Source organism: Neolamprologus multifasciatus, chromosome 10, assembly GCF_963576455.1.
Source record: "Neolamprologus multifasciatus chromosome 10, fNeoMul1.2, whole genome shotgun sequence".
NCBI lineage: Eukaryota > Metazoa > Chordata > Actinopteri > Cichliformes > Cichlidae > Neolamprologus > Neolamprologus multifasciatus.
In genome coordinates this window covers 9058085-9202263 of record NC_140448.1, presented here as the reverse complement: position 1 = coordinate 9202263, position 144179 = coordinate 9058085, and the positions used below count along the sequence as shown (strand labels likewise).

Genomic DNA, 144179 nt, shown 5'->3' with positions numbered 1-144179 from the left:
TGTCACTAAAGAACATCTTGTTTTCTCTCACTGATGCTGTTGCGATGCGTCACTCATTGGTTTTTGAAAGGACGCAATTATTTCCAGAAAGTGTGGCTTATGACTAGAACATGTTAAATAAATAAATAAATACACGGCCAATACAAGTCTTACAGCCATCAGATTCACAGAGACACTGATTTACCTCGCTTGCATGAGTTGTCCTAAAAATATATCCTCGATTTCTGTGGCTGTGTGACCCTGAAAATGTCTGGGAGATTTTATGACACTAACAAAAAAGATTCGCCAGTTTTGCTGACTGCATGTCTTATGCTGTCACCGGTGCATAACGGATTCCTCCATTCAAAACCACTAATATACTAAATTGTCGATATATACAGACGCACAGAAATGCACACCTCCAGGGCACTGTAAGGAAAAAAAAAACCCTCAGGAAACAAATGTTTAAAAGCAAGAATGACAAAGAAATAAACAGTCTGGGGGTGAATTCGTTTGGGAATCATCCCCGACACATTCTAACTGATTTATGTCTTTGTACAGGCTTCGGAGTTTGTTCTGTTCATTCTATTTCCAATATTTTTTTATTTTTATTTTTTGCTACAGCATTATACTTTTGCTGACAAAAATAATGCTCTCATGCTTCAAAAAGTTGTCCAAACTTGTTGTCTTATACCCTTTTATCTTATTCTGTTAGTGGCACAACACTTGACTTGGCACTTTTACTCTCAGAAACACTGACAGACAAAAAGAGCAAGAGTTTGAGGTGAAACAGTTTGTTTAACTGCGAAGAAATGCTTCTACTGTTTGACAAAGTATTAGATTGACTTGTAAAATCAATAAAATTGCATCTGTATTTCAAGCTAAAGGAACTAGTAAGCTCTTCCGGAAACATTATGCAGCCTAGACGAATATTATATTGAAATCTATAGCTGCACTCTACTGTAGTAAAGATGGTGACATAAATTCCAGGGCAAAAAAAAAAAAGTCTATTTAGATCACTCATAACTACTCCCCCCCCCCCCCAAAAAAAAAAACAAAAACAAAAAAACAAACAAACAAAAAAAAAAAGTGTCCAAAAGTGCTCTACTGTATTTTGTTAGTGGGTAGGAAACATGTTTGGCATTTCCAGCATATTGCAAGCCAGACTTCCAAATCTGCTCTGGGGCCTGTTTTCATGAATTGGAAAGTTTAATCCATTAGGAGAGGCTTTAGCCAATCACAGATCTTTTCAGACCAGATAAGGCGCGCAGTATAAAATAATATAATAATCAGCAAAGTCCTCGTTGAGAAAAGTCACAGCGGCACAGTGAGATAATCAGAGGCCTTCACCTGGGAAAGCTGATCTTTAGTAGTGCCAAAAGTCAGCATTGATTTATTTTTAGTATGCCCATGCTCATCTGGTGGTAAGGGCTTTCAAATTTGTCTTTCTTTTTCCTTTTACGGATATCTGCATAGTGCAGCTTTAATGTTTCTTAAATTAAGCATAAAATTCGGTTGCATCTCAATTTGCCTGGTTTTATTAGATACCTCTCAGTTTGAGTGAATTTCATACATGCAGTGTAGGCTTTTCAAATCCACAGTCAATTTCACATGTCAGTGCTTGATGTTTTCGAAGTGAGAGTGGTTGCGAGTTGAATGACCCCCTGTCAAAGGACTCCCTTATCTCCTTAAAAAGTGAACTGTGTGTGAACTTAATGGGAGTGAAGTCCTCCTGAGAGGCATAACACGTTTATTGGGTTGTGGAGAGGGAGAACCATGTATATCTGTACTGAAGTGGAGAGGATGTAATATACTGTATGATTTGATGTATTTGAAGAAATAAAAATAAACTTGCTTCATTGTGTTTTAACTTGGATGGCTCCTCCAGCAGGGAAGCTGTTGACTAAAAGGGCAGATTAAATAAACGTACCGGAAGCTGAAGACATCTGCTCCACATCAAACTCCACACCCAATCAGAATGCAGCAGAGTTTAATAATTTTGACAGTTCTAGCCACTGAAATATTTTTTGGAACACTCCAACTAATGATTTGACTTTAATTCCAGTTTTTTCCCCTTTTAAGGGAAAAGTTCTACACAGTGACATTTTCATGCTTAGAATGAGATGTCAGGATGACAAAAAGCAGCACATCAGCATACAAATCTGACCACGTAATTCACAAAAGTACATCACTCAATCAAATGACAAACCACACAGCTTGGATTTAAGATGAGGATAACCTGAATGGAATGAATCTAACACAAACAGAACTGTCATGATATAAGGATGTTCTTTTAGCTGAAGATAAGGATAGTGTGAAAAGGAATTCAGGGAGCACAGATAAGAGATATGTGACCTTTACAAAAAGCTTGGTAAAAGCTTCAAATCTGAAGGCGTATATATGTTGAAAAAACTTTTTAAAAATGTGTGTGTAGTGGTTTCTTGGGGTGGGGGGAGGACTTTTTGCTAATTTGAATGAAAAAATGCAGCCAATTTGGTGATTAATCAGTGGTTAGGGGGCATGATCATGTCTCCTATCATGGAATTTGATAGCTATTAACATCTTTGCTGTAAACAAGCTCTAAATTGTCTAAATTTTTAAAAGATCTACTGATTGGTTAATGATTAGTTTCTTAAACATGGTTGGGATAAGGGTGACAAATTATCCTATTTTATGTAGGAAAGGATAGCATATCCCTCCCCTTTCTCCCAACGTCCACAATGTTAATTACCTCTTTAGTATCATGTCCCACATTTTTATAAAACATAAAGTAAACTTACTCAGTGATGGGAAGGAAAACAGACAGACACAACCACTACCTACAATGAGGGAGAACATGGCAGAGAACAGAGGGGAACACAGACAATGGCTGTGTCCCAATTCAGGGTCTGCACGCTTGAAGTACGCGTACTACGTATGGTGCGTACTATAAGTACGAGAAGTGCGGAAATGAGAGGCTTCTGAAATGGGACGGTCTAGCCTTCGTCTCACTGTTCAGGTTGCCTAGCAACCATGATACTAACCGTGAGAAACATTACATACAGCATTGTTTGACAGAAATGAAGGAGAAAAAATGTTTTGTTGGTCATTCATTTTTGTCATGACATCACTTTGATTAGTTGAGTATCTGAGGCTGAGACCACGGGACTGTAAAACATGATTGTTGGGCTTCATTTCTGTACCGAACAGTTATTTCAAGAGTTGCCGGCATGTGGCCAACAGCAATGTTTTAATGTTCTTCGTTATTAAACATTCGCACATAAATAAGTGACGTCATATTCAGTACTTACTTTTGACAGTTCACTCTTCGGCCGCTCCCTTCTGCCGTATTTTGCCGCAAAATTATCCACACCCACCGCCGCGCTATGAATTGTGGGATATATGGGACCACGAAGCGTGCACCGGACCACGCTTGATATTAGGGGAAATCGACGGCGCATTTGGAGTATGCATTTGAAGTACACTTCGAATTGGGACAGCCGTCGTCGCGTGGCGGTGACGTAATCACACTTAAAATGCGTACTTCAAGCGTGCACACCCTGAATTGGGACACAGCTACTATATACACACAAAGGATAACGAGGAAACGGGCCACAGGTGGGAACACAGCTGACACTAATCAGACTGACGAGACGGGAAGCAAAACTAAACTTGATGCACACAAGGCGGAGACTATCAAAGTAAAACAGGAACCAACGCCAAGACACAGATAAAGACACATGAACTTACGACTAGGACTGGGAGTAACCTGACAAGGAGACACAACAGACTGGGGAGACAGAAGGGAACATAGAACCCGGGGACAAGAGATAAACAAACATGAAGACAAAGTGGCAGACATGGAATGTGGAACACAGGGGAGGCATGGAAACAGAAAATGAAAGACAAGATGACAAAACTAACAGCAGAATGTACAAATACTACACAAAGCAGAATCACAACAGTAAGAACCAAAACCAGAAATGTCAACTGAACTTTAGAATATTAAATAAGTCAGAAACAAATCACCCAAGGAGGTGATCAGTGACAGAATGCTGGGAAGACTGCTGGCAATCATGGACACTGACTCCTACCCCCTCCATAAAACACTGGACAATCTGAAGAGCAGTTTCAGCAACATGTTCCCTGAACCTTGCTGTCTGAGGGAACATTACAGAAGGTTGTTCCTTCCTGCTGCTTTCAGACTCTTTAACTCATCCACTTGGGTTAGGTCCACACATGTGGAAGACAATTAATCACACTTCAATGCACCCTGTCACTTTTGAACACATACTTGTCTTTTTATATTTTTATGTATATTTATATCTATATCTCTATATGCATCGATTTATCTTAATATTCATATCATATATTATATCATAACTCTCTTTATACACTAATTTTATATGAGTTCTTGTTGTTTGTTGTATATTTGCTGCTATGACAACTAAATTTCCCTCTGGGATTAATAAAGTTTCTCCGTTTCTGTAACCCTGGTCACGAGCCCAGGAACATGACACCTAGCAGCAGATTAGTATCAAATGTAACAACATTTTATACGTTTTTTTTTTTAATTACCAAATTAATGCATGCACATTTCCGTGAAAATGCAACGGATAGTGGTTTTAGTAAAGTACAGCTTAACAGTTTGCATATAAGAAACATTTTCTCCCAACAGAGAATCTATATTATACTTAAAACATGCTATAAATCAAAAAGTAAATGAAAAAGCAGCGCTTCCAGAAAATTTTAAACCAAAACTCGGAGCATAACTTGCGATTGGCAGCTTCGGCTTTTATTCTCTCAGGGTTTGAGAGTAAAGATTAAATATAAAAACAGAATTCAAACATAGTGGTCTACGTTCAAATTTATTATTCTTTATGTATAAGCCAGAGCTTGTTATATAATAATAACTTCAATAATAATAACTTCAATAGCTGAAGTGATTGGTAATCAGAACATTTTTTTATATTAATCTAAATATATCTATATCTGATATTTAAATGACTATCAGTTGTTTAATATTATGATTGCTTTAATATATATGGGATTTAATCAGGTTGTTTATAGAAACCTTGCAGTCTAAATAAATGCAGTGAGTATCTATATAACTGCCTGTTCCCATATTGTATGAGAAGCACTAGATACAAGGCATATAGCAAGGACCAACAAACAACCTTATTTATTGATGGAATGAGAGGCTCCTTCTCTCCAGTGCAGTAATTGGCACGTTTGTCATTTTTTCATTTTGTCTTCAGCATCAGATGTGCATTTGACTTCGCAAAACATTAAAATTACTTGTTAAAAATGATACTGGTATTGATATTTTTAGTCAAAAAGAGACATCAGGGTTGAAGATATTGACATTCAAGCATTGATTTGCACATTTTAACACTCTGGAGGGGTTCAAATCGATAGCAGGGATAACACATAGACAAACATATTCACACTTCTTTTCACACATGCGCAGTTACTGACTTCCAATTCAACCACGCTGCTTTTCTTTGGAGGATAGGAGGAAACTCGTAGAGCCCGGGGGAACTCACAGAGCAAATGAACAACACACAAAAAAAGAAACAGCCAATTTCAAACCTAGGATCATCATGCTGTGAGGCAACAAAGACAACCGCTGAAAAATACTTCTGCCTAATATGCCGACAAATATGGTGACTGAGCAGCCACCAAATCCCTAATGAATATTTTTCATGCAGTTATTTGTGCAATATACATAAAGACATTTACACACCAGTCACATGTCACTGTTGACTATTTTACAATACTGACATGCCCTCCAGTTTCTTTCCATGTCATTAGCAGCAGATTTTTTTACATCACCATTGCTCTTCGTCCTGCAATCATTTGCTCAATCATAACGTAATTCCCTCTGCTTCAGTTCACTTTGCATACCACAGTTGTGATAAGTAAAAATCATTTCGGTCCATTCCTTACACCACTGAGCACAGAATAACAGGATGAGAAAACAACCAAACCCAACTCGTCAGTAATTCAATGTCTCCATTAAAGGATCATGATCTGTTCTATGATTCATGATGGCCACGCATGAGAGTTATGTAGTTGGAGTGTACAAAGCAATGGCCCTCTCAACAGGGTTTCAGCTCTGCTATCAGAGTAGTTACCGTTCCACTGTCACTTCTCTCCCTTTCTAGTTGCACATCATATACACATCAAAGTCATATTCCAGCAGTGCACTGCAGTAATGAATGCCCCACATTTCCGCTGTTTAAATTGGATGATGTCTCATTGAAGCTATCTTTTTTCTGCAACTTTTTCTTCATGTTCCATCAGAGCTCTGAATTTCTACGATTATTATGGTATTGTAAGTGATATTGCAATTATTTATGTTACGGACATTTTTCTGATGTGGACTACACATATTTTGCAATTTTAATTCTTAATTTAAAGTTGCATTGAAAAATGGACAAAAATGTCTTAGAAGAAGAAGGGACAAGAAGACATAAAAGTAAAGGAGACAGCTTAAATGTAGGGAAAATGATAAAGATGATACTTTGTGCAGAGTTTGTGTTTTTTACTCAGAAATATACACTATTTCTGCGAAATATTGCAAAAAGTACTAGTTATTACATAAAATGGCAAGTGAGTACAGTAAAGGACATACGTCCAAAAGTTTATTCAATTTTTTTGTTTGATAATTTTTTTTATAAAATAGTCACTCACCAAAGTAAATAACAAAGACAAAAGTGCAATGAGCGGACAGAAAAAGGATTATTTAAATGGGATAAAAAAAAAAGTAAATATGTACTGCCAACAGAGATGTCTTTCAAAATTGGTCAAGGACAGACAAAATGTTTAATCTAAAAACAGAACATAAAAAAGGTATTTCAGTCATGAATGAATTACACATAGAATTTCCAGATTCTAAACCAGGATAAAACATGTTAGATGTATGGCAATAAAACATATCGAACTTACAAGTGGATATATTAAGCTGGGGTTTTGCCTGCGACTAAAATATTTCAATACATTTCTCATGTTGGTCCTTTTATCTAACTAACATACTCATAGGCTGTGCTGTAACAATGAAATTGAAATTGCAAAAATCCAAAACAACTCAGCCTGGACTCATTTTCTTTTCTTTTTTGTTCAAAATATGTCAACATTTTGTTTGATTTTGTTCTGTATCCCTCCATAACTTAAAGTCCTGTTTTCGATATTGAAATGTTTTTGCCCATTTGGGAGTAATTTTTTTGTTTGTTTGTTTGTTTGATTGTAGACATTTGACATTTCCAGTGTAAAAGAACAGACATATTTTCTTCAACACATCCACTCAGACGTGATAAAGGTTTTTTATACAATGACCTATGATCAGTTCCGTCTGCTATTGAATATATATTGAAACTTACAAAAAATATCTATATTTTTTGTTCATCTCTATAAGTCCAAAGTTAAATGCTACCAAATCTGATTCACAGATTTCTTGGATACTAGAAATCACATGCTGTAACGCTAGTCAGATATACCAAGTGATGAACCTTGCAGTGTCATACTGCATTTAGTAATGTATAATAGTATTGCATTTGACATTGGACCAGCACAGTGCTCTTTTTGTTGTTTCCTTAATTCTGACACTGATTTTTTTTCTTCTTACATCATGTAGAAATATGCAGGAAGAACACTGAAGAGACTACGCTGTCTTACCCCAAATCTTTTACTGCAGCAAAGGAGATTAGAGTCCAGGAATAGAGATTGACATATTCAAAGCCACTGTCCATTTTAAAAGCCAATCTAATAATTGGGCACATTTATATAAAAATATTAAAGTATTGCACATTCTTCTCTGCTTTCTGAACACATAAATCATTTGACAGCTGTTACAAAGGCAAAGTGACATTTTCACTATGTAAGGCGTTGAACAGATAACATGTTTTTTCTTAAAGGGAAAGGCGGGCGCTTTAACTCATTTGTATTTTCAGATAGACTCAGAGTCATTACAATCTAACATGTACACTCATTTATAAAGCATTGGTCATCCTTAGTGAGTCATTTATGAACATGGATATAAATGTTAATCTTGCTTAATAAGCTCACATATAACATGTTTAAAAAACATGTATTATAGCTCGAATATGTAGAAAAATCTTAGGTCAAATCTTTCAAATGGTGTCACTGCATACACATTTTCAATTAATTTCAATCACACAAATGCAGAAATAATTATTTGCAGTATTTTATCTGATTTATTATCACTATAATATAGCTGTGAGACTCAGATGAGCACAGACCTTTTAGATATTACATTCCTATTTCTTGAATACTATATTCGGCCACAGTTTCTACTTGGTGCATCTCTATTTTTTATAGTTCTATAATATGACAACCTGCCCACGTATCTTTGCCACTAGTTTGATTGCAGTTACTTTTATTCATTAACCTCCTAAGACCCAAACTCTTCCACGGCATGCATTTTTAATTTCTCTTTGATATTTGGGCATATTGGGACCCGATGAATGTAAAAACAAAGAATTACCAGATTTTTTTTTTTACCTGATTTTTGTTTCTAAGAAAAATGAGAGCCACATATGAGGATATTAGTTTAAAATTTTGATAGAACAGTAGCAGTATAATGTTCTCGTGAGTGGATATCAGGCCCCTGTAGAGCAAAATTGAGTATTTTGGTCTAAATAACCCAAAATGTGATGTCCACATATGTGGACACCAGATCCTAGGAGGTTAAATCAAGCAAAAATGGTTGTTTTCTTTACTCTTTTTGTTATACCTTTTAGATGAATAGAGATTTTTTTAATTAAATACCTATTATTTAAATAATGGTCCTTTTTATAAAACTAGGATATTTTAAAAAAAACATGAATTTTAGCTCTATTTTGTAGAAAAAACAGAACAGTCTTTTTCCCAGTTGTCTATTATTGCAATAACAACATAACATTAGGGATTTCGGTGACAAATGCAACAAATGCAAACTAAGAAACAATCAAATATTAAGTAAAATTTTAAAAAGGGTTTAAAAAATATCCCCATTTAAACTGATATGCTCCTCTGTCAGTAGGAGAGTGAAGCCCTTTTCCTTTTTAACTTCCTGGGAACTTCCAGTCTTGTCATCCAACATCATACATGTTGCTTTATTCTGGTGTAGACTCTCATCTCTATTTCATCTATACCCCTCCAATCCTCACAACTTTGGCTACCGCGCAGGTTTGTATAGGTGCACAGTAGCTGAAAAAAGTCAGGGAATTGCATACAGAGTGAGCCCTGGTCTAATACCAGTGGCCATTTTATTCAGGTGTGTTTCAGCAATGACACATTTAAAAGTTTCAGGACAACGGCCCTCGAGGACTGGAGTTTGACATCCTTGTTATAGAGAGTCACAGATTGTGAATTACCATGGCCCAGTTTTGCGACACTCCCACCTTTTACAGCAAACAAATACAAAATGATTGTTACCTGTTAGCTTGTGGTCAGAAACAGTTGCCTAAACTTACAGCTGAGAGATGGACAGCCATCTAATCTAAATGAAGACAGAGTACCCAACCCTAGTAAGTTCTATTCTTGCTTTTGTACAAACTTATCACAAACCTCACACTAGCCCCAAGGTTAGTAGTCAGAAATTTTCCCAGTGACAAGTTTTTGAACTTTCGAGTCCGGCTGCAGACTGCTATCTTTATTTATACACACTGATTTCCTTTTGCATCCATTTGAACACAACTTTTCATTTAGCTCGTCTTCTAAATGTAATATTAAGACTGCATTCTTTCATCTCTGCAACACCTGTGTCAGAGTGATGCTGAAAAATAATCCGCGCTTCTCCCTTCTAGGCTGGAATATTGTAATTCCTTAATACTAAAGCTCCATGAGAAAAAACAAAGGTAAAAGCTTTCTTCATTTGATGGGTCTGGATCAGGTGACTGATCAGGTGACTCTGACACATCTCCTTGTGTAAAAAGCAGGGATACTCTGACCCAACTTTTTCCACCTACAGTGGCAATACTTTCGAGTCAGATATAAATCAAATTATCCCCCCTCCCCCATTTAAATTATATATCATATTAACAGTACACAAGAGGGGTGACGAGGAAAGTGCATGCAAGGTGAAGTGGAAGGAGACAAATGTCAGGAGTGATTTGTGACAAAAGGATAGCAGCAAGAGTGAAAGGGAAGGTTTACAAGATGGCAGTAATAGCGGCTATGATGCATTAGTTTAGAGATGGTGGTACTAAAAAAAAAACCACAGGATGCAGAGCTCGATGCTAAGAAGATGCTGGGATTTTCAATGAGAGAGACCAAAATGGACAGGATTAGAAATGTACATGGCCCCCTGCCCGATCAGTGATGGAAATGTTGCATACAAATGAATTGAGTCAACTTTCTAGGAATCTTTTCACTTGCTTTATTGAGCATGCATTGACATTTTTAGATACACTGTACATGAAAAGACCTAGTTGTTTGCCAGTGTATCAATACTTATTTCATACTCAGAAGGTCAGAAGAACCTTTAGACAAACTAATCTCAGTTATTTCACAAGAGAAAAAGAAAATAGACAAAGAACAAAGCGATACAGATCACGCAAATACTTAATGCAAGATACAAACACAACTCACTTAAGGTTTGCAGAATATTGAAATGTAAGTCAGACCAGAGTGTGAATGGTAGCAAGTGTAACCATGCATTAAAAACAAATAAAGCTGAAATTTATGTGTCAAATTTCCATTTAATTTATTAAAGCAAAAATATACTATAGTAACTGCTGACTGCGGATAACTGTAGTGTGACGATAAACTTGCTAAAAAGCAAAAAAGAAGTTGCATTGATGTAAAAAAGGTAGAATAATCTGTCTGAGAATTGCAACACCAAATAAATACTTTGCATATAGTATTTTTCACTGTGCTTCACTTGTTCCATTTCTCTTGTCTGATGAAACTAATACTTAACTCTTGCCAAAGAAAAAAACATACACCACTCATCACTTGTTCAGTATCATCCCTACAGTGAAGTATGGGTACTACTGCTGGTGTACCTGGAGAGAACCTATACAAACAGGGGTAGAACAGATTTACACAGACCACAGTGCTAACCACCATGCCTTTCCATGCTGGCCTTTCCACTGTACAGCCATAGGGACATACCATTTTGGAAAAAGGCTGCAACATGACAAAATGTGGAACAAGTGAAGTGCTGTGAATACTTTCCGGATGCACTGTAGGGGTAAATTGATTTATTGTCCACATATTCTGTACTGTGTTCGAGTTGTATTTTGAAGTTTTTATTTTAGATTGATTATAGGTATTGAATGTCGGTATTTACTGAGGTATAACTAACTGCCCAACCTAACCATGAATTACGATGTGAAGTATTTATATAGCCTTGACACACTGAAACACAACTAGCTCATTTCATAAATTCATCTATAAATGCACATCTCAATAAATGGTGTGTTTTTAAGTCCTCATTGAGATCAACAGCAAATCCAAAACATAAGGTTATGTTAAGGTTAAGGTCATGTTGAATAATGTATTTGACGTATTTTTTTTTTCTTGCAAAATCTGGGCTCTCAACCCAAACAACAGGACACAAATGAAATTCCTCATTATATTTCATCTGAAATGTTATGGTCCTCAAGAGTAGTAGTACTAGGTATTCTGCCAGATAGTTACATAACAGAAAAGAACAGACACTAATTCATCCATGTGGGAGCAACTCATTCATCTTCTGTTGGGATTCCATAAAATGACACACAAAAAAGTCAAATGAAACAAAGTAGTGCAAAGATATTGAAAGAATTCTTAAATGGACCAGACTAACTCTTTAATCTTAGATGGAAGGCACACACAACAGAAGGCAAATAGTAAAATTTTATTAATCATATTATTAGAAGTCTTCATGAAGTGTCATTATATAATAATAATAATAATAATAATAATAATAATATTAATAATAATAATAACGGTTGTATAGGGATCGAATGGCCCGTAACAATGGGCCAGACACCCCATACTCCCGCAACACCTCCCACAGGACACCCCGAGGGACACGGTCGAATGCCTTCTCCAAGTCCACAAAACACATGTAGACTGGTTGGGCAAACTCCCATGCACTTGAGGGTGCATGGGACTTATTGCATTGCTGGCAATAAGTCGGACTCGTTCCCGGTGGGTGATGGGCTCCGCCAGGGCTGCCCTTTGTCACCGGTTCTGTTCATAATTTTTATGGACAGGATTTCTAGGCGCAGCCAAGTGGCGGAGGGCTTTCGCTTTGGTGGCCTCAGGATCTCATCTCTGATCTTTGCGGATGATGTGGTTCTGTTGGCTTCATCGGGTGAGGGCCTCCAGCTCGCACTGGAGCGGTTCGCAGCCGAGTGTGATGCAGCGGGAATGAGGATCAGCACCTCCAAATCTGAGGCCATGGTTCTCAGCCGGAAAAGGGTGGAGTGCCCACTCCGGGTCGGGGATGAGGTCCTGCCCCAAGTGGAGGAGTTCAAGTATCTCGGGGTCTTGTTCGCGAGTGATGGGAGAAGGGAGCCGGAGATCGACAGACGGATTGGGGCTGCAGCTGCAGTAATGCAGACGCTGCACCGGTCCGTCGTGGTGAAGAGGGAGCTGAGTGTAAAAGCGAAGCTCTCAATTTACCGGTCGATCTACGTCCCTACCCTCACCTATGGCCACGAGCTGTGGGTAGTGACCGAAAGGACGAGATCGCGGATACAAGCGGCGGAAATGAGCTTCCTCCGAAGGGTGGCTGGCCTCTCCCTTAGAGATAGGGTGAGAAGTTCGGCCATCCGGGAGGGGCTCAGAGTAGAGCCGCTGCTGCTCCACATCGAAAGGAGCCAGCTGAGGTGGTTTGGGCATCTGGTAAGGATGCCCCCTGGGCGCCTCCTGGGTGAGGTGTTCCAGGCATGTCCCACCGGGAGGAGGCCCCGGGGCAGACCCAGGACACGCTGGAGAGATTATATCTCTCGGCTGGCCTGGGAACGCCTTGGTGTTCCCCCGGATGAGCTGGAGGAGGTGGCTGGGGAGAGGGAGGTCTAGGCCTCTTTGCTTAGGCTGCTGCCCCCGCGACCCGGCCCCGGATAAAGCGGATGAAGATGGATGGATGGAATAATAATAACCAGTTACGTCACCAGTAACTTTTCCACTTACCAAAGATGGTAAGTGGAAAAGTTTTGATTTAACACATTCACACATTCCAGGTCATTGCAGAAATAAAGATTAAATGAATGTGTAAAGGTGCAGGCTTAACAACACAGATATGGTCTTAAGATAATTAAGCTGAAAACCAGTTAATAATGCCGGGTCTGTATTACTATGGCTACAAGTGCACTGGAATACTTGAATAAATTCCAGTTATTTTAACAGCACGCTGAGTCATACTGTGTTACACACAAACACACAGAATTTTGTTGACCACGATGACCTCTTGAAGAGTTAATTGAAAAACAGAAAACGAAAAACAAGAAAGTATAAATCTGGTTGACTGCAGAAGTCAAAAAGTCAGCCTGAAAAGACCCAAAGCATGCACTGAAGCTCCACATTTAATAACTACACCTATCCCCCATGGCTTGACTTTGCTCGAGAAACACTTTTTTTTTTCTTTTCTTTTTTTTCCCCATTTTACTTGAGGTCTGTCAGAGTTCCCCAATAAGTTTCACTTTTTTTCTTTCTTTTTTTTATGCATAACTTACACATCGTGTAGATATTACTTAAACATGTACAGCTATTCTCATAGTTATTTCAAGTGGTGTGCACATTCACCTAACAAGTGAGACATCCCTGGTTCATTCCTGGGAGGAGACACCAGTCCCTTTGGGGTTGTGCCAGGAAGTGTGTCCAGTGCAAAAGTCTACCAAATCAAACATGCACAGCTACTCACTGTGCTAACCCCTTGTGAATAAAGAAGCAGCCAAAAGGAGCTTCAAATTCCTTTCATTTCCAATGTTGCAGTATGTGTCCAAGGCAATTGATCCATAATCGGCCTAAGAATCATTTGGCAAGATCACTCAGTGATCAGTGGCTTGCTTCAACATTTATGCTTTACCCAAGTGGTTTAATAGCCCCTTAAATATGAGGAGCTTGTGGAGAGCCCTCTTTGTTATTGTGCAAGTGTAAAACGCACGAGTTCATCTGATATCTGCTGACTCAACTGGCATATACTGTAGATTCCTGTGAATAGTATTATGGGAGTCTACGTGCCTGAGCCATACTGTGCAATACAAGTCTCTTATTATATCTTACAGACTTTCTTACCTGACATTGTGCTCAGACACTTGCTTCCAACCAAGGCTGCAATTTTTTTTTCAGTAAAGGGTAGCTCCCTTGGTGATAAGATTGGTGAATAGGGTCGTCAAGCCATGGCTTCAGTGAATCACACCAGCCCCCTAAAGACAGCATTAATATGATGAAAAGTTGAAATCGCAAAGGTATAAAGTTGTTAAATGTCAAACCCTAATGTTTATCAATAAGGCATGTACACCTGAGCTTATTCCCCAAATGGCTGCATACAGGAACCTTGACTTTATATGCCTATATGTCTAATATATCTATGTACTTAAGTTTTTGCCTCAAAAGTATTTGAGTTTCTCCACTTTAGATACCAAGAGTATACCAAGTAAGACTGACATATTATTTTGAGCTATCAGAACAAATGATTTGTAATCCAAATTGCCGTTTGAGTTTCTGTTATAATTCACTTGATTTTTTTACTGGAAAAATTAGCAGTTTTTTTGTTTACCTGATATTTATCAAGTTGAGTTTCACCCCACATGACAACCTAGGCCCTACAATCATAATAAAACCAGCAGCACTGAGGTTTTCTTCTCCACTTGCCTCTTTTCGCTCCTCAAGTGTTTATACACCACCACTGCATGTCAGGTTCTTCCTTCCTAGTGTCGCCAAGCGCCTGCTCAAAGAAAACCATCTGTTGTTGGAGTTTTCTCTCTAATATCGTAGGTTCAGTAACCTTACAATACAAAGAACCTTGAGGTGACATTTACTGTGTATCAATAACCTAGGCTCGTGTAAGACTTTGTAAGTTGCTTTACTCAGCTTCAAACTTTCAAATATCTCAACCATATTAAATTATAAAGATCTGATAAAAAATGCTCACTGCGTGTTTTAGTCACTTAGACCTCATGAAAAATTTCCCAGAGTGCAACGAAGCGAACAAATGAGGCGAGTGGATGACTTCTTCCAGGCCTGGCCACAGTTCTCACATTAGACAGCCCATCAACAGGCACATTTGCACGGAGGGAAACACTAATGGTGTGATTAGACTGGAGGTGAATCTCAAGGCCTTAGACAGCAGTTTACATCTTGGCATCCAAAGGCCATAGAAAATGTGTGTCCAACTTGCTATTATATTGGCTTTTATAATAAACATACTGGCGGCAAGTAATTATCTCATTTTGAAATAAATAAATAAATACGCGGTTACAGTACATTATACTCACAGCAACACTGGAATCTTAGGAATACTTAAAACAGAAGGATTAAATCTTGAAAGCTGAAAGAAGGGCATGTGGCAAATCTGTTAATACTTCACCAGCTGGGCTCCACCATAAACCAGGAACTAAAGCATGACTCGCACGGTGTCAGTCCATCTGGATTTGAAGATCTAGTACAGCTGGACATAGTAAATGAACTATTTCTGACTGATACTATTAGAGTAGAATGAGATTATGAAAATGATTATTCTTACCAGAAATTGCCTTAATTATTAGTATTAAACAACAAATTGCTGTGATATAAATGTTTAATAAACCTATTCGGCTCTTTCAGAACCATACTATAGCGCCTTTTTTTGCTGAGCATTACTAAATCTATATAACTCATATTGTTTCTAAGTAAACTCTTATGCTCTCTATCTGTTAAAATCGCAGATATGCTTTAAATATGAATGTGCAAATGTGTTAAGGGGAAACTCTCTTTGGACAAAACACATTAAGTGACAGAGCAAACAGAAATCTAATTGCATACTGCATGGCAACAGTCTGAGCCTACAGTATTACTAAAGAATGGCTCAGCGTCACCTGATCCAACCTTAAACTATTAGTTTTATCAGAGTGAAAAGTTTTATGTCTGTCTTTTCAATTCAAACTGGGAATTGGTTCCACAAAAATCATTGGTAACCTTCACTAAGTCTGTTTCTGTGCTATGGTGAACTCTAAATCTTGACTGAAATGCTTCAAATAAATCAATCTTCTGCAGTTGATCACCCAGCTGTTTCACAACTACTCACCTCCACCACCTTAAAAACATTTGGTGCGTAAATAATTAATTTCATAAAAGGGCCTGGTCCAGTTGAATTCCATGCAGTGCTTTGTGATAACTATTGAAGGGTTCTTCTTAGTGGAGTGTCCACTTTTTATCTGAATTTGTTGGCCGCTGGTTGTCCTGGGACCATGGGATGGAATTAGAACACTTTTTCCAGTGCTTGCTTTTTCAGACCGTGGTCCAGGGCTCTGTTAGTAGAACCTTTAGTTTGGCACCCATGTGATCCATGGATCTGAAGCCTGGGCCTGGGCCTGGTACAGTGGAATCAAGGTTTTCACTGGTTTACTGGGGCCAGAAGTTACCAGAGAGCCCAGGAGTTTTTCCCCATCTTTAATCTAGTTGAGGGTAGAGCAGTTCAAAACTGTTGTTAAAATCAAATTGCCCATATTTATTTGAACGTCATTTGAAACACAATTAATTAAAACAAACGCTAAATGCATCATCTACCTATGTTAATTAAATTAATTTCTCATATGTCTAATCCGAAAAGTCTGCTGGAGTCTGCACATGTTGAACTTGCCTGTTTAATAAAACCCATGGTTGATGTTGCCATCATCACTGTCAGGACTTTCCTAAAGGGCTAAAAGAAATGCTAGTCCACACCAGTGGTGTCAGCAGGACGCATTCACATAATGCACCTATCCTCCCCTCTCAAAGTTGACCTAATTTGCTAATATGGAGAATTTCTGCATGTAACAGAAACACTATTATTAAAACTGGACACAGAAACAATATCAACTATGTGCAGCACTCACATAAAGCAAAATGTCAGATGACACAATAAAATGAAGTAGTTTTTCTAACCATTTGAAGTGCATTCTGTGTCTCTCCATCAAACTGCAGCAAAATGGCTTCAGCATCAATTCCAATATTTTGATAGTTGTTCATCGATGTGAGTCCACTCTTTTGCCAGTCATCCTAGAACAGGAGTACTCAGCACTGGGTGAGCAGATATCGATAACAGAAATCTCCATCATCATCTCCATCAAAATGCTAGTATCATTGCAACAGTTGGAGACTCAGCAGTGTGCTTTGTGCCTTAAAAAAAAGCCTAAAAGAAAAGTGGTTTTTGTTATTGTTTTTGTTTTGCTCATTTCTAAGCTACTTTTTTGTTCCCACATAAAATGAAGTCCAAACCTAAGTGAAGCTTAAGTACCAACAAAAGTTGACCAGGCAATTAGTTGTTTCCAGTGACGTTAACAGAAATTATGAGCTTCACATCATCACTTCCGTGAGAGAATGCACTCAAAAGTGCATCTCAAACGTGATATATAAATATTTGTGGTTGTCGAAATTTTATTTTCAAAATTAAAAAAAACCCCACAAAAAACAAACCCAAAAGATTTTACAGAGATCACATTTGAAATAATGGTTGCCAGTGGCAACAATTATCACACCCAAGTAAGCCATGGTCCCTCTGAATCTGTATCACAATTTGTGTACAGATCCATATGTGCTTATTTAGATCTGTTCATGAGTTCATGATTTGAACTACATTAGCACATAATCCGGTCTGAATGTGCATACTGTATTCTTTATTCACAATAATCCTAAATATGCATGCATGCATGGATTGGAATATACGCACAAAAAATGTGAAAAGAATAGACCCATAACATCTGCATGTGCATAGTTTCTCAAAGCTTTATCCACAATGCGCATGCACAACAGCCAAAACAGTCAGCTCCCTTCTCAGCTTATGAGGCTTCTAGCCTTTCTTAAAAAGATATAAATGCTCATGAAAATGACAGAAACAACCGTTTAAATGTCTGGTAGTCAAGCTACAATCCAGCAACCAAGTGCAGCTGCAAAATGACAGTAATTTACAGGATGGATGCCAAGTTTTAATGGATGGATGAGTAATATTACATTGAAATTTATTTAACTGGGTAATGACAGGCCAGAGAAGAAGGCAAAAATGTAATAATATTTGCCTATAACAAACATTGCTGCAATCAGTTAATAATAGTATAGTAACATATTGTTAACAATATAATAACCTGCTAACAATAGCATTGTATTGACTGTGGACTAGAACTTTTATAACCTTATGTGGTAGCAACCTCCTAATGAGGTAATATTGGTTGATATTTTGACATATACTATTACCATATGGTATTAGTATATTATTACCATATTATTAACAGGCTGTATTAGAAAGTGCTACCCAGTAGGTGCTGCGAGATTGTTCATAGGACAAAGCATATTCCTATAAGGAGCGAGATTGTTTTCACCTTGGTATTATTTAAGGTTATGTTTATTTTTAAATTTCTCTGCGTAAGAGAAATTTGCCTTGGTTGTACTGTACTGTACATTTTACATGTATTTTATGTATGTGAATTTGTGATATTATTTTATCCTGGACCAATTAAGGGTCTCACTTCATGGCACAGATTCTATTGTTTAAATAATAAATAATTATTTATTTATTTATTTATTTATTCATTAGACTTTATTTATTATTGCGTGCTAATTTTAACTGACATGCAGCAATACTTGTCTGTAGTGATGAGGAAGTAAAATCATGAGCAATCATCAGACCCAACTTTGGCACATTTTAGTGCTGTTGTACAAGCATTTTTTTCATAATCCTAAATTCTTGAGTGATGAAAGCAAATTTCAAGATACAGGGGCATCTTTATTGCACGTGATCAAGATCTTTTCTTTAGGTTTGCAGGCATCACTATTTCCATGTAGAAAAGGAAGGTAAGTTTCCCATTGTTTGAGAAGTCACGGTGCAGTGCAAAAGCTGTCGACAGCACTTTCATACAATAATAGCTGCAAGGTAGAGAAAAAATGGATGTAAGGTGCCACACATGCCTTTGTCCATTGTACTCACTTTTCACTCCCCCATGGGCCCTCAACAGTCTCTGGCATGTGGCACACAAAATCCTGGCTGGAGACAGAGATTGAGTGGAGAAGAAAACTTTGATGAGATTCCAAGTATTCCTAGAGAGGAATCACTTCTTCAATATTGTTTTCTAAGCAATTTTCATGCTGAAGTTTAATAATACTACCGTATAGAAAAGTACAGAAACAAACTCATTAATCTATGGTGCAACACTGGTCAGAGTTGAAAACAAGCTTGTGCTGCAAATAAAGCTGGTACCATAGCAGCAAATATGGTCAAGAATCTGACACAGTGACCTCACTGCTGTCAGCCACCATAGCTGAAATGCCCCTGAGCAGGACACTGAAGAAGACATGGAGAAACTGCAGTAGTACGTCTGCTCTGAGGGCAACAAGACAAGGCTCTTTTGTTTGTACACAGTAGCTCCCAGCTGTGAGTGCTGGTTCACATAACCTCTAACTTCTTTCAAAAGCTATTGCTTTAAAAAGTCAAACATTTTTAGTAAACGCTGTTAAATCAGGACTAAGAGGACTAATGGTTTATGATGGTACAGTCACTAAAGTTCTACAATACCGTACTTAAAGGTGGATGCACTCCAGGCATTATATTTTTTCTGTGTATGTAAGCCATAAGCACAAGTTTAGTCAGCAGTCTTGTAAATTTGCAGAATAGAGAGTGTCACCATCTCAACATCTTGTGCTCAGCAGGAAGTAACTTGGCTCCCGGGTGATGGTCTTGTTTAGTTTCCATGCTGGCATGCAAAAATAATGAATGATATGCTTGTAGTTTTCCTTATGAGCTAGTATAACTGGCAAGCATATATTTGTGCAACGAAATACTTCTTCTGAGACTATGTGGGAAGAAGAGTAAGGGGACAAGGAGTAATTGTTTGAGAGCTTATTATATCATCACCTAGTAATAATTGCTGTAATTAGTGAGAATGTACATCTATCTCCTTCAGATCAACTCATGAAAAAGGGGATAAATTTCACAATAGGGCAAACAGATTGTTTTGTTGCAATGATTATTTAGTTTAAAATCATATCAGATGTGGGGCAAATCTCCTCTGTGTTCAAACAGCCAGTGATAAGACTCTCCGGTCTCCATAATGTTTGTCTCCAGTAATTAACTCGAGGTGAAGATTATGGGAGATTTCTTCTCTAGTGTGTACACATCATGCAGAATTCATATTCTGACCTAAGCCCAAAACAATGAGCCTCATTTACAGCTTCTACTCCAACTGACAGCGAATGGGTGTGACAGCAGTCAAAACTGCATATTAATCTCCCCAGCTGGCATTTGTTATCGATACATATTTATGGCAACTGTACTGTGCATGGCAATGCACTTTTATACCATAAGCAAGAGAACAAAGCGAGGGATTTGTATTGTCCCTGTAAGAACCACATTTACAGAAGAAGCCTGTGATTGTGACTGCCAATGTTCAGGTAGTCATGGTGAGGCTGTTGTTTTGTCAGACATGTTTTGTATGCTGGCTCATCTGTAGACTTGCATGTGTTTATGAAGAATGTAGTTTACAGGTTAGTAAAATGTATGTGCATTTTTAAATAGAAAAAAAAAAACATTTTATCGTCATTTATGGAAAGGGTAATTTTGAAAAGTATATAAACAATAATGTGTTAGCTTAATCTTTTACCTTTTTCCATAATTAAGCTGTCAATGCAGACAGTGAGGGCTGAAATTGCTGATTTCTATTTTATCACATCAGATATCACTGATCATATCATACCAGGCATTATAAATCAATGTATAAATATAATTAAATTAGTATTCAGAGTTGTAGATCATTCACAGCTCTGATTGCCACCTACAGTTAGTTAGTTACAGTTAGTTTTCTTTTCTTTTTCTTCTTTTGTTAAAGTTGCCACTTAATATTTAAATGATGATCAAAGCACATATTTTCAGCATGAATTTAAGGGATTAAATAGAAGCACTGCTCTGATGCTCTGAAGTAATCGAAGAATTGAGTGACAACTGATTTTAATGGCCAGGTGAGAGCTGTTCCCTTGTTATTCCATGACAAATTAAACAGATAAAAGAGAGAAGAGTGGATCCCATGTGTAATGGATTTAAAAATCCCATGAAGGTATAATATGTAATTTTGTATTCCACAAATAGCCTTATCTTGTCAAAAAGAGACTCCTGATGTTAACAGTGGTGGGCTCAGAAAGATGCACTGAATACAGGAATGCTGTAATGCATTCAGCATTGAGTGAATATGGAATATTTAAACACAGAGTGCCAAGTCCTTTTTATGATTACACATTAGCAGCTTTGAGAACAATTGCAAGTTGCATGTGCCACTTTCCACTTAATCCATTATACATCCATCACCAATGTTACAGAAGCCACCTCTTGTGCTCTCTGAACGCTGCCCGAGCCAGCGAAAGGGTTTGACTGTGGAAGCTCCTGCTATTAACAGAATTAACTCCAGCCAGGAGCACAGCTCAGGGAGAACACACCAATTCCATTATCTCAGCTGGACGGAGGCCATTCTCCCTCTGCCACACTGCAGCCAAAGTGCTCTAAGCATGAGCCATGAGCCAAACCCATTGTAGAGAGACACAACATGCACTCAAATGCACTCTATCAAAGCTTTTCTGCTTGAAATATTCATCTAGCTGGAAAACTACATTTGAATCTTTTTTTTTTAAAAAGGTACAAATATTTAATTCATTTTCCCTTTTACCGTGTGAGTAAAGTGAACTACAGTGAACCCAGTAATATTTGGTTTACTTTAGTTTACATCAATACCCTTTTCAAGGACATGTTTCCCATTCTTCTTGCTGTTGAATAAATTGGAAAAACACCCTAAACAGGCAATTGTTTAAGTCAGATTATACGAAACAAGAAATATTCTGGTAAATAAATCATAGTGGGTAACTTTTTAGCACAGTGATGATGTGGTAATAATGTGAGTATGATGATAAGAATAAATTGATACCTGAACGATTAATTTCTTTAATGGTCAATAATATAGTAAAATAGTTTAAAAGTAATAACAGAGAAAGCTAATTAGAGTGGAAAACACTATGTACGGTGTTAGAATGAGTAGCAATATTGTAATGATGAAATAATAACGTCAGATTAGAATCATGTTTCCACAATATGCATTAGATTATTTCAGGATAATACCTTGAGAAAGATATTTGGCTGCCTGCCTAACACATACTGGTAACAAAAAGCTAATTTACACTTTACCTCCGCACTGCTCTGTGCCCAACCCAGTGAGCAGCTCATACTGCTAATGTGTTTCCTGTTGTTCTGCAAGAGTAAACAGGGAATCTGACTGGAGATGTGCATAGTGAATTAAAGTAGATCCATATACGTGATTTGTACTACATTGAAGATATATTACATTCTTCAAGGAGCAATAACAGAATTTCCCAATCTCATTTTTATATTTCAGTTTGTCAAGTTATATTAAATTAACTTTATACAATCAAACAAACCCTTTTTCTATCTTGAACCAGAGGGCAGAGCACAGATTGTTTGTACTTCACAGTCACTTAATACTGAAGACAGTGAAGAGTGCAATTATCCTGATTACTACTTTAGTATTCAAAGTAAAATGTATATCTAAGAGAGGACATCCATAATTGACTGTGTGCAGATATTCTAGTGGCTTCCTCTTTGTTGGAGGTGGTTGGGCTCATATAATTATACAAAGTAATTCTAAGCAAGACTGTGAAAATGCTTTAGTTCAGAAGAAAAGTGAAAATTTCAAACATGTAGTTTTATAGCTAATTCAAGCTCTGAGTAAAGACAAAATATCTAGCCCTCCGTTTGTGAAGGCAGAGGCTCTTCCATTAAAAATCGAGAATTATTGGAATTAATGGATTTTGCCTTCACGGTGTGTGTGTTCTTAAAGGCCTGAGACACTTTGCCAAAAATATTTCTCAAGACTGTCAAGACTGTGTGAGTCAATTCAGTACACTAACAGTTTACGTTGACTTAAATGCCTCATTTTTATGCATTTTGGTCTGTTTCTCTAAGCTGTTAGTTATACAGTTACCAGCCATTATATTAGGTACACCTTGCGAGTAGCTGGTTAAACCTAATGTTGGTCTCAGGACCATCTTAATTCTTTGTGGCATAGATTCAAAAGAGTGCTGGAAACATTTCTCCAAGATTTTGGACTTTGTTGACATGGCAGCATCACCCCAGTTGCTGCAGATTTATTGGTTGGAGATTCATGATGTAAATCTACACTTCAACCACATCCAGAAGGTGCTCTATTGGGTTAAACTCTGTTGACTGTAGACCAGAGATGGGCAGTAAGCACGTGCAACGTTCGTGGTAACCTAACACACAACAATGGATAATATGTAGAGTATGGGATAGAGTATGACCCTACAGCGTTTAGAGTGAAAGTACTGACATTCATTCATTCGTGAAGAAAATATTAGCGTCCGCTGTACACTCTGCATGGGAAGAAAACTTCTTTCTACAGCAACCCCTCCCCCCACCAGCACGCTGCCACGTGAATGTGAAATTCACAGAGAAACCCCTGGATTCACCCACTGCCTTAACCGCTGTGGCACCGGGCAAACCTGCACCTGCTCCACTTCTGCTAAACTGGTGAAAATAGATTTAAGCACAAGACTCAGCTGTGTATTTTCTGCTGTGTTTTACTTGCATCTATTTGAAAGAGTAAGTGTAAACAGAAAAAAAAAAAATTATTTTTTATGCTGGAATATGCAGAAAATAGGTTTAAATGTTAAACACATTTCTTCAAGTCAAAGACAGTTGCATATAATTTTATTTTTGCTTGATGCAATGTGCATAAAGTTAAAAGATTAAAACTAAGAAAACAAGTTTTAGAAAGAGACGCATTCATTTGATTGCTTTTTATATGATGGATAATGGAGAAAAATAGAATTGGGCTAAAGGTCTATTGCTTTATTACCTATTCAGTTTGTGTATCATGTTTTTTAAAAGTAACTAAGCAACTAAGTAACTAATTACTTTTGAAAAATTAATCAGTAAAATAACAGGATTACTTTTTGGAGAAGTAATCAGTAATTAGTTGCTAATTATTTTTTTCAAGTAACCAACAACAATGACCAGTCACCAACAATGCTGTAGACCCTAGAGTACAGTAAACTCATTGCCATCTTAAAGAAACCAGTTTAAGATGATTGGAGCATTCAATTGATGCTCACTTGGTACCAAAGTTGAAAGTGTGCAAATGGTGCTGGATTAGCTCAGTGGCTGAGCAGGCAACCACATGCCGCAAGGCCAAATAGAATGGCCTGGGGTCAATTCTGACCTATGGCCATTTGCTGTGTCTTTCTCTCTGTTTTCCTTTCTCATCTTTAACAAAATTTGCAGGTGAGAAAAAAACCCAGAAGAATAATTTAAAGAAAATATCACCTATATCCATGCAAGGCAGGATGGCTCCAGGCTTTCATGTATGATGCCACATTCTGACCCTACCATCTGAATATTGCAGTGCATCATCATCATCACCTATCATTCCAGGCAACATTTTTCCAGCCTTCTATTGTTCAATTTGGGGAGCTCGTGTGAATTGTAGTCTTAGTTTTCTGTTCTTACAAGAAAGGACTGGCAACTTGTGTGGTCCTTTCTTACATGCTGTCTTTTTCGGGTCATTCTATCTGAACTCATTCTTCCTCATTCCAAGACTTGGTTTGAACTTCAGCAGGTCATCTTGAGCATGTCTAGATGCCTGAATGCACAGAGTTGATCCCATGTGATTGGGTAATTAGATAGTTGGATTACGAACGACTTAAACTGGTGCACTTAATAAAGAACCAGGTTAGTGTTATTTTTCAGTAAAAATAATGAGGAAAGAAATCACCCGTTTTATCCCAGGCACGCGCACAAATGTGCACTTCAAGCAAAGACAAAAAATTGATGATTTACTGAAGGCTGTATTTGTTCTCAACCTTTAAAGGGGATTTTTCTATTCTGTTTTGAAACATTCATGTTTTAAAGTAACATTACTGAACATTGTCTAAACAAGAACATTTCTGTTACATGCCTCTGGCTATTTCTGTTGGGGATGCTTGAATATTTTTTTCCTGCATTTTATGAATATCCTTGAGTGGAAATATCGCATTTATTAGTAGACTGAAACCGAATAATAAGAAAGTTTATGAACTAAGTTGTAATGTTTTGCCTGTTTTTGTAATTGCTAATGGAACCAATCGCCCACCTACCTGTAAAGACAAGCTATTTATCAGCCAAATAGCTTACTTTGGCACTACGTATAAACAGCCTATTGTGTCCTTGTAGCTGTGCAGCAGACTATTAGCATTGTTTAATAAGTAATGTTTATGTTCAATTTTAATGTTTTACTTCATACCAAGTATGGTGTTGTTCTTGGCTGCTGTTAAAACAGAATCAGATAAAATTTGAAAGAGTTTGAAAGAATGATAGAGCCTGCAGGCAAAGCAGACAAAACATCAGAAAAGACCAGGTGAGGAATAGGAATCTGAGTTATAATAATGTATTATCTCATGCAGCATGGCATTGCATTTAAGGGTTGTTTTACACAAATTTGCCTCCTGGCTACACAGGCTCTGGAAAGAATATTTGTTTAGTTTTAGTTTTCTTCCTGAACATTAGGCATTTATTGGGGGGGGTAGAGACGCAGAAACACTGGAAAAATCTCAGTTTTACTGTTGTGCTGTGACTTGTTTACAATATCCTGCAATAAGACAAAAATTTATTACCATTTGTTTGACATGTAGCAACTGTTGTTCTTTCCGACAGGAAGAGTCGAGTAACCATTCAGGAGCATTCTGTGAAACCATCCCCAATCTTTCCACGCACAAAAACAGAACAAATTCAAGCCCTGGTGTCTTTCAATGCAGACATCAAAGAGAGATGCAGACATGAGAGCCAGGCAACAAGAGGAAAGAACAGCTAAGACTGCACACTGTGAACTGCATTGTTATTTCATACAGCGCACACTCCTGTGACATTTTCTGCAACATACATGGGTAATTCATAGCAAGTGAAAGATCAAAACAATACAATGAATTGCCCGAGAGTTTTATCGAGGTTGTCAATACACAAACCCCAGGAGAATAGAAGGAAGATACAGAGAGGAAAAAAAGGAGACCAACACACAAAAATAAGTGACCAGCTCACTCATATTGTTAAATAGAACATGGCATTGGTTTTTAAACTCCATTTTCCCTGAGTACGCCTCCAGAAAATCCATGGTGAATTACTGAAAATGTAAGACCTCTGCTGTGAGGACAAAGATTCTTACATTTCTTACAAGTCACCGAGTGTACAGATACAAACTCTAACCTTGTACAGTATATCTTATAACTTATTTCTTACTAGTGTGCGTGTTAACAATAAAGGTCTAAAGAAACTGAACACCAGTCTGCTGCATGCACTGCATTTGCTTTGTGCATTGACTGACTGGTGATGCAGACTTTTTGTTTTTGTTTTTTTGTTTGTTTTTTTAAACGCCAGTGAGTGGAATTAGAGTGGGGAGAATATTCTTTAATTCTCGCAAGCTGTCCAACTGCAGTGAATACACTCAGGGCCGGTTCATTTGATTCGCGATTAATTCCTGTGAATGTGGCTGTTCAGCCACATGTTTTGGAGAGCAGCCAGCCAGAATTGAAGTTATTCCCAAAGGTAGATAGAAAATAATTGTGTTTGCCCTGAACACTCGTTTTATGTTAGCAAACTTGTCGACACACTTTGATCAGGATAGTGTAGGCTATAGTACAACCACAGGACATTGATCTATCTGTCCTTTCAGCAAAATTGAGCTGAGTCATTCATGATATTGATGCTTAGAGTTGGAGCAAGAAGTCTGATATATACTACACAACTTTTAATCAGCTGAGCTGAGTCATTCATGAGATTGATGATTGGAAATGAAATAAGAACTCTCATATATACCACATAGACTATATATATATTATAGAATCTACAATTTATATCACATAGAACATAAACTTAAAAAATACGACAACATGACAAAAGTAAATGTATCCTAAGCTTCCAAACCCATATACTCCTCTTGTGACCTCAATCAAAGCAGATTTGTATTTATTTGTCCAGTATTCAGTATTCTGTCCAGTATTCTATCCAGTATTCTGTCCAGTATTCAGGCACATACACTTATGTGTATGTGCCTGAATACATATTATGTCCCCATCAGACACATAAGTGTATGTGCCTGATGGGGACATAATATGTCAAGGTGAAAATTTAAAACCTTGTAAATATTGTAACTTACAATCCACCAGGTTCACTTTGATGAAACCAGGACAGATGGGTCACTGAATTATTGAAATCTTTCTTTCTTTTTAAATTTCATTCTCTATCTCCTTTGTGACTATTTAGTCGCATTCTGCAACATTTTCGTAACAAACGTTTTTCTTTCCTCACATAAAAATGTGCATTTATCTCTGAGCAATTTCTAGTTCTATGCCCATCTTGTAATGCCCTGCATATATTTATGCCTCCTCTTGTGTTAGCTTTCTGTTATCATCTCTTATGTTAACGGGTCAGTTTTGACCCGTGAATTAAATCAGTTATAAAATACACTAAAAACAATAAGTGATCATCCAATTTGTTTCTCATCTCTTGGTTATCATGTTAGGCTTCCTTATCCATGAAAATGTTGGTTTTAATGCTTTTGGTGTGGGCCTGTGGGTCTTTTTTTGTCACTATACCCCTCGATTTCAATTGAAAAAAATTGTAAAATTAACCTCAAGAGAATCATATTAATAAATAAAAGGTTTTTGTGTTACCTGACTATTACTGAGGGGTATAGGACACATCTCTTAAATAAATCTGTTTTATTGATTTTTTTCATTTTAAGATTAATTACTAAAATGACATCTATGGTGTTACGGGTCAATTTCGACCCATAGATATTTACATCAAGAAAAGACAAAAAAAAATTGTTGTTTTTTAGCAGTAGACCTTTAATATAAACTGAAAAAAAGAAAAAGTCCACTCCTCCTTTCTTTTGGTTATAGTCGTGGGTAATTGTGGGCTTTTTATCACTTCCCAATGATACAGCTACATCTTTGTGAAGTTTCCTTTGTGAAGTTCTTGTCCGAGGTCATATCTGGTAAAAAATAAAATAAAATATTACAGCTGATATTGTGATCCTGCAGTCCAGTGGTCATATCGAGGACCACACATTTTCATTGTTTCTTCTCAGGGGTGCCACTCACAGCTTTGACTGTGAAAATCTGTACATTCCAGCCATAGTTGGTTTTTGCATCACAGGCTTCCCAGATTTTTCTGCCGTATTTTCCTGGCTTACTGGGTATGTATTGCCGGTAGGGGCATTTTCCTCAAAAAGTGGACAAGACGTTCATCCACTATTACCTCTGGCCCTGGGATGAACATCAGGGGAAGAAGCTGCACCCATCTCTCCCAGACATCCCTGATGGGAGCAAGCTTGTCAGACCTCGATCTGGTCTCTCTGTTGTCAAATCTGAGGACTCCTGAATCAAAATGATATCAAATGTGTGAAGTGACATCGTTGCCCAGAAAATGATCAGATGTGTCTGTGTCTTCTGGATGATAGTCCACATTGTCTTCCTCCTAGAAACCTGGCCATCTGAATATCTATGCTGCTCTGTGTCCTCTCCTTCATTTTCACCAAAAATATGATGCAGAACTTGGCTCACTGTGAATCTTCTTCTCATTTTTGTATGCTGCAAATTGTAAATGTGCACTCTGGAAGTCAAATGGCCACTCAAATGAGTGAATTCTTGACATGTCCCGTCTTTATTTTGTTTTGTTTTTGTGCAGGTATACTGCAAAAAACACGCAGAATAAGAATCCCCTAAAGCTCATATGATTAGGAGAGGAGCTTGCTGTCAATGTTTTAGCTGACAGTGCACTTATGATTTCAATTTTGGCTTTAATTATTGCTTTATACTCATAATATTATACCTGGGTCGAAACCGACCCTAACAACACAAAGGTCATAATTTCAACTAGGGCATTTTATAATTTAGTGAAAATATTTTTTTTTGTTTTATTTTGTAGAAATAGAGGTTCCTGACAAAGTCAAAAAGCCTTGATACAATAAACAAATGTTTGTGATTTTTTTTATGCATTTGAAATTTAAAATGGGCCTTCCTAACACGAGAGGAAGGTTATTCCAATGTTATGTTTCTGCTCTGTATAATTTCACTAAATCAGCCTGCAAAGTCCGTATTTGGAATCAACAGTTCTAAAAGGATATTAATATGTTTTTTCAGATTAAAAAAGTGTTTTGTACAATATGCAATGTGGACCATGGGTTGGCTCATGGTCTTTCTTGAGGTAGTGGTTAATTTCACCATTTATGTGTTAAATATTGAGTGAGTTGTCCCTGTCACTTAAACCTGTTGCAACCGTTATTTGAACGCTGCTAAATAGGTCAGAGCTGAATATCTTTTAATTTAACGCAAAACAAAAATGCCTGCAAATGTAAGATTGTTTATTAAAACAATGAGAAAAAGTCTCACATGATTTATTACCTTACCTCTCCAGTCTACGGTGTGTGTTTCTAGTTTCTATTTTATTTTGTTTGGTTTGGGGTTTTTTTGTATTAAATTGTGTACGTTTGTAAATTAAGATCCCATTTACCTTAAAGTGTGCAATAAAGTTGGTTATAAGGTTTATAAGGGTGTAGATAACTTTCTGTTTAACAGAAACACAGATCTGTGCCAGTAAGAGAAATTTTGAGTCTACAAACTAATCACTGGCATCTGTTATTTATACAGTAAACAGCGTATGATTAAGAGAACTGTATATTTACAATAAAATAGTTAAGCCATAATTACCTCATTTTCATTCCTCTTAAGACATTTGTTTTAATTATTCTTAGTTTTTGTTTTGTTTTTTAAATTCTGGTGAAGAGAATCTAAAGTGTAATGTAAAATTGTGTAAACTCATATTCATCAAGCTCGTTAAAAGTCTGCTAATTAGTCATTTTGCCTCATACGGCATCTGAGTTAGTCATTTGCGAGAGCTCATGGTACACTTCAGCAAGAGCAAGTTTACATCATTTTTTACACATCGCCTCTTCCTTTGTATTCAATATTTAAGAGCTATTCCCTCTGCACTGACACATGACCACATTCCTATTCTCTTAATCTGTGCCTCTGAGATGGGAAGCTGCTGTGCACAGTTTTTAGGGTGTATCTTCAGTGTATACAAGCTTTATAAATGAGCCCTCAGAGATATATGTCTGTGATCTGTGATGTCACATTGATGTACAGCCTGGAGCTGTTCTTCTACTTCAATGGATGGGAAACTGGGTGGATTTTTTAACCATTATTTATCCAGTGAAACCTGGATATGTGAACATGTCTTGGCAGTGATTGGCTGTCTAGTATAACTGTTGCCTGACTCTATTGATCAGCCATCCTTTGTTTCTTGCTGCTTTATTGTTTTGAAGGTGGAATTTGTGAATCAAATGCTTGCAAAAGAACAGATTGACTACTAAATGTCAAAAACCACAGAATCCAATCTCTTTTCAAATGAATTTAATAACAAAGAAAGACAACTGCAGTCAAATGATTAGTTTAAATGCATACAGAGTTGATGGCCACAAAACTATAGGTGATTAAGATATTTCCAATTTTTGTGCAAACTTCTGACTTCTTATCAGTCTTTTTCTTTGCGAAATCTGTTCAAACCAGTAAGCATACCCTAGATTAGAACACTGTTCTGGTTATGTCACTGTTTCCTTTTCTGTCCTTTTCCAAATCAATTATGCATCAGTGTGGCATCCTAGACTGGGGCTAAAACAAACTCCTTTCTATCTTTTTTTTTTGGCTACACAGGAGGAGACAGTGTTGACCGTTCAGTAATGCTGAATAAATTGTCCAAGGGCAAAGAGATTGCACCTTGAAATTCACAAGTGTTCCCTTGGAATTTCCAAATTCAAATTCTGTAGCACTGAAACAGAATTTTTAATAGACTGCTGGAGTCCAATAAGGCTCTGTCGATTTACCTATAAAGCCAGAAATTATCTATCCAGAAAAAAAGGATAAATATGCAAGTTAAATGTCACAGAATGATTTTTGCTCTTATGTAGACCAAAAGGTTAAAGGCTTTTCATCCATGAGGAAAAATGCTCTCCCCATGCATTTATTTATACTCTGGCTGTTATGGCTTTTTCAAGTGTCCCTACAGGGCTGTCTGCACTTCCAGCACCTCTCTACTCTGACGCACTTCCCCTAGTGGGGCTTGACTGCACTGGTGAGCATGTAAAGCTCGTCTCAGAGCACTCTTCCTTCTGCCTGGGGAACGACACCCTCAGAAAACACCTACATGAAAATGCAATTAAAAGCCTCCTTCTCTGAAAAGTACACCCTTTTTTTGAGGGACGGTGGCAGGAAATGTAGTGTGAGAGCAACATGGTGCGGGATGGACAGAGATGGGGGAGAGTATGCCATCTGCATTCTCCATGTAACTCATCATACATTCATCATTTCAGCACTCAGCTTTAAATTAAATGTTTTTGCCTGATGAAATACATCTAAAACCACACACACATTTTATAGCAAAACACCCAATATTATAGTGAGTTGAGAAATATGATACATAACAGGACTTTCAGCTTATTGTTTCTATTACTTAGACCCAGAATCTGCATTTTTAGTCATCTAAAAGCTGCACATACACTTTTTTTTGTAAGCCGTACCCTTGAGAGAATCCAGTGAGTGCAGAGTGGCAAAGGAAAGATGATTATGTGAGCCAAATATTTAATTGTGCAAACATTTCTGTTAAGGATTAGTCTCTCTCTTAAGAATTCTTGGAAGAACGCTTCAACCATGTGCATTTCAAACTGTGCTGTATTTATGGATTTCAAGCAAGATCGACATTTCCTCCAGAGTGCATGACTATAATAAAGCAGAAAAATACTGTGTATTTGTCTTGATTTTTGGTATCTGACAATCTGCTATTTTACCTCAGATTACAAATAAAGACAATGATTATTCTTGTTTTCCGTTGTTTCTTATATCTGTTTTGACTCTTTCATAATCTGGCTTCAACATTGTGATAAATGAAGGGAGCCCATGTAAAGGTTAACTGAAAGCAAATGCAATTTATTAAAACTAAAACTCACAGAAGCAAAGACTTGGAGAACAGAAATACTAAATGATGGCAGGAGTGGATATGCATTCCATGTGTGCTGTGGAGGTGTTGAAGGGGCAAAAGCAAAAAAAAGGTGATGCGGAGAGAGCACATGTGCCAGCTTTTAAAGCGTGTAAGGCCCAAGTAAACAAGACCAACTACTCTTCCATGGTAGCCAGGTTTCTGCTGAGGTCGGCCAGGACAGCATCCAATACAAAAGAGGAGGGCATCACATAAACCCTTTGGCCATAAGAAACCAAGCAGCAATATTCTTCAGGAGTATTTATGACTCACTAGTGTTGATAGATAGAACACCAGTAGACACAGTATAGTGTTTAAGAAAATGTCACAGGTGAATTGATCTCTTCAGATAAGTCTTTGTATAAAGTGGAGCTGGGTCCTTTATGTAAGCCCATTCAGAGAATTTTTTTTAATTGACATTGAATAAGGCACGTTGGTTTGAGCCAGTGACGCTGCAGCAAATATTAAAAAGAGTTACATATCTTAATGTTCCTCTCCATGGCTCTCAAGAGTTTGACTTCAACCTTGAGGCAATGTTGTGCAGATGAAATTTGTAGTTTCGGCGACTGCTGATTTTAGATGGCAAATGACTTCAAGCTCAGGACTCACCTAAGGTGCTGTACCAGCATTTTAACTAGGACTCAGAAGCCAGTTAAGAAAACACAGTGTTGTTGTAGTAACAGCTAGGTCATTTATCAAGTGTTATCTACTCTGTTAAAGGTAAGAGCTGGGGCTCATATATACCTATCAGTGTTATTATTATTTTTTAAATCTGTGTTTCTATCATATTTTGCTTGTTCTATATTAATTTTGTTTTCTTTGCTATATACTATTTGTGTCCTGCTTGATATCTAATTATAAAGAAGCAACATTAATTTAGTTATTTTGATTGTTGTCAGAGAAGCCAGGAAGAACATTATGACTATTACTGTAATCCATTTCTCTCATGTATATGTTTCTATAAAGAAACCATGATCTTTCTGGGACCCTGATTTTAAGTCTTGCAATCATCATCACTATATAGTTGTTCCATTGCAGATATGGGTAACCTTGTTACATCGTGTCCCATTTTTAGCTTCAACATTTTTCAGCATGGTGTTGCAACATAAATAGTGACATGGTGAGATTTAAGTGTTGCATTTGAACGTCTGAAAGTTGGTTGCTTTTGTATTGATTTTGCCTTTTCAGCTGCCTGATTGTGAGTGCGCATTACACACAGCACGCACAATTTAATATAGTCTTATTTGTAGTCTGTGTTTTGAGTGAAGGCTTGGCGCACTTTAAATCTCATTATGCTTCCAAAACAATGTCAAAGAAAATGACTGAGTTGTTAATACACAATGAGCAATGAAATTGACTGAAAATACAAGGTTTCTTCACAACACTGTATACCATTTGCTGCATCTGCCATAACTGGCTTTAACAGGACACCCAGGGTACAATATTGTAAAAGGCATTTGCATAAATATTATTTTTCTGTAGTGCTATTCTCCAGCACAAATTAGATTTCTGTGTTTTTTGGTTGCATATTTGCTCTCTTGTTGCTAGTATTCCACTGCACAGTATGCTTTAACCCAAGGTTCAAATACCCTGCACTGAAAATTACCATGGGCTTCTTCTCTACTATAATTGCTTGAGATGCTAATTGGGCTGTGGAAATGGCCTCCTGAGTTCATTTAGGAATCCCACAACCTGAATTCAAAAATAAGAAGCAAAAAGGTTTTCCAATTGCCACAAGACATCTGGATGGCCTTGCCCTGAAAGCATATTCATAATTAATACACAAAGTCTGGTGGAAGGTGGCTTTTTTTTTTTTTTGATTGAAAGGTCTTTCACTCTTACCCAAGCTAAATATGAAAAGAAGATGCAAGAATGTGACATTTGAATTAGAGCATACAGCATTCCTCATTAAAATTGAAAAATAGAGAGACCAAATGTAATTTCTCTGTGCACAGCCTTGTCAGTAGATATACATACGTAGTCATGAAACCTCATTACAAAAAATCGAAATGCCTGAAATCTTTGCTCAAGTATTGTGCATCGCAAGTTGCAGCTAAATCTAAACATAAAAACTGTTTAACCTGGAAGTAACCAGGCTGTTGTAGCATTTTTTTAATCTTAATCTTTTATATTACCTAAATAATAAGGGACTGCAAATAAGATTGTGCTCTCAATTTTATTATATTATGTGGAAAAATAAAAGAAAATATGAGCGAAATGAAAGAATAAATCAATGTGAAGACACTGCCTTTGTATGACAGTCATGCAGCCTCAGACATAAAGGTCATATAGTGTTTTGCTGACATTGTTACGCTTTGAAAAATGTAGCAATCTGAAAGCGATGGCTGCCTTGGATGACTATGTTACAGAAAGGGAAAGCTGCTAATGGAGACAAGCTCATTCCATTACAACACCATCTGTTGCACTGAAACATTCTGCTGGCAGCTACACAGATGTTGGAGCTGTACCTTGAAACCAGACAGAAAGGTCCGAGTCCATGTGCTCTGTGAAAACCTGACAGTTATTTTATAGCGAAGATTTTAATTAGCTCAACTTAAGAGTGAAAGTCCTTTGATTCCGCTGCTTGATGCGTTTTGTGACACCCAACCATGAGCTAACCTTTTCAGAAGCTCTGATGATAATTTGATTGAATAAGGTGAAGTATCTAAGGCAGCAAACAATTACAGAATATTAATGTTTCTGTGATCATAACAATGTGTTTAACCAAAGAAAATGAATGATTTTATCTATACTAAAGGAAGACTTGACTGAGCAAATCCAACATTTAAAAAAAGTAAAGTAATATAAAAAATAATATAAGTAATAAGGTACATTCCACACAGTACATTTTTGTCATTGCTGCTCTATAAAATAAATGAAAGCAATAAACCGCGGCTGTTGATTTGGTCAGAGGGATTCACAGTGGAGCTATCCTTCCACATGAAACATTTATTTCTCCTAATTCTCCTTGCAGAACCTTTGAGTGGTAATAACATGTTTCTTTCCGCTTGGTCGTGCCAGACGAGCGACAGGAAGACTGTAGGCCATAATTATCCTGTTTGTTCAGAGGCCCAGTGCTTTTTATTATTTAAATCTCCTAGGGCTGTGAAAGTGCTGGGAGGCAATTCTTTCTCCCATTTTTTGCCATGCTGTGTTAGTCAGTGTTAATGCTGCTCTGTAATTTTTTGATGTTCTGTTTGCACAGTGTTCATCAAAAATGTGAAAGATGCCTTAAACAAGAAAAAGAAGTGGCATGACAGTGTAAACAAATAACTTGAACAAATTGCTTTATGCAGGCATAAGTACTGATGATAAAGGACATCAAATACCCCTATTATTATCAGGAATTAACATTGGCGCTGAATGTACAATAAACCGATTCCTTTCAGCAGTGCAAACATTTCTGCCTTACAAAGACGGCACCATTTTTCTCCCGTCCCCCAGACAGTTGTCACTCTATGCGATTGTTGCAGTACAACATTTATGAATTCTTATGACAAATACATCGGTCTTCACACGTGTGAGTATTAAAGTTTTATATGATGGCAACATGTCATCATGGCTGACTTTCCCTTTATAATTAACTAGATAACAGAAACTCCCATTTTTAGTTTATCATTGTCAAAATGCTTCTAACTCTATCAGCTACTACTACTATCAAAACTGGTGTTTACCAGTACTATAGGGGCTCAGGGCATTATACACCATTTCCCCAAGAATTCTTAATGTTATGGTAAAACTTTTATCAGATTTTAGGCAAAAATATGAAATAATAAAAAAACTAAATTGTTTAATAAATAAAAGATCAAAATTGGTAAAAGTTAGAAATTTGTTAACTTTGTTACCAAGTTAAAAAATACCCCAAGTGCTATAAAACAGCCTTCTGATGAGACTGTGTGTTTGAGTTTAAAGTCTCTGGCTTTTTTCTTTTTTTTTGCTATCTACCCTTTTTTCAATGTTGCCCTGTACAGCATAACAATAGATATTAAATCAGAAAATCAAGTTGTAATTGAAGTGAAGGCATTCAGATTTAAATAAAGTGGCTTTAATTAATGCTGTTGTCACATCATGACATTTAAGTATGATATCAACTTTATGTCATGCAACACAAAAAATTCAACAAATTCAGTTTAAGGTTTTGCAGAGAATGCACATCACAGGTAATAACATTTACATGATAGGCTTTAGTAACAGCAAAACTTGTTCATCTATCTTTGTTACTGTTTATCTTTAACAAGAAAAACAAAATGTGCATTGCCTTTAGTCATTACAGCCATTTTTATATACAGTGCTTAAATAACTTGTGGTTGTGTACACAGTGCTGCGGAAGAGGAGGAGATCTGGCTGTACTCATTAATATCCTGGTTGTAGGGGCAAATTAGCACAATTCCTTATATTAGCATGGCTTCAGCAGCAGAGAGTTGTCTGTCCAGGCAAATATGATATAAGGAGTTTAAAAGGTTGGCACCAAGGATCATTGTCTCCAATTAAGTATCTAACTAAATGTAATACTTTGTAACAATTCTCCTTCTTGTTCCTAAATCATGGCATTGAGTAACTGCAAGACTTCATCATCTTATCCTACTAAATTTTGAGTCTTAATTAGCAAATTAATTCTTGACTTATGACAAAAAACATTTCTCATTCAACCAACATATTCTAATGAATAATCTAATTAGAAAATTGTCACCATAATCTAACTTACAAGTTTTTCCTCGTGTACGAGGGAATGCTTGTATCAGAATCAATGAAATTTCCTGAATGTCTTCGTATGCACAAGAGTGGAACGGGCATGAGGTAACATGACTTTGACCTTTAAGTCACAAATCCAATCATTTCAACATTTAATCCAAAGGGACATGTGCCAGACTTGAAAGAATTCCCTGGATGTGAGGTCACTGTCACCATGACCTTTGACTACTGACCGCTAAAATCTAATTGGTTCCTTGTGTCTACATTAACATTTGCGCTAAATTTGAAGTGATTTCCTCCAAACACTCAATCACGAGAACAGGTAAACAGGCAGACAGACTGGCTTGCTTGTATTTATTTAACTCAATCAAAGTTATCTTCGGCACATGGATTTCAAAATGATGGATCATAAAAGAAAAGAAAAAAGAAACAGCTACTATAAAATGTTCAGCAGTGACACTGCTACCTTATGTGTATTGCTATCATTTGTATTACCGACAATAACTACATAACTTGAGTAGAATATCATGTGAGTTTTCATCCATTGGCAGTCTTATGTCCGCAGACCACATCTGTTGAGACACAAACTTTCAAGACAGTTGTTGTTCCTCTTCACATGACCTTGTTGTTGTCAATTATTAGTGACACTTAAGTGAAAATATATATTGTCAGTGATTCTTGCAGAATGCACCGATCCTATCATCTTTCTAAGCAGTTAGTAGGAGAGTTTTTAAATGTAACACATTCCTAAATAATGCACTTATCTTTTATCCGCTAGTCTTGTACATTTTTGGAATAATACAGGAAAAAAAAAACAACTCATATTATATGCAGTAGCTGCTGCTTTGATCTCCACCCCTTTAATCATTCCATGTCATGGTACCTAAGTATTTCACTTTTTATGTCTCTATAAATTGCCATGCGTTTCTGATTAAGATTTTGCAGTGAGTAAAATATGATATGAGCTTGTAAAACACTTAAGGTCTTTTAAGATAAAACAAGTGCTTTTCACCCTTTTAGTATCACTTAATTCACTGTCATTGATTTTAAATGTTTACAATTTTTTGAACTTCTATGGGGGCTCTACTCTTGGAAATCAGGGGATGCCCATAAGCATTCAGTAAAATTATCTCCTCATCAACTATTTCTGTGCTTATGTGCTTGTGATGTCCTGCATTTATATTGACAACATATCTTGATTATAATGTTGTTTGCAGTTATTTTGGTAATAATCAGTCAGTACCCTTACAGAGATCTATTTTTTTTCCTGTACTTGAAGAACAGAAAGCCATAATTCATTCCTACGTAAGATAAGATAAGAACATGTCACGTTTCTAATTTTAGCATTTAATTATCTCCTTGGCAAATCAGCAAATGTCCTTCTTCTTCCGCCGAGAATAAACACTTCTGTACTGACACTTCCAAGAAATGCTATCAGACACTTTTGATTTTTGAAATCTTCCCATTGTTTTAACACAACATTTAATATACACTGTTAAAATATTTATTTTCACCATGCCAAATCCCCCACAGTCTTTCTATGAGCATTTGTTTAGAGCTGATTGTGGGCAGTCGTGCTTAGCACACAAGCTCATGCCAGACAATTGTATGCAAGACAGCCGAAAGAGAAAGAACCCAGAGCATTAGAGAGCAGGGATATTTGAGCAAACCTAGAGTTTGGTGCAGCTTATGGTGCTTGGAATGAGAACCCAGCACAGTAGTACTGTATTCTCTGTTAACTCAAGTGTGTACCAGAAAGGGAAAATGACATAAAAGGTGAACTGGTTAAGCTGTTCCCATCATTTCTAGTCATGTGTGTCTTCCTATCCCACTGAGTGCTGTTTTATTCCTCTCCAGACAACACTTCGCAAGTTTTCAACAAACTGATTTCAACACTTGTTCTGCCGTGAAAGAAATTCATGCTTTGTTGCCCCTCATTAAGGGTTATTCTTCTGTCTCTTGTCTGTATCAGAGTCAAACCAGCATCAGCATTTTATTGCACATCAGTAAATTAGAAATGCCGAGGTACAGTCGCACAACAATAATAAAACCTGCTCATAGATACGTGTTTACTGGATCGTGTATGTGGGATAAAATGCACGCTATTTCGAGTTTGTCTGCAACACATTTTATCAACACCTTTGTTGAACAAACTGTTTATTGTTTGTTTTTCTGTATTTATTTTTTGGTAAACTGTATTTGGTTTATTTTATTTAAATATGTAGGTGTTATAAAATATGCTATTTTTACTTTTTTACATAAAAGCAAAAATGTTCACAAAATGGCCATCTAGTGGCTTTATACTACACGTATACTGACCTTAAACTATGATTCAACATTATAGCGGGTCTAGCTAAATATTGTGAAGTGGCTGATTATTTTTGTCTTGCATTGCTATACATTAGCACAGGATGTTTCAACTGAACTAAGATACTGAAGTTAAAGGAGCTATATAGATGTATATATTAGTCGTAAATAAATAAAGAAAATTGTTTCTGGAATGTAAAGAAAAAGTTTTAAAATCATTCCAAACACGTGGCTTGGCTCATTATGGGATATGTTGTATCCCAAGAGCTGAAATGTAGTTATTGTATTGGCCAGTCTGTCCACAGTCCAATATAAGAGGAGGAAGAGGTAGCATTGCTAGTAATCACATACCCCCCCCCCCCCTCCCTCAAAAAAAAAAAATCCATGTGTATAAATAAACTCTGACTTTCTCCGCTGTCCATACATCAATTGATCAGAGGGCAGATTTCATAAATCCTTGAATAAGACCAAATTGAACAGTACTGTGCTTCAGGCTTCTCTATATGTATGCAAGATTAATGGCATTATATCAGACACATTTATGCATTGTGTTTCAGAAATATCTACTAAAGCCAGCATGCTAACCAGCATGTCCTACCCTTGCTCCTCACTACTCACACTTATACTACTATATACCTTAAAATAGGACATGTCAGTTTAATTTTCAAGGTAAGAAGAATTCTAGAATCTGTGTTTGTGATTCTTTTCAATCATGTTGAAAGAAATTCTGAAAAAAAAATAGACAGTGGTTGAATATTTTGGCAAGTAAACATTAAGGAGTAGGATTAACAGGAGAACTGAGATCTGCACTCCCACTGAAATCAGTTGAAAATGGTGATGCAGTCTACATCATGGACATGGACATTTATTACAAAAAAGGATAAGGGCACAATGGTAAAGGGGAGAACTGCATCCAGGAAAGAAACAGCTCGATTAACTGTTGCTAACACAACTTTGGTTCTTTGCAAACATCGGCACACCACTATGCTAATGCTAAGCTAGCCAGAGTGAAAGCTGAATAAATGTCAACCCCAGCAGCCAGACATTTTCTAAAGCAGAATCACTTTTTGTGCTGGTTTTCATCTTTGCTTTGTGGTCAACTTTGTATTCTACTAAGAGAAACATCTTAGAGATGTGTGTCCTCATTATGGTTTTATGGTGGTGTGGGGGGTTGCAGCCTCAGGTTTATATTGTTAAATGGTGATTATGAGGCAGTTTATTTAGGCTATTTTACAGAATAACATGAAAATAATGTAACTAGTATTATAACAAATTACTTTTTCCTGGGAGTCTGCCAATGATTGCAACAAGGAGGAGAAATATTTCAAGACACATGAAAAAAAATTTCACCTGCAGCATGCACTTAATTTGCATAAATCGAATTTCTTTATTGCTGCTTAGCAATGAAGGTTATTATCACAATAGAGCCAATGAGAACCAAATGAGAATTGATTAGTGGTATCAGAAATGGAATCAGAATAGCTAAATTTTTATCAATTCCCATCCCTAGTCCCTACATGGCCACAGCCAGTACATAAGAATGCTTAATAAGTAGCAGAGCTTTGCCTACTGTTGTAACGGTGGTCTAAGGAGCTTGGAAAGAAAAGGTCTGGACTTCTTTAAGTTGCTTGAAGACATTTCACCTCTCATCTGAGAAGCTTCTTCAGTTGTAGGGTCAAATGGTGGAGAGTCCCAGATTTAAGCTCTGTGGGAGTAACCCACCGAGAGGGACAATGGACCCCCTAATGATCTTGTACTCCTCTCCCAAACCATCTGTCCTCTCTGTCCAAAATGTGAACATTGGCATCCTCGAAAGAGTGACCTTTGTCCTTTAGATGCAGATGGACCACCGAGTCTTGTCCCGCGGAGGTGGCTCTTCTATGTTGTGCCATAAATTTGTGAAGTGGCTGTTTGGTCTCTCCAATGGAGAGGTCTGGGCATTCCTCGCTGCACTGTACAGCATACACCACAATGGTGCATGCTGTTGTCGTCATCTGTCGCTGATCTAAAAGAGCATCATGCTGAAAATGATAAATAACCCTTCTCTAAATATTTGACATTTTTCTTATTTCAAACCTAACAAAAGAGCAAACTTGTATCTAATTTATATGTGGTAAGTTCTGGCAAATCCTAGAAGCTACTAAGAAGTTGCTACGGAAACATCAGAATTTTCTGCATCATTCTATCTGCCTCTTAAGTCTGACATCATTAGTTGTTTCTGGGTCCAAACTTCTCTTCACTTCCCAAAGTCAAACAAACACTATGGCATCTCTGAAAGTTTAATACTGTCTAAATTATTATAATTTTAATATAATGATCAGTGTGGCAGCTCTGCCAGATGTAACAATAAAGTTTACCATCCAGGCATCTATGAAAAACTGGATATAACAAGTTTAATAGAGTTAGAAGCTAGCAGGGAGTTAGCTCGCTAAAGATGATCTACCATGTTCCGACTGAGGGATTTCTGAAAAATTAATTAAATTAAAATATATAGCTCTGCTATCACTTCAGACATACAGAAAGACAGAAAACTAAAGAGCAGTGACTGTTTGTAGGGTTACTGAAGTTGGACTACCTGGCATATAATTGTGTGCTACGTGGTGACTAGCTACAGAGCTATGGTTAGGATAATATAAACACATAAGCACAGTGAAGCTAAAGGACAAACGGTAACTTTTTTTCCCTTCAATAAAAGTTAACGTGAGAGTCCTGGATGAGCAGAGACAAATGCAATCATAGGGCAGGAAAAATATGCTGAAAAACAACCTTCAGTCAAAGGAACATGTGAGCTGATTTATCCACAGCACTAGGTTAGTCATTAATGCATGGTTTGGATTACTCACTGTGAAAACTGTCCGATCCTCATCTTGATGTACCCATTAAAGTCTTCCTTAGCCCCAAAGTGATTCTTTTCTAATCGTTAAAATATGTGGTGTCTGGCAAACCATGAGCCAGTGGGCTGTAGTTACATCATAAGGTTTAAAAAACTGAAATTTAAAACATGCTGCAGATGAATAGTGATATTAAAAACCCAGACAGGCTGATAGTGACCACTGACTATTTTTAGGGCCTTGTTCAGATTAAATAGAACAAGATACAAAGCATTAGAACACATTATAAAGACAATAGCCTTAATGAGCACAGTAAAACTTGGACCCGGATGGAGTTTATTAATCATCACTTAACAACCAGATTAGGCTTGTGCCCCCTTACTTCTCAAAATAAATAAACATGTGTAAGTAATTATAGCACAAAAAATATTAACAGATTTATAAAGTTAATTATGTAAGGTATGATTTAGTTATTTTTTGTATCAGTTTAAATGTACCATCTGCTAACATAATACCTACAGCATTTTTCTGAAAAACATTACAAGACATTATATGTTCTTGATTTTATTTTCAGACTTCAGAACCACAAGTGTTTTACACATTGCACCTTTAAAACATAAGACATTGTGGTGTTTTTACAGACATACCTTTGCACTAAACAGGCTAAACTGGAAATTACCCTCTAAAGAAATCCTGTCCTCCTGTCTTCTTGACCCTTTTCCTCACCCACTCTGTGTAGCTGTCTCCAAAATGTTGCAGTCTGATATTTATAACCCTTAAAAGCCATTTGACAGTTCACCATAAATTAATAAGACATATTTATCAGCAGTACCAGGCCACTCATGGCATATTAAGTAAATAATCCTAGAAAGATGGAGCCATATTTGTTCTATGTATGTGACTGAGCTTTGATGATAATAATTCCCAAAATAGTGTACCATACATTTAAACGTATGGGGGGGGGGGGATTATCATTCCCATTTGAATTATGACATTGATGTAAATATCACAATAAAATAAACCTAACCTTCACAATATGAAAGCTACTGTTTGTCATAGATACACACTCCATATTTGTTTTTAGTCCTAAGACTCTAAATTACAGTATGACATTAAAGTACAAGTACCTGAGGGTAGCACTGTCCTTTGGTAAATGCTGAGGAAGCACAATAGCATCTCTTTCCCTCCGATTCTGGTTGTCTACAGTGGGCTCAGTAACAGAGTTTGGGATTTATAGGCAGTTGTGATATGGACGAGCACAAAGACATGAAAATGTCACAGTTTGTCAAATGGCTTGCGACCTGGAAAAAGGAGCACTGTTTATAAAACAGAATAAACCAATGCAATGTACAATATGGCATGCATAACAGTGTCTAATTTTCAAATAATCTTCAGTAATATCCTAACATACATTTTAACAAATGTTCATAAATGCAAACTTCAGTTAGTGGACCTTTTAGGTATTGTTTAAACTTGTTATAGTTTGCAATGTGCAACAAGATAAAAGAATCATCAACCATCTGCAGAGGACCTTTGCTTCCAAAGCCTTTTATCCTAATAACAAATAAATATTACTTTACCTTCTAGGAACAGATTAAAAGTTTCTTTGATGGTAGATGTAAATGTAACAGGGTGAACGGCCATTTTTGTAACTGGTCAGGAGAAAAGCAGAGGAAGTAAAGTCTGCACAGATATAGTATATCAACAAAGATGTGGCATAAATTGTTACATGAAAATCAATTTTGAAAATTAAATTATATAATCTAACTACTGTTATTCAGCTGAAGAACACATTCGATAACACTAATACTGCCTATTGCTGTGGACATTAAAAGTGTTTAGAGCATAAGATGACACACCAGCTTTTTGTAGTAAACACTTGAGGCCAAGATGCCACTGCCAAATGTTACATTGTCATGGTTATGTTAAGTTTGTGATCTTAAAAAGAAAAAAAAATCAACTACATGCAGTAATCATGTGTTCAGCAGCTCCCTGTAAGTCAATAACTTGATGCATGTCACCTTGATCGGGTTTGTGTTGACAGTCTGATTATGCACAGGAGATTAAAAGTACCCTGTCAGGTTAATTTCCAGCTCCATATTTTATTTCTGGGGCTATGTGCAGCCCTTCAGCTCATGCACTGTCTGCAAAAAGATGTTATAGTTCCAGTTCCCATTCCTTTCAGCCAACTTTTTTTTTTTTCTGATTTGTTGCTTCCCATAAAAAGATGTTTTGAACTGGGTAGTTGTAGATCTGGTATGTTCAGATCTACAGTGCATGTGACCTAAATTCTCTCTCTCTCTCACTCACACACACACACACACACACACACACACACACACACACACACATTGTGACAACGTGACAATGCATACATCCATTGATATTTTCCTGGATAGTACAAGTACTCGTTATGGAAGATGCTTTGGTAATTTGTTACATAAAGTGAGTGTATTTTCTATACTGCAACTTGTGTAAAGATACATATATATAATTAATATATCATGACTGCTATCTTAATATGAACACATATTGCTTTAAGAACCTATTACCAAGAGAACTTTCATTTAACTGATACTCTCACACTGGTGTCATAAATGCTCTGGCACATTTCTTAATTTCCTTGTGGTGATCCAATATGGTTAATGAATCTTGCTGAGTGGATTGTAGAACTTAATGGGAGCTAGCTGTGCAAATCTTCAGTTTTAATAGCTGATTGTTCAGATGGTTGTTTGCCTACTTTAAAACAAACCATTATCATTTTTATCATTATTATTCTGTGATGTAAATATTCACTTAAGCAATTTCCTAAATTAGATTTAATTGAATAACAAAAAAAGAACTTGGAATAAGGAATCACTTCATGTTAAACTCTGGATGAACTATAACGGTGGCACGTCGCGCTACCACCTCAAGGACGAGGAATTTCACTGAAAAGAAACTATTGCACTGGAGCAGAGGTGGACCTTATTAAGTTGGATGCCAATTACCAACATTTGTCAACAATGCAGAGGCACTGCCAGATAGCACCTCAATATACGTTTTCAAAGCTAGACGAGCCAGTGGCTAAAGAAGCAAAGAGGCTAAATCATCTGTGGTCAGCCTGAAGGCGAGCTGGTCCACCTGTACGGCTTTCATGAAATATTTATGTTATTTACCTCTGTATATTACTGGTCTAACATATTTAATAGGGCAGTATTTTCAGTTGTCAGTTCCAATTGCTTTCTCCCCCTATCCCCTCGTCCTTACATCTAAACCAAATACCTTCTGCGTCCCACTTGAGTTAAAAGGCAATTAAACGTCAAAACAACAATCAACCTCCTAGTTATGAATGCTGCCCTCAAGGGAACCCCCTCCTGCATGTTTGGCTGGATTTGTGCGTGGTTGTCAACAGCCCTTACCAAACTTGTCTGCTGCAGTGATGCAGCATGAAAAGATCTGAGGTAAAAGGTCAAGGCTATACGGCTGAGTCTAATAAAATATATTGAAGTACTGCACGCAGCCTGTAGGAACTGGCTTGTTTTGCACCAATGAAATAATAATGTTTTTGATCATTTCTTAGCTATTTCTGTTCTATGTACACGTGTGAATGTGCGTATATGATTGAAACTGAGTAATAGAGTGTAATAAAATGAAATTATTTACCTGAACTATGTATCATACTTGCACCAAACACAGTCGTAATCCTTTTTCACATGTCATTCTTGGTCAACTGCAGCACAGTCCCACAGCATGTGTTTTGCAAGGTCAAACCAAAGGAATACAAAATGGAAGTTCCAAATTTCAGATATGCGGGCAGCAGAAGTACAAAATCCAACTTGTATGTCGAATCTCACTGCTTCAAGGTTTGGCACAACTCTCTCTTTAAACAATGGCTCAAGCCCAGCATGTAAACACTGAAACTGTATACGCTGCCTTCGAGCCTTATCGTTAATAGGACCTTGAATTGAGTTTTAAGTTGTGGTGTGGCGAGGGGCTTACTCTTAATTCGGATGTTCAAACACTAAACAAATCAAGTCTGTCACTGCTGCAACTACTGTTTCTCTGGTAACTAGTTTCAGCCTTTTGCACATTGTATCATTCCAGTGAATTGAGACCAATAGCAAAGTGCACCATTTTTCAAAAGTAGAGCAAATAAGTATGGATTTGTCTGCTCAATGTTGCTTAACAGAGCACATTTATGAAAGCAAAGTCAATATTATATTAAGTGGGGCAAATGTGTTATATTACCTGCGATAAGGTGGTGTTACCAGGAGATGGCAGCAAAACTCATTCATGCACCAGATCAAAAATAATTTCCTGTTGCTTGTTTTGACTGGTGTGTGATGAGAGAGGCGGCGCTCCATGTGTTGTTCATTTGTTGTTTTTATTGTTTTATCACAACCTAGTGTTTCCTAGTTGAACACACTGCACAGTAGCGACAGTGTAAGGCTCAAATGCATGCCAAACTCTATATCTGAACATTTTCTTTCATCTGCCATATTCCAATTTAGTTAATTCCTATTCAAATAAACCTCAATAGTATGTTTTTCTTCCTTTCCTCTGCCTTCAGTGCAAGAATAATGATTTAGTCACGTGGAATGACTCCCAAAATAATAAAAAAAAATGTTGCTTTTCACCACTTGATGGCAGTGTAACTGTGGACATTTGATTTTCTTCATTTGATTAAAGCAATATATTAGATCAGATAAGGGGGAAATATGCACCCTGTTTAATTTACAGTTTAGTTAAAAGACAAAACCAAAAAACAAACAATCATCTACACATGGAATAGAATGATGTGTCCTAGAGATGTGAAAGTGTACCTCAAGAGATCTGGATCTACTGCCTATTGACCCAAAACAAGAAGAAGAACTTTTGATTTTTGAGGAGATCTCTATGTGTCTGTACTTTGCCACTAAATCTGTGTGCCACAAACATTTTAAAAGCTGCATATATACTGATATACTCTTCGTTCTTTAGTGAAATCTGTCTTGTTTAGTTGAGCAGGAAGAAGTCTGAAATGGTTAACAGCCTGTTGTGAAGCAGTCTCTGTCAGTGTTAGGAGAACTAGAGGCAGCCTGCTGGCAAAGTTTTAATGCTTTAAACAAACCACTGTGTATTGTGCAAAGATGAATATTTCATTATGAATGTCACAGCATGTAATGATGTGACCCCAGCTTTGTATATAACCATCACCATTCTGCTGCTATCCGTGCAGTGCTTCAGCAGAGATAATTAGATGGTTCTATGCCCTGAAGTTGTTGGGCTGTTCTGGGGGCAAAGTGGAGTCCCCTCCACTCCCAGATGAATGTATAGTAATTACCTTGTATGCAACCTAGCAAATGTTTTTGGCTCTTAATGCTCTTATGTAGACAACCCGTGGGCATTTTAAGGTCACCAACATTTCATCTGTGTGCTTTACACTAAACCAGCATTTTTGGTTCTTGTCAACAATAAGTAGACTGCCTGCATCAAACAAATACAAAATTATGTTTTTCTTGCACCTTGATGCATTGAGACCCCATATTCTGTTTTGTCAAAATTGTCAACCAATGAACTTTTCTTAAACTCCCCACGTCACCTCAAGTTAGGCGCTGCGGCTGTCATTCAGCGAGGAACACGGGGACGTTATACAAGGTGTGTCAGGGAGATACAGCACAGATTCAAAAGCCCGGGGCACAATGTGTATTAAGGTTAATTTGAACTGATTAGATTAAGGAGAGGGGGGGGGGGGGGGGGGTGTTGCTGTTGGGAACAAATGCATTGTGGTGTGTCCTGCTGTGGAAGCTGCACAGAGTGCTTTTTCCTTTGCTTCGTAGTGAGTGACACTTAATGCTGAGGGAGAGCCTCAGCACAAAGTTCAGCTCTTAAAATACCCAGCACCTGGTCATGCTTGAAGAGAGAGTCAAATTGGCAGCATCTGCAACAAGGAAGGCATGAGGCGGGTTTTTAATAGTATAGCTCTCCTCACTACTTTCCTATTATTGTCGTCCTTGATGTCCATTAAATTGAGTTGTGTTTACTTTTCTCTGTATAGTGTCTTCATATTATGTGGTCTGCCCCAGGAGAGTTCAACTGATTTCCCCTGTTTTCTTCCGTTTCTTATTTGTTGGTCCCTGTCCTGCCACCTGAGACCGAGACTGAAGTTACCACTTTTTTTTTTATCTACGTGTATGTTACATCCACCATCTGTTTGTCTTTTCCTCTCTGTTATTGCTCCTCATTGTAAGCCTCAAAATATATATATTTCCTTGTCCTTGCTGTGTTGTTGTGCTGGGTTCTTTAGAAGCCTAATTTTCTCACTGTATATAGCTTTTGCACTTTTAAAACACTGTGCACGATGAGCGCTATAAACCCGAAACACACCACAAAAACTGTTCATTTGGGCTTAACAGATTGCAAAAATGATAATTAAGTGTCCAGAGCAATGCTAGGAACTTTATGAAGCTGTATTTGTCCATAACATTGCTTAAAATTCACAATACAGTAGTGACACACTTGCTTAGCAGGAAAAGTCATTACTAATTCATCTTGTAGGTAATGCGAATACAACTACCCGATAATTCAGGCGGTGAACAATTAACTCAAGATTAAAAGGACTAATCATGAAACTGGGAAAGGAATGAATATTGTTGTTTGTTTGTTTGTTTGATTTGGTTTTTTAAGTTAAAATTGCAAAAAAAATAAATAATAAAAAATAAATAAAACCAGTTCAGAAAAAAATAAAAATAAAAATTGCAGGAAATTAAGGAGAGTATTGTGTGAGCATAAAGAAAAATATATGTGATTTTTACTAAGATATGCTAAGAGAAAAATGGTGAGTGAGTCAGTTAAATGTTCCGAACCTGCATGTATTGGGGCTTAGGCATGCAGAGTTATTGCTTAGTAGGATATGAGAATGTGACTTTGTCCATTTTAGTGGGTTCATTTGATTAAAAGATGCCCTATATTATTACATTTCCTATATAACCACTATAGCAGAAATGCAACTCCCCAATGAGTCATTAACCACAGAGCTAGCAAATGAAGGCAACATCACTGAAATATTCATGCCCTCTGCAAGCCAAACTTTACCACTTGAAAAAAAATAAAGCTATGTAAGAACTGCGTCTAATGTCACATAACTTCATATCCTCCTTTAAGCATTGCATTTCTGCTGGTAGATCGCTCATCATAATGCATATGAAAAATGCACATTGCTCTGTGCCAACTTCTGTCAAATATATATCACTTGAGGAAAATTAAATCACAAGGAGACACGGCTGGATATGGATGGTTCACTTGCATCAGTGTTAATATTGTGTAAAATTACATCAGCCAGGAATGAAAGTGTCTACATCTCCTTTCCAATTAAGCTCCCTTTACGACATATTAAGAGCTCAACTTAAGCTGTGGGCAGCAGAGAATGCATTTCAGCAGATCTGGATTTCCCTTCATTCCGTCTGGCATAGTGTATATGTGAAGAAATTACTAAGCCCCACAAGATTTTAGTTTTTGGAATAGAAAAAATACTGCAGCCAATTTGAGACTCTTCATCTGTAAGCTGCTTTAAGCCTCACTAAGAGCTTAGCTTTTCCTTATTAGTGCTGGCTGCTATATTCAACACATATTCCTTTTACCTCTCTTTGCCACCCATCTATTTACCTCAGATGCAGTATTATGTGCTGATGACTTAAAGCAGACACCTTAAGCTCACTCCTGTCACAGAGCTGCATGTTAAATTCAGGGTATAGTGGTGATAACACTACAGGAGGTAGATCTTACTGACTGTTGGTTCAGCATGCAATGTACTGTATGTTCTTCAGCTACAGCTTTCAGTCTCAGAGTTTGCCTGAGATTCCAATAAAGGAGAATGCGCTTTATTTTAAGGAGTCTGTTCAAGGATGGATATTTTTTGTTTTGTTTTGTTTTGTTTTTAACATTTAAGGTGACATTACTCGGCATGAATATTACTTGCTCCTGAAGACAGCACCATATTTTATGTATATGAAAGGAACTTTTTTTCCCTCCCTCTAAGAATCTAAGAATAGGCTGATTTTCCAACTAGATGTGCAGTGCGCAGCACCTCTCCAGGGAATGAATGCAAATCTGTTGGATATATTCCTTTGTAACTCTGCTGTCTTGAGAGTGCCATCTATAGTATATTATGTATACGCTTTTCTTCCTTTTATTCTGTCTGTTTGACACTCAAAACAATAGCACTGAATAACAAGTGTCTAGAGGCTGCTAGAGACACTGACGGTCTCTCTCATTTCTACTTTTGTACATTTTTTAGAATAGAATAGACTTCTTTTTTCTGAAAATGGGAAGTTATTTGAATATTTTAAAAAGTGCAAACAAAAATGCATAAACATTTTTTTTCAACTTAGTGAACAGTGGGTGTTGGAGTGGCAGCAAATGTGCAGTTTTGTAGAAACAGATGTCTTTGTAACATACTGTATTAAAAAAAAGAGCACATTGAATACCTCCTGGAAGGTTTATTTACCACAGCCCATAAGTAGGGGGCAGTAGTGCAATACAAACAATTGGTAATTGCTGCAAAGGCAATAATCAAAACAACTGCAGAGGCAGACAAAGCTGTGGTAGAGGTTGGATAAACATAGTGTGTGCTTCTATGCAGCTCAAAATTGTAAATACCTGTAAATACCTCTTAAATGTGCATCCAAACTAGACTGACTGTGATACTGTGATATTCAGAGCTGGCCTATGGAGGAAATGTTGTGCTTTGATTATAAATATACACCGGCAGCATAGCAGGAAATATGATTTGTCTGAACGGTGAAGGGAAAAAGAACACTAAGCTGACGGTTGCCACAAATATTTCAATATTTTTTAGTACTTCAACAGCTGCTTAGCACTCTGCCACAATCTCTTTGATTGCTTCCACTGTACTCAGTGTGTTACATAAACATACTAAAAATAAAAAATTTAAAAACATAAGATGTTAAAAAATTCTTTCCAGACATAAGTCTAAGCAAATCGGTAGGCTCAGCTGAGGATCCCGTCCAGCTCACGGGGTGGTTTTGTGAGATGGTTTATTATAAAGGGATTACAACATACAGGTATATGTTAATTGTTCATTGTTGTTCCACATTATGTGGCATTTCTGATCTAGTGGTCTTCATCCATCCATTCATCCAACTTCAGACAGTTCCACAGCTTCATGATGTCTCGGATCTTCCAGTGCAGAAGCAAAATTAAGGAGAACGCTAACAAGAGCGTGTTAAATAGTCACAAACAGCAAAGTTATGCAGTAAAATAGCTATAAAATAGAATTAAACTTGTCACAACAATTAATACCTTTAACATACAGTGTCACTCCCTCTTTGTTCATGTCTGCATAGCCTTGGGCAGTTCAAAATCATCTTAATCCACATTGTCAGCTCTCCACTGACACCAAGGGAAACTTTTCCCCATTATCCAAGCTGACATGACTGATATCTTTGCAAACTTTTGGATCTCCATTTGAATTTAAAATAAAGTTGCATGTGTTTTAGAAACAGAACACACTGTGTTTGCGGCAGAGGTCTTGTCTAACATAGAGAGAAAGCCACTATATTTTCTTATGTCATTCAAACATATGGAACTGAACAAAGTCTCAGACCAGCTTTTAGGATGAAAAACTGTGTTTGGAACAAAAGAAGCTACAGAAGCTCGTCTACTCAGCCTGCTACAAAGTCATCAAAAAGGCTCCTTATGCTCAGCAGCAGAGAATGGCCTCTTACTCTGACTGCCATGGTGACTGCAGCAAGTCACAATACTGGTGTCAGAGAGAGTGGTTTTAAATTTCTTGTATTGCTTTTTGGAAAACATAAATTACAACTCGATCATTTGGGGAAAAATGTGAGGCAATCTCCAGTGACAGTTATATGACACACAAGCAACAGAGGTCACAAAACAATTTTCACAACAGTTCAAGAGCGATATCTACAGTTGGTTATGTTTTTTCTAGACCTAAAAAAAAATGGCACATAGATCTGTGTGTGTAGCTTTTAGGTCTTAAGAGTACCAGCTGTCACCATAAATCTGCATAAGGCCTATTTCCAATTCATGCAAATGTTCTTCAAAACACTGGAATTTAGCCCAGAATCCCAGCACCTGGAAAGTGGTATGGATGCAGCTGGGATGCATACTTTCTTCCCTTCTATTCACACTGTTGAAATGAGTATTCAGTGCAGGGTTACAGTGACCAAAGGGTATTTAGGGCCATAGGAATGAACATTCTTGGGTACAATTTTGGTATGAGTTGTCTTTAATCTAAAACATGTCATTATGCCATGTTCTTATTATTAATTAATTCCTTTGTAGACATGTATATCAGAGAATTATCATAATCCATACAATCTATATGAAAAAAATCACTTTGTAGTATTTGGATATAAACCATAATGTATTTTAAACTGTCTAAAGATTTAAATCAGAAGTGTAGAATAAAACGCTATACAGTCCTATCTGTCTTTCAGTAATGGAGATATTGCTACTGGCTATTTCCCCACATTGTTTCTTGCTAAAACAATATTGAAAAATACAATTTTCCAACATAAATGTCCAATTTTATTCCGTTTTTTTTTCAAATATTTACACAAAGTAAAGTAATCCTATGTATACCAAGCCTTTAGGTCATTGCTTTGTTTTCAGGTTGCTGTGGATGACCAGAATTTAACACAGCAATAGCGCATTAGGCCTTATTACAGCTACAGAAATAATCCACCTGCCTGCTCATATTAGCATCATCTCTCACAGGAATATTCGAACAAAAATATCTCTCGTCCGACAAATCAGCAAAGTTGTATTACAAGAAATGCACAGAAGCGCATACTTATTACAAGAATTCACCCAGCCAGTATGAAAATTTGTGTAGAGTGTTAGAGACCGCAGCATGTAATATTAACAATACTTGACAGTGATCACTATACACGTAGCCAACAGTTACCGCCGCCATTCACTGTAGGAATATCACTATAGCTAGGTCTTCAGTTAGAGTTGACAAATGAAGCTATAACAAGTTCAAGAGCAACGACTAATTTGGCAAATTAAAATTCCTTTACCAGCATCTCCTCATCAAATGTCTCACTTCTGTTCTCAGGCAGACAGCTTCTCAAGCCTGTGTTCTTCTATACCTAATCACTCTTTCAACTCCATTCAATCTGAGTGTATTACCTGATTTAGCTACAAATAATGAGCTTCTCCTTGGACATTGATCCATTTAATGAAGATCTACCAAGACCAGTCTAATCCCTACTGGCTGTTCACAATCCGCAGTCTGTACTACCTTAGCGATCAGACTTGTCTATATCCCCCCAACTAAAAAAAGGGGGACATGATTGAAAGACATAACCCAATTAGATGCCTTTGTTTCTCCAATAAAAACCCAACTATTTTACAAAATATGCCCTATATGCGGTGTATAGTGGCACTGTCGTAAAAGCTACATATCTGAGAATTCCCCTTGCTGATTTCCAAGAAATCAAAGGCCATTCTCTAACATATACTGAAATTAAAAAAAAAAAGAAAAAAAAAAAGAAATATATATAACACACTATGTATGGAAAGGTAATTCTAAGTAACTTGCTTGGCCAATCATTACCAGCTTCATATTACTGAGAAGCTAATACATCGTATTTCATTTGAGTATAAATCTGATATTTCTCTCATATACAACAGCCTTGTACAACATGACCCTCTCAGCTGTGTATTGCATATTTTTTAAGGATTAGAAGTATTTTAATACTATGTGAATAATATAAGACTATAATATGTATGCAGCAAAATTCGAGCAGGCTGCTGTATCCCATTTCCTTCAAGGTTCAATGTGGTGTGTGTTCAGAAAAACTGCATAACCTGATTGTAACGAGTGGTTATTTGAGTTACCGTTGCTTTCATATCAGCTTCAAGCACTCTGACCATTCTCCTCTGGCCTCTAGAATCAACAAGGCATTTTCACCCGAAGATCTGTCACTCACACAATATTTTCTTTTCCTTTTCGGACCATTCTCGATAAACCCCAGACGTGGTCGTGCTGGAAAATCCTTGTAGATCTGCAGTTTCTAAAACACTCAGACCAGCCTATCCGGCAGCATTAAACATGCCACATTCAAAGTCATTTAAACCACCTTTCTTCCCCATTCTGATGCTCAGTTTAAAATTCAGCAGTTTGTCTTGACCATGTCCATATTCCTAAATGCAATTTAGGGATGTTGACAAGAGTCAATATTTCATCCAATTTATATTCATATAACACTATAACAATTTATTATAGAATTCTTCTTATTGGACCTGTTGAATGACTTGCAGTACCATCACAGCTGAAATGTAAAAACAGCAGTTTTTGTCTTGTTTATGTTATTTTAAAGTTGTTATTTTAAAAGCTGTATGTTTTTTAATTATTTTTTTAGGGGGTGGGGGGCAAGGACCATATAACATGGCAGTTTTAAGGTTATGGTTTCCTATTTCTTTCATAGGCATAAGAGTGGCATCAATTTTGTCAGCTAATGCTTCATAAGAAGGCATAAAATATTTCATAAGATTTTGAAACTTTTCTGTAACAAAATAGGTTTCATAATAACAAACTTCACAAAGAGGGTTTTTTTTTTTTTTTTTACATTCATGAATAAAACGTTTTTAGTACATTTTCTATTAAACTTGGCGAAGGCTCCGGGGAGAAGCCTGAACAACCTCCTGCCAATGTGAGGGAGCAACAACAATATCAAAGTCTTTTTGGATCACTAAATCCCTTACCCAGTCACGCAAAGTCAAGCCTTAAACCCTCAGTCACTTATATCCACTGGCTCATTCTTTCGGTCACTACCCAGAAGCCTTATGACCGCAGGTCAGTGGCAAAGAGAAGACTGATCAGAAAACAGAGTTTCATTTGATGCACAAAACCAGCAAACTCACTGTTCCTCTTACTCCTGCTTCCTGACAAACCCGCACTGCTCTGCATGGATCATATCACCCCATTAATCGAGCGGCCCGCCATTTATCTAGGAGAGAACTTTTCCCTCAGAAGTAGAGGAGCTGTGTAAACTCGATAGAGTAAAATGAATGCATTTTTTTACTCAAAGAAATGCAAATTTATGCAGGAAAGTCATCCAAAATCTAATAAGATCATCTAGTATGGAGGAGTGCATGACAGATTTCAAGAGGAGACCTGTGGCATAAGTACAATTTAGGTATTAGCTTTCTGGCATGCATTGTTCTTGGGTTATTATGTTTCTCAAGACTGTGCCTACACACAAGCATGTCACAATGATGCATAATGTCCCACACCTATTGCACTGTAACAAGACACAGTACGCAGCAGTCCTCACATTATTAATACACATCTATCATCTGTACTTCTTATGAATTGGAATCCTTGGGCTATATTTGTTAATAAAACTTTGCGCTGTTAGGATCTCAGTGCAAACACAAACTTTAAATGGTTTAATGTACTAATAACAATTTACAAACTGTCATCACTCACTTCAGTTAATATCACATAAACTTTTCCACATGTGGAAATATATAACCATGAATTGTTTAAAAAAAACTGCTACGTTCACAACACAATTGTTCATAAACAATAATGATAAAATATATGAATCCAGTCACAGGAAGAGATGGTGCAGATTCATTTTGTCATTGGAAGCGCGTGTAAACTTAACTTGAAATTTCTTGTTTAATCTCATATATTAAATTGGTTTCATACAGGAAGTTACAAGAAGCAACAGAAAACATGTTTGGGAGGTGGGGGGAGTATTTCAGCTGTGACATTTGGCCAATAACCTGTCACGTCCATCAGCAAAACATATATTCAAATAAATCATATCTTTGTCATTAACAGAACCATAATTTTTTTAATCAGATTTCAAATTACAAATACTGAAACGAGCTTTCTGTCTCTCAATGTTTAAAAAAAAACCTAAAACAAAAAAAAACAAAAAAAAAAAACAGAACCAGTGCTATTTTAAAAACATCTAACAAGATTAAGAGGTGAGTGCCACATAACTCTCTCACCCATGACTAGCCGTTTGAAACACAGAAAGAGGCCATTTCTATGGAAATCCAATGTTTACACGCATGGGAGAAGTCTATTATCTGCCATTTTGAAAATGTGCACAGTGCTTCCTGGGGTTTCTACCTCATATTGCTCTCAGCATTTTCTTCCTTGTTTTCTTCTTTCTCCCCTGTGCTCATCCAGAGGAAAAACAAATGGTTTAAATGTCCTTTTGCCTGATTAAGCAAAAACCCTTTCTGCTTCTTCTACATCTATATATTGCCAGAGAAGTTTCCCACTAGTGTCCCCAAAGTACCTCTTTCAGAAGCTGAATGGGGTCTTTTTCACCTTGAAAGCATTTAAATGGAGTTGCTAGGATTGGACTCTCCTCTCCCCACTCTTGCAAGGTATGTCAGGAGTTCAATGGTGTCTTGTGAAGCGTGAAGTTATACAGGGGAAGCAATGTGACTACGGCAAGAGAATAAAGTGACAGTAATGCATTGACAACACCACTCATCGCCCAGAAAGTAAAATACATCTCTTGAAAAGAGACATCTTGCGATGTTTAGCTTTGATTTTTTTAAGAGTCCTACAAAAGTATCCCAAGAGGTATGGTACACTTTGAAATTTAAAGAACAGGTTTGATCCAGAAAAGCACAGCAACACGGGAACTCGAAAGAACCTCAGTGGATACAGTTATTCCCAGGGCTTTTGATTTGCATTGCATACTTACTTTATTCACAGCCTGCTGGGTCTGGAGGATAAAATCTGCCTTCTCAAACTCAAGGAGACAAAGGGCAACGTTTCAGAGTGAGGAGCCAATAATCTTTGCCCTTAAACAGGTGGGATGGCATACAGTGATGTCCCTGCGCATGTGTTAGATGACGGCCTTTTCTGAGCAGCATCTACTCTACTCTATGTACTGTAGTTGTTCTACAGCCTAATTCTCTGTAATTATTCCCACTTTGTTGTGTAAACTCAAATTTACAACTGGTAAATTCAGTAACCATGATGCCAATGCCAATCACGTTGCCCTAGCCTTAAAGAATCCAGGTCAGAAAGGAACACAGAGGTTTCCCCCAGCGGAACCTCATTCTTTTTCCTGTGAAGCTGTTTTTCTCAGACTTCACACTCTTACTGTAATAGGCCCAACTACAGTAGTAGACAGACATTCCTTGTGACTGTGCCTGCTGTGTTGTTGTGTTGTTACAAAAGAGATCCCAAGAGAGTGATTTGTTCCTTCGTAAGTCAGTCAGACCTTCACAATTTTCGATTTCCATTCTAGTTTTTTTATAAGCTTCCAACTACATCATGTTGTATTTGGAAGGAAGGTCAGACCATTTTTCCATGACATGTATAAAAAAAAACACACCCACACATGATCCTTATAATTAATAATGTTCAACCACATTTGAAAATAGGGGGAGGAGATGAAGGGAGAAAAATACTTTTTTCATTGCAACTGAAGCATTGCACTGTTTTGGAATACAATGATCCTTGAGATAGCAACGCAATGGACTTGGAACCTGTCCAGGGTATATTCTGCCTTTTGACCACCCCCCCTCTGGGATATGCTACGGCACTATCCCAGAGGGTGCCCACTACCACCCTGTATCCTAGCTGAATGAGCAGTTAACAGAATGGAAGGATGGATGAATCAATACTACTTCATGTATCTTGTGGAATAAACTAAGAAACAAAATGATTCAGTGATCTCCATTAACTAGTCTGGTTTGTTAACCTAGTATTATGAGTCCTAGAACTAATTGCTTTTAATGTTTATGTGATCTGTATTACTTAATTAAGTAAGACCATGTGTAGGATATTATTCTATTGACTTGTAATTGATGTTTTTTGTTTGTTTGTTTGTTTGTTTGTTTGTTTTCTAGAAAGTATTTGGCTTTTATATTGTAGAAAAAAACAGTAAGTATAATATAATACTTACTTTTAATAGTATAAAAGCAAGAAAAGTAAAAAAATGCTCTTTAGAAATTGAAAATGGAAAATACACACACACATATATATAGATATATAGATATATAGATATAGATATTATTAAGGTGCTGAGTGCAGTGGCAATGCCTTGAAAATCCAAAAAGTCACTGATCTGAGCAATTTTTATAATAGTTTTATTATATCAGTTACTCGGATCACTAGTTTGATTTTCAGGGCATTGCCACTGCACTCAGCACCCTGAGCGGTTAGACAGAGGTTTGACACTTGTATGCAGGTTTGGACTTTGTGGCCAGGACACATGTCTACTCTGTCTACTCTCAGTAAGGCTGAGTGTGAGTGTGTTGAGCACACTGTCACACACACCATCTGTTACCTCCAACACTTCTGGCTTGGACAAACACAGCTATGAGCAGGTAATGGTGCAGACAAAACTTCTGACCTTGACACTGTCTCCTATGTGTGATCAGCGCGGGGAGAGAGGTAGATTGATGAGAGTCTTTTTGATTTTGGTTTGTGTGAGAAAGGCAGCAGAATCCCACGTTGCCTGGAAACCTGTCTATCTTGTAGTGTGTGATGAAAGATGGGGTCTTTCTCTGCCTCCCTTATCTTATTCAACTTCAAGACAAACATCAAATCACCACACTCAATAAATGTATTTCTTTTTTTTAACCTTATGCAAGATCTCACATGCCAATACACAAATACTTTTGCAACATAACCTTTTTCAGGTGCATTCATTCATCTATTTAAATTGAGGGATACTTAAAAATACTTTTACTTAATAAGTAACTTAATTAATAACATTTGGGATTTTAAAATAAAGCACAGAACAAGCACCACATTATAAAATATGTGTTTGCATGATTCAGTGTTAATGATGAATAGCAGCATTATGTATCAAGCTATTTGCCACAATTATTTTGTGAGGTTTTTAATTTCTTGAAAAGCCTATTTATTATCTCCTCTTTGTATTTCCGAGAGGAAGGGCTCGCTGTGGGTTAAGGTCACTTTGAACATCAAATTTTGAAAAACTGTCATTTGGTGTCAGGTCACTTAAAGCGACCATTCCTTTGTGGTTTGGCAGGAATGGTAATGCAGTACTTTATTCCTCCCAGATGACACTTAATGACAGTAATCTCGTTTTGGTAAAGGCTTGCCCTTTTAAGGCAAAGAGTTATAGACATAAAAGAGGTCTCCACAACACCAAGAACAAGGCTGATGCCATAGGAAAAAAAAAATTTTGAAAACACAATTGTGTGATAAATGAGATCTATCCAGTGTAAATAATTCTGTTCACTTTACACCCCTTTCATACAGACTAATTTTAGCCATTGTCCGCAATTATTATTCGATCTACTGCTGTGAACACAGCACTAAAAAAATGCTTTAATTTCACTCGCCAGATCAATAGCACCTGATACAGCCTCATCTCATTCTCATCTAACAGTGAGGGACTGCGTTTATAATGCTATTGACAATATTGAGCAGTATTGACGAAAAAACTGGATAAGAGCCTCAGGCAGCGGGCAGGAATGAAGTGCCATTTCTTCACAGCTGTACACCTTTGTAATAGCTCTCTCAACCGTGAACATGAAAATAAAATGCCAGCTACTAAAAATCAGACAGCTTTGTTTCAATCGTTTTACTCAACCGTTCGTGTCTTTTGGCGGGGTGACGCCGGGTCAAGTTCGAGAGGAGACAAATGATAACAGAAATGATGCATCAGCTCTGCGAGAGCACATCTGCAAGATAAAGGAGGAATGTTTGTGTGCTGGATAAACAAAATGGCTCTAGTATATCTAGTTGCAGGTGCAATGTTGGGAATGGGAATAATGTGTTGGGGGATCTAACACCGAGTCTCTAAAAGTATAAACCGAGCAAGTGTATGTTACGCATTCTGATGTTTTAATTCATTCAAACGGAAATGAACTAGCTAATATTTATACATATATAATAACATTTTGAAATAACAGTTAGGAATAATAAGGCGTGCTTTAAGATCTTATCAGTCCAAGTACATACAAATTGAATGAAAGGAAATAAAATCTAATAGAAGCCAGCCAAAACAGCGCGCTTTCATTTACTCGACACTCATCGTGTTGCTGACTATGCCTATGAGTATATCAGCTGTCTGTGATCTCCTTGAAAAAACAGAAAGAAAGAAAACGACTCCTGACCATAGCTGTACCAGTTCAGATCTAAACTGCTGCTGAGTTTTAATGCTCGGATTTATTGTGCTTATTCGCGCGGCTTTTTCTCCCAGGGCAGGAGAGAGGAGAGGAGGGGCTGAGCTGTGCTGTGCTGCACCGTTCAGCTGCTCACCTCTCACTGAATCCCGTCTCCACCTTTCATCCCTCAACTTGTCCCACGTAGGGATGGATGAGTTCCACCGCCGTCGGACCTTGTAAAGTATCAGACCAATGCGTCTGAACTGGGGGACCGACAGTCACTGGAGGGTCTTTGGGCGTCGGTGATGTTTGCAATTGGTGACTGCAGAAACTGCCAACGTGTCGGCGAGTCGACAGACCACAGCTTACTTGTGCGCTCTTGGAGTGGGAGAATGGACATGTGAATGAGAACGATTTCCCTCGGCGGCTACAAAAACTGTTTTGGTTCTTTTAGTTCACAAATCGTCACAAAGTCTCACAAGTGAAAACAGGATTGATGAGATTCTTTTTCATTTTTTCTTTTTTTGTTTCTGCTTGAGGAGGAATTCATGCGCCGATAGCTTACGAGGCCAATATGCCAGAATGGGTCCTCTACAGTATTTATTTCTCTGTGGACTTCTGCACACCCAGACCTATGGTAAGTTCATACAGTGCATGCATCTCTTACTTCGCGTCATGGTTAAAAGGATGTCTCGTCCCACGTTATGCTATAGAAAGAATAGTCAACTGTGACCCGATGCGTATTCGACCACAGTGATTCCAGCTTAAGTCCACCAAGAAGATACTGAGTATGGTACGCAATTAACAGCTGGCATCCTTCAATTCTTGGTCATCATATTATATACTTTCTTCTCTTTCTTTTTAGTTTAGCCCCTGTATAAGATATTGTTCCAGACCAACTATTTAATGGTTAGGTAGACAAAGTGATTATTTATTTATACAGGGTACCCTTAGCTGAATAGATTTCTTACTTGAATTAAATGGTTGACAGCTTATCAATATTGAGTAATCTGACAAAAAAAGAAAAAGTCCAGGCAGCCAAACTTAACTTTCCCCCCTATATTATCTGAAAAAATAATATTTTCTGCTCCTTCAGTGTCATGTTCTACTCATATCGAAACCTATAATGGCTCCTGCTGGACCCACATATTGCTTTAATTCTCTTTATCTTGCGTCAGATACGTGGCCTCACGTTCAGGTTGATCAGTTAACTTAATGGACCTTCTGCTGTCTCAAATTTGAAATGTCTAGTCTGACGTGGAGGCAGTGTACCTTCACATAGTCTTAAAATCTCTCCCAAAGTGTGCATGTGTTCAGTACAATGGACCTTTTAACATAAACACTGTATGCACAAAAATTCATATGCACCTTTACATTTCAAGAATCTTGTGTTGTTCAATCTCCTGAAGTGTTTTGTGCTACTTTGTCCCATATAGCACAAATCTGTGTCAGTAGAGTAAATGTGTGCAGGTGTAAGCACTACACAGCACATAAAGTGGCTTTTGAAAGTGGCTTTTGTTTCCTGTACACTGGAAATGCTGAGTTTATATGGTACAGCGTGTCAATGCAGCACACAAGAGCAGCAATCATCTCATCTTTATGAAACCTGTAGTTGGGGGGCGGGTGTTGCTTGAACGCTGAGGTCATCACAGGAGTTGAAGTTTGTATTGGACTCCTGCTGACAGGTGTTTCCGGTGATTGGCACACCACATTTTTCTATACATTTACTGGGTTGAATCAGCACATTCTGACAGTTACATCATAAGCCAATGGGTTTCTTTGGATATATATGTATTAATATGGAGATATATGTTAATACACATCCAGCATACCCATTCTTATGTTTTCAGTTAAAGGAATCTTCCAAGTTATAAGCTGAAGCTTTTACTGGTAAAACACTGTCAGCGTAACCTGGTTTTTATCAAAGTGTCCACTGCATGTAAGCTCCCAAATAACTACTTATTTTCTGCAAGGCTTTGAGCGTGTGCTTCAGCACCATGGATAGTTCTCACTAAACGGACATACTTGGGAAGAAAAACGAGCCTCAAAGGCTGGACCTACACAAAATATTTTAAAAATATTTTAACTGTTCTAAATGTATCTAAATATAACTCTTTACTTTCAGACTCCATTCAATTATATCTGCCTTTTTAACCCCCATTTTAAGGAGTTACATAAAAAAAAACTTCCCTTCTTTTTTCACTCATTTACATTCAGGGTCATAGTGTGCATGGAGCCTGCCCCGAGTAAGAAATAGACAACCCCCTGCTGATGAGATGCCAGTCTATCACAGGGCCAACAGACTGACAGGACCCCACAGGACCTTCTTGCTGTTAGATGACAGTACCAACCACTGAGCCAATGTGCCACCCACAACTTAAATCATCTAATTTAAATTCTGTTGTCTGACAGAACAAACCTCAAACTCTGCATTAGCTACTGTGGAGACCGGGTAATGGGAAGACCAATTAAACAAAGCCAGTATTTCACAAAATATGTGTTGGTGTGACTTTGCAGAGCCACACAAATGTTATAGATTATAGAGTTTTAAAAGCATTTTTAATACGCAGTGTATCTCCCTGCTTTGGCATGCTGGTGCCAGCTAATGGAACGCTTTTGTCAACAAACCTCTCAACATTATAGACCATCACATCAATTTTTATTCACTTTTATGACTTTATTTCAGTTGCTGTAGAGCAGCCAATGATCACGGCTGCCTCTGCAGTTTGTATGATTTGTCCCCCTCACAGTTAAAAAGACAAGAGAGTGCCAAACATCACTTTCATTTATTTATTATATATCTTATTTATTTTCTCCTTAAGACAGTCGAAAAAGTATGTTCTAGCGACTTAAACACTACACACTTGACTTGTTTGTATGCACACGACAGAGAAGACCTTTTAACTCAGATATTATAATGTGCTCATACACCATGGAACAGATGAAAGTTGTGAGATTGTCATGTCGGTAAACAAACACAGTGCCACTACATTCGGGTCATTACTCTGTGACATTTAGAGGTGGAATATATGAAACACCACTGAATTGGTCAATAAATGGAAAAAAAAAAATCTGACATTCCCGTGACATTTGATGGAGATCAGCTATCAAATACTGGGGGTTAAAACGTAAATATTATTTATGGCGAAATATAGCCGTTGATTTGAAAAGCACATAGTGAACTTTGCACATCCTTAGTGTACAAAGTACAAATCAAAAAAGCCATTGTAGCAGCTGCTGTTATACACCCACTGTGACAACATGTTTGATGATGTCAGTGTTTGACGGAACGTGTTAATGAAAAAGTTAATGAGATGTAATGACTCCTCAGCTCCTGTCTGTGAAAGTAAATATGGAAGCTTCAGTTTAGTAACACAGCATATTGTAGAGCAAATAAAAACCTGACACTAATCAGCTTTCTTTTTTTTCCAGGTACTGTAATCACATTATACTTTGTGTGTTCCACCAATCATATTTACAAATTGATGCAGAGGCATGATTTACAGTTTAAATTGCAGTGGAAATTATTATTTTAGTGACAGACGAAAACCATTACTTATTTTCCAACATAATTCCCCAAGATTTCTCTCTGTCATCAGCTGTCATTATTTTAATCAAAAGAAGTATGATAATCAACAATTCCCTGTTTTTCTTCTTTTTTTTTATTTTAGAGAAACTGTGATAAGCCAGTATTGCTTTACTGCTGTTGTATGACACAGTGCATTCTGAGTGCCTATTAACTTTTAAAGGTTGTTCATTCGTAGTTGCTGTTGCTGCTTTTGGTAACTCAGGGGCTACCAACCTTTATCCCAAACATACTGTTGGTTAAAAAAGAAATATACGTGTATATGAAATAAACATTATCATCATTCCTTTCCTTTAGGGTCTCGTCTTCGCCAGGAAGACTTCCCTCCCCGCATTGTGGAACACCCTTCTGACCTCATTGTGTCCAAGGGGGAGCCAGCCACTCTCAACTGTAAGGCAGAGGGTCGTCCACCGCCTACGGTGGAATGGTACAAAGACGGGGAGCGTGTTGAGACAAACAGGGAAAATCCCCGTTCCCACCGTATGCTGCTTCCCAGTGGGTCCCTCTTCTTCCTGCGCATCGTTCATGGACGACGGAGCAAGCCAGACGATGGCATCTATGTTTGCGTGGCCCGAAACTATCTGGGGGAGGCCAAAAGCCGGAACGCGTCTCTAGAAGTAGCACGTAAGTTTGACTTTTCATCGTGCCCCTCTAGGCACAAAGGTAATAACATGTTCAAAGAAATCTCAATGTTGCATGAAAAAAAAGGGAAATAAATGAATATGGAGCATGGGTGAGGGTGGTAACCTTTTGTGGGGTATATGAAAATATGAAAATGTGCTAATATTGCATAAAAAAGTAGAGGTTAAATTAAGCAAACAATGTGGAGCTGTTGTGCTACCGTATATGTCATCTGATGTCATCTGTCACAGTGCACGCAAGATCACATAACCTTTCCGCTGAACCTACAAGTGTGTGTTAATTTACCCAGCCGTGTGCATAACGTGTGTGCGCATATGTGTGTGAATATGTTTCCTGACTGCTAGTGAGACCTGTTTGGATGACCTGTTTGAGTAATGTATGGGCAAAGCTGTGAATCGCTCCAGGGGGGGAGAGCAAAAGGAGGCAGGATTTTAACCCAGCGAACTCCCTTTCAGTGTTTGGATTTGGAAAGACGCGGCCAGCTCCCAGCCAGTTCTCTCCCTGTGTGGGAGAAAGGCGCTCTGGGCTATTCACATTTCCATTATGTGCTAAACTGAGCTGATTTCTTGCCATGAACAAGATGCACACACGCTCGGACGCACATGCATGCACACAAAAACACCCACACCGTCTCCCCTGCTCTGTGTTTATCATTAGCACAGATGGGGAATTCCATGCAAACAATATATTGCAATTTGGTTTTAAAATAATACTTTAAAAAAAATGGCATTCTGTTATATTTGCTTTTTGAATTCCAAAATCGGTGAATATAAGACATGAACCTAATGACTTGACTATGATGTACTACAATTACATTACTACAGTTAAAACAAGAACATGTCAGAGTCCGAATTATGGCACTGTTGTGGCTTCAGCTGATTTGTCACCCTTGGCTTTATGGGCAAGTCACAGAACAGGAAGGGAAAAAAACTGAGATAAGAACCATGAAGGTAATTGTAGCTCAAGACATTATCTGAAATCTCTGTGCCTTCTTTTTGTGCACCACATGATCTCTTTGCCTTATTGCTGTATTCAGTCCCCGTTGTCTTGTGTTTCTGTTGTCTTCTTTTACTGATGATACCTCATCTTTGTTTCAAGGCAGTGAACTGTCCTGGAAGTGCTGAGGCTTAAGAAGATGCTGGCAATGTAATAGGACATACAAATCGAGCCATAAGAACGAGTGTGTGTCTGTGTGTCTGTGCGTATGTGTGCGTCAGAGGATACAACATTGGCTTCCCCATACAAAACGAGACATTGTGGTGTCGGGTATTATAGCTGGTATTATCTAGCATCCCTGTCTCACTGTAATCGGAATTTACACTGCACTTTGTATCACATTTACACTGCACTCCTTGAGCTGTACAGTTGTCTTTGAAGATAGTGAATAATTCTTTCTCATAAAGAAACCAGAGACCCAAAACTGTCGTTATAGTGTCAAGAGACACATCTTCTGGCGGCTTCACTGATTCCCTTGACTGAATAGATGCCTACTTTATGAGCACAGTGACTCTGTCAGAGTGATTTTGTGGGGATTTTCTGGTTCTCCCTAAACACAATAAAGCTCATGTGTATGTTGTAGCTCAAACCGGCATTCTGAATTCATTTTCTGAGTTAATTCTCACATTCTTTGTCACTGTTAAAGCTGCAGCTACTTATAAATTGTTTCTTGGTTTTTTTTCGTGAGAAACCCATGTTATGTTTAGCAACCATACATATGTTGTAAATGTGACTTACCCAAAATAGAGTAGCAACACCTAAATATTAGAAAATATAGAACTGTCTTCCTCAGCATGGCTCAGCAAAGCTTTAATATTCTTTGAAATGCATGTTTTGTTGCACATCATAGGATACATTCTTGAATCCACACCAATTGGTTTATATTTTTCGTATTCAAAGCACCATCGTGATCATTTTGAGGACATTTTGAAGGATTGGCGTTGGCTCTGAGGAGTACGCCTCATGAGTACACTTCGTATTTCTAGATAGAGCCATACATATTTGGAGAATGACACTTTTTTGTGTGTATTTCTTCTTTCTACACCACCTTAGTTAATTTAAATCACACAAGCGAGATGTGATTTGAGTGCAAACTTATGGCAGTAATTCAATGGATTTACCAAAAGTAAATTAAATGATTGCCTGAATTCTACAACCCATGGACATCACGAAATGTTCTTTCTGCTCTCTAAGTCCTTTACTGCCACCACCTTTAGTTCCTGTTTTTTGTGGGTCTTTCTGCCTTCAGTTTATTTTTCTTTAATAAAAGAAAAGTACACTCTTTTGAGCTGAGATCAGGTGACTAACAAGGCCATTGAAGAGTTTCCCATTCTGTTGCCTTGAGAAACTCTTAGGTTGCTTTTGCTGCGCTCTGATTAATTATATATTTGCACTGTGAAGTCCTGTCTGATCAGTTTTGCAGCATTTGGCTGAGTCTGAGCAGCACTAGCATAGCCTGCTAGTGCTACTTCTTTAAGCAGTCACATCATCAATAAACACTCTGTTCCACAGGCAGCCATACATGCCATAACATTACTTCAACCATGTTTGACAGATGATGTGGTATGCTTTGGATCACAAACTGTTTCTCTTCTTCGCCATACTTTTTCACTCCTGATGATTGTAGAACAAGTTAAGCTTGGTTTCATATGTCCAAAGATTTTTTTTTTCAAAACATTTCACATTTTTTCTGGCAACGTCAATTGACCAATATTTACATTTATGTACACGACTTTGACAGTGATGCACCTACCCCCACAAGATGACTTGACTTGGTTAAATGTTACTTTTTGGTGTTGCTGCTCTTGTCAGTGCATTTGTTCTTTTTTAGCAGTGTATCAGATGTTTAATTTCCCAATTCTAACTTTATTATTTTGATTTCCACCCTAATAATTGCCTTCACATGAATCAATCTTCATTGGTGTACAGAAGCAAAACTAAAAACAAAAAATAATACTCATTAATCTATTTGTACAGCTCAGTATATCTTGTCTATTATAAGGAAGCCCAGAATAGGATCCACATATTTTCAGTATGTATTATATTTATAGTAACTGCCTTGTGTACATAGTGTTCATCATTTTTGTTTTCCACGGCCTTTCTTACATAAAGGACAGTACATGCCGGGCAGATTTTAGTCTTCTCTGTGTAATTCAGAATATCATGGCTACAGGGATGCATAATCACATGACTCCTCCAGGGACTGCAGGTTCCTGCCAGTATTGCTGCAGCCAAAGTTGTCATGCAATGCTCGGGGTGGGAGCAAACGGGTATATGAAAGTGCTGTGGGGATGATCTGACAGTGAGTCTAGCTCTAGAATGGTCTGTTTCTTTAGGAGTCCACACACATCCTCCGATTTTCTAATGGGCTGTAGCATTGTATCTTAACCAGTGGCTCAGAAAATGTAGCTAACTAGAGGGGTGCTGCTCCCTCGGGTACATTTGTGCTATACAAGCTCAATTTTGGTGGTTCGTCATGCATTTTGTGAGCTTGAGTCTGAGTGAAATTTGAAGAGACATTATTCATTCCGTGTGATGCAAAACACTTCAGCTGTTTAAGATGGCAGCAAAGCTTAAAATATGTAAATTATGCAGATATGCCAGACAAACCTACAGCTGACAGCCTGGCATCAACAAATGATGTACCTCACAACATTTGTTTGTCATATAAATTAGCCAGTCCATACTAAAACATCTATTTGCACACATATTTTCTTTCTCCCCTTACGCCTTAACAGGGCTCATGTTAAATAATTAATAGTAACAGTGCAAATTTAAACTACAAGTTTTTTTGTTGTTGTTGAGAATCATCTAAGAGGACAGACAAAATGTTAGTTTTTCTTGAAATCTGAAGAAATTATTGTGCATAACTCACCATTTCTTTATTTCCTCCATTATTTGATTTGCTACTCACTTAACACATTGGCATATTTTAAAGTCTTTGCCTTTAACTTCCTTCTTGTGCCTAATCATCTAGCTTCAGGCTGACTTCAATACAACTGTGATGTCTAGAGGGACAGTATTAACATATTTTCATACCATCTGCATGGTTATTCCTTCCTTGTTAAATCTTTTAGCGCACTGTGGATATTTTCCAGCACTGTGGTTTTTCAGAGGAAATGTTTTACATTTACATCGACTCTTAGCTGAGTGAGACTGAACTAACCCTGAATAAGTAGAAGTGGGAAAAAAATGAAGTCTAGAGAGCATAAATTTTATCCTGTGGACAATGGGAGCATATTTATTTTCTAAGCTGATGGACTATAGCAAGGCACGAAACAGAAGAATTTTCAGGCTTGTCGAGATTCTATTTCCTGACCTGACCGTCTTATTTGGTGTATATCTGACACAAATGATAACATCAGCTATTTCAAAGGAAAAAAAATACCTGTTTATTATTAGAATGTCATGTATTTTTTTCTTGATAAACAAGACCCATTGTGTTTTTGCTACTGTTGCAACATGTCACCTGAATCTCACATCCAAGTATGTAATTTTAATAATCGACAGGCACCTGCTGTCAGTGTGTACAATCACACTTGGCCAACCACTGAGGCAGCTTTTTTACATATTCACTCTGTTAAGTCAGACATTACAGCAGAGCGCTACTTCTGAGCAACGTGAACAAACAACTGTGCAACCTCCAGGCCACCAGTGGACTGGCACTAATCATCAGAGTGAGTGGCTGTAGATGGAATTAGAACAGCTTCCTCAAACTATTAAGAGAAGGGACAGAACGACATGAACGGTGATGTTTTGAAGGGAGTTGTGGGCGGAGAGGCGGCAGATGCGAGGGTATTCATTAGCACCAAACTCAAGAACAAGACGAGTCCCCTTCTGTTCAACTGTGCTAGGAGAATTAGATGTATAGTCACTCAGCCAGACAATCATCAATTAAATCCTCACAGTCTCAGACAACTAGTGAACTAAGCAGAAACAATGCTAGATAAATCTAGTGCTAGATTTTTATTTTTTTTTTATTTTTTTACCATAGTTCCCTATGGTAATTGTTTTTGCTGAAATATTGAACACAAAATTTTGGAATTTTAATATAATAGAAGAATAAATTCATTTACTGACAGTTTGATTTCAGACTGAAATCTGCGAGGTGGGATATGTAAAAAAGTCTTGAGCTGCCCATAACATCTTTAGATTTTGCCTGGAAAATGGGAAAATAGGTGCAGTGATTCATTGAAACATGTTCAAACATAAATGGAAATAAAGTATATAAGTTAAAAGGACAGTTTGTACAATTCTTGAAAGTCAGTATTTGGTAAGACTTTCATTGTTCTTTAGCACTATCTGAATTCTTTTTGATTGTTGGATTGAGTCGTTTTCAGGAATAGTTCATCAGGCGTCTTTTATCTAAAGCTTTTTTTTTGCTTGCTTTTGTTCTGTTCTCCACCATAGAACCAAGTCCGCCAGAGCTTCTCCTTATATTTTTACATGTTGTACTGCCATATTTGGGAGCATTACAAGTTGCTATACATCAATACAACCGTTATATCCCAAATGTAATAATATGTATGCATTAAGTCCATAGTAAGTACATAAATTGCAAAAAAGGGCAATAAACTACAAAAAAAAGGAAAATAGTTTTTGTTTTTTAAACATAGTTCTAGTTATTTCAGAGGTATATACTTCAAAACTGTAAATACAAAAAAGTTGCACAAAATTGTTTCCAACCACAGGAAATTAATTTTGAATGTCTTCATAGTTTTATTTTTTAGATACACCAATTTTTGTATACTGCAGGAAAAACGAAAATAAATATTATATTGCAAATTTGCAAAAAAAACCCCAAAAACAGCATGCGCATCAAAATAAACTATTTCCAACAGCGCAATTTGAGTTCTAAGTGTCCCAGAAACTATACAGAAAAGCATAAACTCAAACATGACATTTAAAACACCAGTATAGGTTTATAAAAGCCCTAAAAGAAAAAAAGAAAAAAAGTCTATTCCAACGTACAAAGTGCTATGAACAGCTGATCGGATCGGCAAAAGCGTGTTTGTGGAATATTATGTTTTTGTTGCTGCAAGTGCTCTTTGTGCAATTTTTTGCAAAACCATATGTGGAAGGAAAGCGAGAACAAGCTGAATGCATAAGATGTAAGTACAACTCCTCCGGTTTCTTATGTAAAATACATTTTTGCAGTAACTTATGTGGTTGCAATTCTACTGGGATTTAAAAATAGTTCCGCAAAGCGGGGAGTTCTGCTCCAATAGGCCTTAAAGTGTTAAGATGGTCCCACTCTGCTTCAATATTGTTGACATTTGGCCAATGAGGAGGCCAAGCTATGACTAATAATGTTGCACTGTGTGATTTTCTTGTTTTTGGAAGTGTGTTTGGAATCATTGCCAAGCTGAAAAATAAAGCAGTTGACAATCGATTTACAGGTGATATACATGCAGCCCCAAATCATGACAGAGCCTCCTCCGGGTTTAACTGGTTTCCTGACCTTCTCTGCACATTTGGATGAGGCTTTGGACCAGAATTTGATTCCTTCAGTCTCCTTCTTGTTTATTTGGCATACCATAGATTTTTTTCAGTGAACAGTAGATAGATCAGAATAAATATCAGATCCATCTCTCAGGTCCTATGTCAGGTCTTTGATGGAGTTATTCCATTTTCCAAAGGGAATGACATAGCTTTTTAGGCCTAACGTTTCTTTGTTTTGTCCTCATTTAAAAAAAATAAATAAATAAATACTGCACACCATGCCAAGACAGGCCAAGTTTTCAAATAATAGCTCTTTAGGAATCATCCTGTTGGTGCAAAAATATTATTTTCTACCTATTCTCTAAAATTATTGCACATCACATGTTAAGTGGTCTTTTATGTGTTGACAGAACATTTCTCTGAATATGATCTAGTACAAGAACTGCATAAAAAAATGTCCAAAAGAAGCCCAGAAAATATTACCTATTGCTTTAGTCCAATTTAAATAATTTTTTAAAAAGCGCTGCTCCTTGGAAACCATATATAAAGAAGAGTACTAAAAAAAAGTCGAGCTACCAATTATGTTCAACATGTACAATATGGGCAATATATTCAGTTTGCAGCCATATAGCTGTGCTGTGATATATAGCATCAGTCACTGCTTCCTTGTCATTGTCTTCTCCTCAGTGATGTGCATTACCCTGAGCAACATAGGCTACTGGTTGGTATAATGTACTGTGAGAGTCAAAGCAATGCTTTCTCCAGGCATGAAAATATCTTCTTTCGCAAAGTGCATCTCATAGAAGGCATCATTTATCTACATCATCATATTTATGCTTTACATTTGGTATACATCATATGGGGAGGTTTTCTTCAGAAAGCTGTGTATGTAAGTATTTGGGTTTAGAGTTTTGCTGTGAACAGTCATTACTATTTTAAGGTACTTACCTGTAGTTAGAACTGATGGTGTGAGTCTGAAAACGTAGTAAATCACTCAAGGTTTAGTAGCCGTTCTATTGGGAGACATTCTGTGGTGCTTCAAAAAGTGGCAACTTGCCATTAATCATGCATTTCACTGTTTTGAAAACACCCAGGGTTGATGTCTGCCTGCCAGCCCTGTGTGTTTCTAGGCAGACTGTCAATGTTTTGTATGAGTAGATAGGTTGGCCACATAGTACAATCTGTTTCCAGTTCACCAGCCCTTGTGTATCTTTCCTCTGTTTACCCTGCTTTTGTTAAGCCAGTATAGGGTTTTGAACCCAGCTGATAAGAAGTGAGCTTTCTCAGGTTTTCACCAAATTTAATCATTAGCATTATTAATACATGCCGTCATACTTTAGCAGGTTACATTTGTCGTGCACATTTGGGACAAATCGATGCAGCATTGCAGTATTATGTGTGGTTATTCCACATTTTTTTCACAATTAAGTTGGTTGTATCTAATGCGAGCAGATGTAAAAAATTAATTCAAAACTGTGCAAGCGTATCTTTCCTTAATACCTCTTAGAGGTGATTGCACAAAAAAAGGGATGCTTCTCAGCGTGCATTTATGATCCCAATCACACTGATTCTTTTTTTTCTCTCCATAGGGCCATTTTGGTGTTGCTAAGCAGCCTGTAATCAGCCATCAGTTTCTTGTATGTCAGTGAGCTACGTACAGTATAATTTACAGTAGCTATATTAGGACATCAAAAACAGAAACCTTGAAGTGAAAGAGAGAAACAAGCCCCCAAATAGTCACAAATGAATCATCATATAATTTCCAAATGAAAAACGAACAAAGACCATGGTGCATTGTTAACACAGCTGAATCACAGCTGGTATATTCTGATTTTCCACCTGTTAGGTAGTTAGGCTTTTTCTAAAATAATGAGATTATAGTTATTCACATTACAAACTGTTCCAAACATGTACTCACTTTAGACAATAAGCTACAGAGAGAGCCTAAACGTCTGTTGGCGTTTAACTATCCAGTCTTTTCCACAGCACTTAAAATGTGGCTTACATTTGTAGATCATTGTGAAGCTCAGACAGGGAAAATGGTATCAAGACTCCACATGCAAATATAACCTGATCACACTCATGTGGGCATTAGTATGCATGGGAAGCTTTTTGAATGTGATAATTATCAAATCCTTGAAGATGATGTGAATAATATGTATTCGAGTAGCTTTCAGGTTATGGTACGTGGATTCGTAAGGTGGCTTTATTTCTATTCAAGTTATTTAGTATGTGTGTGGAGATCTTTTTTTTTTTTTTTTTGCTGTTGTTGTTAATTATGTAAAATATATGCCATCATTTTATGACAAATGTTCCTCTAGGAACATGCTCTTATATTTGATTTTTTTCTGTTCATCAAAAATGGATACTAAATGGCCTGTATTTGTATAGCGCTTTTCTAGTCCCTAAGGACCCCAAAGTCACCCACCCATTCACACACTGGTGATGGCAAGCTACATTGTAGCCACAGCCACCCTGGGGCGCGCTGACAGAGGCGAGGCTGCCGGACACTGGCGCCACCGGGCCCTCTGACCACCACCAGTTGGCAACGGGTGAAGTGTCTTGCCCAAGGACACAACGACCAAGACTGACCAAGCCAGGGCTTGAACCGGCAACCTTCCGATTACAAGGCGAACTCCCAACTCTTGAGCCACGATCGCCCCATACATGTGGCTACTACACATGTCAGATTTTCAGTAATCTTAGTTTTTTTTTCTTCATTTTTTCTTCATTTTCTTAATTTCTGCATCATTTCTTCATTTCTCCAAATGACCTTGCATTTGGAAAGGTCAAGCTCTTGGATTGTCAAAGTAGAGAAAAGCTGAAATGCTCAGCATTGAACTTTTTCCTATCGGAGGTCACTTATTGAAAACGTATTGTATATACACAAAAATAGCTAAATAACCTTTTTTTTAAATTATTAAAGAAATTCATTCTATCCAGTGCTTCAAAACTATATTTACTTCAGAATGAGAGTCTAGTCACATTTTATAGAATAGGTGTTGAATTCAAAGAAGACTGAATTAATCTGTACTGTATATATAGTCATATCTCCTATGACTGTAGAATCCCAAATGAACATGTTAGAATCTGTTAGATATGTTTCTCGATTTGTTTTGGGGTCTTAATAGTAGTGTAGGAGAATACTTTTGTTTCTTCCAGGTAGTGAAAATATAAACCGCATATTTATTTTCCTGTCTTTTCAGGCAGTTTTATGTTAAAAGTATTTCTAAACTGCAGATATAGAGGTGGCCAGGGCAAGGAAGTAGAACTAATTTATGGATTTTTTTTTTTAATTTTATTTTTTGGCTGAAGACAGTGAGTGAAGGGGCTAGCATCTGGTGCTAACTGGACCATGTTCACTCCTTGGAGGTCTGTGCATTATGAGGTTCGGTAAGTTAGCTAAGGGCTAGCATCTGGTGTTAATTGGACCATGCAAACACCTTTAAGAGCTCTGCTGCACTTTCTTACAGTTGGTTGGAAGAAACATATGCCTGGCGTGAAGAAGCACACTAGCTTGATTTGCTGTGTTCAAGCTTGTTTCAACTTTCTAATTTATGATGAGAATCAGTTATATGTAGGTGGAAATTCAAGATATAACATCTTATAACATCCTGTCTTTTTACCTTGTTTTATATATTTTACCCGAGTGTCATATTTAAAATGCTTGTAAGTGGTTATGTTTTTTCTTTAATATGATGACAACATTTAATAAGAATGGAAATGTACTTAAATATCTCACTAAATTTCACTGAATATATGTTTCTTTAAATAAGCACTATTTTATTTTATTTACAATAACACACTAACTTGCTAATACAACTGTTCCCCCTTCACAAAGCACTTTTAATGTTATCCAGCAAAACGATGACTAAAGTTTGTTTGTTTTTTTTTAGAAGGAATTATGAGTTACATAAGTCAGTGATAAACAAGGTTGCTTGTCAAACAGATGCTAACTATTAAATTATGGAATCTGGTTACTTTTCATGGTCAGTTGATCTTTACCCTCTTGGGATTTTATCATCCTGCATTGCTTCATCACGTTTGGGACTATTATTCGCATTCTTTCAAAAGGAAAACAACGCTAACTCTGTCTGATAAAAACAAGTGCTCTAAAAGACTTCAGGGAGTAGTGCTTGGCAAAGGCATTTAATATTCTAATAGTAGAAAATATCATCAATAGTTACAAGTCTGACAGATTATAAACAGACTATTTTATTCACAAGTTGAAAGTGTCTGGTGTCCCAGTAACTATAGAATTCATCCTAATGAAAGCAGCAGTCAGTGTCATCCTTTCATTTAAATGATTGTGTTTACTGAGTCAGTGGCTAGGTCATATTGGGTCAAGCTACTCACATGCACCTGTCACAACCTGTGACTGGGGATTGCTGTTATGAATAAACCGAATATTGCTATCAACCTGAGGAGTCCTGCACACATATTGAAAAATCTTCTTTCAAAATTGTGTTGAGGGTTGCAGCTTCCAGCTACAGATTTCTCATCCAGCGAGGAAAGATATGTTTACTGTCAAAGTAGCCTTCAACTTTAATGCCTAAGTTGAGGACTGTGTTAAGAATTATTATTTATTTTATTATATTATTATTATTAGATATTATTATTATTTTTAAACCATTAAATAACACACATGTAACAGTATTTGTCAGAAGAATTCAGCCATGCATACAACATTTTATATTCAACACGTTTGTGTTGAGCTTGCAAAGACCAGCTACAAAATCCATTTTCAATATGACGGATCACAAAATGATTCATTACACACCACCGTCTACTTTTCAAGGTATTATATTGTGATGCCAAACACAGTACATTACTGGCTATAATTTAATGCAGTCGTGTTCCAACATTTGAATTTGAAATATGGCTATACATCTCCTTTTAGATGAGTTGGCGCTGGCTTGAGCTACTCCATTAGCAGACCTTGAATGGGGCCTTCACACTATTACAGATATAGCTGTAACTTATTGCTTCTGTCATCCGTAGAAGCTGCTGCTGGGTGTAGCCTTCTGTTTTCAGAAAGCGACATCCAGCCATGTTTTATGACAAATATATAAAGCGGTGTGACGCTATTAGGACGGGTAATGGATTATATTCAGAAATTAAATGAAGAATTTAATTTTCTTTTTAACGTAAAACGAAATCAGTAATTTAAAGTGACCCCTAGCATGATAATGTGTTCACACTGTATTTGTGTGTTTGCGTGAGGGATTGGGTGTCTTTACTCATGTGTGATTGTGTGTGCATCTGAGTGTGACAAAGCAAAGGCGTGTGTCTCTCAGCAAAATGATAATGCTTCATAATTGTTGCACTGCAGTTATTGATGTACAATATATGCATGTTCTCGATGTGGGTTAGAGGGCATATTTAGGCAGATTGCCCTAATGCAAAAAAGAAAAAAAAATCCCCCGTGGACTATAACACATGCAGTTTTATTAAAACGTATTATCATCATTCTTTTCGTGGTATATTAACCATCGCTGGAAGCCAGTGAATGTGTTGAAATATCTGCTGTTTCACTGTGTGATACTGCTAACTTAAGTGTGCCTATCCCCTCCTTTCTTCAGTCTGGCTGGGGTGATGAGAGTGAGGAACATCACCAACCAGCCAGAGGGTCTCTGTAGTTGGTTTATTATTCATGTTGTCTACCCAACATTCAACCCAATCTAGGCCAAAGCGCTATTATAACTGCTAAGTGTCACACGCAAGACTTCCGTTTGCCCATTCATTCACTCCCATTGCATCAGTCTATGCTGAAGTCCATCCACCCTATACTCTGATTCACAAAATGTTGAGAGTGCTAGGACCAGAGCAGCAATAAAAGGACATCAGGCTTCCACAGTACACACCTGAATGAGTAAAGAGGAATGGGAATATCCGGAAGCTTCATTAATTCATGAAATCTGCTGGATGTAGTATTTTTCTTTTATCTAACCCCGAAACTCACGAGCATCTGTCTGCTCGTGCTTTTACCTGGCTAAGGTGATTTCATAAATAAATGCTTTCTACAAGACAAAGTGGGCTGACAGAATGTTTCCTGTCACTACCTTTTATATCAGCAAATCCATAAAGTGCTGCACCCCTGTGTGTCTTAATTTATTCTCAACTGCTGTAAAGGGTGTAATTGCAACAAGGCACCAAATAACATTACATCCCATCTGACATGTGTCTGTTTGTGTAACGTAAGTGATACTTACATTTGGTGTGGTTAGATGGTAGACTCAGGACTAGTGTTTCAGGGGTCTAAGTGGGATTTCTGATAATCAAGACGGCTACTAACCATCGCATACCGTGTTGTTGATTTATACTTTACAGATTTTCATTTCCTTTAAACCAAATGCTCTATTTAGTTCTTCATTCAGTTGCATAACCCTGCTTTTTCTGATTTCATATTCTCTTCAACCTTGAAAGCTCACTTATCATTCCACTCTCTTTTATTACTTTCTCCTCTCCAGCGCCCAACACACACGTGTCCTGTGTTGTTCTTTATTTGTATATGCCAGAGACCAGGTATACTATGATCCTTTAGATTCTTGATTATTCTTTTTATGTTGCATGTACAAAACAGATTTTCTAGGTTGTTGGATGAGTCAGGTACCTTTTACTTCATGGATTTGTCAATGCAGCTACTACATCTAAGGACTTTTAAGCCCTCTACTGCAGCTGTAAAAATCCCTTATCAGAGTGAAAAGTGATGGGAAACATGTCGTGAGCTACAGAGTCTTAATTCCATACTTAAAGTAGTTCACAATGAGGGATGTCACGCCGTGAAATTTCATTTTTGTAGAAGCGAAAGATTTCATTACCAAAGAGTCCTCAGAAAAACATTGTTCTTCTTCACTGTTTTTCCTGTTTGTCTCCCTCGACACTGGCTTGGCAGAAAAAAAAATGCTTATGTGTACAATAGTAGTATTTTCGTGGAAAGCACAACACTTTATTTCTTCTCGCTACGTTATCCTTGCCATAACCGTTTTTACGCCTCAGATAACTAATGGAAACGAGCAAAATGTCACATGATAAATCTTATATTTAGAACACATATGCAATATGAGGGAGCTACAATGAGAATCACGAGTCATTACAAAATTAACATTTTGGTTGAGAGACAATAGGACTGTAGCACTGCAGAAGGCTGTTTTATAAAGTGTTCCTCTGTAAAGGATGTTGTTCCCATGGTTAGTTGGTTTGCTTGGTCTCTCATGCTCCAGTAGTTAATGTGTACTAGTCCATTGCTGCAGATGTTGTCCGCATGGGGACTGGAGCTGAGGAGTGACCAACAGAGCTCAACGTGGGGAGGGACGGACAGTGTGTTCCAGAACAGATGTTTCCAGCCTTTGTGCATTTGTCATTTCAGCTTTAATCTGGTCAGTGAAGGGCATAGATGCTGCATGGATGGGGACCCCAGCTGTCAGCACTCTTGAGAAGTCACCCACCCCTCCACCCCTCGCCACAAATCCTAAATTCACTCGAACATTCAAGGTCCTCCTATTCAAATCCATACTCATGTACGCACGCAAAAGCAAACACCACACTTTGTAATTGGCTCAGAATTAGGGCACACGGACTATTGTTGAACCTGTGGAGATTATGCATCATGCTTGAATCTGTGGAGATTATGCAGTGTTGGGATATTATGCCTCCATTTTCTCTGATTGTCTCTTTGTATTATTTCCCTTGGTTGTGCCGTAGTGAATCCTCTACTTATTTCATCCCTTTTTCTTCCCCAATATTGTACTTCATTCTGTTTTTGGTTTTCACTCAGTTTTCCTCTGTTGTACACAGTCTATTCCCCTGCTTTCTACCATTCTCCTCTATTCACCCCCACCCCTACACACACACACACAACCACCACCATCAACCATCAACACCACCACTCTCCACCCCCTTGTCTTACCCTCCTCCTCCATGCCTCTCCTCCTTAGGGCCTCTGGCTGTCTCCCCACAAGTGATGTTCTCCTGGCCAGATGATGCATGCATATCTCTTGTGTCTTCTTGATGCTAACTCACGTAGACATTTGCACGGCATTGTGGGATTCTGCTCTCGGTCATATTTCATGTAATGATGAAAATGATGATGGTGATGAGGAATCAGGGAGAGGCGGGGATGGGGTTGGAGAGGGGGTGTGCTTCTATTTTTTGCCCTTGTCTTTTCTTCAGTATCAATCAGTGCATTGAGATTAGACAGTAGATAAATGGTGGTCACACAGAGTGAAGCATGGGTAATAAGTTTTGGTTCGAGTTTGGACGAGTTCCTTTTCACTTTCCATGCGATCATGAACAGCACTCAGTATTATACACAAAAACGTAGGCTTCATCACTGCTTGTGTTTAGCATCAGTTTAGAATTATAAACTCCGACTTTCATGGTTGCTAATCTCTGGGTCAGTCATTCTTCTTCTGTTTTTTTTTTTGTTTGTTTGTTTGTTTTGTTCACTTCAAGGGCACCCATGATTGCTTGAACAGTGTGTTCTGAGGAAGAGACAGGAAGTGAAAATTATCCCTAATAGAATAACATTTTCCTTGCAAGTGTGCTAACGAACGGAAATGTGTTCTGAGCAAAAACCGAGTAAGAGGGAAACAGGGAGGATAAACATATTCAGTGAAGAGAGAGGGGAGGGAGGTGTCATTATTGGATGAGTCTGGGCCATGGCAGACTTTTGGCCCTCCTACAGTGTCTCATCTGTGTGTATGTGCAGCACATTTGTGTGTGTTATAGAGTTAAAAAGATATGCTGGTGCTTGTGTGCACATTTTAGGGACTTGCTGCTATGCAAAGCTTTGTCAGTGGATATAGCATCTATGGAAGAGAGATTTCTTCACAGTCTACGCTACACCCTAATTAATCTGCTTAAACCTGCTAGGCCTGTCTCCAGCACTCTTACACATCAGAAAAGCCAGCTCTGAATCCAACCAGGATTTTCTCCATGGATGCCAGTGGAAAATCATTCCAGCTTCACTGCTGACAGCTTTCTGTCAGAATGTGCAGAAATGCATACAGAGTGGAGACAAACATACACATCATCATTTCCTATCATGAATATTGAATAGGGAAGCAGTTATCAAGGGGGGTCATGAAGTCCCTTAAAAGGTCTAGTTGTTGGTTTATATTGCCTACCTACAGCCAGTGCCTTTCAGATGACAAGCAGTTCCATATCCAACAGATAAAGCATTGTAAGGTCAGTGCTGTTCTGTTGGCTTTGCCATAGGATATAGCTGTGATCTGTATATGACAAAAACACCAATGACCAAATGGTGACAGTCTTTTTTATTTATTGCTGGAATAACTCCCCTGTAACATCTAATGAAATAAATTCAGATGGTACAGCCAAATGTTTTTGGTTTTTTTTTTTTGCAAGCTGTTGTGACAAACTACTTCAATCCAACTTAGGTACCTAACTTCATTCATTTATAATGAACAACACGCTTTTAAAGAGTGCTACACTGAATATTGAATTGAAGTTGGAGATAAAGTTTCAGGCTTTTGGTTGCACTTAAGCAGATTATAGTGTGATGACTGCAGAATGAAGGAATCGTCACAGCAAGCAAAATTGAAATGTTCAATATTTTCTTGGCAGTACCTACAAAATATAGACTAATGCTGGAGTGCGTGTGAGCCACACTGTTCCAAAAAATAGTAATGTCAAAGTATCTTTCTGTATATTTTACAGTTTTGTACTGTCTTTCTAGAATATCATGAAATTTACATAAGTAGACTGTGATTTTACATGTCAAAGGTAAAATAACATAACATCACTGTACATATAGTAAAACACAATTTACTTGTTTTTTAAATATATTTTTTTGTACATATGCATATTTAGATTGTAAAAATACATTCACAAATGTATCATGATTTCACAAATATCTGTCCGTTATTTGAAAGATTGAACTGTTGAATTCAAATGTAATGCTATGGAAAAGTATATAACATGATTCCTATAAGCTTGTGTTACATCACATAAGTATTATTATCATTGCTGTTTAGGGCGATCGTGGCTCAAGAGTTGGCAGTTCGCCTTATGATCAGAAGGTTGCCGGTTCGAGCCCCGGCTCGACACTCTTGGTATTGTGTCCGTGGTCAAGACTCTTCGCCTACTGGTGATGGCCAGAGGGGCCAATGGTGCAATATGGCAGCCTCGCCTCTGTCAGTCTGTCCCAGGGCATGCAGTCCATTATTATTTAAACCAACTGTTAACTGTATATTTCTGTACATTTACGTATTATAGTTATTATTGCCACATTCATTGACCTTGTTTATAGGTAATTTCATTGTTTGATCACGTTAAAATGTTCCTAATTTAATGTCTAAAAGCACTTGGAAAAGGCAGAATCCCATGTAAAATTAGCGCAACAAACTCTATTTTCATTACTGAAAATGACTGTATTTTCACGAGAAAGTTATTTTCTGTTATTTTACGGTAGTATTTTGGCGCCCCAGCTGCCGGAATATTACCGTTTTTCTTTAAGATTTGTTTTTTTTTTCCTGTTTATAGATAATTTCATTGTTTAATCACATTAACATGTTCCTAATTTAATGTTTAAAATCACTTGAAAAGGCAAGAGCCCATGTAAAATTAGCGCAACAAACTCTATTATCATTACTGGAAATAACTGTATTTTTATGAGGGAGTTATTTTCTGTTATTTTACGGTAGTATTTTGGCGCCCCAACTGCCGCAATATTACAGTTTTTTTAAGATGTTTTTTGTAAAACAGTGCAGAGCTTTAGCAGGCACAATATTTTGCTGAAGATGTAACCTGGCTAGACAGATACTAGACCTATCATGGTGCTGATATCACACTGAGTGTGTATATTTTCTTGTGGCTTGACAGCTTATTATTTAGTTTGGGTGTCTAATGACTGGAAAGGCGCATGCATTGATGGTTTGGATCTTATTCCTTTGTATTGTGCTAAACACTACAGTATCCATGAGTGGTGCGTTGAGTCACAGGGATTCTTATTGTCAGCTCAGTTCTGCCTTGTCTTAGAGTCCTGGTGTGTTGCTCTGTCAACCAGGAGGTGATTTGGGGCCCAGTGGTGTTATTTCCAATTTTTTCGACTCATTTGCCTACTCATCCTGGGTGCTACCATGTCTGAGAGGAGCTTCCATGTTGTGGAGTGGAGGTAATTGGTAGTTCGAGACTATCATACCCATTATATGATATATCATGATATATGTGGCAGTCCTTAAAAATTGCTCTGCCCTGTGTCAATCAGTCCTGGTGCATACCTGCTGTTAGCAGTCACTTTGCTGTGAGGTGATCATTGAGAGTTTAGCTGCTATTGAGAGATTACTCTGAATGGATCTTTGGGAAACTGATTCTACAGTCTAGTTCTTCAGCCATGTAACCAGAGCTGTGAGCCTTTAGTTGACAGTTTCTAGAACCTCAGTTATCTTGTTGTACCTCTTTTTTATCCAGAATGTGTTTCTTATGATTCCCTTCTGCAACTCAATCAATTAACATCCTCCAACTTTTTGGTTTCCCTGATTTTGGCTTTTCCTCTACCTGCATCCTGGATCTATATCCAAATGATTTTAAGATTACTGTGGCAATGGTATGTATATATGACCTCAATGGTTTCAGTGATACTGGTAGTACAGATGATGCATTGACCAGTATTCATATTCAATGACATTTTCTTAAATGGGCAATCAGTATGCCATATTTTTCTATGGTTGGCTACCTTGAGTTTTGCCACAATATTCATCTTCACCACAGTACTGTAGATGCAACTGTCATTGCAGGTAGCTGGGAACCATCAAGTTTAGTTACACTGCTCGTCTATTTTGTGTACACTGTTTTTTCCTAGCATGTTTGGCTTATTATTTCCACACTGCTGACTATTGTTCCTGTGGTGTTACACGGGGAAAAAAAGGTTGGAAATAGTTGTGATGAAGATGTTTTTCAAGATGAGGGCGGACCATTGGGTGGCATATAAGAGTAGAGGAAGGTGCACACAGGTGGACTGTATCCTGTGTAGACAGTGCAATCTAAAAAAGATGCAAGGGAGTGTCAGGGGAGAATGTAGCTAGGTACCATCAGATGGTAGTCAGTAGGATGAATTTGGAAATCAAGAAGAGGAAGGGAGAGTCCTGGGTTAACTAGTGGAAGCTGAAGAAGGAAGAATACTGCACAGACTTCAGGAAGGCATTGAGACAGGCTTTGGGTAGTAGGGCAGAGTAGAGCTCTGATTTGACGAGAGAAACTGCCAAGAAGGCATTTCATGTGTCTTTTGAAGAAAGAAAAGAGGACGAGAGAACTTAGTGGTGGAATGAGGCAATATAAGAGGAAGAGGGTAATAAAAAAGTCAAATATGGGGAGGTGAGATACAGCAAAGAGAGAGGTGGCAAAGATGAAGGAAAATACTTATAGTTAGTTAGAAAATGACTTGTACTGATTGGCTAGGCAGAGGAATCCAGCTGGAAAGGGTGTGCAGCAGGTTAGCATGATTAAGGACAGCAATAGAAATGTACCAATGAAGACAGTGCTGAGAGGGTGGAAGAATAACTTTGAGAAAATGAATGAAGAAAATGAGAGTGAAAGGGAGATGGATGGATGAATGAATGGAGAAGTAAATCTAGAAGTGCAGTAAACTGGTAAGGAGGAAGTGAGGTCAGCTATGAAGAGGATGAAGAGTGGAAAGTTGGTTATGACATACTTCTTGAGGTATGAAGATGCCAGTGAGACAGTGGACTTGGATTTTAGCCAGACTGTTTAACACAGTCGTGGAGAGTGTTGATGGAGAAGTACAGCAATGGTCAGAAAAAGTTGCACTGTCTTTATGGATCTAGAGATAACCCATGGAAGGGTGGCAAGTGAGGAACTGTGGTATTGTATCACAGATTCAGGAGTGGCAGAGAAGTATGTGAAGGTGGTGCAGGACAAGTATGAGGACAATGAGACAGTGGTTACCTGTGCGGTACGAGTGAAAGATGTGTTGAATCTGTCACTCGTACCAGACTGTCACTAATTACTCCAAGGATCAGCTCTGAGCCCCTTCTTGTTTGCAATGGTGATAGACAGGATCATAGATGAGGTTAAGCAGGAGTTTCTGTGGACTACGATGTTCACAGACAATATTGTGATATGCAGTGAAAGTTGGGAACGAGTGGAAGAGTGCCTGGAGAGCTGGAGGTATGCTGTGGAGAGAAGAGTAATCAAAGTCAGTCGAAGCAAGACAGAATATGTCATGAATGAGAGCGAGACAGGTGTAATGCTGGAGATGTATGGAGGAGATGTGAAGACGGATGAGTTTAAATACCTTGAGTCAGTTGTTGAAAGGGGGTGCAGACATGGTGAACCAGATGGAGACAACTGTCAGGGGTGATTTATCAAAGAAGGATAGCAGTAAGAGTGAATGAGAAGGTGTACATGAAGGTAGTGAGACCTACTACTATGTACGGTTTTGAGACCATGGCACCAACAAAAAGACAGCAGGCTGAGGTGGAGGGAGCAGAGCTGATGTTAAGACTTTCATAGACCGAAATGAGTACATCAGAGGGACAGCTCAAGTTTTTAGAGTCAATGTTTAAGAGACAAGGTTGATTTTGTTTTGACATCCTCAAAGATTTATAGTGGATATAGTGGGTTGTACGTTTATGCCACAGCTGCTGTAAATTACCAAAATTCTCTTTAATTGTTTTTGTAATAATTCATCCATTACTCTGCCCAGATTGCATTCCTGAACAAAGAAAACAGTTTTTGTGGTTGGTGGTTCAGTGTTATGCTTGATTCATTTCTGGCTTCTCAGAAAAGTCCAGTATGCTGTTTTAAATTTAGCTACAAAAATGAAAACTAAATAATTTTCAGTTTTAAATAAAAATAATGTTGTAGTTCTAAAGACATAGAGAGAGTAAGAGAGATAGGAATGGAAAGCAATCCTTATATTCAAACCTAGAGTAGTTTGTCCAACTACCTTTGAGCCTCTGAAAATGGATGACTATGGTTAGTTTTCTTATGTGTGGTTTTAGGAATGATGATGATAATTAAAAAGTTATGATATAAATAGTACGTTTACCTTCCATACAACAAAAAGTTGCAAGAGGAACAAACACTGCTTGTTTTGGTCTATATAGACACAAAAGCATTCATGAAATTAGGACTCTTTTTCACTTAAAAAAGGCACAAATGTTGGTAGGTGCAGTGGCAGATGCATCATGACTATTGTTTTTAATAAGAGCCTGAAAAAAAGGATCCATGGGATTAAAATTGCTAATTTAAATTCCTTTGTCTGCTGGTTAATGCCGCTCACAGACAACTTGCCAGTTCCCCAGTTTGACTACTTCTGTCCAAACTGAAGATGATGCCAATGTAAGTCATGACACAAATTAGCAGAATTTATTTTCTTTTGAAGCAGAAAAAAATAGTCTGCAGTTGAATTGACTGAAAAACAAAGCAAAAATCCTTTTAGTGGTGCAACCAAACACTGGTTTCACATTTGTGTCCACGTTTAAAGAGGCCATTCCTTTCCTCTGACAGCCTCAGTAAGTTTCAGATAACCTCAGATAACCAGCTTCTGTGTTGAATCAGACATAGCACAAGTTATTCCTTGAGCAGTCAAGCATAAGTATTTTTCAACGTCAAATATGATTTTTCTTGTCTGTTTTGCATATTTCATTGAATTATTTCATATTGTATTAAGTATTTACAACACTAGATTTTTTTTAATGATATTATTATATTTAAATGAGTACTCCATGTCACCCTGCCACAATTTTCTTTTTTGTTTTCTTCCTGTTCTTAAAATTTACACGTTTATATGTGGCTGTAAAAAAAAAAGAAAAGAAAAGAAACAAAAATTCTAATGACTGAAGCGTTTTGCAGGTTGCGTGGATAATGGCCATGCATGTCATTTCATGTCCCCTGATATTGTTAAGAGTAACACTTGTTTAGATCAAAGATTTCTCACTCAATCAGTCTCATTTTAACAACATTCCTACTGTGAGTAAGATGCCTGTTTTGTTTTTTGTTTGTTTGTTTTGTTTGTTTGTTTTTTTGTTCTTTTTTTGGGGGTGCGGGGGGCTAGAAGACTGTTAATCACATTTTCCTTCCTTTCTTTCTTTTTAGTCTCAGAACTACATAACTACAACTACTAGCTGACATTTTGGAATATTTGTGATTACTTTAGTTTTTTTCTCTTGAGCAAACATGAGTGCAGTGAAAATCAAGACTGAAAAGATAATCTTGTGAAAATGTCTTGACCTCGATAAACAACATTTGGCAAAATACTATCAGCTCAACATCCACCTTTTAGTTTTCTGGAGCTTTCTGTAGTATTGCACACATTGTAATAGTTTTGATCTCAAGTTTGAATTTTATCACTTCTATGGAAGTGCAGGTGTTCACACCAGGATCTTTATGTAGTGCAACTGCACACACAACACATTGTGAAGTTGTAGTGAGCAGTTAGGCAATCATTTAAATGATTTTTTTAATTGGACATAGGACAAATGCTGAAGTAGAACAATTCCAAAGCCACCCTTCTCCTTCTCCTTCTGTGTTAGCTCAATTAATCCCTGATTGGAGCTAATTACTTGTGTAACGTCTATTTGAAATAAGGCTGGATATAAAGTAGGCTGAAGACACTTGGCGATTTCTTCTTCACTCTTTAATGCAGTCTTCCTGCCAAACAAACCAAATATTTGATGACAGAGTGTCTAATTGCCTGCTTTCTATCTCACTCACTCACTGCCTTTGATTAACAAGCATGGGCAGGTGTGTACTGTGCTGAAGTGTGCATGATTTAGATTTACATTCCCACACTATGGATTATACATTAACACTTTGATAGTCGTTCTCGATCACTAAATCATACTTGCTGTTTTCCAGCCATTAAAACGCTCAGGTCTGGCTTTACTTAGGCTATTAGAAGCTGTTAAGCGGGGTGAATAAACTGTGAGCTAATGACGAGAATGCATCTGCAACATCTGAACTCCACAGCACCACATTTAGCAGCACTTAATTAATCTTAATGGTTTCTGAAATAAGCCAGCCAAACAAATATCTTATCCATAAATTACTTTTCTCTGTGCCGTAACACATGTTGCACAAAGCACCCACTGGGGATGCTTATAAATTAATATATATGTATGCAGTATATGTGCGCAGCCTGAAACCCTTACAGTGCAAACTGAGACACGTGTAGTCTTTCCTAGTAAAGAGTTGTTTATCACAATATTAGCTGCCTAAATCAACCTCACTCCCATTTCCCCTTTCTCATCATTTTCATTCCCCTCTTAAATTTTTCTCTTCTCACACCATAATTCTCTGTCTGTCTTCTTACGAGGGACCAGAAAAGAGTTGGAGCCCGCACAAGTGCAGGCTCAGTTATTTGAAGGGATGCCATTTAAATTAGTGTTGAAGTTGAAGGAACAGTTTCAGTAAGTGGTGTTTGCAGGAGTATTTTTTTTTATTTATTTGTTTGCATGTTTGTGTGTGTGTGTGTGTGTGTGTGTGTGTGCTGGGGTGTTTGTGTGTAGTGCCTGTCACAATGTTCTTATCACCTCCTCACACACCTGCTTCCATCGAAGACTGAGCCTCCCCTCTTCTCAAGCCTTCTCATCAAAGCCAGATCCAACCACAGTTGTCGCTTCCCTTTCCCTGCACGTGTCCCCCTCCCCCGTCTAGCTGGTTTGGCTTGTGTTCAGCAGCAGCCACTCCCCTTGTATTACTGCGTTGTCTAGGCAGTCAGACCTTGCTGGTATCATGCAATCCCCAAGAGGAAAATTCATGTGGCTCGGCGGATGCACGTACAGGTGCTGTAACTCTTGGAACGGCTATTTGGGATTAGGGAGGATGATAAACTGCTAAAAGCACAAAGCCTCAAGTTGCTGGCATTGGGAGTGGAGAGAGGACATTTTTCTGCAAACTACAGGTGCAAATCAGATGCTTTAGCTAACAAAGTCACTGTCAATTTATGTGCAATACCATCTATAAATAAACAAATTGATAGAAACTTGTGTGTAAATGAATGTAAGGCAAAGAATGATCCAAATGCAATGCACATATGCAGTTTATTTCCACAGACACAATAGAAACAGTCACATGATTCAGTTCTGTCTAATTAAAAGCAGTGTGTGTAGGTGGCAAAAAAATCAATTTGGTTTCCATACAACCTTTGTTTGTTCTCAGTTTTAAACAAAGCCCCTTGAAAACAGCAGCACAATTAAGAGGTGCTGCCTTGTTTAAATCGTTACACAAACATAGAGCTACAAAAAATAAAGCATATAAAACTGGAAATAGTCCAAATAGTGTATTTCCAAGGCTTTTGTAAGTAAATGTGTTTCTTCAAATCACGTAGACTAATTCTGGATGTCAGTGTTATAGGAGCATGTGCTCTAGTGCAAAACCTTCAAGCAGAGATAGAATTTAAGGCTATTAATTCTCCTAGTTTTTATAGAGGATGCTTTCACAAAATGCCCCCTGGATGCTATGCAGAGACAGAATTATCACTTCCGTAACACGGCAACATTTCTTTCTGACTCTCTATTGACACCTTACCTCTGTTTTTCACAGGACTGACAGCTAATCTCTACTTGCCTTCCCGTAAAGGCATTACAGTACATTGACGAGCACTTTTATCTATATTTTTTTTGCTCTTCCCGTACTCTTATGTTTATCTACTGTACCTTGCAATAGTTGTGCAAATTTTGCTCTTTCTTAATTAACTCTGCCAAAATAAAGACTGTCTTTTGGTTCCTAATTAAGAGATGCTGAGGTTGTAGTATATTGGAAATGTAAAATGAGAATCTCATTTTCTTTGACTTCCTTGAGGCTGGGATTTTAGGAACAGTCCTTCCTATCACTAATCAAGCATTTGGTGTTTGGTGTGGTTATTGTATCCAGATACAACGTTTTGATGATTCGTTTGATAATTGTGTGTGTATGTATGTGTGTGTGCGTGGGCTTCTCTATTTAATGAGAGATGGATATTTATCCAACTCCTACTTAATGGAAGTGCAAACCTTATCTATGTATGCAATCTCAAGAACCCTACCTCCAGACAGAACTTTATAGTAACATCTGTATGTGCGGTGTGCACACACCCACCCCCCACCCCATCCGTCGCTGTCTGCTTTGTCCTCCCTTGAGAGCCGCAGCATTAATAACTGTAAGTGGATAATGCCCTCGTTCGAATTCCGATCAAGGTTTAATAAGAGCATGATTCAGTCGGCTACTGGCAGCAGAAGGCACTTTGTGCGTGTGTGTATGTTCTTTAAGGTAAAGTAAAGTGCATTACTGGGGTGCATTCAAAGGTTTCGGTGGTCAATTTCCGACCTTTCTCCTCACATTGACACAAATCGAAAGCCTAAAAATGAGGTGCATGACTATATCACTGTCACACTGGTGGTATGAGTCCTTAATAATGTAAGCAAAGTGGCAGTAACAGATTAATGCTTATGCACTTGTTCTCTGTCTGCTTGCAAACCAATGCAGGACCTCTCATATACATTCTGGACTTGTGCATCAGTAAATGTCTTTAGAACTTGTTGTCATAAACGGTTATTGCACTGGCCTACGCTTGCAGCTATAAGGGGAGAATCTCTTCAATATAGGTAAATATCATATAGTCCTAGATTCTTTACAGGCATCCTGTCAACAGCCAGTCGTCTAATACAAGCAGACTGGTAGGAACTGCAACGCTTAATAGCGTAAAACATTACAGCAAGAAGGACAGGGAAGTAAAAATGTACTGCAGCATCACATGGAAACACTTAAGAATTATTAATGTTTCTATGTATTATGTAATATTAAGTTCCTCGTGGAAGCCATGGGACAATACAGAGGGAGCATTATTCATGTTGAGAAGACGTGTGTTATGCTGAGAGTCAGAGCCATTAAACAAGCTATCTGTTCATTGCCATTAGCTCCAAATGCTCCGAGAGAAAAACCTGACTTTGACATCTAATCCTCTTACTCGGAAGCGAACTAATGCACGCAGAGCATGTAGTACATCTCACAAACAGATCCATTTTTTTTAATGCACATACCTCCGATGGCACAGTATCGATGAGAAGTCTGTTTTTGTTGTCTCCCCAAACGTCTTTAGACTTCCCCACTCTGGTCCTGTCTCCCCTCCCTCTACCCAACCAGATGGCCTCCCTCTAACAGAGCATTGACACCAGATGTGCAGTTCCAGTGTCGACTCAGGGACCAGCTGGGTTGAGTGTGCCAGTGGTTCTGTTAATGAAAATGGCTATGCTGTGTGTGTGCGTGTGTGTTTGTATTTACTGTGGTTCAGTGGCATGTGACAGTTGGGGAACTCTCTGTGGGTGAGAGTTTTTTTTAGAGTGAGCCACAGTGAGATGCAGTGCAGATCAACTCAGGCATGTAGTGCTCAACAGCTCACCCACCAAGGTTGGAACTATACAGCTACCCATCCAGAATTAACAAACTCTTCTCTTTTTTTCCCTTTTTTTTTATATCTGTAGAACTGTCAGTCACAACCTCCATCTTCCCTCATACATAATTATATATTCTTTCCTCTAACCTATTTAGCAGCAAGGGGATCACTGAGCTTATTACTAATTCATGCATACTCCTCAAACAAAGAAAAGTACACACGGTCTAAGGTAGAATTTGTTCAGCTGGAACTGCTTACAATGGAATGTCTTCTTTTTGTTAAATATTGCTCTAAGATGGATTGGTCATAGATAGGATCGTGAATGCAAGGTAACACTACGATGAGCATTTCATTTTGATAAAACCTCAAGCACCGGCTAATGAAGTTGTTACTACATGCTGCGCTCTGCCATTTATGAATTTGCTCAGAAACAATTCATTATTACAGATCGTTCCGCTGATCAATTAAATGATAAGGAAACAAAGAAAACTGTTTGCTTCGCAATAATTCCGACTGCTTGCATAGGATGAAGACAAATCAGCTAATGGAAAATGCTATAGTGAAGAAAGCCTTCCTTAAAATTGAAAGATATTGAAGCCTACCCTTATGTGATAGCCTAGCTCATTATGCTTTGCCCCTATCTCCTTGCACCCAGAATATGAAGGGGTCGTTTAATACCTACATCAGATGGCTGACAAGGTGGGGAAGACTCATCAAGGTCTTGCATGCGCCAAAGGAAGATTCTTGTGCTTACAGGATAAATCATAGCCTTTTGAATTTCGTTTTCGAAGGGAATGTAGAGTCTACTCACCTTCATACGGTAATATTTTTGGCTTTTGTTGAGCCAGAAGTGGTGTAGAGCAGTAACATAGGAGCGAAGGTTCCCATAGGATTCAGTCCATTAAGCCGATGGGGGCAGAGATGTGATTCCAGATATTGGAAACTCAACAGTAATCTATCTGGCTGCACCTCGCACATCCATGAATAGTTTTCAGCAGACTTTTACTGATGAAATTTGTCAATTTTCACAGGCCTTATCCTTTTCAAAAGGAGTGGCACTTATCACACTGACACACAATCAGTTAAAGCATGTGATATTAATGTGGCTGTCAAATCACCAGCCACAGCTGTGAAACAGGTCACATGAGTACAAATACACATTATGTGTATTTGCCACCTGATGTTCATTTTCCCATATATATGTAGACATTATAACTAAACATGCTGCTGCAGTCTATTTGTTAAATGATGGAAGGCAGGCTTTGATAAACCTGGCATTTAATACAGTCCAAAACACTAACCCCAAATACCATAACAGTTTCCTTAGTATGCTCTCAAACTCTCTGTTACAAGTAAATAAAAACTTCACCTAGAGGCACATGAAGGGGAGTTGCATAAACATTTGATCTGCCCAAAGTTTGGTTCACCCTGAGTGGAGCATGGATCTCTCAGAATTAAACCCCAACAAATCAAGCTTTTGAAATATTTGATTGGTGAACTGATAAACAGTTGTTAGTCCTTAGCTGTCACTGCTTGCATGATAAACCTAACAAAAAAGGGACTTTCAGCATTATGGTTTAGTTTTTAAGATCATTAGCACCTTATTACCTGACTAGAGCACTTTGCTTTCGGGGTGGTGGCTTGTGGTTCTCAGGGTATTTAAAAGCAGAATAGAAGGCAGAGTCTTTTCAACTTCCCCTCCTCAGTGGAACCTCTCTACTTTCAAGATTAGGCTTAAAACTTTTTTTTTTGATAAAGCTTATAATTAGGTCTTGATTAGGTGATCCTGAATCCTCCCTTAGTTACCCTGAAATAATCCTAGGATGCTGGAGGCTTCATATGATACACTAAGCTCTTCACCTCTGTATATACACATTTAATCATTAGTTATTATTAAACTCTGGCTCTTTTCCACAGTGTGTCTTTTGTCCCGTCTCCCTCCCCTTACCCCCATCTGGTTGAAGGAGATGGCTTCCCTTTCTGAGCCTGATCACTGCTGTTAAAAGGGAATTTTTCCTTACCTTTGTCACATATGGACCACAAATACTTTCCCACCTACAAGCAATTCATAATTTCCAAGTCACCTAAAGTGCACGTCATTGGACTGTAGAGGGAGGTATATAACCCAAAGGGAAAACATGCAAACTCACTTCAAGCCTGAGGCCTCCTTGCTGTTTGGTGACAGTGTTCACCACTTACTGCTTGCGCTTTTTTAGCAAAGGACACTTTTTACACATTGCTCACCCTGTGGATTTCATTCAGAGATGCAGAAATAATTTATTTACACATAGCATCTAATATAAAGATTTAGGGGGGGGAGCGCATTATTAATGTGTGGATGCTCAAGGCTCATGGTGTCAGTCTGAAAGACGATTCTCCTGCTGCTGTGTGGATTAGATTGTCTATTGAGCACACTTTGAATGCAGCTCTGTTTATGCACATCACTGCTTCCAGGAGATGTGCGATGCTGAAATGCACAAACATTAATCTTGACTCCAAACATGGCGATAATTACAATGAACATTAAGCACAATTAAACATTTGTACACAAAAATAAATTAAAGCTATGTAGCAGATGTTATATAGTCACAGTATTATATATGTTTGATATCTATGAGTCAAAGTATGTAATAACAAGGAGATATATAAGAAATGACAACTAGGTAGACGCCGCACATACTGTAAGCCAAGTAATAATTTGCTGAGGGACTGGACGCTCCAGTGGGTGTGTTGTTCCACAGCGTCTCATCAATTACATTCCCTGAGAGAAAACACCCGGCTGTTTTCTGTTTCTTCGGATGCTGGGTTTAATGGTGCTTTTCTCAAATGCCTTTGCCAGCCAGTAATTGGTGCAACTTAACAATAATAAGTGCAGTCTTTGTAGTGCAGGGAGCACAGGCTGAATACTGCTTTATTAACTATAAAAAGCCAACTTACGTGTCATGATTGACAACTTTGTTTCTTCTCTTTTGACATCCACTGCCCTCATAGTTTTCCGTAAATGAATGAAAAAACACCACAAATCATAACAGGATGGCGTTGTTATGAAAAGATAATATTTGATCACTTTCTACTCTTTTTGAAAATTTCATTTCAAAGCATCTGAGCGCTTACCTAGAAGATTAGAAGATTTACTAATTGGCAGTTAAAGAAAACCTGTTCATTGGTTTTGGCATATAAAACCTGCAGTATTTTTTAATAGCCAATTACAGAGCTGATTTAAATCTTTGTTGTCATTTTCCTACCTGGGCTTTCTGACTAAGATTGTACAGGCTCACCAATGGGTTAATAAACCAGTTTCACAATTGCAGATTACATCTAAAATACATTTGGTGTAATATCTGCCCAGTGAATTTAAAGAATATATTTAGGATGCCATAATTTTAGTGAATTCTGTCTTTTAACGGTTTCTCTCTAGATTCCAGTTGTGCAAAAAAGAAGCTGTACAGAACAGGGTACAGTTTGTTTGCATTGCCTGTGTGTATGCCGCAAGGGTGTTGGTTGTTTTTCCTAATCCAGAAGATTGAGACAGGATTGTCAGTTTCCTTACGCCGTGTACCTAGAGAATTTGAGTTGGCATCCATGTCTGTGCTTCCATCTGTCAGTCATTTATTGCATGTCTTACACTTATGACCTTTATTCTTACAGATACGTGGCACAGATGCTGCCGTGTCTCTTTTTCTCGCTTCTTCTCCTGACCACAGACAATCGGGTCTGGCACACGGCGTCGTATGCAGATCAGACTGTAAAGTCAGTGCAACTGGCTCCAGCATGTCAGCAACAGAGAAGTGCAGCACTTGCACAGTCAGCCTCTCAAAGCAGTCATTTTCACAGAGATTTAAAGGGTTATTATGATGCTTGAAGGAAAAGAACCATCCCTCTGTTGTGCACAGCATTTCATCAGAGGGAGCACTCACCAGTGAGTGATAGTGTGTCAGTTAGAAGCCGTGATTGACAGATTGTGAAAGCATGAACAAATATGATTTGATAAAATCAGAGGAAACATTGGACTAGAAAATCAAATAGGTATTATCCTTCTTTATATGAAGAGCATCTGAGCTAACTGTACTGATGCACGTCATATGTAGCGTGTGTTTACTTTTTCCCTTTACTGCCAGGCTTAAAAGGATTTACTTAGTATTCACACTATAATTAGAGGAAGAAAGAGTGGAAAGAAAGCAACTGATGAATCAACAATAGATGGTTCAGAGAGCAAGTGCGGCTCAGATTTGTTTGTCGCTTTATTCAGTCATAGTTAGAGACAGGTTTGCAGGACATTCAAAGAGAATTCACTTTAGATGTTCCTGTTATAATACTACAAAAACATTACACTAATTTCAGAAGAAAGCTAAAGCTGAGCAGAGCATTAGCTGTCATTTTTTTGTTATTAGCATAGTGCCACTTCATAGCTTCCAGCATCTTTTTTTTTTTAAATTGGTATCTCCTACATAGTTTTAATTCAACCCGACACATCAGTGCTGTTTACACTGAAATTATTTGTCTTTTAATAATTTAATATTAACAAATAAAAAAAACAATAATACCAGGTAAATAAAAATTGTACGCCACTCCTGTCGTGCACCCCTGTTTTCGTTCAGAAGTAGGATTTCTGTCAGCACAGATGTATGTAACAGGCATGATCAAAGGTAAAAAAAATACATTGCAGCGATCTGGTGTTAGATTGCAGCATGGCGAGTGATATTTAGTCAAAGGCTGTATGATGCACCACAAAGACTGCTTTTAGAGCCCCGCTCCAGGGCTCACGGATTCCCGGCTTATCATGTCGAAAAGTGAGCGTCAGGCCAGTCTGCTGCCTTTAGCCTACTTGGCAGCCTGGTGGCTGTTGCTCATCTGTCCCCAAGCCAGTGTGAGCACATCACCGATCTGGACCAGGATTAAAGGACCTAATACTAACAGCTGTGTTGAGATTAGCCGTGTCAGTATTTACAGTTATTTTGTCAAGCAGTGCACCACACGCTCTGCTCAAATAACGAACTGTGATTTTTGATTTTCCTGGTCTGTTTTGTTTTACATTTTTGCCACTGGATTCATCGTGAAAAATGACATGCGCTTTTTGTGTTTAGGGAGGGATATGCGGAGGGATTCAGGGAGCATGGTTTGATGGAGATAGACGGGTTAGATTGCTGTGAAACAGAATGATGCCTGGTTACGTGGATAAACAGAACTTTCTGAAGAGTTGAAAGACGCCAACTCCTTTGTTTTGTTTTGCAAAAATGTACCACAGATGGAGAATGTGAGGGGAAAAATAAAAGACAGAGGATGAAGAGAGACATGAAATTGAAATGTGGATGTCAGCAGCAAGAATATGTTGATGAACGGAGCAGATTTGTCTTATGTGTGTGTGAGAGAAAGATAGAGGAGTTAGGTGTGATTGTGTTTGCACATGTACCTCCCTGTGTGTGGATGAATATGCTTGTGTGTGTTCATGCAGGAAAGGACGCCCTCTCTCAGCTGAGACCGATCACCCCATGATGGGCTATCACTGGAAGATTGGTCTGATTCTCCATACCTATCTCTCTATGGAAATGTCATATATGAAAAATTGATTGCATTTTCTGAAGTCTTTTGTCTCATAGATAGTGCTTTTTAATCTGCTTTATGTGATGGAGGACATACAGAGGGATCATAGGAAGGTACTGCAGGTAGCAGGTATGGATCAGCCACCAACACTTGCTCCCTTCCAGTTGCTGTGTACATACAGAGTATGTAACTGGTGACCTGGGGCTTACCAGAAGGTGTACATAGATGTGATTAACTGCATTTTGTGGTGAATAATCTCCTAAACTGCTCAAGGGAGTATTTGTATCGAGGCTAGTTGGCTGTGGGAGAAGCTTAAGAATTACTGGGAGATATAACTGGACTCTTATCCTTCCTTGTGCATTCGGGATTTTCACTTTGAAATGCTAAATGAGGTTTTGACTAATACATCAGCATTGTGGGCAGCCAGTTTTAGCTCATCAGCTCTATTAAATCAGTGTAAATGTTAGATGTTCGGCGTGATTGTGTTTGTACCAAGGAATGAAAAATAAGTTGAATTTTGTCCTGTTCAGTTGATTTTATTAAATTGATGATTTGTTAAATAGCTTATCTATATTCTAGTCAAAACTCTTAGCTGCTAAGAAATAAGTTTAGGCTTGCTGATGGTGATCCATTTTTATGAGAAATTATTTTTCTATTATTATTTTTTACTATGATTTTTATTATTATAATTTTTAATGAGGGCATAGAATCAATAATAAGGTCCTGTGCCTTGTTGAAAACTTGAAGCCCGTAGAAGAGGGTCTCATGTGGCTATATAGTATTGATAACTCACCTATTGCAAGTTAAAGAGCTTAGCTGCTAGCTTTCTGCTAAGTTTCCCTTGGCTAATTTGAGACACAGAATTCATCTTCTGTCCCATGTTTGTGGTGTTTTGGGAGAATCTTTAATATAAAAGTGTAGTGCGCATTTTTGGGTTTTGTTTCTAACTAGCAGATATCTGTGTCCGTATATTGCATCCATTCAGTCTGTGGTTACAGTTTGCTAACCAAGCTAGGTCCCGTTAGCTTATGACTTGGCATTTTACTCTCTTGTCTGAATCTGACTCCAAAATTTCAAAATGGCCATAGCCAAAACATTACAATTTACGTATTCAGATTCAGAGATGAGAACTCAGAGACCTGAATGAGAAATGGTATGTAGATGCATTTTTACAGACTAACAGTTTATATTCTCATAGCCTGTTATATATCCAGCCTTCATATATATTTGATTAATTCAGTTAATTTTCTCATTTAGAGATCAAAGGTCAAATCCGTGCAATCAAAGTAACAAAACCTCCCATATATCATCAGTTAATGTGTTTGACTGAGATTATCATATTAATTAGTTTTCTTTTTTGTGTTGAATGACAGCTGTAGTTGAGGAGCTGTGCCCTACATAGTTGTTCCAATAATTTATTCAAATTCAATCATATATTTCTATATATAGGCTACTACTACTATCTCTGGTGGACATCATTGTGCAGGTGCTTAGATCATGGCATCTCAGTTGGATTTTTCTGTTTCTGATATTCTCTGACTTTTTTTTAGTTCAGTTTTTCCCACATAACTCAAGACAGCTTGGAAATTGCATATATTCTACTGGTATAAACAGAAGACAGTGAACAAGGTTGTAGTGAACAGAAAAGTGAAGAGAAAAAAGTGGTTGCTAGAAAAGATCAAGCCATTTTAACTTTTAAAAGCCTGCAATAGCTTTTGTTTTTACCCTGTGCAGTACTGTGATGATACTAACAATGATGAATATAAAACACAGCAGGGTGCATAAATTCAGTTAGATATAACTAGTGCCTGCAAGTAAGGTTTCTTCCCCTTGGTGACCACTGCTTTAGTGAAACAAGGCGAATCAAATGTGAGATTCTGATCCCTGACTCAATTTTCCGCTCATGTTGTACTTCTTCAATATATTGCTCTAAGGGTCTATGACACCCATGGTTTTTGAGAAAAAAATATTGCGATTGACCTTTTATATATCTTGCTTTCTTCCATTTTTTTCTCTCCTTTTCTTCTTTCTCCAATAACTAATAGTAAAGTATCAAGGCAGGTTTCTTTATCTTTAGATACCAAATAGAAAGATAGAACACTGGGAAGAATGGGTAGGAATTAAGTGCAAATTAATTCCTACCCATCCTAATGCAAATTCACAAACTAAGTCCACACAAAAATGTTTGAACACTCCTGTACAAACAGCAGTGCATCTGGATTTAGCAGTTTATATAGATGAGATTGAAACTGTGACTCTGGAGAGGAGGGAGAAGCAGATTTACATAGGTTACTCTTAGAGATAAAGGAATGTGTTCTTGCGAAGAAATTCATGCAGACAGGAGTAATTAATTATAGATGTGGAAATGTGGTCCGAGGGAATGCTGTTACAGTAACTAGAGGCAAAGCAAGTGAGAGATGAGGGAGTGGGTAATGGGAGGAGGGGTGATTCCTCCTATACCATCCACAACTTCAATTTACTTTACACGACAAGAGAACGGAGGTTAATTAAACATGACAATGGTATAGGGCATTTATTCTTAACCCTTCACGGTGGCTGACTGGTTCCTAACTCAAAGGCCAAAGATTTCATAATGACTATTTTATAGCGTGAGGTGTAAACTCTCACTCAAACGTTCCGTGGAAAGAAAGGTTACGAGTAAAGATATGGGTAAAATGTGCCCTGTGGTCGTGTGTGTCACATATCTGGTTGCAAAGAGGGGAAAAGTAAAATGTCCTTTTGTGGTTAATAATGAAGCTAAGAAGGAGCGTTTGAACAAACAGCAATTCAAAATAGCATTCACTAAATTCTGCCTGTGCTAGCTAAAGTCAAAGTGAAAACTAAAATGCATCTAAAACTCTGCTAAATTTTTGTGTTGCCACAGGCGTACACAGATTTCACCGTTCATCTATTTTCAGCTCTCGTATTGACACTAATTGGTGTTGACACTAATGATGCCAAAAAAGCAAAGCAAAGCGGTGCTAGGGCTGTCTGAACATACTTTTGAAGGCTGCTGACCTCAGTTACTATGTACCTCCTGGTCTTCCCCCTCTATATTTCACGTTGCAAGAATGGAAATAAAATTGGGTCATAATTGGACTTAATAGTAATGTGCACTAATAAGTATAGTTGAATTAAATAAAGATTTTCACATATATATTTAAGGAGCTGTCAGGAATACAAATTATACTTGGAAAGTGTGTAGAGATACCAATAAGGTTTCAAGCCAATGCAGTCTATTATTTTCTGCTACATTTGATGTCATCGATACTCTTACACCTTGCAATTATGGCAGAAATTCAACTGTATATAGTTCTATATTCAGGCTACCGTGTTGTTTATATAAAGAAGGGGGGCTTAATTTACTCATGTTGTGTCTTCCTGTTGGGAAGCCAGAAATATAATAGGTAATGCACGTTTGTACTGGGCTGTTAGCCTCAGGGGACATTGTGTAAATGTTCCTCATCTCCCTGCTGATCTTAGTCCTGACTGATTACTGATGACTTTTTTAGGGCACAGACATGCTAAGTTGTTTATTTATTCAAAAAAAAAATGCCCAATGCAAATAGCCTTCTTGACTCCATGTTCCCTGTCCCTGTTCCCTGAGTGCGTGTTGGCATAACTGTCTTGGTTTCTGTTTCTATCTCTTGAACAGTGATGATGTGTTATGGTCATCAGCACAGTTTGTGATATAGGAACAGGGCAGCTGTTTTTCTGTTTGTTTATGTGTATATGTGCGTGTATGTCAGTGTAGATATTATGCATGTGACAGATATGGGACATCCTTGACTGCTGCTGAGAACATGACATGTCCCTACAGGCTATCTTGTTCAAAAAAACAAAAACAAACCTCAAGCAAACTTGAAAAAGAAAACAAAAATGTAGTAGACCTCTGTCACAAGAAATGGCACGGCTGTAGTTTGTTCGTGGACACTGGATCATTGACTGCAAAAGGCTGTACAATAGCAGGATTTTCCTTCTGCTCAAATACAATGTATTCACAGAAATAGAGCTGCTATAACAATTTCTATAAATAAAGGCTGATATGCTGTTTAAACCTGAATGTATAATATGTTGACTGTATGTGTCAAGCTTTGTCTACATGAAGCACCTCATTTCTTCACCGCATCTGTGAGTCCCAAATGGAAATCCAGCCATCTGTTACACACAACAACTCAGATGTTACTATCTTCATCTTTCCTCACTAGTCATATACTTTGTGCACATATTTGTTTTCTTTTGGCTCCTGAGGTATAGCGCTGCTATACCTCAAGCAGTTTATATAACATTGACTCATAAAGGCACTCTAAACACTATATGTTAGGAAATGAGACACAGAATTCTCCCTGTGTTAATTTGCTTGTAATTTAAATATACACAGTCACCATCCGTCACTGTGTATATTGTACAAATGCCTTTTATGATTAATTACTGCTCTGAAATGACTCGACTAGCAGGTCCACAATGATTTTTAAAAAATGTAATCTGCATTTTCTTACATTGACCTGAAAGATTTTTCTCAGATATTTTAAATACGCAGAATAAACCTCCCAGTTTACATATCTACATCATTACCTCACCTATCTAGCTATCTAATTGAGCTGCTCTTTTTCTTAATAAAATATTTTTTTATTCGTTATGGATTCATGACTAATAAAGGCTAAATGCATTTCTAAACAGCTTTCAGTGCAGTTGCTGTTTCTAAATTGTATATTTGAACTCATCTAGTGGTCTGGTATTGTGGGTATAACAGGTATTTTACCTAACAATATGAAGCACTTTGAGGTGTCTGTTGTGATTTGGCACTATATTAATAAAATTGAATTTAACTGATTTTTGCACCATGGAAAAAGTTATCTGCACTAAATTCTACTGTATTTTCTCGAGGAATTTAAAAGAGAACATTCAGCCACCTAAGGTTAATGAACAGCTACTCTCATTAGTCAGACTTGTCTGTGTGAACATTACTTTGTGGGTTTCAAGTGAACATTATCAACCTTACCTATATCAGAGACATTATAAGGACTTTGGCTAAATATAGAATTGCTGCACTGCAATCCTTTTAGTATCCCGGCACGCCTTTTAGTTTATTAGCATGCTATGTGAGCCCTGAAATTAGCAAAATATCTCAGTAGTTTTATAGATGGGTGTAGCTAAAATACAAATATCAACATTGCATTTTGTTTTCAGAAGGGATGCATTATGACTAATATTAAGCTGATATGCATTGTTGGAGATAGACTGCAGTAAATGTATGCATGCCTAATGGGTACATGAGACAGCAGTTGTACCAGATAATGCAGCGTCTAATAAATGCCCTGTCTGTATAGAGCAAGGCATGTTTTGAAACATCACCTGCTGTAAGTTAATAAATACTGCTTTAAATCCATGTACTTGTGACAAAATGGAGATGATTTTTTATTTCTGAGTCGTCTGGGCAGCTTGCAAACTGAGCAACATGCATCCAGTGCTCAAGTGGGATCTTCACAGATTTGATGTGCTGGTGAAATGCTGTAATGAAATTCAGTTGTAGAGTGAGCCTGTAGAGAGTCTCAAGAAATCAAAACAGTGAGATGGAATATCTCAGAATTTACAACTGCCACATTACCACCCTTTTTCTATTAGTCATAGAATGAGCCTCTGTATAGTTATTTGTATTCAGACACTTCTACCTTGTCACATATTTTTACCACCCATTGTGCCACGAAGTGAAGCCCATTTACAAGTCACTCTCCTTCTGATTTGATAAATGTAACTGGCAAATGAGTGAGTCCTCTGAATGCCTTGTTTGAATAATTGAGCAGTACTCAATCAGACAACATTAGGCAGTGGTGGCAGCCCACCATCTGAAATAATTACCATCTGACAACAGCCTACGCATGGATGCTGCCTCCACAGGGGTTCCACATTTAAGATCAACAGATTAACATCACCTTAACCTTATTCCTCGCATAAGTTTGAGTTTAGCACTCACAGAAACCTGCCTAGACCTCTCAGTGGGTGTCACTAATATCTGTGTAGAAATGTTCTTTCCTTGCACAGAGAATAAGTGAGCATGGAAAATTCTGGAAACATACAGAAAGAACAATTTTCTTCTTAGGGAATCAAAATAATTTGAAATAGACAGGACTGAGTCTGTGTACTGTGACAATCTTATCTCTCCTGTATAAGAAAACAGATTTACTTCAGTGTATCAGAGAGAAAGCAGCAGTCAGACTGCTGGGCTTTATTATTTTGTTTTTTGTATAGTCTGATAATGTTCACAGAATGGCATTTACATAGCACTTCTCTGGTTTTACTCATACACTTTAAGTATCTCACGTCACAAAGTTTAGTATCAACAATTAACCTAATTCAGATATCTTTGGACTGTGGGAAGGAGCCAGAGTAACTGGACACTGACAGGTGATTGAACCAAGAACCTGCTTACAATGCAGCAGCAGTGCAAACCCCTGCACTACTATGCTGCGCCTTAAAATGTACAATTTGTAACTATGCAACCTTTATTAATGAGACCAAATTTCAAGTTTGCAGTAGCCCATCATCAAGAAATTGTAAGTTACTCTCTTCCAAAACTATTTAGATAAAACCGATTGTGTGCACCATTCATGGCATTCATTCATTCATTCATGGTAAATCAAGAGATAAATTGTTATTTTAAATCATGTGTGGCATCAAAGTAGTAAAAATAGCCCAGAGACAATAGTTACAGTGTATCAGAATGTAGCTGCTAGTTATATTCAGTTACCACAGAGCATTGCTATTAATAATGGGAGTAATTGATACACAGATATTTGCTGCCCAGCTACTGGCACACAAGTACTACAATGTAATCCATCCATTATACAAATTTACCTCTGCCTCTCCCTCAGTCTCGATATGTTCAAGCAGAAGCCTAGGCCCACTACAGTCTTTTATTATTTCCTGGAGAGTAATATCAAGTGCGTATTAGTTAGAAGGGTGTTTAGTGTTACTGTTTAGATGTATTGATATATTTATTTGAATGATATTTACTTGCATTTGGGGAATTGTCAATATAGATAGATGTTGTAAATTGCTTTGGAAGTGCTTTTTATGTGAATATTGAGCATTTTTGTGTGTGTGCAAGAAACTCTTTCTTTATCTGGTATGCACCAGATAGGATTAAAGTAGAGTAGAGATTATGTTAGTTGCATTTTGAATTGGTGTCTGGCTAGAGGGTTTGGCTAGAAATATGTTTTCTTGTGTCTTTTGGAAGAAGAAATAAATGTGCTTCATATTTCAAAACTCCTCTTGGACTTGTGACCTCCACATTTCGGCTCTTGGCTGCTCGACCAAGCTCACACTGAGACAGGGAGAATTTGGTACTTTAGATTTAGATAGTGTATAGCTGCAAGTGGCTGATAATGGATTAGTATCTGACACCAGACATCATGCCTAGAATATGTTTCTTTTTTAGTGTATTGCCAGTATAGTGTGACAGTTATAAACTCCACCATTACATTAAACCAGCAACCTTTGTTTAAGGCAGACTGCCTTTTCCCCTGCCTTACTTCTTGTAATTGGGTTTTCACTTCATCTTCAACTAACTGGTTTTCCAGTTATTCCTGTGTGTTTCACGGTCTCTTGGGACAAGCTGTTAGAGAAGCATCTCTGATGTGACAACACAAAAACAGGAAAGCAGTTGTGTGACTGGATGAGTGCAGTGTTGCCTTCATGGAATGGGTCAGTAAGCGTATAGTACAACGTGACAGCCAGCTAGGCATATGTCTGTGCCAAAGTAGTGTCTGCAACTGAGGCTCATTTACTCTAGCTACTGGATGTGATTGACAGTTAGGCCAAAAGGGCTGTTGGCTCCTTCCTGATTTGCTTTTTCACTAGAGGTGTCCTCTGGGACTTGGAATTCATGTTACAGTATATCAGCAGAATAGCTTATGGCAGTAATGTGGATGAAAAGCAAACACAGGCTATCATCTAGTGTGGGATATGATAAAGTGCTCTAGTTTTTCATTAATTCATCTCACTGAAAATTAGAAACAGCAGAATTGTATTAAACAACAGACAGTTATTTAATTTGAGAACTTCCCTTTATTCATTTATTTATTTTTAATTTTGTAAATCATCATTGTTGCCATACAGCACACTTTGTCATTTAAAACAGGCCTAGAGCAAGACTTGTTAAAAAAATAAATAAATAAAAGACGTCAAAAGCTGTTAATGTAAAGAGGCAACAGCTCATTGCATGAACCAGATCATGATATCTATTTTTAACTGTTATTTCAGTGATGGCTTACAGTACAGTCAATCCTGTGGTTAGTTAAAAAAAACAAGTTTTAAAAATGATATGTGGAAAACAACTGTGACAGAACTGGGGAGTTTTTGAAGCATTAACCTTTAACTTAGCAGCGGCTATCACATACATCTGTTCAAAATGCATGGTTTTTACTTGACAATCCTTGATGTTTCCGATCCTTTGAACACACAAAATCAAGAGCAGATATCCCTGCCGTGGGTAAATTAAAATGTTGACAAGAGAGGAAGAAAGGAGAATGTGCTCATGAATGGCATTCTAATGAACTACAGCTCCCTAGACAGAAAATTAGAATAAACAAGCCATATTTTTTAACCACCATACTTCATCCAGGTGTCATAGCATATCATGTCAGTGTATAACTTCAAGTATAACATGAGCATCTCTGTTAAAGATGTTGTTTTGAAACAAATTTTTGTCCTTAGTTCTAAATCTGGCCTTGTTCCTTCTCCTGTTTTTTCATAGACATCCACCAACAGAGTCTGATCTAATTGGTATCCCCAGTCACTATTTGCACTACCTCTCCTAACTCCTATATGCAGTGTTTCAACTTCTTTTTAAGAAACCAAAGTTTGACCCTGTGTCTGCTGAAAAATTCGGGCCCATTACCAACCGTTGTTGTCATCCAAGGTCTCAGAAAGAGAAAAAATAAATAAATATTTTATGTCAAGAAATATTACTGGAAATGTAAGTATGATTATAATGAATTTCATAAAACATTGAAAATCATCAATTTTGTATAAGAAAATGTTAAATAACTGTTTGAATTATTTAAGAGACCACTGTGCAGCCTTTGATGCAGCTTGGTAGTGTTATAAAATAAACACAATAATGAATTGAAGAGTAATATTTTCAATCATCTCAAGGTGCCTGATTTCACCATAGCCATAACACACCGACGCCTAATATCATTTTGAGCCATAGTATCCATTTTCATGAACTTTCATTAGCAAGTGAGTAAATAGTAAGTTCTGGCTATTAAACTTATGAAGAGAGTTATTCATGTTTTTACTGGGCTGCTTTTGGAGTATTCAAAATTCACAGAATATGAATTTTAATGATTTAGGGACCCGGTGAATTTCAGGCCAGTGTGTACTTTACTATCAAAGTTTTCTAGAAAAATTAGTTTTAAAGTGCCAGGATAATTCATGGTACCCTGAGATTGAACCTGCTGAGTGTGTTTAGTTTGAGGAGGATACTGTGGTGTCCAGCACTAGCCCATTAGCTGTGGAGCCTTGCATCCCCTAGGCTGTAGGTGACCTCATGGAATCAGGGTTGTTTTGTGTAGATTCTACTCAAAGGATAGCATTGCATTGTAGCAAGATGATCAAAGTTTTTCACCTCACCCAATCAGGTATTTCAATGTTGACTGCATCATTGCTAGTATAGGCTGATGTCTATGTCCGTATGCCAATGTCTTTTGTGCACTTACCAGAGTGTAGCTCACTTGCTTTTATCAGGTACTTTTACACTGAGTGATTCAGCCTCAAGTAGTCAGACTTATTACAGTTTAAATTTTTAATGCATGATCATTTACTTTACTTCTTATCTAGACTTGCCTGTTTGTGTGTCTTTAATAGTTGTGCTTTGCTTTCATGTCTCTTTCTGTGTTTCGGTGTGTCTTTCCTTCACACATTGTACTGCTAACCCCACCTAGATATATACATGGTGTTGCATTTATCTGCAGAGCCCATACATTCAGTATGCCCTCAGAGTGATGACTGTATTATCGGAGACAGATGGGCGATTGTCTCCTGCGACAGTCTACTTGACAGAATTATCTTTGAACTCTTAAATTACAAAAAAAGAGTCATAGAGTTCTGTTAGCCTGTGGCAGCTCAATCTTAAAGGTAATTTTTGGTTCACATAATGGAACAGCTGAACCTGAATGAAAATTTAAACTAGTGACCTGAAGTAGATTTTCTTAAAGAAATGGTAACGATCCTTGCTCTCTTTTTTTACATTTCTAAGTGTTGCGTGATGACTTCAGGCAGAATCCACAGGACGTGGTTGTGGCAGTTGGAGAGACTGCCAGTTTTGAGTGTCAGCCGCCACGTGGGCACCCCGAACCAACCACCTTCTGGAGGAAAGATAAAACTCGTCTTGACCTAAAGGACGACAGGATCACAGTAGGTTAATTCCCTTAGGGAGGGGACTCCTTTGCTGTTTCAGGACCTATACACTAAATCACATACTCAGCTACTCACATTAACCCGGAACTGTCACGGGGGTAAAGGACTTTGCATTGAACCGGTTCATTCTAGTTACAGGTGCCTTTTCTTCCTCAGGTCCGTGGAGGAAAGCTGACCATCTCAAATACCAAGAAGAGTGATTCAGGGATTTATGTCTGCGTGGCAGCCAACATGGTTGGGGAGAGAGATAGTGAAAAAGCTCAGCTCTCAGTTTTTGGTAAGAAGTCTGACACGCACATATGCTCGGTTCAGAAAATAATAGATTATAGCTTCTTCTTTTTTTTGCCACCTACATCATTTAACCAGTATATCAAAAGTAAATTTCTCCTCTGTATTATCTTTCCTGCCGACATCCAGAAAGACCAGTGTTTGTGCAACGGCCAGTGAACCAGGTGGTCTTAGTTGACGAGAGCGTAGAGTTCAGGTGTCAAGTCCACGGTGACCCGCCGCCTGCGCTGCGATGGAAAAAAGAGGATGTGGATATTACTCGTGGCAGGTGAGGACTGTGACTGAATGTATTTAGTGCACGTCTGTGTGCCATGTGCGCGTTTGTGTGAATGTGTATCGATGCTAAAACGATAATAGATAAATGTTTGAGGAGAGCTAATGAGTCCCATCAGGAAAAGAAGTTTTAACATACTGTATTACTCATGGGAGACTTTAATTAGTCTGTCAAAAAATAATTTATTAGCTGCAGAGATTCTCATTTTTTTGCTGTTTGAACTCCTCGGCCAAAAAACACATGAATGTCTGTCCTTGTGTTCTTTTTACTAATGCCAGCTTTGTACAATTCAATTGTGGCACAAAATGCACTAAAAGAAACACAATAGGATCCTATATACTGTCTATAGTATAAAGGAAACGAACTACAATGGCCTAACTGGATATTCAGCTGTAATGGTGTTTATTTAATCATGTCATGTTTTAATTCAGTTTATGATAATTTTGCAATGGATTGCTTTATAATATGTAGTCTTTCTGCGATTTGTTCCACACATTTAGGCCACATCATATGCATCAGTTCGTGTATCACATAGGAGTATTCATTTTAAAAAGTTATTATTAACCTATCATTGTTTGTCTTATGCTTTATATGCTTTTAATATATGATCTCTGCATAGAAACAGTGTGATTCAGTCACTACATTTCTCTAACTGAAGTTTGAAGTCTGAAGACTGATAAATTGTCATTGTCTGAAGTATGTAACTTACATCAGCTCGTCATTTCAGACATTTTTCAAGGACTTTACAAGATGTGATATGAATCAGATTTTTATCACAAACTGTAACAGACAATTACATTTAATTAAATAAAAAAACCAACCATGGCAAGCATTCTGTCTAAACTATTTCATTATAAATATTATCAGCCTATCAGCCAGTACAGCACTAGGTACGCTGCAATTATGCTAATTGCAACAGCAGTCTATAGTTATGACTGTTTAACTAGTTTATTTGTTTCTCTGAACTGCTTCTGAGATTCAATTTTGCAGCTGTAATGCAAAAATAATTATAGGTTTTGTTCTTGGAGATGTTTTCAATTACTTTTGGAGCTGCTTCGAAATTAATCAGCTATATTAGTTAATTAAAGCATTGAAGGGTATGTTTTCCTTAGCCGAAACATAGTAGTTCATCTTTTTTATACAAAAATGTGATTATTCATGTCGAAATGAATGCTGTTTAATGGCTTTATTTTTAAAAAGAAATAAACATGGTGTAAGCCATTAACACGCTATAAAGTGCCTCTGTGTTAGATTATATTTTGAGTTAGGGTGGCAATCAGTTGTCTATGTCTGGCAGTCTGTCTGCTTACCTATGTTATGCCCTGTACCTCAGTACCCCCTGACTCCAGAAACATGTCCTACTTTCAGGCCTACCTCGCCTCACTTCCCTCCTTCAACTTCTTTCATTCTTTTCCGAAACCCACCAGCCTCCTGGGAAGTCTGTATCTGGGTCAGGGATGTGCTGTGAATGGAGTCCTCACCAGACTCTGGACAGACCCCACAACTCCCATCGATATTCTGCCCACACCCTTTGGAAGAGCTATTTCTGATGTGACTTTTTCTCACCCCTTGTGCCATTTCTCTGCTCGACTTGTCTCCCATCTTTGAATCAGTATGGCTGGCTAGACAATTTCACAGGATCGCTCACGCCAAAAGGGACCCGAGAGAGGGAGAGCCCGACTCCTTGCTCCTTTACTCATTCTGTCTGTAGCCCCTATGAGGCACTTATCTAAACTCTGGTAGCTTAGATGTTTCTCTCACTCTAACTTCAGTGATGCTGACTTACAGTATGCTGCACTGGTGGATACACACTGATGCATGGAACATCTCTATGAATTAGTCATTTCTTACTGCTCAGCTCATTCATCATACTCTGTTTGTCAGACTATGCCACTCCCTTATTCTCAGACTGTTTGTCTATCTCTTCCTCCCTCTCTTTCTCTCTCCCTCTGCCTTTCTGTCTTTTTTCGTTGCTCTTTTCCACACTCATACACTTAGGCACACACACACGTAAGTATACTGCACAGCCCACACCACAGTGGGTGGTTCGTCATTATAAATATTGAAAAAGTGGAACAGTCAGGGTTCCAGCTGAAAGCACCTTTCATTTTGCCATGCATTCATCGCAATATAATTACTTCCCTTTTTCTAGCACTGTAGAAATTGCCTTAGAAAGTCTGCCTTTAATGTATAAAAAAAAAAGACACAACCCGTTTAAAGCTTCCATCTAAAACATCACACGGTAGTTTATACAACAGCAATTTGATATCATTGTTTGTTTGTTGTTTTTACACTACACTTTAAAAGTGAGATTTTTAATTTGCATATAACCGTTATCATGCTTCCAGCTTTATTAAATCAGCTGGGGATGTTACTTGACTTGCTGTCACTGTTCCTCTCTGTCACCAGGTATGACATTAGATATGAAAAAGACGACTTCCTTTTGAGGATAAAGAAAGCATCCATGATTGATCAGGGAACCTTCATGTGCCTCGCAGAGAACCGTGTGGGTAAAGCGGAGGCCTCCGCCTATCTGACTATCAGAGGTGGGTAACTGGTTGTGGACTCACACTTGGCAAAGCTCATAACCCATCCCTAATATTTTTTTTTTTTGTATCTCCCAAAGCAGGCCACAGGACAATCAGTCCTTTATTGCCCACTTTATGAGCATTATTGCCCCCCTGCTGAAAGGCTAGGCCTGGCCTCAGCTTTTCTTTCATACAGTGGGCTGATGTAGTTGATTGCTCTAGATCTCCAGCTAGGCGCCAGATATGAACAATCTTACCAGCTTTAAGTGAACTTTTATGACCTCTCCTGGGGGGCTAATTCTCCATCCAGCCACTCACTCCATATTTACACCTTATCAGTGGGAAGAAGCTGTTTTATATTTGAAAAGCTCGAGCAAAAATTAAGCCAAATTCAGACCAATAACATTATCTCCGTTTTTCGTTTTTCTCTTTCCTTCTTTTTTGTATGAAAAAACATTGTTGACAGAGCTAAAAGGGATACTCATTTGCATACACTCCACATTTTTGATCCTGGACTCTACTGATGTAGCTTCACGTGACTCAAACATCAAAATAATCCTTATTTTTCTTGTACTTGTCCTTGGTGTATTTTCTCCGCTGCCTAAAATGAGCTGGTTTAGCTCCCCTTCCCTCACTTTAAGCCAACTTTCTTAACAAAACATAACCAAAAAAAGGATTACATTACCTCAGCACATATTCTGACCTTCTTATTTTAAACTTTGGACATGTTAAATGTCAGCTGACACTTTGATCATAGAACAGACTGTATGTATGACAGAAGAAAGGAAACCAAGTGCAGCTGATTTTGAATCACCTAAAATTATCTTCTTAACTTCTTAACAACAAATCCATAGAAAACACAACGTAATGTACACAACATATCTCATCTTTAATCAGCCCGCTCTCATCAATGATCCATTTCATTTACATGACTTTTGATCTACCAACAGATCTATTAAGTTTGCAAGTCTGTTAGTCTTAAAACTGATAAATCATTAGCGATATAACTGTTCAGCAGTTTTTGCCATCAGTTTCTTATCTCACAAACACCAACAAGGTACTATTTCCTTAAGGTCCACGTCATCACCTGCTTTGGTGACTGATTTTTACCCTCCCTGTCCCTGAGTTTCATGGATGGAAACCCAACTCCATCTCATTCATCTCTGATTTTCATTAATTTCTTTTTTTTTTCTGTCCCTCTGTTCTACTCCTCTGCTTTCCTTCTCTCTGTGTTGTGTGTAAATCTCACTCACACCATTGTTGTGTCATCAGCTCGCCCCGTTGGTAAGTAAGAGCTGATCCCATTGTGCATGCGCTGCTCTTTGTTTTTAATCACACACCTGTTCAGTATGCATGTACCGTTTTGGCATTCCACAAACGCAACCATCAAACTAATTTTAGACATGCATATATAGGTTGTTTTAGTCAATCACTGATTTATCCCCGCAGTCCTTAAATTTACCATGTCACAAGAAATAAAATGAGTTACAGATATGTGAGATGTGCCTTATTTAGAAAAAAATGAAGATATATGGGCACTCTAATGAGTTATTATTAAATATTCTGATACTTTGGCAGCTGGATTTAGCTCATTTTAGCTGTATAGCTTTTCAGTGAGTAAAACCCAGTGCATGAATCCCTTTAATTAGCAGCTGGACATTCAGTTTATGGATTTTACTTTGAAAGTTTAACTGGAGTCCTGTTAAAAAACACAATCAGAATTCTGTAAAATTGCTTTGCAGTTGTTTTATGGTTTATTTTGCCTTTAAACTCAGAGGCACCTCAGTTTGTGGTGCGTCCCCGTGACCAAATAGTCGCTCAAGGACGAACAGCAACCTTTCCCTGTGAGACCAGAGGAAAACCTCAACCCACTGTCTTCTGGCAAAGAGAAGGGAGCCAGGTAAGGATAAAGACTGCGATTTGAACGATATGTACTTATTTTTATTTTTTTGTAGGGTGGTGTGCGTGTCTCTTTTAGGCTTGCATTCCTATACAGGCATCGATTACACAACTATCATAATAATTTTTCATAAAATGGTCAAAATCTGACTAAATGGAACAAGCCAATGGTAAGCAGTGTGGTTCTGTTCCACATGCATATAATGAAGTGGTCATTTATCATCAATCTACACTGGTCTGACTAGCCAATTCACTTAGCAAGAGACAATGTCATGTACTGCATTAGAGTCATTAGACATAATGAAAGCAGGCTAATGTCCTTTCCTGCCCATCAGCTTGTCTGCCTAGGGTGCAGAAATGGACAACGCTGATGCCTCAGTTTTATGACCATGACTTCAGGTTATCACAGTAGAATTAGCACTCTTGTGGTAAACAGCTTCAGACCTTGTAGGAAAGAGACATTGACCCACTTTTCTAACCGAATTGTACACAGGGGAGTGAATATTCAAGTATATTGAAAGCATGTGTTGATGTTGTTTTGGTCGGAAGAATCATTTTGAAATAATTAATAATAACTATAACTATCAGGAATAGTGCGTATCATCATATTCGACCACTGGGGAGCTAAACACATGACCCGAGCATTGTCAGAACACTCACTCAGTCCACTTAATTACATGAACATGATCTGCTCTTTAATACAGATATCTAATCTAATCATGTCAACAACTCAATGCATTTAGCCTTGTAGACGTGGTCAAGATGACCTGCTGAAGTTCAAGCCAGGCTTAAGAATGGGGAAGAAATTCGATTTAAGTGACTTTAGCATGGTTCTTGGTGCCAGACAGGCTGGAATAGCAACAACACCCTGATCTATTGGGATTTTCTTACATAACTGTCTCTAGGATTTACAGAGAATGATCCAAAAATATCCAGTGAGTGGCAGTTCTTTGAGAAAAAAATGCCTCGTTGATGTTAGAGGTCAGAGTAGAATAGCCAGACCTCTAACATGACAAGGAAGGCAGCAGTTAGTCAGATAAGGTTGTTTTGTTACAATTGTTGCAATTATACAGAAGAGCATCACTGAATGCACAACATTTTGAATCTTGAAGCAGGGTATAGCAGCAGAAGACCACATCAGAGAAACGCAAAACTGAGGCTACAATTTTCACGGGCTCAACATTGTCCAATTTTGGATAACACTGTTATTCCATTGTCTAATGAGTGTGAATTTCTGCCTGGACAGTTAGCTTGTATGGTCAGAATTTGGCATAAACAACATAAAAGCAGGATCCATCCTTGGCTAAGTAACTCAGGCTGCAGGTGTAATGGTTTGTGAGGTATGCTCTTGACAAACACCGGGGCCCTAAGTACCAACTGAACATTGTTTAAATGTCACAGCCTACCTGAGTCTACTCGCTGACCATGTCGATCCTTTATGACCACAGTATACCCATCTTCTGATAGCTGCCTCCAGCAGGATGCTGGAACATTAAACAGAGTTCACTGTACTCAAATGGCCTCCACAGTCACAAGATCTCAATCCAACAGAGCACTTTTGCACTGTGGTTTAACAGGAGATTTGTGTCATGGATGTGGAGCTGACAAATCTACATCAACTGTGTGATGCTATTGTGTTAATATGAACCAAACCTTTGTGCTACTAAACGAGTACATCATCTAGTTTATTTATGTTTCTCCCCACTGTCCCTCCCAATAGGATCTTCTTTTCCCCAGTCAGCAAGCACAAGGAGACAGCCGTGTGTCTGTGTCTGTGAATGGAGAGTTGACCATCTCTCCTGTACAGCGCTCAGATGCGGGGTACTACATCTGCCAAGCCCTCACTGTGGCCGGAAGCATCATGGCCAAGGCCCAGCTTGAAGTAGCAGACGGTAAGACGAGAGTAGATATAGCAGACACCATCCTCAGGGAGAGAGAAAATGTTTACCTATGAAGGAAAATACCACTTATCGAGTTATGCAATTTATATATACACAGTTTAGCTGGATTAAAGAGCAAATAGGATAAAAGAAAGATGAGAGATGTTAAAGAAAACTTTGCTTCCTGAAGTTACAGTGATTTCGCAATGTTGTGCGTAAAGTATATCGGCATAATAACATTGTGCATAACTTAAGAGTCTCATCAATGTTTATTATTTTGATGGGGCACATATAGCTTATAACATTACTCAAACACTGAACACCACTGTATCAAAGATAATTTATCTGCCCACATTTACAAAGATGCATCTGTATCTTCTAAAAGCCAGCCACTGACAATGAACCTTTCCATTTGCACCTTACTTTTTTAAAGACTGAAAACATGTAAAATAAAACGATCTACTTCATGGAGAGACGCAATGCTTCTTTTTTTTTTTTTGACAAAGCTTTAATGTCAGCATTAAGTGCTGAGCTGCTGCCAGCTGGGAGCTGTTTATGCCCTTCTCCCCATTTGTTTCTTGGCTTTTTCTCCCACACATTATTAAATTAGCATCTGTTGAAGTGTTTTTTTGGAGAGCAAATGACTTCTGTTCTGTCACTCAGAGGAGATGGATAAATATCAAAATGTTAGGTGTAGAGCGCAAGGGATAGGAGAAATTCCTTTGACTCATGGCTGAAAACAAAGATGGATAGAGTTGGCGTGACGCCTGGGATGTTTGGAAGCTTGAATTGTATCGTTTTGTGGCATGCACTAAGCTTGTAAGATCAGCTGCCATACTGTATGTGTCCACTAGATAAGGATTTTCTGAAGTGCTGGTTTCTCTAATATGCGTGAGTGTAAAAGTACTTTATAACTATGTAAGTATAGCTATAACTTTAGCTATTTTTTTTAGCTGTGAGGTTTGATTGAAGAGTACCAACCTGGACCAGCAGTGTAGAAATTGATATTCTTATGCATAATCAGTAATTAGTGTTTTGATACAGTTCAATAAGTAGCAGCAGGGACTAATACTGGAGAGTGTTCTCTTGCATCCCTGTAACAACCTTGGAAAGCAGTATTGTAATTTTTTCTTTTGTCACCAAGGTTTGTGAGTATGATTGCATTTTTCACAGAGCAGACTAAATCAGGAACAGCAATATCATATTTTTGTTTATACCGTAATCACTTGGGATAATGAGAGCGTGCTCTACAGCAAATGTAATATTAGAAAACATTTGCTAGAGCATCTTTTGTTAGATAATACATAAACGAATTTTGTGTTGAACTAGAAAAAGTAATAATGGCATCTTCTCATTTATTTAATGTTCACATTTACATCTAATGTAAAAGTAATATATACTTTTCAACAACACAACATGATAATATTGCCATATATGTGCAAACAATTTAGCTCTCTGAAAATCACATGCGGTTCTGCTTACTGTACACTATGCTGCACCTAGTCGTACATGATTTTTCTGTTATTCTGCTTGAGTTGCTGTATTGCACATTGTCCTGAAGGAGGTGTGATGAAAGATAAGGCAGGGAGAGCCTGCTGTAAACACTTGTGTGAATGGAGACAGCCCTGATAACAGTGGAGAGCAGCAGTGAGGAAATTGGAAGCGAGGGATAGTTACAAGGCCTAGAGAGATTCAACACTACCGAAATTACTGTTTGAGAGTGCAGAGGCTGTTTTCTGGATGATATAACATGCTCTAAAAAGCTTTAAAAGAGTTGTATTGTTGTTCTGCTTGGCATGCTAATTCTGAGTTTCGTTCATGTGTGTTTGTGGGGGACTTGCCAAAAGGGTGGAGATAGAGCCATGAGTCACAGTGGAAAGAGAGAGGACAGGCATGAATGTGCTGAAAGGTGTTATAAAGAAGGTATGGTAATTAGCACCACGGGTGAAGCATCGTTAATCCTCACCTAGTAATTAAAACTCAAAGGTGTGATGCAGTGCCATGAACACTCCGCCCTACTGTGGAAAAGGCTCACAAAACAGTCAGTTCCTCTCACAACAAATCCACCAGATTGAACCCTAACATCTCGGGCATGCAACCACAAATATAATTATTGCAATCACAAATTAACACCTTGTGATAAGGTCATGTATTTTTTCCCACAAATCTGATAACTACCAAGAAAACAGTTGCATGTTTCTTGCCAAGACTAGGACATTCAAATTACAATGTTAGGAAAGCATTCAAATAATAACACCGGATTCTTGATTGTTATACTCAGCCCTGAAGGACCGCCCACCACCGATCATCCGGCAGGGCCCATCCAACCAAACTCAGGCTTTGGGAGGCATGTCCCTACTCAGGTGTCAGGCGTCTGGGGACCCAGAGCCTACAATCACTTGGCGGAAGAATGGGGCCAATCTGCTTGGAAAGGACACAAGGTTTTCCCTTCTGGAACATGGCAGTCTTCAGATCCAGAGTACCAGGGTGGGTCATGTTGAAGCAGCGAGCGATACATTGTATCTGTAATATGTACTGTAGTTTCTTCTGGGGACAGTGGCCTACTAACCACCAAAGAATAGCTCTAATTGCTATTTTAATTGTTTTCCCCATAACTTTGCTTTAAAAAATGATTGAAGTCCAGTTGGAAGAAGTTGATGGGTTAACCATTGATCACTGCTGAGTTTCCCACTGGTTTCTGGACTCTTATTTTAAAGGCATTTTCTCTTATATTATTGGAAAGAGTAGCAACTGATCTGCCACAAAATAGTCGTGAATCATGCTCAACTTAAGTGTTCGTTTAACTCTAAATGAAACTTGTGATTCAGACGTAAGGCATATTAAGAAACTACTTGCTGAGTGAAAAGTTGTATTTTTTCTTTTTCTAGACTTCTAGATAATTAATCTTGTCTCTAACAAATTACGTTTCTCCATGCCTGTCATTAGAAAGAATTGAGTTTTAAGAGACTCTTCACCAGTGTTGGGTAAGTTACTTTAAAATAGTAACTTAGTTACATTACTAGTTACTTCTATCAAAAGTAACTCAGTTACTTTAAGTTACTCGTTACTTTCAAAGTAACTAGTTACTAGGGAAAGTAACTTTGGTTTTACTCAGAATTCTCTTGTTAATGTGTTGCTTCCACAACTTTGCCAGTCTTCTAGCTTGCTTACTTGCCACAAGTGCACTGTGCCACCTACCAATAGAAAGGAAAAGATAATGTGCATATTTCCACGAGAGAAACCCCACGCCTGGACCGTCATTGACTGCTGCCATGATTCTAGCCTACGTCACAGCGTCATGTGCGCCTTTTACATCCAACACAAAAACTGCAGTCGTGGTGCTTTCGATTGTACTCAGAACTCGGAAATTCTGCCTTCTGAATAGGAAGATGTAAGTAACACCAGACTGCAGATGAGCTGCATACAGGGCTGGACGGGGACAAAAAATTGGCCCGGGCATTTTGACTAGAGACCGGCCCACCATTATAGGAAAAATCATAAAGCCTTGAATGAAAACAAACGCTGTTGTGACAGTGATGTACACTGTTTTGATGGTATATATGCATCAATCTATCAATCGTTTGTTGTAAGATTCAGATAATTATTTTTTAAAAGCTAGACATTTTAAATGAGAATAAGAAAGAAAAGTATTTCTTTGTGCCCACCTCTCCCTGTTAATGCCCTACCTGGCCCCCCTGGCAAAACTTTGCTAGATCCGCCCCTGCACAGTTACCAGCTGTCAGCTACCTAAAAAGGATCCTGGGGTTATCTGTTTCTCAGAATCAGTTCATAACTTCCCTTCAACTCATTCATGTCACCTAAAAGGTAAACCTGTTTCTCCATCACCTGTTCAGCTCTGATGATTCAGTAAGGACATCTCCTGGTTTCATCTTCATGTTTCCCTCTCACCAGATAACCAAACCGATATCATGACCAGCAGCTATTTTGCAGCTGTGGCTCCAGCAAACATCAGCTGATACTAGAAATTAATATTAAATAAGTTCTAACAACAGCTGATCAAGCTTAAACGTGCTGCTGTTGTTTAACGCGACATCGGCTGGTTTCCTCTTTCTGGCGCAAAGTGGGCGATAAACAAACAAGAGAGCCGATCAGCTGATCATTGATCAGTTTTCATGATTGAAGTAGAAACGGGAGAGGGAGGGGGGAGAATGAAAGAAGAAGAGGCAGCTGTGCAGCAAAGACACAGAATAACTCCAGCTTTGTGCCTTTTTCATTGTAGCTGAATTACGGGACAAACTGTTCCTTTTCAACTCAATAAGAAACGCGTAATATTTTCTCTGGAATACCAGACGGGACGGTTGGCAACTCTAATAACTTATGAACAAAATAAAGTTCAACATTAACTTCATAGCACCCACCCAGCTGTATAGAAACTCCGTCATGCTAGCTAGCACACAGTACGGAAAAAGTCAGAATAACGAAAATAAACTCCACCTAAACTTGGTTTATATCTGACCCAGATAGACTGCAGGTCATAACTTCTTACCTGAAGTTCAGTTCACACTTGGACCGGCGGCTGCCTCGGGTCTCTTTTCCTTCTGCGTCCCCTTTCCTTCATCCACCTGCTGGCCTCCACCACTTGCTAATGTTACTGAATCTGTGGAAGCTCCGCGATAGCCACCACACGAAGTAACGAGTAACGACCCTATCTAAATCCCAGTAACGACTAACGCGTTCCTGATTTTGGCACAATAACTAGTTACCGTGCTCGTTACCACAATAATAACGTAGTTACTGTAACGCGTTACTTAATAACGCGTTAGTCCCAACACTGCTCTTCACTGACATCAATTTCCAGTTACATCTGACTTTTCTGCTCAGTCTGTGGATGTTTAAAGCATATATAGTAGTGTTTCTTTTTTCTTTTTCTTTTTTGTTTTTTAAATGCCAGCTGGGCTCCTGGCATTCAATCCATCTTTGTTGCCAGTCAGCTGTTTTCCTAGGTTTTAGTTGTTCACTTGGTTTAGTCTAATTAATTTTTGAGATGAAAAAATTACCAAAATATACCAAATATATGAAATGATAAACCACAATTGCAGCAAACATTCTGCCAGTTAGCATTACGTACGACCTTTATATTTCCTAATGCCAGATGTGGCAGACGGAATTGAAGTGTCCTTTGCAATAGTTCAATCAGGTCCTCAGGACTAATTAATCAAAACAAAGGACAGTTAATTAATCTTGGAGACAGTGTTTTACCACCAAAATTAAAATGCCCTTGTTATCTTCTCAGCAGCATATCAGTTGAATCTCCTGTTGATTATTGTGCCTTCAATTAATCCCACTGCACATATTTCACATTCCTCTGATCTGCAAATTATTCATATATTTTGCAGTGAAATCTTTCTCTTTTGGTGAGAAGGACATTGAAGTGAATGTGAATGCAGTTCATAAACACATGAAAGCAAAACAGCATATTTAGTCTATGGGGCTTTTGTTTGTTTTTGCATGTGTAGCTTTCACACCCTTCATTGCGTGTGAAAGAATAAAGAGGAATCTACGTATCTGATAAATGATGTCAGCTTCAATGCATTACAGATGAACAGGTACAGTCAGGTTGCTGTTAAATGGTGAATAGTGAGTATAGATTTTTGTTAGTTTTTAAAGTCTTTTATATAGTCTGAATTCAGAAGTCTTAAGGGGGTAATAAAATGGAGAATCTCCAATATATGCTGTACTGTCACAATGTCAAAGTGCTCCTCCTGTGTCACTCCTGTACTTTCTCTCGAGAGATAACATAGTTGTCAGTCTCTCCTAAGGCATTGCCAATATGAAATTGGTTGTCATATCTACTATTTCCTGTGTCAGCACTAGTGATGATAATGTCAATGGCTTTTGGAATGGCGGGTGACCATTACTGGAGCAAATCAATTAAGAAAATTAATGTAAGCTTTCACTGGGATCTCTCTTTTTTTTTCTTTTTTTTTTTTTTCATTGGCCAGCATTAAAGTTCCCTCTCATCCACTCTCCGGCTTTTCTCGAGCCAAATGCAGGCCAGTGGAGGTTAATGCGTTTTTACTGTACTAGTAGGTGCAAAGCCCAGACTGACGTAAGAGCTTCTGGAAACCATCTGGGATCAGAGTTGGATTCAGCTGTACAAAGCAACAGAGTACACTCTAAAAGCTGTATTATGATGCAGATGAGCAGAAAATGTTTGTTAGTTTAATAGACACAGTGTCTGCAATCATTATTATTATTTTTTATCGTTAGTTACTGTTTTTTAGTGTTGAATTTGGTTTCTGTTGCAGTTTTGAAATCTGCCCAGTTCTTGTAGATTTCAGATTAAATGGGAGCTTGAATTAACTTGAAATTTAAATTGTGTCTTTCTTAGCTGTCTGACTCAGGGCTGTATACCTGCGTTGCTACCAGCTCCAGTGGAGAAACATCGTGGAGTGCCTACTTGGATGTCAGAGGTCTGCTTCAGTAGAAAAGGATTCACATGTTTTATGCATATCACTTATAACATGGCTTGCATTTGTTTTGTTTTTGTGGGGGTTTTTTTGCTTTAATTGTGTCTGTCTTGTTTTCTTAGACGCTACTGACCTCGTTGACTTCATATCTCACAATTCGACCGCCCTCCCAGGGCCTCCCTCCAAACCCGAGGTTACTAATGTTACCAAGAGCAGTATCTCGTTGTCATGGAAACCGGGACCAGAGGGGGGCTCCCCAGTGTCCTCCTATGTCATTGAGGCTTTTGGGTATGTCTGTGACCTATGGCCTCGAGCAACATTTAGTGACCCCGAACTTTCATGGCAGTAACAGATGTGGGTGTTTCTGTGGGCAGTCAAGCAAGCCTGGGCAGTTTGAAGGAGAACATTCATGAGTAGCTCTTTTATATATATATATATATATATATATATATATATATATATAGATAGATAGATAGATAGATAGATAGATAGATAGATAGATAGATAGATAGATAGATAGATAGATTTATTTATTTATACAGTTAGTTTCCAAAGAGTACAAAGTAGCTTGTATTATATGTAAATAATAACTTTATTGGTTGTTTTTAAGCAGAATATGATTAGCACACTTTTTGTGTGCATGTGTGTGTGTCTTGTGTTTGTTGGACTGACTATTCTTTCACCAAACAAAATGTTTTTCAAAGCCTTTCAATAGTTATTCTGCCGTTTCATTACTATGTGGCACATCATTTGAGCTCCCACTCTCAGCAATACATCTAGTTATCCCAAATGAATTGTCTGGATTTCTTACATTTCAAGTTTTTCACTGCTTATTTAATTTATTGTTTTTACAGTCAGTCAGTGAGTAACAGCTGGCAGACCGTGGCAGATCATGTGAAAACCACAGAGTTCACAGTCAAAGATCTACGACCCAATACCGTCTACTTGTTCATCATCAGGGCAGTCAATGCTCAAGGGCTCGGGGATCCGAGCCCCATGTCTGAGCCCGTTCGCACTCAAGGTACAGAAATGAGAATGGATTCTAATAAATTTTTAGCGATACGAATCCCTGTTCCCACTTACATTGCTTGTGTTTTGTTTTTTTTCTCTGTCACAGACATTAGTCCTACAGCACAGGGAGTGGACCACCGTCGTGTGCAGAAAGAGTTGGGGGATGTTGTAGTCAACATGCACAATCCTGTTGTCCTCAGCTCCACGTCAGTGCAGGTCACCTGGACTGTGAGTACCCACAACCCTTAAAAGATTTGTAAAAGTATAGCCGAAGTACCGACTGTTACCTTTGGAGCAGTGTAGGAAAAACAAATCTGGTCTAAGCTTGTTTGAGAACTTTATACCTGGCACGTCACTTTGTTTTGGATTAGCTGGCACACACACAGAATAAATATGAGGGGATGGATACACATTTGTAGAATGAACAGCTGCTGCTGCATCAATTTTGATTGGTGTGAAGCGATGCAGGAATCAAGACTAATGTTTCTATTCAGGACAAATACATCACCATTAGGCACTACATGTGTCACTTCTGGAAGCAGTTTGCAGTGCTTTATCTGGGAAATGTTATTTCTGTCTGTTGGCAAGGTGTCCCAGTGCCTGCTGCTGTAGGTTAATAACACACCTTGGATACATTTACTGCAGTCTGCTATTTCATGCTTGTCAGCATGACAACCGTGTACTGTCACACAGCTTTTAGACTGAGACAACTGTGTTTGTGGTGGCTCTGAATAGGTTCACAGGCGTTATTTGACCTGGCTCCATTTAACAGAAGTTTCTTCAGTACCCAAACTTTATGTATTAAACAGTTGCAGCATTTTTTTTTTTAATTGTTGTCTTTTGCATGTTATTTGGGAAAAACAGCATTTCCCATTTTGTTTTTTGGATTTTACTCAACTTTAATTTCAGTAGTTTGTTGCTCAGAACATAAAGTTGTCAGTCACCTTTGTCTGTGTGGTAGTTGAGAATTTCATTGCATACTTCTTCTTAAACTCGGATCTCCACATTTCTGGCCTATATGCACAACTTGTGCAGGATTACATCAGACATTACATTTACTAGAAACAGTTATTCCATGTGTAGCATTCCGTATCATTGAAAAGTTCCACTAAGACATCAAAAATCACAAAGCAAATTCTTCCTGCCTTATGAAAAATCACATTTCTGTAAAGATAAGGGTTTGGTAGTAATGAGATTTGAGAACGTAAGAACCGGTGTGCACAAACTTCCACAAATTTGGATTAATTGTATTACTTTTTTCTATCTTTTGAAGAAAATAGGAATTTGTGTTTATTTTTTGTTCACACTCCCAATAACAGCGATTCCTTTTTTAAACATAGGCAAAAAAGGAAAAAGAGATGGCTTATGGGACATTTAGATGCACAAATCATTTTGTTAAGAACATACAAGCTGAGACTACAGAGAGACAGTGAAAGAAATAAGCCAGAAAAGAGCCACTCTTGCACTGTTTTGGTGATAATCCAGTGTGTTATTTTCCATGTAAAAGCTTTTTCTTGCTTCTACCTCTGTCAAGAAGTACCTGTCCTGAAAAGAACCTGGGAAAATTAAAAAAACAAGAGGAAAAACATACTCTGATCCCATATTTTTAGCCTAGATTTAACTACTTAGCAGCAGCGTGCAGATCTGGCAAATGCACTACTACTGTCTTTGTACGGTTTCTTGCTTCTCTTCTGCTAATTGAACTGTGTGATTAAATAAACGGCTGTTGAGTCATAGCAGTTTTTATGACACCTTCCGCACTATTACAATATAGCGTGTCTCTCTCTTTCTCCTTCTCCTCTCTTTTCAGGTGGAGAATCCATCCAAGTTTATTCAAGGCTACCGTGTTTTGTACCGGCAAACTTCAGGGCTGCCCTCCCCAGGGCCGTGGCAGATACAGGACTTGAAGGTTGCCTCAGAGAGGGACATAACTCTCTCTGGTCTGAAGAAAGGCATTGTATATGAGATTAAAGTGCGGCCGTATTTCAATGAATTTCAGGGCGCCGACAGTGAATCCATGACAGCACGCACCATGGAAGAAGGTGAGCCACAAATTAATTCGCATTTCTGATAAAAATTAATTTCTCTGCCGACTTAATGTTCGAAAGAAGTAAGATATGGTTACTAATGCATGAGCAGGAGCTCTTGTGTAAATGTTTCTACCTACTTTCATATTTAGTTGCTCCTACTAATGGCTTCTTGGCTAGATAGTAATGGATAATGGCATTTCAAGTACACCCTCCCACATACGCACACTGCTGCAGTGCTATGTCCCCTGTGTGTGAAAGCAGTTCTCCCAGACAGCGCAGTAGGGCTCTATGACAACCCCGAGCCTCTGTGGGTTGGTGGGCAAAGAAGGCGAGCAGTAAAGCTTAACTGTCTCTCACCTCGTCTGTGCCTGCTGCCATGTCTCTGTCTAAATGTACATGATATGACCTCCCACCTCACTTACACTCACACACCAATGAGCTCTTTGTGTAATTACACTTCCTGGTTTCGTCTTTCTCCTCGTGTTATTCATCGGCTATTTGAAATGTTGTTAATATCAGACTTCTCTATTCATTCTCAATTCTTTGCAAACAGGAAATGATAAGAATTATTTGTGCATGCTAATGCTATAATAGAAATTCTTTAATGCTGCCAATGCAAACATCACAAGCGATGAATCCCAACTTTTATATTGGGTTTGCTGTGATCGGAGATCAAAAAGCAGATTGAAGTGAAAGAGACCACAGTGCACAAAGCCCAAAGGTAGAGAATCAGGTCATGGCTGCGACTTCATTTGCTGCATCACTCTCGTTGTGTTTTCACATTGAATGGGCTCTTCACCCCCGGATTCAACCTGTCAGTACAGAGCTTAACTATAAAAATTCTAAGGAGCATTTGAACATTTGGTGGAAACTATCTCAGCTGTGGTGTCAAAAACACTGGCTTTTAGATGCACCAACTCAGCTGTGGAGTGAAGGATCTTAGGCAGGTGGAGAGGAGACAACTTTGAAAGAAATATGCACAAAATTTCAATTGTGCATATGAATCTTACAGGTGGAGTCACTGAATCAGTGCTACTGATTAAAGGATTCATGCTCTCATTGATTCTCATTAACTTTCTCTATACCTTCCAGTCAAATCACCCAATATTTATTATTTAAAGCCCCTGATGTGAAAATTCACTTTAACCTTGAATATGGTTGTGTGACAATCCCAACTAAACATCCACTCACTAGCTTTTTTTTTCACCGAAATTGCAAGCCGTTACCGGCTCATCTGAAAATGTGCTAAAAGCAATGAGAGTTACTGTCCCCTCTTTGCAAAAGATCTCCATAACAACTGAGCAAACATGATCGGGTGATACAGGCTATGGCATTAAGGTTAACACTGTTTTCAAATTTAATCAATTCCCCTGAAGGTGAGACTGCATTTTGGACTTCAAGAGTAAAAAAAGTGAATGCACTGTATCAGCATTCATTTACAGCGGCTACATATGTTGCCTGTGGGTGAACAAGACAATATCTTCACTTACTTCATTGCATCATTCAGGTGTTGCATCATTTGAACGGTGTGGAACTTGGCTTGCGCTGAAAAACAAGTCATGACAAGGCCATTAATGTCAGAGAAAATATTAGCCCAAAGCATCTGTGTTTGATGATGAGTGGATCACAGGGCTGCATCTTCCCCCCAGTAGGAGAACAGGGCTAGCTTAGTCTAGGGGATACAGCTGGTGGAAAAAAGAGAGACTCACCTCACTGGAGCCCAATTAAAACGGCCACACAGGATCACAGAGGTCTTTGCAGATGGGGGCATATGGTCTGCTCAGGGATACCTAGAAACAAGGCATTGTGGTACAGGGGAAAAATTGCCTCGCTCAACCTATTCTCTACTGCACAGAAATGCAATTCTTGCAAAAAATTGCAAGAAAATTACTTGTTATCCATCAAAGGTAGATTGGAAATGAAGTTCCCTACTGCACAAGGGAGAATTTGTATACTAATGCACCTCACAACCTTTCAGTGAGTTTAAAGAGGAGAGTAGGCTTTCAGCCAGTATTCACAGCAAGTCAAATGAACCCATGAGTCAAGGTTCTATGCTTGTATAGTTGTTAAAATGAGAACCTCTGATCTGACCTGGTCTCATATGGACATTAGTGAAGCTAAAAGATGAAATTCTCATATGAAACAGAGCTCCCTTCTCTTGCTAGATAGAGTTTATTACAGTTTTTTTGTTTTTGTTTTTGGGGGGCGGGGGCAGATGTGTTGTAGAGTAATGTTCACCAGTTTATGAATTAATTAGCTTAAATTATGCATCCATTTGCATAACAGGTTATGTTTACTACTTCATATCCTGCATAGCAGAACATTAAGCAGCTTTAGTAGCTTTTGTTTAATTGCACAGCTGTGGGTAAAAAAAACTCTGAAATGTTTACTTAGACATTGGAAGCATTAATTGCTTGAAATTACTCTCTAGCTACAGTTCACATCAGTCCTAATATAAGTATTAGTCACATTAGTAAGAACATAATCTTTGACCTTTTCTTGGTTTTGCAGCCATTTATAGTAACATTATCCCGAGTCATTACTGGTATTCTAGCTATTATTCATCCAGGGGGATTGTTGTGGTACATATGGAAATTGTAGAACTACACTTAATGGTTCCTGTCTTCTCCTAATGCAGACCTTTGACTGACTGGAAAGGCACTGTTTGCTAAAAGAGCACCTCTGAAATGACATCTGGAAAGCTGAAAGTTACTTGGATAATTGTGACCTGATATTACCCTACTTGGAGCACTGAAGGCATTTAGTGGTCATTGCCCTCCTGCAGTTTTTTTATTGGTCACTCTACTACTGCTCTAAGCTTGCTCTAAGCTTACTAGGTGCCTTGTGGAAAGTGTATGAAGCAGCATTATTATAAAATATACAGACAGTGGTAGTATTTCCAGAATAACATGCAGTGACAAAAGGAATGAATACTTTTGAAATAAAATGTTAAATGTGGTATAATCAGAAATTATGATCATTTCATTTATTAAAAAAACTGTGGAACCGTGTACATGCCCATTATTCTGTGTACTTTCTGACTTATAGCATACCTTCTGATTTTATCTGTATATGTGTAATTTCCTTTTTTCAGAAAATCAAAACTGAAAAGATAAACAAAACTGACAAATAAACTGTTCCTGGCTGAGGTTTTGAAAGCCCCCCCAAAAATCCTCAAACAGTTGTAGAGGTCTGTGTTTTATGGAATGCTTTGTTTGTTTGTTTTTTTCTCCATCAGATTTGTTATTATGATTAGATTTTTGTTTTCAGAGACAAAAGGATTGCCTCAAATATTATGAGCCCGAAGATGAATATTAGGAGCCTTCTTTGTTCAGACTGTTGATGACTTAGAAAGTTGAATTCCTTCACCTGTAATCAAATTGGAATTACTTGAATGAAAGGAGTAGAGATTTGTGGCAGGATGATATGGTATAATATAATATCCTGTATTTTATATTTGACTCTTGCTTCATTGCGTCTGTATTTTTTCCTTCCTTCTGAACAATAGTCATCTCAATACTGGGACAGTACATTTGTGTGAGTCTGTTTAACGGTAATTGCTTTGGAAAGTCAATACTGCCTAAATGTCTGAATATAGATATCCTCAAACTGGGCTCAGTTAATTTGTTAAATGTAATAAAAATAAACCGCATCTCCTATGGCTGATTTAATTCCTTTGTCCTGCCAGCCTGTCAAGTACTTTGCAGACACAGCCATATCTGTTCATAGCCGCTCTTTTAAGCACAAGCTACATTATACAGGGAGATTTGTTTCATCTGGCAACAAAAGAAATCTATTGTTTTGTCATCTTTTTGCTATGTAAATTACCTGAGGCTGATGTTGAGCTTTGCAGATGTCAAATAACTGGCAGAGGTCAGGATCAAATCTTGCACAAATGCTCTGTCATACACTTCTAATATGCTGTTGTGTCATTAGTTCATATGCGCTAATACATGGCTTGGTGCTTTTGACTTTGAGTTGGCCGAGTACAGACACCATGTCCATTTTGAGAAGTTGACTCACGAGGCCCATTTTCACAATGGCCCACCTGCCTTTACTTCTCAGTACAGTAAGACAGTGCCTTCCATATATTGAAACACTGTGATTAGTATTGTTATTATAAACCTCCTTAATCGGGCTCAAACTAGCTGTTTCATCCATTCAGTCAGAACGTAATGATGATTTTATTAGGAATCGAGAGAGACTATGTGCCCAGGGATTGCCTGATTTGCACAGTGTCATAGATATGATATTTTTGCCTCCTGCTGCCGATAGTTTCTTTAAATTTTACATCTATCTATGGAGGGTGCCACAATCTCTAATTTAAAAAAAGAACTATTAAAGTTTGTTTTTTATGGCCTTAGTCTCCACATACATACCAAGAAATCACCTCAAACTCATTATCAGACATGGGTACTGAACAATTTTATTCAAACAGACATGCTAAATTGAGTGCATCTACACTGGAAGCATTTGCATGTGGCCAATATGGTGTAGTGCGCGTAGGACATGATGAAAGTGATTTACTTACTGGGTTCAGCAACACAATAAGAATCTCACTATTAAGATAAGAAACTGAGATGAAGTACTCCCAGCAGCCATCTGCCAGGCTGGCGTAGGAAATAGAAAAACCCATGTTGTTTGGCTTGCTGAATTAATATGAATTGAGGTAGCGAGTGAGACAAATCCCTCTTTGACATATGACAAAAGAAATAAATAAAACAAGACACACTCGTTTTTCAGAATAAACTATGTGTAGTGATGTCATTCTTTCTTTCTTTTTTACCTTTTCTTTCTTTAATCTTTTTTACCCCCCTTTCCCGGTGTGACCCATCAGCACCAAGTGCGCCTCCACAGCAAGTGACAGTGCTGACAGTGGGAAACCACAACAGCACATCCATCAGTGTATCCTGGGACCCTCCTCCTTCTGACCAACAGAATGGCATCATACAAGAGTACAAGGTGAGCCCAGGCTTCTCCAGACTGAATAGTTTAGTGATTTGGTGATGTACAACCTCACAATGAAATCTGTCTGGTGTGTCTGTCTTTGTCAGATCTGGTGTTTGGCCAACGAAACTCGCTTTCATGTCAATAAGTCTGTGGACGCGACCATCCGTTCAGTGGTAGTTGGGGGTCTGCAGACCGGAGTGCAGTACCGTGTAGAGGTGGCTGCAGGCACCAGCGCAGGGGTGGGGGTCAAGAGCATACCCCAGCTCATCACTTTGGGTAATCCACTCTCTCTTTCTCACAAACACTCACACACACGCCAAACCTCGAGTCAAATAAAACGACCCCATGATAGGAGACCTAGGTCTCTATCACAGATTGGGGGTCTGGGAAAATGATTTATCAATTTATCGCACTTGAAGAAAGAAAATTGCGCTTTACAACGCCAGATGTCTATAGAGAAATCAATAGCAGTTCATTAAGTGTAGTGCCTGGTAACACTGTGCCAAGTACTGTTAGCCATATCAATAATCCTCTCCAATATGTGTGCAGCTGGCGCTAACAAAGTAGACAGTGTTTTTGTAGGAGCTTATCAGCCTATCACATCTTATGAAATCACTAAAGGATGCCCAGCGTATATAAGCCCAGAATCAATATGGGAGCTCAGGCCAGATGCTCTTCATCTGTGACTTTTGACTGATATATAATAACACCCCTAACGCCCAGAGAAAGGGAAACAGGCCTGTGGAATGAAGTTTAATGATGGGGGGGTGGTTCCTGCTGGAGACTGTGAATCTAATTTCACAGCACAGTAGCCGCAACAGAAAATCAAACTCTGTCAGAGCTGCTCTGTCAATCTTGTGTCTTGCAGCTCAAGTTGATAAGTGCACTGCTGAATTGATTAACGCTATATTGGATGCACTGATGCTGTTTTTTTTTATCTCTTTGTGTTTGTATTTTTTCACGGGCTCTTCTTTCGGTGGTCTCTGTAGTCCATGTGTCCTGGTTTGATACATAGTGTGTTCCACACTTCTTTGATTTGCTTAAACTTGTACATTTTCACCACATTTATTTATCTCTATGTCAAACATTGTGATGATATTGAATAAAATTTTGTTACAATTTAATTTCTCTGAACTGTATTTTTTCCTGCTCAATTTTTTTTTTAATCCCATTCAGTCACTGATACTGAAATTAAAATTCTAAATTCTTTCCCTTTTCTCGCTGTGTGGGTGTGTGGTGCCTCCAGGTGCAGAACTGAGGGACGTAATGACAGGATCGGACAGCAACAACAGCATCTCAGATGTGGTGAAGCAGCCGGCCTTCATCGCTGCTTTGGGAGGGGCTTGCTGGATTGTCCTCATGGGCTTCAGTGCCTGGCTGTACTGGAGGAGAAAAAAGAGGAAAGGACTTAGCAACTATGCAGGTAAAAAAAAAAAAAATCAATTTACATGGTTCTGCATCAAAACTGGCTCACAAAGCAAAGTAGGTCTCTCTCCAGCGGAAGCTGATGCCATCACAGATGTGACTCCATTTGAGCTGGCTGAAACGCAGAACAAAGAAAATGTATTCAGCGCGGATGGAAATAGGCCCTATTTACTTTAATTCACTGTGCACTGATGTGCATCGACTGTGCTGCGTTCCATCAGCAGCACACCTCAACACTCTAATACATTCATGCGAGATAAGTAATTTAACATCCCCTTCCATTATCAGACCATGCCTGGTGTTGTTTGCACATTAACATGAGGTACATCTAGGTTTATGTATGGAATATTCTTTTATTCCACTGCGAGTCGAGCATGAAGCTGTGTGCAAATTTCATATTGCGTATTGCAGCTTTTATTTAGTGACTTGTGGAGAGAGCAGTGCGATTTCCTAATTCAGCAGGGATTTATGTGATTGAGGGCTGGTTTTTTGATCCCTTTCTTCAAAAACTGCAGGAGAGTTTAAGTCCAAAATTTCATATTTCCATTTGGAAAACAATGGATTCTTTTTTTTCTTTCTATAAGAACCATTGACTCATTGGATCATTGATTTCTTCATTTTTAAATAATTTATAGCAATAGTTTAAAAATGCTATTGCTATTGCATCAGAAATTGTCTTTCTTGTTGCACACGTATTGTTTCAAGATGTATTTTGGAAGGCTTTCATAAAAAAATAGAATTATGATGAGAGTGCAGATCACCTAAGGCGAGTAAAAATAAAAAAAAAGGTTAAAAATGTCACCTTCATTTAAACTTCTCCCTCAGGGCAGTCAGTGTAAATCAGAAAATGCTGAAATGTTAGCTGCGTTATTGCCCAAGCTTCATCAAAATATGATCACAGTGCTGACATATCAGTGATGGATGAACAAACAAAGCAAAAATGAAGGCACACAATCTACATCTTTCGAACACGAGAGCATTTTGAATCTTTTTTAATATTTCTACGCACTCTTTATGCCACTTGATATGCCTTCTGATACGCACGCTCTTTATGTCTCTTTTAATTGCAGTTCAGTCCTTCACCTTCACTCGAGCAGGTATGTCTTTACATTGTGCCATTATATATACAATATCCCGGCAATTTAGGTGCCTTCATTCTTGACAGCAGTAATGTATCAGCCATTCAAATCTACAGTCATGCTGTTGATTACTTGACAGTTTAATTGTTTCTCTCTCCTCCCTCTTTTCCCTCCAAGTGACATTCCAAAGAGACAGAGGCCTGATCCGCAATGGAAGGTGAGAATTTCTCCACTAAAACCCTTCAGAAACCCTACTGCTAAAGCTTCCAAGCTGACATTTCGGTTTCACACGGTGAACTTTTTAATGACACCATGCTATTGTAAAACTTAATATGAAGAGTTCTCTCCTGATGAATGGAATTTGCATTTATGCCCCCCCTACCCCAACCCCCGCCTGTTCATATTGTATCAGTGCACGATTTCCACTGTTGTTCACTGTGATGAAATCATTAATCACTCCTTTGAACTGGGAGCTACCAATTAATGCAGGTGTTTTAGTCACCGGCGCCCTTCTCAGTTCATCTGAGTGTGCCAGAGGTCAATAAAGGAGGGGAGAGGTGATGAATGTGCTGTTTAAAAAGCTTGGCCTAGAGTAAGTAGAGTCATGGGTTTTATGTGGAGACAGAAGAACAATGCGTCGGACCTTGAGACTCCTCTCAGTGGCCGATAGAATTTCCAGACTGCTCAAAACGCCCAAAGCAAAGACAGCGTGTCCACAGAATATCAAAGTATTCCTGAAAACAACAGGGGGAAAGAGGTGAATTTGCTCTGTGGACAGTGGTTTGCTCTACATATTTGTTACACCTAAGCAAGCAGATAAGCCCAAAGCCAGAACAAATGTTGCAAGTAATAGACTAAAAATAAACGCTTTCTTGTAAAAACCCTTTCGCATGAGTGCCTTTCTCCACACTGAAGGTGCACAGACTGCTCGCTCTACTGTGCGTAGCTTTGCCCTGTTCTTCTAAGGAAATATATGTAAATATATGTATTATGCTTGTGTAGTTTAAAATGGAAATTATTGACGTAATTGTTTGAACACCTTTGAGCCATCACCAAGTCAGCTGTGGACAACTCCCCTGGCACTTGGTAAATCAGGCTCAGTGGAAAACTCACTGTAAAGCTGCACATTAAGTAAACATATGCAGACACACGGTATGTTTACTTAATGTGCAGGCATGTGAATGTTTTGCCATTTTTACAGCAGCTGATATAGAGGGAGTGTAAAATGTATTTTTCTATTTTTTGTTCCTCCCTGAATTGCTGCCCACAACTTTCCTACCTTGAAGCGAACGCCTTTATTCGTGGACGTTGTACTTCACAAAGACAAAATGACATGGTAGCGTTCCTAAACCACCTAATGGGCTTTTGCTGTCTCTGTTGCTATGGAGACTGAGCAGCAGTGTAGCTGATCTGCCAGAGGCTGTCCATGATTCTCAATTTAAAATGTAAATTTCTGTTGTGCTAAGGCTCTAAAGTGGATTTAGTGTGTATTTAGGCCTGCCTTGCTTCTCCAGGGAGAGTTAGGGGTGGTAGAGTCGAGGGGAGGCAGAAGTCTGATTTATAGACTTGCCATTTTATGTCTCTCTGTTGTTTATTGTTGCCTGCGTGCTCGGCTGCTCCACGGGCGAGAATATGCTGAATGAGTTTTCGCATCAATTTGTTGTTGATGCAGCAGGAAGAAAATGAGCAGGGCAGGCTGAATATTTAACAATGCCACTGGTTCTCTGGTGTCCTTTCCACCTCTCATCCACCTTTGTCTGACTTTAAACATTCTCTCACAGCCGTCCAGGGTTGTTAAAAGCAGGTGATCCAGGCCTCCCCTGGTTAGCTGACTCCTGGCCTTCCACAAGTCTCCCAGCTAACGGGGGCTTAGGGAGTCCAAAAGGCGGCAGCAACTTTGGCCGAGGAGGTAAGAAACATAAACAAGCCGGAGCGATGAAGAATACGGTTTAGCGATGCCTAGTTGGACAGTTTTGACGTTGATCCCTTGGGAAGCATGCTGACAGGATGTCACACTTAAGCACATATACACAAATAGGTTAACACACACACGCACAAATTAAAACAGCCTTTAAGGGCTCTGTTTTACTAATTTGATGTGACAAGCCTGATATCTGGCTTAAATTTGCACTTTTTAGATATATTTTTCCCCATCATTCTTTGTCATGCTCTGCCATTGTGCGTTTTTCGAGGTTGCGCACAGTGGTTGAAGTATATTGGTTTCCATTATGTGTTTGTATGCCTACATGTTCTCAAAGTTCAATGGAACCCTGGTTAGCTTCAGGCTTTATTCGTGCAAGACTGTTGAGCTGAAGGTTAGCACTGTTTGAGCATCCCTCTTGTGAGCACTCCACCCGGCTCCCACAGAGCATTGCATGCTAATTATGGTTGTTGATAATCACTTTCATTTATATCAAGTCCATTTGAGAAATGTATTTAACTAATACAGAGTGCTAGAGCAGCAGGGAGTGTTAATGACCTTAAAGATCGTTAACTTCATGTCAACTTATCTCTCCATGATGCCTTTTCCATTTCCCTCCCCTCTCTGTGTTCATCCTCTTTTTTTGCCGATGTTTTAGATGTTTTACCGTCTGCAGCGGTGGAGAAAACTGGTACCATGCTGTCTGATGGTGCCATCTACAGCAGTATCGACTTCATGGGGAAGGCAGGCTACAGCAGCCCAGCACGAGGCACTCAGCCCACCCCCTATGCCACCACTCAAATACTTCAGTCCAATAGTTTCCACGAGCTGGCGGTGGATAGGCCAGATCCCCGCTGGAAGGCTTCTCTTCAAGCCCAGCAGGAAATAGCAAACCTGGGCTACTCGCTAACTGACAGACGCCCTGGCAGTGGTATGAGCCACGATGAAATGATTAAGATCTTTGTTTATTTGATTGTTTTTGGTTTTGTTTTGGGGTTTTTTCATTTTATGATAAACTCCTTGGGTCTCTGTGAACTAAGTGCAGCATTTTTGCAGCAAAATCACAAGCACTTTTTTCCCTATCATTTAAATTACTGGGAGCTAAACCAAGCAAAGACCAAACTAGGAAGGAGAGAATTTGTTTACATATTCACTAAAAATAAACCCTTAGGATAATGTCCTTAATTACTCTTCTGTCTTCATCACAATTGTACCCTGGGAGCTTATCTTGCCTAGAAATGTCACGCAATCATGACACATTTCTTTTGGGTTAATTTGATTAGATGGAAGAAGAAAATCCCTCAGTGTTTGGAGCTATTTATGTAGCTTCTATACATTTAGTAAAGTCGTGGAGGCTTTTCTGTGTGTGTTTTCTTCTTTTTTTTTTTTTGCACTATAGGCCGTGTGCTCAGTTAAATGTCAAGCTAACCACAGATAAAGAGAACAAGTGGAGAAGCAACTTAAAGTGGTTTGCCGCAGGTTTTGATGCCTATTTAAGAAATGTCAACATTTAGAAAATGTTGTAATGTGCTGTCAGCACACAGAAAAGACGAATAATGAAAACTGGGTAGAAGACAGGTTGGGTAAAAGTTCACAGAGAGAAGCAGCAGAGAAAGATAGAAGGTACCTTTTTTCCAAGCAAAACCGAATGTGTGTGGACTGAGAGTAGAATAATACTCTTGCGTATTTTGTATAGAGGAAGCTAAACCTCTCTTTGTCTATCCCCAGGTGCAAAGGCTGGGAAGAAAAAGAAGCTAAAAAGTGGAACAAAAACCTCTAAATCAAATGGGACATGTTGGGCTAATATGCCTCTGCCACCACCACCCATGAACCCCCTGCCTGGGACTGAGGTTGACCTTGACTGTTACCCCCAGGAAAATCATGGAGGAGGGTAATGTACTTTCATATGTCATCAGTCTCTACTAAAACACATAAAAACAGAAAAGAAACACATGCAAACACAGAGCCTGCACTTGGGGCCCAAGCAGAGTGTATGCCCCATGGCTCACGGGGTTGGGAAGCGCATCTGTAACCGGAAGGTTGCCGGTTCGATTCCCGGGTTTTCTGTCCTGGTCGTTGTGTCCTTGGGCAAGACACTTTACCCTACCGCCTACTGGTGTTGGCCAGAGGGGCCGGTAGCGCGATATGGCAGCCTCGCCTCTGTCAATCTGCCCCCGGGCAGCTGTGGCTACAACTGGAGCTTGCCTCCAGTGTGTGAATGTGAATGAATGGTGGCATTGTAAAGCGCTTTGAGTGCCTTGAAAAGCGCTATATAAATCCAATCCATTTTTATTATGCATGGGTGGCTTTGTGTTATTATCAGAATTTGGATATAAGCTCCCTGTTTAATTTACCTTGTGAAAGAAAAAAAAATTAGCTGTATTAGCCTGTTAAACGCTAGTACCCCAGTTAGCTGAGGGACTGCTGGCCTACATTTAGCCCTTTTGGCTAAGACTAAGCTAAAGTCTTTGTTATGAAAAATGGATGTGGTCGCCATGCTGCCCCACACTAATTTCTGAACTCTGCAATGTGAAGCGTTTTTATTTGTTTTTTGTCTATGCCATGTTTTTTCGAGTTAGAAGTGACTATATTTAAACCGCATGATGAAGCGCTAACAGTCTGAGCTTAGTTAGCAAGCTGTATCCTTAACATAGCTGCTAATAAGTGCTAATTAACATATAAACAAAACACTATAATTTAACTCAACAAAATGAAAAAGTTCTTGGAGTGAGTTAAATTTTTTTGTTATTTATCTAGCACGATTTCTACAGTTGTGAAACCACTGGGTGTGTTTGAACCCAACCACTAGCTGGGGATCTTTCTGTGCCTGTGTGGGTTCACACCAAAGATATCCATATTAGGTGCTTGTCTTTGGATTATGATAAATCCAAACAGGGAGCTGGTTTAAAGGGGGAGGGGCCTCAAAGCTGAAGGCTCTGTCTCCCACTGTATTGTTGGAAGCTCTAGGAACCACATGTAGGCCTGCACTTAGAGAGCAAAGTGCTCTATTGGGATAATATGATATGATGATGAGATATGACAGATGCTGATTTTTCTGAAAAAAAGTGCTACTCTCTGTGTGGTAAATCTTCTAGAGCAGATGTCTTCAGGACCACATTTTTCCATCCTGAATTGCACAGTCACACTTGCATTGTAAAGCCTAAACATTGTGGCTGCTATTTTCTGATCATTTAAAAGTGTTGAGAACACTTTTGTTAGTGGAATATTTACAGGTATTTTCTGTCTTTGGCATACATCTCTAATCAGTTATTTAGGAAAGTCAATGTGATGCTTAACATGAAAACATTTTGTCCACATGCCAGATATGACAACGGCAGCTGGGCACCACCAATGTCTGTCCAGACCTACCGCCATCAGAATTTGGAAAATGAAGTAGAGGAAGAGAGAGGTCCCACTCCTCCCCTGAGAGGAAGGTCCTCCTCCCCGGCGGCAGCAACTTTTAGTCAGCCTTCGTCATCCTCTCTCAGCTCTGCCCACCATGAAGAAATGCAGTCCATCTTGCAGGCTCACTTGGATGAGCTGACTAGAGCCTACCAGTATGAAGTGGCCAAGCAGGCATGGTAAGAATCCCTTGTAAAGCTAGGTTTTATATAAATTTATTTATATAGCACTTTTCAATATACAGTAAGCATCACAAAATGCTTCACAACCAAAATGCTAGAACACCAAACAAGGAAATGCAAAGATGTCTTTTTAAGACCACATTTCATATTCTTGTTTTTGGTAATAATGTGAAAGTGTGAAAGCTTTGCATGGCAACGCAGATCCATTCAACTATGTTTGCTTTGCTCTGTTAGAGAGATGCATGTAATTTTATTCATTTTATTCTGGTGAAAGTTTGGATTTTGCATATCAATGGAAAATGTCTGAGCGCCTTTCAATGCTGGTATTTACATGTGTCAGCTCAGACCTGCGGCCCGTGTGTCTTGCAAGTGATAAAAACATCTCTCCATTGATTACACCTTTGATGGAGCATTGGAAAACTTGACAAGTCAGTGGCGACATGGAGGGTAATGACTGGGTTTAGTCTTACATGCTGTTCTGACATCAGTAAATAGAGTTAGTAATTATGCATGCATCTCCTCTATGGTGGGATGCGAGCCATCATGGAGGACAGCTGTGCGGGAGATAACAGGCATGTTGGTGACAGCCCTGCCCATCCAGATATCCTTAATCCAGTCCAATTACAACTCCATTGTGTTAGCACAACACACACCAGCACTGAGAAAGTAATCAGTAAAATCACTGCAGGCATTCATAGTGTATGCACATTGCATCTCCACCCTCCTGAATATCTACTGATTCTGAATTTGTAATGCTTGTTTTGCAGCATTTTTCATGCCCATTATCTGACTTCTGTTGCTTTAAAAACATTTTATTAATACACACTGTTTCCCCACATTTGAATAGGCATATGAAAACCAGTCCAAATGTGTCCAACTCCCCAATCGACTTCATGTCTAGTACACTGGGTTCTGATTTGGGAACCACTCTCCTTTCTGAAGACGAGGAGGAAGAGGAGGAGGAGGATGAAAGATATGCTGTGGTGTCAAAGAATTTGTGTGGCTTTGAATACACTCCTGGTCACAGCATGGATAACCTTGAGGGCTCAGGTAAAAATGTTTTAAAAATTAATTGCTGCCTTCATTTTTAAGTGAATAGACCACTGAGTCATTGACACTATGAGGTCATGCTCACATGGAAATATGGGTAAATAATAATGCATAGGTGCTGAAAATATGACAGATATTAACATGCATGCTCTAATTATATTTTTATACGCCTACACCAAGTTCACCGGTAGAACTTTCATTAGGAATATGGATAATTAGTGAAACTGAGGTATGATTATTACTTATTTATGGTGCCCATTTTTAATTCATAGCTTTCACTTGATGTGTTCTCACTGAAGGCATGCCACTTTTAAGAATAATATCATTCCCATGTAAGAATGTAGTTAGTAGAAGTTTTTCATCTTCAGTGTAGTTGATGAAAAGCATAATGATAAAAAGAAAGAAAGTACAACCTCTCTCCATTTCCAATTTTTACGTTGGAGGACATAACTAAGAAAAACTTTTTTTTTTTTTAAATACAACCTCAGATGAACAACAATGCATTGCATATTACACCATGTAGCAAAAAATAAGCCAAAATGCTGAAGCAGTGTGTGAAAAACTAAGCCATGATTCAGTAGCTTATACAATTACCTTTAGCACCAAGTTTTAGCTGTTCTAGAGTCAAATGGCCTCACATTTGACTCTAGAATACTTTGGAACACAGATGAGTCCATATTTGACTCAGTGACTGCAAGGTTCCTGGGTCCCATGGCAAACTACAAGCCCAAACTATCCCCCTTCCATTACTGTGCTTGACAACTGGTGTGACGTGTTGGTGGTAATATACTGTCTTTGGCTTTTGTCAGATGTGGTGCTGGGCTGTATGGCCAAACATCTCCATTCAGAAGTCTTCAGATTATCCAGATGCAACTTTACAAACCTAAACCTTGCTGCCATGTTCTTTTCGTGAGACGAGACTTTCTCCTGGCAACCTGTTTCCAAACAAACCATACATATTCAGTCTTTTTCTAATTATACTGTCACAAACTTTAACTTTTCACATACTGACTGAGGCCTGTAGCATCTGAGATGTAGATTTTTTTTGCTTTTCTCTTTTTCAGTTTCTTTGAGGTGAGTTTACTGCAGAATCTACTCCTGGGAAAATTAGCAACTGTCTTGAATGTTTTTCACTAATGAATAATTTTCTCACAGTGGAATGATGAACTTCAGATTGTTTGGAAATGGCCTCATAATGCTTTCCAGATTGATTGGCAGCAGTAACGGCTTCTCTAGGATCACTGTGGATGGTTTTCCTCCTTGGTATTGTGTTAACACACACCTGAATGCTCCAGACTAAAACTGCAAAAAGTAGTTGCTATTAATGCATTTGATTAGTAACCTAATTAAGGCTTTAAGTGAGGCTGTATTTAGACTTTCACACATCATTTCAACATTTTTCCTTAATTTTTGTCAAATAAATAATGGCACTATCTAATGTCCCATGCATTGTTGTTCATGTGAGGTTGTATTTAAATAAGTTTAAGACATGCTAAGGAACAGATGATTATTTGTTATGTCCTGATACGGAAAACGTTAGAATTGAAAGAGGGTGTGCTTTCTTTTCACCATGACTGCATATGAATGGGAGACATGTGGATATAGTTATGATTCACTGAAAGGAAACATGTGTTTTGCTGTCATCACTACTGAAAAACCACAAAAGTGTAGATTTAAATCATATAACAATACAGAAGTCAAAACGCAACAAAAGGAAATCTGTCTCTTATCAGAGATTTTGAATGGGGTACTTAAGAAAAGGACGATATCAAAGAGGAGACAATTCTGCTTTTCTTCTTCATACATTCAGCCAATCTCAGAAACTGCATTCATGTCAGATAGTTTCTGAAATACATTTTTTAACTCGCAACAAGAAGAAGTGCCTTTTATGGTGGGTGACAACCAATATTGTCTTTTTAACAATATCCACTATCCAATTATCACACGTAAATAATGTAAAAACAGCAGTGAATAATCAAGAAAATCGGCTTTCTAACTTTTCAAGGTATTGCAGATTTCTTCAATATCAACACTCTATCTGCCAATGTGGTTGGGCCACTGAAGCTTGAAGTGAAAATGTTTTGCAGTGTGTAGCCTTGCTAATCAATTATGGGTCGGCAACACAAACACAAAAGCATAAAATGGATCATTTAATCACATGCATGCAAGCCCCCCGTACACTGTTCTGGTCTTTTAGGACATTGATTGGTCGTTTGGACCGCGATTAGCGCGGAATGTGATGCAGACACTACATATGGGCAAATGTAAAACAGTTTCATCATCTCAAGGATATTCAGATAGTTTAGGCTTAACCATTAATACCTCTTTATTCTTTTTCAAAGAAATATTCAGACAGTCTGTTAAAAGCTGCTCGAAGTCCTCCATGGATAGATGTCAAAGCAATAATATATGATATTTCAACATCTTTAGTAGTAAGAAACACATCTTGCATTTAAGATTTGATGCATTTATAAATAGGTTTACTGTGTGAAAATGTTTCTTTAAAGAGAAACTTGATGGCTTCTCCCACAGGGACAGGATTGTACCATTTTTAGACTCCATTGTTTGAAAGGTTAAGATTGAAATGTGAATTGAGAATATGTGTTTTTAAGCCCCTTTATTAACCCATTGTAGGGTAAAATGCAGGTCAGTGTGTCTAAAAATATTTACCAACATTAGCAATGCAAACATTTTATGAACTCATATTTAGCTGTCAAGAGTTCTTCCTATTTTAGAAGTGCATTCAGTCACGGCGAGGGAATTATTTCAGTCCAGTGAATCAAAACATGAATAAGGTTTTTTTGTGGTGGCAGTATTTCCACAGCGGCTGCCATATTGCATTTGTGGAGTACTTCTTTAAATAGTTTATTTATTTATTTTCAAATGCTTGTCTGGTTTTAGCGCTTGATTTTATAGTCACTCAAACAAAGAAAAACAGTTCTGTGCTCTGATTCTGGCATTCAGTAGCAATATGCTCTCATACCTTCTGTTTCGACATCACGTGTAGGCTAGGATGTAGAACAGACAGTTTTTGAAATTTCTACTATTTGTTGATTTCAATCGCAGCTTTGAGGTCCGCTATCATTCCAACTGACACGTTTGGCTTGTTAATAGATCTGCTGATCCTCTATGGGTTTTCCAAATACTTGGTTTTGAATTCATACCCAAACCTTAATATTCAATAACTGTCTCATTTCGGTCCATTATAGGTAAGGCCTCTGAGCAGTGTCTCTCAGACAGCTTTGGCACAGCAGACCATGGTACACAAGGCTCGCATAGCCTTGGACACAAGAGGGCACCACTCACTGCTAACAAGCCTCAGACAGACAAGGTTGGAACTCTTCCCAGACGAAGAGACACTAACTCAGACGGTGAGTCTGGACTTTAATACCCCCAGCTATTACTTTTTATTTATTTTAAGTCTTTTTAGTACATTTAATGAGAATGCCCATATCGTGACGTCTGATTCGTATCCTTTGCCAAACACCCTGATCTACCATCCACTCAATAGCCCACACACCAGCCATGAAGTCCCTGCACGGCATGGGTTCCCACATGCACAGTTCGTGGGCAGCTGCTCCCTCAGACCCCTCTGAGGAGTGCATGGTGAGTGTGTCCACGCTGGAGCGGCAGCATATGGCATCCTGGAGTGGCACGACATCATCCAGCAGGGCCACCCTGAGTAGGGGTTCAAACAAGAGAGCTGGCATAGAACCCTCCCACAACGGGCATCCTTCCACAAACGGCACAGAGAAAAGGGAACACTGTGAGTGTTCATCCTCAAAAGGATCTACTGTATTTGTGTGTGTGTGGGTGTGTGTGTGTGCACACATGTGTGCACATTACAAATATTGGATTGATCCTCTTGTAAAGCAAACACAAGCAAGAAAATAATAACATGCAAGTTTTCATGAATTCTGATGCATTTAATAGTTTTCACTCTGCAAAGATTAACATTAGACAGGTTCAGTTATATACTACATACACTGATCAGACACAACATTAAAACCACTTCCGTAATACCGTTTAACCTCTGAATATGACTAGTGGCATGTAAAGGTAAGGCTCCCACAGATTGGACTTTTTCCAGGACATCCTTCAGTTGTTCAGTTGAGTTGAGATCTGGAAAATTTGGAGGACAGTTAGAAAACTCTAGTCTTGAATGAAATTTACGGTATGAAGGAATCATCATTCGAATTAAAGGGGACAGGAAGGGGTGTAGATAGTCTGTAAGAATGTTTAGGCAGTTGATATATGTTAAAGGATCAACTACATGAGTGCCTTTACATAGTGTTACTGAGAAGAACATTGGCCAGAGCATCACTGTCACGGCTGGGGCGGCAGTCGTGTGGAGGGTGAGAAAGGAGGATCCAATAGCAGACAATGGTGGAGGTGCAAGTGGGTTTTATTTACAGTGCAAATAACAGAAGTGAGGGCAGGACAGAACATAAACCTAAACTGGGTGAAACTAACAAACAAACCTGGAACATAAGGTCAGCGGGAGAAACTCGGAGATAGCAGATGAGGACGGCAGAACAGAGAGACGTAGAGCAACATAGGGAATGAACACAGACAACGTGACAACAAACACAGACCGACACCCACTATATATACACACACACAAGGTAATCGGGTAATCGCAGACAGGCGGGGACACAGCTGGAACTAATGGACATAACGAGACACAAACCTACAAAGTAAAACAGGAAACACACAGACTGTTTTACACAACCAACTGGGGACAGGAACAGAACGCAGAGGAGAGACACAGGTAGGGATGATAGAAACACACAACTCAACCCCTAAGAACAAATACAAAATCAGAATAAACTAGAAAAATGACAATAATCAACTTAAAGCGCTGGGTCACCGACCCAGGACCATGACAATCACACTCCCAATGTATAATAGCTTCCTGTTATGCACCAGTGTCTTTCCTGCATAACAGGGAAACACACCTCACTGAAAATGTGATGTATAAGATCAGGCCACCAAGCACAGCTCCATTGTGTTTTCACCTTTCTCTCATAAGCAGCCTTAAGGCTTTCAGCAGTGGATGCTACAGGCTAGAATTCACTCTCCATGCCACCAGTTCAAACGTATCTTTTGTTGTATTTTTTGTAATGATCAAAACGTAGCATCTCAGTCATGTGAGATCAACAGACAGGACTGAGATGTTCTGATCAGTAGTGTAGCCATACCATTTTGGCTATTGGCAAAGTTCCTGACACTCTTATCCTTGCCAGTTTTTCCTAAATCTAACAAACACTAAGTGTTCTCTGGAGCAGTATACCACATTCAAGGGTTTGCAATATTAGCAGTGATGTTATATTCTACTAACAGTGAACCCCAAAGTTAAAAAGGCTGTTCCTATGAATGGTAAAATTCAGTTAAAAGAAACTGTAGAATCTGGTGGAAGGGGAATAATAAAATAAAGTCAGATCACCTGGGTTTTTTTTTTTATTTTAATTAAATTCCATACATAACCTAGAAAAAACAAAAACAAATTCAGTTTTGGTATAGATTAAACAAAATCTTTTGTCTTGTCACCTCAGACACATCCTGAGAGTGGCAGCTGTAAATCCAGATTGTGCGAGTAAAGTTTTTTATATCATCCAGACTTTACATCGTTTCCTTTGTGTCTGTCTGTCTTTCTTTCAGAGTTTATGTGAAGCATCATTCCCCGCAGTTGCTGCCTGTCCCAGGACACCTTGTTTATAAGCGCTATGAGATTTTTCTCTGCGAGTGACACTGTATGATGTTTGGAAGATGGAGAGAAGACAGAATAAAGACAAAGAAGCAAAATTGTGCAGGATAAAATGCAGAGCTGTAAATGTCATGTACAGACACAGACACCACTCTCACAGTGTTATTTTCATCCCCCTCTTCAAAAGAGTAAACAGTGCGTTATATGTCCGCTTCTATTTTCTGTCACATGGTGTACAACAATTCACACAGTGGAGATGAGGAAGAAAACACACAACTAACAAAATGACTAATGATTCAAATGAAAAAGGACTTGCATAATTTGTAAATAGATTTTTTAAATGTTTTTCTCTTTCTTTTGCTTTGCTATGCAAGCCAAACCCAATGTTGTCTTTTTTTGTGATTTATTACCGTGAGTCCTTTTTTTCATTAATGCTCAAACTGTTAGCTTGTTTTGATGAAGCTACTGTATCATTGTATTTTTGCACAGAGCATTTTGGTGAAAATAAGCACAAACCCATTGTCAGCTAAGCTGAGGAGGAGAATCATAATGGCAAAGAGGGGAATCGAGAACATAAACAAAAAGACATGTATACTTGGCTGTGCTGTATTTTTTGTTTTTTTTTTTTTAGAAATGTTCATCTATTGAGAATTATGAGGCAAAAAACACGGGCGAAAACTAATATGCCAAAATAACTAACTGTGTTTCATACTTGTTTTGCTGGGAAACCTATTATGCATTATACTAAAAATGTTTCTCAACAAATGGTTAATAGAAGATTTTGTATGGTAACCAAGTAACACATCAGCTGTGATATCCAAAGCAAACACAAATGGAAATATACTTCTCTGCCATTCCCAGCATTAATCTCTTAATACATATTTATATATATATCTGTTCCTTTTACAGTTACATCCAGTGACATGATGATAGTGCAATATTTAAAAATACAATATGACAGTTGACAGGAATTTGGAGCAGGTCACCTATAATGCATTGGATAGATTAATTAAAAATGTCCAATGTCACTTGTAGAGAAATAGGATGTTTTAATGACATGTGTTTATGATGTTAAACATCAAAGAAATGATACTGTTCAAATTTGTTGTTATGAACGACAGAGCAGAATGGTTATGGATTTCCACTATCATCAACATGTATAGACTTGAATGACTGCCAAATTGAAAGATGTTTTGTAAAATTTAAAAAAAAAAAATACAGCCAATTATCATTTTCTGCCAGTGAGATTGGGAATGTGATGTCTTTACATTTGTTTGGATGGTTATGTTCTGACCGTTGTTCTGGTAATGGCTCTCCCTATGAAGAATCTTTACATGCCAGATTGGTTTGCCCTCAGGAATACACAGCCACATACAGTAGGGCCATTTTTTTTTCCAATCCTATGATGCAAAATAAAATGTGTATGTGAAAATTAACAAAGTTTGAAATATGATTTGTATTTAACAAGAAATGCCCATTTTGGATTTTTCTGAAACAATTAAGCAATTTTTACATTACAAATGGTTTTAAAATATACTCCACAGTTACAGTTTAAACTAAAGAAATGTTATTCCATATATATATACATATATATACATATATATATATACGGCCGTCTTCTTCTGTTTGTCTACCACCACTATGTCCGGTTGGTTAGCCACCACCATTTTGTCCGTCTGTATCTGGAAGTCCCACAGAAGAAGACGGCCGTAGTGATCGATGTAGCGGTTCCGAATGACAGCAATATCAGGAAGAAGGAACACGAGAAGCTGGAGAAATACCAAGGGCTCAGAGAAGAGCTTGAGAGGATGTGGAGGGTGAAGGTAACGGTGGTCCCCGTGGTAATCGGAGCACTAGGTGCGGTGACTCCCAAGCTAGGCGAGTGGCTCCAGCAGATCCCGGGAATAACATCGGAGATCTCTGTCCAGAAGAGCGCAGTCCTGGGAACAGCTAAGATACTGCGCAGGGCCCTCAAGCTCCCAGGCCTCTGGTAGAGGACCCGAGCTTGAAGGATAAACT

The 144179-nt window shown here is 38.3% G+C and overlaps 1 protein-coding gene across 2 annotated transcripts; it reads left to right on the top strand.

Annotated features, from left to right (window-relative positions):
- Positions 1 to 60088: 60088 nt before the first annotated feature.
- Positions 60089 to 143600, top strand: LOC146509570 (roundabout homolog 2-like). 2 transcript variants are annotated; one of them, XM_085173931.1, is made up of 28 exons: positions 60089 to 60754; positions 64001 to 64327; positions 105943 to 106100; positions 106260 to 106380; positions 106521 to 106659; positions 109075 to 109211; positions 110466 to 110477; positions 110969 to 111093; positions 112813 to 112984; positions 115254 to 115459; positions 119325 to 119406; positions 119526 to 119691; positions 120258 to 120424; positions 120521 to 120642; positions 122225 to 122456; positions 127282 to 127406; positions 127499 to 127670; positions 128641 to 128817; positions 129890 to 129916; positions 130076 to 130115; positions 131680 to 131807; positions 132478 to 132750; positions 133548 to 133710; positions 135143 to 135400; positions 136251 to 136453; positions 139663 to 139824; positions 139965 to 140219; positions 142115 to 143600. In XM_085173931.1, coding segments are annotated over exons 1-28 (4206 nt in total). In that variant the 5' UTR covers positions 60089 to 60699; the 3' UTR covers positions 142117 to 143600. The 2 variants fall into 2 exon arrangements, with proteins under 2 accessions (XP_085030057.1, XP_085030059.1); XM_085173933.1 differs by lacking the exon at positions 110466 to 110477.
- The last annotated feature ends 579 nt before the right edge of the window (positions 143601 to 144179 follow it).

Bases quoted from the DNA above. Each gene is read 5' to 3' on its own strand.
- LOC146509570 (XM_085173931.1), top strand. From the start codon at position 60,700: ATGGGTCCTCTACAGTATTTATTTCTCTGTGGACTTCTGCACACCCAG. The intron at 120,643-122,224 runs GTGAGTACCCAC...CTCTCTTTTCAG, and splicing joins CAGTGCAGGTCACCTGGACT to GTGGAGAATCCATCCAAGTT. The intron at 133,711-135,142 runs GTAATGTACTTT...TCCACATGCCAG, and splicing joins CAGGAAAATCATGGAGGAGG to ATATGACAACGGCAGCTGGG.